Genomic DNA, 124,171 nt, shown 5'->3' with positions numbered 1-124,171 from the left:
AACAAAGTATTTGTTTTAAAAAATCAGAATGTATAAATTGCACAATGTATATATAAAAACCAAACAAATGAAACTGAAAGATTAACATGTCTATGAGTAGAACTAATTAACCCAACTAATTTTGTCTTTCATGCATTCAAAAGAGCATTCATGACAAAACAACTTATTATGATCAGTATTAAATTAGAAATTTCATGAGGAAAATGATTGAAATATTTCACGAATGCATTTTCCTAATAATATATTAAACTTTTATTAGGAACATTTCCTAAAAAATTACAGAATGTAAGGAGAAAAGTTGTTACTTCTAAAGTCTAATAACATTAGTTTTATGAAGAATATAGCAAATTGCCATCTAATAGTCAAAAGGCTAACTTTCAAACAAGTAAAATAAAATAGAAATTTTCATATTTTTTTGTGGAAAAAAATAAGATGGAAATGATTAATTCATACTTTCTAGGAAAAAAAAACAGTGAAAAACCACAAGTATAATGAAAGCCTGTAAAGCAGGGGTTCTTAAACATCTGTTATATAATTGACACCCAGACACTTGAATCAAATCTGTGAATACCCCCTTCCTGAAATGTTTTTTAAATTAGCAAAATATATAGCATTAATGTATCAAAATGCAATTATAAAAAGTATTTTTAAAAATGAATTACTCAACCCCAGTTTAAGAATTTCCTAGGAAATTCTGTAACTGATATAATCTATAAATATTTCACAACTTAAAAAGGTAAATCTTAAAAATAAATATAAACCTTCATTGCTGATATTTAATATCCTTGCTCCATCTTACCTCTAGTCTTTGTGGTACATTCAGAAGGATGAAGATGGATCTTACCAATCCAAATGAGATAATCACATTGTTTTACAAAACAAATTTAAACAAAAACAACACTTTAGTGTTATTTTCATCAACCTTCAAATTTGGAAACTAACTTCTGGTTCTTTGGAGATAAATATTAAGAAATTTAAGTATTTAATTTTTTTTTTCCCAAATGAAAAATAATGGAGTAGAATCAGAATTTTTTTCTTTTTTCTTCTTCTGTTACTGTGTCTAGCTCTTAAAGGCAATTACCATCTCAGAAAACCTTATTTTTAAAAAACATTAATTTTCATTAAAATTCTTGAGACTGGTTATGTAATATTTCTAAATAATAAAAAACTGATTAAGTACATTCATACCAATATTATTTCAAATACTTTCAGAATCTTCAAGTTCAACTTTTTAAAAGATTAAAAGTATAAGAATAATTTAAGACATCATGTTTCTCCCCTGAGATATCAATACATTTTTTAAAAACTCAAATATTTCAAGAAAAAAAAAGGTACTAATCGTTTTAAAAATGTTATCTTCTTAAATTCCACCACATTTTTCAAGGGATTCTTTGGGACCAAAGTAAATTACAAGTTATCCTGAAGGATGAAGGAGGGAAGGGAAATAAGAAGGAGGGAAGTATGTCTACTATCAGCCAGGTAGTGGTTTTTGGGCTCTTACAAATATTACAAATATAAATGCATCTGCTACCAAAAAAAATAAAAAATAAAAAATAAAAAAAAGGTAAGAGAGGCTTTAATATTCTTAACATTATATGTACAAATGCCGAGTACATAATAGTTAAAATATAAGCACTTAGGAATTCACTTATTGAGCTGTTTTTCCCAATGAGGCTTAAGTGCAAGAATTCAAAGGCTCCTACAATTTCTTTCCAAGAAATAAGTGATTGCTCTTGTACACTAAGATAACTATGAGTTAAACTACTCTTTAAAAAAATTCTTAAGAGTCAATAAATTTCATTTTGAAGTACCAATGCTAATATTGACGCTCTTTATCTACAAGCAAACTGCTTCATGTAACTATCATATAAATAAGCTCTGAATTTCACTACATAGAAATACTTATACCAGATTAGTAATTTTTAGTTATGTTCATGTTTCAAATATTTTAGGGAGAAATTTATTTATTATTCATTTGTTTTGTGAGGAAGCTGAGATTGTTAATGATTTACAACAAACAAGAGTTAAGTGCCTATGGCCACATTTGAACTCAGGTACTCCCACCTTCAGGGACAGTGAATGCTCTCCACTGCACCATCTAGCTAATTTATTACTCTTGAAGAAAAACTAGCTGCCCCTTAGGGAGAAAACTTAAGATGCTTTAAATACTACTAAAGTGTTTTTTATTCACACACACACACACACACACACACACACACATATATTTTTTAAATAAAAATGTTGAAATTACATTTTATTATTCTCATTAAAGACTTGTGTAACCCTAACTCATGCCTAGATATCAAGGTTATTTGGAGCTTCTACCTAAATTAGTGTTTGCTTAAAAAAGGAAAGATTAAAACAAAATTTACATAGCCTAATTCCAGGGAAGTAAAAACTCAAATAAGGATTCAGAGATCAGGGACAATGCATAAAAAGCACTATTTGAATCCAATCCTAAAAAGATAGGAAGCTGAGGGAGTATCATACCAGAATAGAATCAGCAATTTGACTCACCTTAAAAGAAAAATTGAAGAGCAGAGCAGATAATCATATTTACCAAACAATAACAAGATCCGTTTCTCTGATAATTACAATGGAAAATTCTATCGATATAAAATTTTACCCAAAAAGAGCTCTATTCCTATGGAAAAGCTATTTCTTGATGCCTTTCTCACTTAATCGGATGCATCATGCCTAAACTAATGAAATGAAAATTCCAAGTTCAAATGCAATTGGAAATATTTAAGATAGTTTCAGTTAATATTTACTTTAATGTAAATTGAATTATTATTATCTTTGGCACAGAGGTCTTTTAAGTTTACCTAGTTATTTAAATCAAATTCTCAAATTTCATTTTTTAATACTGAAGTTATTTAATCTGACCCTCAGTTGTAATTAAAACTAATTTTAACAAATACATAAAAAACAATCATCTTGGTTTATAGATTTTATTCACTAAAACTTTTCATCAAGTGTCAAAATTCTTAAAACTATGAAATTCCTAAATAAGTTATTACTGCCTCAAAAAAGTAAACAAAAAAGAACCACTGGGCAATAAAAAGGAGGGAGGAGAAACAAGAAAATGGTTCTTGACAAAAAGGAAAATAAGATAATTCAAATAAAATCACAAACATGAAACTCCCATTTATCTTTTTCAAAATCAGCTAAATATCTATACATAAAAAACAATCATCTTGGTTTATAGATTTTATTCACTAAAACTTTTCATCAAGTGTCAAAATTCTTAAAACTATGAAATTCCTAAATAAGTTATTACTGCCTCAAAAAAGTAAACAAAAAAGAACCACTGGGCAATAAAAAGGAGGGAGGAGAAACAAGAAAATGGTTCTTAACAAAAAGGAAAATAAGATAATTCAAATAAAATCACAAACATGAAACTCCCATTTATCTTTTTCAAAATCAGCTAAATATCTATTAAAATCCTAAAAATATGTCTCAAAATATAAAATCATTTTGTTGTCTAATTTAGCAAGTTAAAAATTGTAAAAGAAATAATTTTCATATACATTCACTAAGATAATTTTTAATAAAAAAAATTTGAATGGCTAGAGACATGTGATATTCTTTCCAAGTTGAGGAATAAAAAGTTTTCATCAAATAATGTAAATCAGTTATAAAGAAACCTAATTGCCATGCAAACATGTAACCACTATATTTCAGTACAATATTTTTCGAAAAAAAAAAAAAAAAAAAAAAAAGAGAAAATCAAAGTTTTTATGAATATTATCTCATTTAGATTCAAGGCATTTTTTTTGATACAACAGACAGATATAATTGTCCACTTTGTGAAGTAGTAAACTAAAGCTAATATATCAGTCGTTTTGATAACCAAAGTTACTACAGAGCTGGCCACTAAAATGTTCTGATACCAATCACTGTAAGTGATATTCTGAGTTTGCCAAAGTAATGCCAGCAAAAAGAAGAGTTCAAGAAAGACATAAGATAAAAGGTATGAGCTATACAACAAAATCAATTATTTTACAAATATGTTTAACAAAATAGGAAGAGTGGACTTCAAGTGATTGATTTGTATATAAAAGAAGTTAGGAAGATTCTAAGAAATCTGTCAGTAGAAACAATATTACAAACAAGTATTTTATGAAAAATCACAGGCAAAACCTAACCAGGCACCTACCATATTGATGTTTTGTTTTCCTTATTGTCCCAGAAATATAAAATGATTTTTGTTAATGAGTTTCAGTTGTTTTAAAGAAAATAATTTTTTGGGAAATGTAATAAACAATTATAAGTAATTAAAAACACACTATATTTTACCTCTTAAAGAAAAACTACCTTCTTTTGTGAAATTACATGAAAAAAGTATTAGTCCCTTGTGCGACAAGGTACCTAAGCACTTTCTCTGGCTGTCTGGTCATCTATAAAATACCATTAATATTCCACACTTTTGCTACTTAAGAATGTTGAAAAATATAAGGTTTTATAAACCTGAAAATATGTAACTATAATCAATTTTCACCACATACAAAAGTGGCTTAGCAAATAAAATCATCCCAGTTTAGATGAGAACATTGCTCAAAATTAAGTAGTCAGAGATAAAGATGAGGTGACTGAGGTGCTTGTATTTAGAAACCTATCCAATGATATTATAACCAGTTAATAGCAAAGGCTAGAGACAGTGATAATACAAATTCCTAAAGTTCATACATATTTTCAGCAACACTGAAGTAACTAAAAGCCCAAATAACTAAAAAATTAAATGAAATTTTATATATTTTATATTTTACATACATATGTATGTAGGTAGGTACTTTATATTATCAAGACAATCAAAACTTGATACCATGACAAATAGAATGGTTAAATCTAAACATAAACATTAGCCTAATAAATTAACAATATGTAAAAATTTTATTTCTTCCAGGAATATTTACATTTCCTCTACTATTATCCAGAGATAAAAATATAAACCATAATATGCAGACATTATTTTAAACATGTCTTAATATAAATTCATATAAACCAAATCACTGTTTTAATTGCACAAGGACCTACAAAACTAGATATGGGACTTTGAAAAGTGAATAATTCTACCCTTTTTTATCTTTAATAATGTTATATTCTATTACCTATACTACTTTAAAGATTTTATGAAGACATTGAATTTTTCCAACCCCAGCAATTTCAAGGATCAATAATTACAATTCAAAAAATTTCAGGACACAGCCCTAATGTAGATACATTACAACCACCTCACAGTTCTTCAAACTGTTACAATTAAAAACTATCTGCACATTGTCTACTCAACTACTCAACTTTTGACATTTTTCATTTCCACACACACAAACACCAGCAGATCACTCACACATCAACTACATTCTTTCATCTATTTTCGTCACAATGGAATAGACATAAGGTCAATCCAATTTCTTCCTAGTTTAATGTCTACAACTGATCAAAATAATAAATTAATGCATTTCAGGTTCCTCATATCAATGCTGGCTAAACTTTGTACCTTCATTAGACATGATCTTCAAGTAAATGTTAATGTAAACTTTAAAGAATACTTTGAGAATTTACAAATATCAAAGCCCTTATTAAAGTAGCCACTGGCGTTAATTTACTATTTCTGAAGAACTCATCTAAGAAAATAGTCCTGCTTATGAAAAATTTAGTGATATTTTAATACTGTAGGCAAGGAGCTACTGTGAAATGAATCTGCAAAGTCTTTGTTCCCAGGATTATGATGTTCACTTCTTCCAAAGTCCAGGAAATTAAATTATTAGAGACTAAAAAGAAACTGTTGTCCCCTCATTTAAATATATATTATACATTCCCCGCCCCCCCCAAAATGTTTTTAATGTCAAAAGTAACAAACAACACAGGAAACATTTTTCCACCTAAAATAAAATAGTGAGAAGGATGGATGCATGTTTATTTTGACCACGTTAATTATTACAAAATGTAAAAAAGCTGAATATTTCAAACTTTAGAACACAACTATTATAAGCTATACAAAAAGAAATGAACTGCCACATCATGCCAAAATTTGATTTATATGACCTTATAATTAGTAGGAAGGAATGTTGGCAGCAGTTGACAAATTTAAGTGACACTTTAAGTTAACATTGCTAAATTTTCTATTTCTATACTATCACTTCTTGCAACTTATAGACAAAGGCAGACAAAATAAATCCTTAATTCCACACATTTTACTAATTCAAGGAAGAAGAAAAAAATTTAACAATAAAGTTATTCGATTATACAAGGATGTGGGTAATGATGCTAAAAATGCATAAACTAAGAGTTCATGGGTGCTCCACTGGACTGGCACTCAGAAGCAGACTGTCCCCAGGATATACTCGGTAAGTACTGAAGAAGGACTTTCTCCGTGAAGGGCCACAGGCTGTGAAGAACTCTACTCCGGAAGCCATACTTGAGCCCAGACATTATGATGTTCAGTAGATGTAACACCCATTTTTTGCATTGGCTTTCAAATGTTCTTGATCAAATCAAATCATACAGAATCTCAAAGAATGGCACCCAGGCTGACCTGGTATTTCATAGCCAAGAACAAAATTTCACCCCACCCTATTTCAAATTTGTAATAAAATAAGACACTCACAAAATTGTCCAGTATATAACAAACACATGCAAACAATAAAGTATGTTTAACTATAAGGTTATTATGATAAGACAAAGCTTAAAAAAAAAATTTTTTTAAGTAAATATTTGCCATTTCTTCACACCACTAGAAAATAACCCCAAATTGTAGTAGTAGGCTAGTACTACTTATATTTCTTCTCTATCTAGGGCATTCAAATAATCTCCTATGTTAAGTATGTGCAGATAGTCCTAGTGCACACTCCCAAAATAGTGCCTGAATATTAAAATTAAGAAAAAGAATATGACATTTTTTAATTGCCAAGAAAAATTCAGGGCACAGGAGCAATGAATCTCAATTTTTTAAAATTATACTACACTAAAAAATAAAATTTGATGAACTTCCTCTGAAAAGTTTAAATCATTTAAAAATCGAATGAAGAAAATCATTCCATTTCTAAAATTGCTACAAAGAGTGGCTCAAAAGGCTTAAGTTTTATTAAAATTACATTAAGATTTTTGGACCACCCATAATGATATGATACTGCAAATACCATGAAATAAAAGCCAATAGGTAATACATAAGAATTTCTTGGTATGTGATTTGTTATTCCCAAAACTTAATTTCTTTCCAAAGGTAAAAAAATCATTCTGTAACACATTAAAAAGATGTTTTACAAGCAACTATTTGAGCAGTCGAAAACTTAGTATTTTAAGTAAATCTAAGTTTAAAATGAAAGCAGTATTTTGTAGAAGGATAAGCTTTTGTAAATTTGATTACAAAATTGAAAATTACCTAAATGGCAAGTTGACATAAAAGCTCAACATGTCCCAGGTATGTTGGAAGGCATTTATAGACGATAAGATCATTTTATCATGGCAGTACATTATTAACATACTGGATACCATTATTTAAGACCCTGCCAATCTTGAAGAAAAATGCTCAAAATTAAATGCTTTCAGTATAAAAGACTCAACATAAATCCAATTATATCTAAGCAAAGTTCTAATTGAAATTTGTCATAGCAAACTCTATAACTACTCCCTTCTTAACTCCTCCAAATCCTGGGCAAAGCTAAACACTGTTTTTTTTGGGGGGGTGGGGGTGGGGTGGGGGGTGGGGGTGGGGAGAATGTGGTTTGGGAAATTGGTACATTTGCTATGTACACGATTTGATTTTTAACAAATGTTGGAGTGTTGCAACTGACATACAGTTAATTATTACAAGTCCAAATATACTTAAAACTAAATTTTTCTATAAAAGCAAAGGAGATTGGCCTTCAAGCAGCTTTAGCCAAGAATCAAAATATTTATTTGGAAAATTGAACACAGGACAAAGACTTTAATATTTCTGGTCTAGTCTAGCTTATAAACCATAGACAGTATAACCTTGATTTTACAGAACATTAATGGTTTGTACAAATGTATATTTCTTCAGATGTTGTACTACCCTTCAACCCCTTAATACAACATGTATTAACCATCTTATCTTGTAAAGTCCAGTGCTACTTGCTAGTTTACAACTAAAAAGCATGGAATCATCTTGCTTTTTGAATAGCTGGCATTATTACGTTAAAGCAACCAAAATGTTATTAGTACAGCAAAGTTTGGTAATACTTTAAAGGAGCATACTACTAATAATATTTCAAATTATTCAAAGTGATTTCTTTATTGAGATCAAGTATCTGCACAAGTTTTACAGTACGATCGCATGTTTATATTTAGCTAAAGTCACAAACACATTTGACTTTCACAATGATGAGCATCATCATTTCCACTCTAGACTACAAAGCTTATTATGTACGACTAAAGAAAAAAAAATACAAAAACTTCAGGTTTTACAAAAGAAACTTTGAAAAGACTACATTAACAATAAAACCATTTCTTTCAGAAAACAAGTAAAATTATAAAGGCATACCACTAAATTGTTTTTTTCTCTCTAAATTGCCAAGGACTGAAAGATTCTTTAGTATCTGCGACGTTTATTAGGTCCTTCAAAGTTTCCCCCTTGGCTTCCTCTACCAAAGCCACCAGGACCACCACTCACAGGACCTACACCACTCATTGGGGTCTGAGGGGTTTCAGTACCTGTTCTACTTCCCATTGGTGAACCCATTTGAGATGGTGGTCCTTGGGAAAATCTATCATTATGCTATTGTACCACAAAATAAACATTAAGTCCATTTAGAATACAACGAATAATAAGGTATGAGAAAAATTATCAAAATCCCAAGTGGTGGTGTCATGAAGTTCAGCAGAAAGTCCAGCAGAATCAGGATCACACATAGAAGGAAGAAAGGAGCATTTTAATTAGTCACTATGCAAAAGGCAGCTGAAGAATTACATATTGCTATTTTTTTGCCCCAATTTCATTAAACAGAAGAAAATGAATTTTTATGATGCATGATACACTAACAAGTTATTTCCTTCAAAAAGATCTTGCAAGGTATTCTCTATAAATATAAGAGAAACGTTTAGTTTTGAAAATCAACACAGCAAAACTAGAATGAAGCAAAACATTTTAATTAATGAAGTATTTTGTAAATAAATGGTCAAAAATGCTTCATTATATATTTTGTTTAAGCAAAAATCACTTCAAATACCCTATGTATCATAATAAACATTAAAGCCAAAAGCATATGGCATTTCTCAAGTATTACTGAAAAACACATTGGACAAAAATACATAGTACTAATATTTAGGCTAAAATCTTTTATCATATAATTTCACATTTCTATGTAAAAAAAAAAAAAAATTCCAGCATACGACTTTAAAAATATTAATGCTGGAAAGCAATTGTCTTGAATACTACATTGGCTGGGTTAAAAAAAAAAGTTTAAGGAGACCAAGCCAATATAATAATTAAAAGTTGTCCAACTCAAGAAAAAACAACTTAAAGACAGCTCTTAGGCTACTGAAAACAACACGTATTTATTTCCTATAGTTCTAGGCATATTAAAAGTTCACTCAACCACATCAATTATGTTTCATTATACAGAGGCATCATAATACAATGGAAAGACTGGACTAGGGAGCCAGGAAGTGGGTTCAAACCCAGCCTCAGATTTTTAAAAACGATATCTGAGACAGCAAGGTGGCGCAATGAATAGAGTGCTAGATCTAGAAATCAGAAAGACCTAAGCTCAAATTCAGCCACAGATAGTTGTGTGACCCTAGACAAATAATTTACATTTATTTGCCTCAATTTCAACTACATAATGTGGATAATAACAGCACCTACCTCTCAGGATTGTTGTAAGGATGGAAAGAGAAAATAGAAAGTGCCTATACATAAATATGTGATTAAAAAAAAAAAATGGTGTGATCTTAGGTAAATGATTTAACCTTTCTCAGCCTCTGTTTCCTTAGCTATAAAATAGGGATAATAACAGCAGCTACACCTCAAACAAGATGCCTATAAGGTGCTTTGCAATCTTTAAAGCACCACAGAAATACTAGCTATTATTACAGTAATCCATTACAACTTAAATGCCTAATATATGAAAAAAATCAGAAAATTATAATATGAACTGCATCTGCATATTATAATATACAGAGCACTGTTATTACTACAAAAATATGCTTTTGAATAGTTTGTAATTTGGCACAGAACACTCTTTATTTTGTGTTCATAAGAACTGTACCGTTTCAGAAAGTCTACAATCACACCCTAACCAATCCTCTTGATGCAAATTTCACTTTGGCCAGTATTTAACAAGTTATCAAATACATATTTTATACCTGTAAGACTAATCGAAAATAAACTAAAACCACTAAATCAACTCTCTAAATTTAAAAAATTTGCATATGCATATTCTGGTTTCTATACTAAACATGTAATAAAAATATAACAAATAAAATTATAATTTAAAAAAATTTTAGCCCACCCAAAGATATCTTCACACTCTAATGCTTGAAAAGATTAAAGTCATATTCTTTAAAATTTGCTCAAATATAAAAGAAATGCAACAAATTACATACAAACTATATGTCCAAGCAATCAATCTATATATATATATATGTGATATAATTAATATTCTGGTTTAAATCAAAAAAATAGTTCAAGTTATTCTAAATATTTTGTAGAATTATGAGTCTTCACAAGACTTAATTCATAATATACTTTTCTGGTCCCACAACAAAAGAGAATGCTATTTGTTGACAGAATAAAAATATGGTGAGGTAAAACTCAAATACTTCTCCATTATTTTTTAATATAATGGAAAATGTTTTAAATGCGAGTAAAAGACACCATCATATATACAATGAAATGTAAAGTTAATAAACTAACTTTAGTCTTCTTCACTGCTACACATGACTTCTAATTTACACATTCAAAAAATAATTCTATAAGCACAAGTCAGTCCTATTTAAAGAGCACCTATTAGAACTGCTCCTTTATTAAAAATACTCAAAAGTATGTTGATTCTTGACAAATTTGCCTGTCTAAAAAAGAGATGCCAAATTATGTTAAGTGTGAAGTTATCTTTGGTGCAGAAGTGTATCATGATATAGCTGAATAGAGTTAAAATAAGTTTTATGATACATTACCACTGCTCCATTATCTGGCATCATTGGAGTTCCCATATTTGCAGCTCCTTCTGGTCCCAAGGCAGGACCAGGACCCAGAGGTGGGCCAGGTATAGTTCCTCTGTTGTTCATATTCATACCCATCATTGGAGGAGGACCTTGGTTACCAGCAGGTGCTGGGCTAAACGCATCTATGCAAAACAATCTATACTTAGAGCTGTCCTATCTTAGATTTTACATGCATTTAAAATAAAGTATTTAAAAGTTCTAAAACTTGAAATTTTTTATTGGTAAAAAACCATTTTTCTTCAAAGATTTGAAATATAGCTCAATTATATGCTCCAAAATGGATTTTCCCCCCAATTATTGCCTCCAATGTAAAAAAAAAAAAAAAAAAAAAAAAAGCAAAGTTTATTAAATTTAATGCAGTGCAGTAAGAAACTTCAATATTATATTATCATAGTTTCCCCAATTTAATTTTATACCACTAATGCCAATGTAGTTTTCTAACAGCAGTGAAGGAAATTCAGAGCAAAATATTATCTACTATCGACTTTATACATCTTACATACTACATAGGAAATATATATTTAGAAGCATAACAATGGAGGCAAATCACTGGGAAAAAATTCCCATTTCCTTTCTAAGATATCTACCAGAGAAGACAAATTTCTGACAAGAAAAATATCCAAAATATTTCTATTTTTATGTAATTACATAAATATTAGTGGAAAACAATTTTTAAGTACAGTCACACCAGAATTCAAAAGTAACAAGTTAAGTTTTTGTGAATGATATGGGGGGAGGGGAAGGAGAGAAATACTATATCTTAGAGAAAGCTTTAAAAAATAATTTGACAGAATTTCAGGCGAGTTTCTAAATTCAAATCAAATAAACAAATACAAATGAAATAGTAACATAACTAACTCATCAAAAAGCCTACTTTTGCAAACTTTCTTCTTTTCAATGAACCCCATGATAATATATATTACCAAAAATATGTTAAAATCTGGGACATGTAATTGTCATATTACATAATTATTGTCATATTAATAACCTATCAGATCATTTAAGCTATAAGTGGGGTATAATACACCAAAACTAAGTACAAGGAATACATAGAAGTATTTTATTATACCCTTTGCTTTTGTAAAATTTATAAATCAAGCGATTTCTATAAAATATTAAAAATATAGGCAGCTCCCAACTTACAGGTAATGATTTCTTAGCCAAGCAAGTAATACTGACATTTTTCCTTTATTAAGAGTAGTAAGTAGGTTTTCAGACTAGACCTCCAAATTAATCTAACATAGTCCCCATTTAATTCATACCAATTTCAGCAATATTAATGCTAATTGTGGGTACTACTTTTAGTATTGAAGTATTTTTCATGTTCTTAGACCTATTAAAACTTTCCATGTTTCAGAATTACTTACCTTCCCCCCTTCTTTCCCAATCAGAGCTCTATGGTAAAATCATCTGAACTAATTTATAATTTATGATCTGTAAGCTACAGCCCCTAACCTAATGATTAATCCAAATGAAGCATTAAAAAGATAGCAAGCAATTTTTGTTCTTCTTCCCGAGTTATTTATACCTTCTAAATCCAATTCTCCCTGAGCAACAAAAAAACTGTTCGGTTCTGCACACATATATTGTATCCAAGATCTACTGTAACCTATTTAACATGTATAGGACTGCTTGCCACCTGGGGGAGGGGCTGGAGGGAGGGAGGGGAAAAAAATCGAAACAGAAGTGAGCCCAAGGGATAATGTTGTAAAAAATTACTCTGGCATGGGTTCTGTCAATAAAAAGTTATTAAAAAAAAAAGAAAGAAAGAAAGAAAGAAAATGAAAAAAAGGAAATATAGCAAGCAACGTAAAGCAAGTGAAAAAATAAAAATCAATTTTTAAAAAATCCTCAAAAAAGATGATTTAAATCTGCCATAGGATCAGATCAATTCTGCCTAAATTATTACTGCTTTCTTCAACTTTTTCACTCAACTACATTGGGAGCACAAAAATTCTTTAAAACATCAATTTTCATTACTCAAATGGCACTGGTGGTAAAGTCTCCTAAAGCATTAGGATAGGTGAAATTATTCATTCTGTATAGGTTGTTCTTTCCAACTTACAGGTAAGTTAGGAACTGCCTATATTTAAATTCTAAATCGATTACTACTGAAAATTTTAAGCCATGTAATTCTTCCTTGTTAAAGCAAAAAAAAAACTACCTATGTGGTAGTTAAGAAATGGAAGAACTGAAAAAGAATTTTAACTCTAGCAAATATATTATTTTCCCCTATGGAAATAAAAACAAGATCTTAACTTCTCCCCCTCCCCCCCAAAAAAACCCACACCTCTTTATAAAAGTGAACTTAATATATCATCTAGTCAATGAATCAAATACAATTTGATTCAAAGTCTTTTTGAAGTAACAGAAAGATGAAAGATTGATTTTTAAGTAGTCAGGAATCATATTTCTAGCAGACACAACCAGTCAGAAAGAAAACTTCCTTAATAAAGAACTGATAAGAAACATAACTAGCAATTCCTATTTTCTAAACTAGCCATCTAAACTGAATTCCAGATATATTCTTACTACCATTAATCCTGTCAACCTAGTCCATGCTAATGGACTATAATGTAATAAGCCCTTCAATCCCTCCTACATTAAAGGGGAAAAAAAAAAAAAAAAAAAACACACTAGGGATACTAAGAGAGATATTTATACTTACAAAGAAAGAAAAGCTAAATTTTAATATCCAAAAATAAAGGATTTCTGGGAAAGAACTGAAATATTTTGCATTCTTTATCTAATTTTTCAAATTGTGCTACTCATCCCTCCTATTAAAAAACAATTAAAAATAAAAACTTCCCTATTTCAGCAGCTTTTCCACTTTCCAAGGTTATCTAATATTAATAGCTTGAACTCTTAAAATGCAGTCTCATGTCGGAAGTACTCCAGTCTATAACGATCATCACCCGTCTTAACAAATTTTGAAATTAGCCTCCATTTCAAAATTAAACACAACTTTTTTGTTGTGTGTGTGTGTGTGTGTGTGTGTGTAAAATATGGAAAATAAAGTTCCTTGAAGGAAGAATTCAGAAATAATAGGTTTTCAATTAACTCTGGATAACATGTTAATAAGTTAATGGTAAAATAATAATAAATGTTATAATTCAAGGATGCTTAGATTAAAAAAGAAGCAGTAAAGTAACTTTTGAATTACTTTTAATTTACCTCAATTTGAATTGAATAAATTTACAAATTCTCAGAAAGGTCTGCTGGCCTCAATATAAAAAAGATCAAATAAAAGGGAGGCTGAATATAGTTAAGACTATCTGAATCCCATCCCATGACCCATGCAAAGTGTAGATAATACCAGGAAATATTTATGAAGATTTGTCATTTATAATTAATTTTTACTTATTAGCAAAGCTAGTCAAGTTTATAACTGCTTTCAAAAGTTTTGAGGAACTAAACTTTTTGATAATAAAATAAAACAAAAAAAACTGGTTTGTTCAGTGTTTTAAGTTTAAACAAAATGTAGTTTCTTCTAGGCATATTACTTAAAAACATTTATTGTAATTGTTTAAGAAATATACCTGATTTTACTATCAACACAAAAGTACTAATTCCATGAATTTATTAGTCTGTCATTAAAAAGTAAACACCATAAATAACATATACAGTCCCAAAGAATTTAAGTAAGTTACAGAAGCCTTTTGCTTCAAATCCCTACCTCCCATGTTTATTGCTCCACGGGGACCCAAATCACCCATTCTCATTTCCTGTTCTCTCTGTAAATAAACATAGTTGTCACAGTCAACCTATCGATCTTATGATTTTATATTTCCCATCTAAAATAAAACAAAAGATTAAATTGGGACAGCATTTTCCATTTTAAAAGTACAAAAAAAATTGCAGTCAATCACTATTAGAATCACTAAATCAACCTAAAAAAAAAAAAATCCAAGATTTTAGTACACATTATTACAAATGCTAATATATTATTCACACTACAGGAATAATTTCATGAAAATGTTATTATCTTCAATTATTTTTCCAATTGCTACAATGTTTACTTTTTTTAAACAGTCCAAAACTTCTATCTATCTACAAGACAAAACCAACTATTACTTAGTATTAGTAATTTCCATCCCAACTCATAGAAGTTATATTGGAAATGCCTGTTTCCATGCAAAACTAACTTCAAAACAAAATTCTTTAAAATTTTAAATAGGACTTATCCCTTAACTTTATTCCAACTCTCTTTTTCAACTAAATAGACTGATAATGGTTTTTCCCTCTATTAAATAGTCAAATTAATAATATTTTAAAAACTAAAATTTGAAGTTCTCCCTTCAATCTGAGTTTTTCCTGCAACACTAATATAATGTGGCTAACCAAGATAACATCTCTGTATAAAAAATGCTCAGGAATTGCAGAGCAAGTCATATAAAGATGATGATTTTTAAAAGGCACAAGGCATATATATCAGACAGAAAACTCCCTTCAATAGAGCACTAGATGTAAGAAAGTAAAAATGTCCAATACACTTCCTTGTGTACTTCAACTTTGCAGGATCTTAAGACACAAGATAGGACTAAATCTTCAGGACATTTCCTGTGAAACTATGCAGTCAATGGAGTAGCACCATCAATCCAATATTGGTTAGCTTTTTTTCTCCTTCAAAATGCAGTAAATATTTGCATTTCACTGATACTAAACTTGCCTTATTAATTTATTTACATAACAATTACTTACAAAGTCTTTTCATATTAGACTATCACTTTTTTTTTATTTTGGCACCTGTACCTACACGGGGCCAAAATACTTGAAAAGCCTCCATTAGGCAACCTTCCAAAATTCCATTTCACATGAAAAATGGCTTAAAAATTGAGTGTTATACTATATGACCTACTTCACTTAAGATGCTCTAATTACCACAAATTTTCTTAGCATGAACACACATAGGTAATGTGTATCAAATATTCAATGTAGCCTATCAGGGACTTTAACCAGGATCATAGTTTAGCGTGGTAATGCATCACTTATTTAGCGTCATAGAATAATAATATAGTTGAACATCCATCATTTCAGGGGAATGTATTATAAAGTATTAAGTCCTGTAAGAAATATTTTTAATAATAACCTTCTTGAAGTATTTCTTTTCTAGTTACTTCCTTAGGTACATTGAACCATTGAACAAGATTTAACATTTATTTAAAGACAAAATCATCATTAGTTATTAAATAGTATGTAACTAAAATATAGTGTGTAACTAAAAATATGACAGCATTTTGATTTAAAAACTATTAAAAAGATGAAAAATAAATAAATTTGCTTTATAATCAAAGCGTGCTGCTTATATCATGCTTAATCAACTACCCCTCTCTCATTAAGAACAGAAATAAACTGGAAAACAAACCAACTCCTTTGAACTCCAAAATATAGAAGTATAAGGGTTCTGATGAAAAAATGAATTAAAAATCAAAAGCTTTTTCACTTAAGAGTAAAAACAGATGAGGGGTGGGAGTGAGAGCATAGTTTTCTTAATTAATTTATTAATATTACTCTACTTTAAAACTTTAATGATATATCAGAAAATAAATTTCATATTTTTTTTCCTAGGATCTAAGACTTACAAAATAGTTTAATATTATCTTTGACTACCATTAAACCTATTATCAATATGGACTACTAATGAGAGGTAATGAATTTCGTGAAATAGCTTGTTACCTTTTACACATAATGCTTCTCATCTTAAAAACTAAAAATGGTTATTTTTAAGGTCAAAAAGTCTATATAAAAAAATCTATAGGAACATTATGTTCATGTTTTCTAGGTAATACATTTTTCTTATTGTAAAGAAATCAGAACTGATTGCAATAATCTCAATGTAGAAACATCAATCTAATCTTAAATCTGGTTTATACATAATGGTATCTCCTTATGAAACATAATAGTTTTCATTGCAGACATAAATAGCTAACCTGACTCATTACACCCCATTGCCTCTAAGGATGTCCAAAACTATGTCTTCAAAAGACAGCTATTTTACAGAAAATCACCATAAATTAAGTCAATAGGGTATAAGTTATAATTCTAAATCATTTATACTTGTTTAATAATCACAAAACCAAGAAAAGCCAATACTCCTTCTCCTGCTTAACATCATTTATTAGTCCTCTTCAAGGCTAATGGCCACTTCTCTAAGTGGATTGAAGCAGGATACTTTTTGGTAACCTGGAAAGGGGACAGAGTACAAGTATTGAGTTGAAGTGCTTTTCATCTGGGACAAATACCTATCTAGCTATAAAAGGAAATTTCAACAAGCAGGAGTTGAAAATGTTTTTCATTGTATGTAGAAATTTAAAAGTCAAAGCTCTTCCTAATGTGCATTATAAAAAAGGTAAGAAGAAAAAAAAAAAAAAAAAAAGGTAAGAAATAATTCTATTTTTAATAGCGGTCTTGCCCAACACACACTCAATACATATATTTTCAAAGGCCTTTTATCACCATTTTTCTTCTTTAGTACTTACGCTTTTCAACGCTCATTAAATTAAGAGGTAGTCTGCAACAGATTTTTGTTTTTATTTTTTTTTAAATAATGAATCTTATTGACTGACAAGCTATAAAATATTTTCATCACTTTTTCAAATCTCAACAGTGAGAATTAGACCAAAAAAGACTATCCTTCTACAATTAAGAAAGCTGTAATTAAAAGAAAAATACTTCCAAGGGGCACACAAAATCCATGCTGAAATAAAGAGCTGGGAAGAAAATTCAAGATGACAAGTTATTTACCAAGCAATATATAATAGTGGGAAATAATAGGGGTAAGGAAAAGGAGAAAAGGAAAGCCTCAAAAATGATTTAAAAGGCAAGTTAACACAGCTATTCTGTTGGAATTTATAATAAATGAGGTCACAAATGTTATGAATATATCAGATTCAGAATTGCTAAATTTCTTTTTTCACCTTAACTCAAAAAACTACTAAACAAAGTATCCTTTATAAGGCTCCATGAACATAATTTTATAGCAATTTTAAAATCCCATTTTGACTAACAAAAGCCTCATATCAAGCAGTCAAGTGAAAATCAAAGCAACAACAAAAACTTTTCAAACGAAATGCTGATTTTCAAAGCAAAATCACAAGCAAATCAGAAGTACATTACTTATTAAAGATTTTCCTCATCTTGAAGTCTCTTATTAATAGAACTTTTTCAATGTTACTTTTCATAGGACTGAACAATATTAGCCTTTTATTTATTTTATAAGAAGCCTGTCTATAGACATCATTCTGACAAGACTTGGGAAGTTTCAAACAAAATTGATTCTTCAATGTCAGAAGCAAAATAAAATCAAGATATCTATGAAATGATGAGCTAATTGAAGGAATTCCATACATAATAGATATTTGAGGACACAAGAAAAATATTACAGAGCCTAATTCAAAGAAAACTAACACTGTCTAATTTTTATGTTGGTGATTAAAAAAACTATTAATAAATGTATCAATATTTCAGAAGTAATACATTTGTCCACACGTACTATAATCTTGTACTCAGGTAGAATATATAGTAAGTTTAGAGTATTTAATTCCCTAATTCTTCTTTTAAGGAACCAGAATTTAAGAGGAGGAAAACAGGATCAGGAAAACATTAAGAATTTTAAGTCAAGGAATAGAAACTGAAATCCTTAATACTAAACAAGATCCTGTAGACTTATAAAGAATGCTCTCCCTCATCCACTTAAAAACTAATAAAAATATGTCTGAGAGAGCAAAGATACTGCCTATAATATACTATACATCTACATGAAGGAAAAACTATTATTATTCTGTGTTAAAATACAGGTGGATCATCAATACAACTCACCTTTCTCATTAGAAGTAAACAGAAAGGATAGAAAATTGAGAAATAATGGATAGTAAACAATGGACAATGTTTATGAGATAAAAATATCTAAATAAAATCATTGTACTAGTACGAGTCAAATAACATGCCTATTTAGAAAATACTTTACTTATTAGAATATGATAAAGCCAAACTTTCCAAAAAACAAAATACCCAACAACTTTAGCATTATATCTCATCCCACTCCAAAATAATTAAAGGTACTCTATTGTTAATGTCTTATTTCCAAAAAGATGCTAGCAATTGTATGTATCAGGATAAAGAACCACTGGAAAATAACCCTTTTGTTCAATATGCATATAATAGCAGACTCTAGACAAAGCCCAAATATTAATTTTAAAACATATTTAACTAAGGTTTTAAAATCCATACCTGTTTACAATGGAACAGCAGAGATGGACAATTATATTCTGCCAAACAGAACTGCATCTTGCCCCACACCCTACAAAAATAATTACTTACCCATCTACAATTTTTGCCACTTGATTTCTTGTCATACCCTGAAGAAGGAATAGAGTAGCCACCCAATAGAAAAGACATAGAAGAGAACTAGGGAGCTCAAAGTCAGCTATGGTGCTTGATTTCATAATGTAAAAATCTAATGTATGAATAAACAGTGAAACACCAGTTTCAAAACAAGAGTTTACAACCAGTGGTAAACCAGAGAAAAACAAAAAACAAAAAGAAAGCTAAACACATTAAATATCTTACACATAAAATTGTGGACATAATTAGAAATATCAAGTTTGGGTGTTAAGTGTTCTGAAAGTTTCCTTTTTCTTTCAGGAAAAAACCCTCACATATTTAAAATAGTTCTGACAATTAAATTTCTTCAATACTTGGTTCAGTAAATATTTAACAAAAATATTAGAAATACGTAGCCATTTCTATAGACAAAAATTATTAAGTTAGAAAGTTATATAAGTTATTTTTTGGTGGTCTTTCTTCCAACCTTTTGATTATGTCAACTGAATTTAGAAAATAAAACTTTCTACTTTCTGACAATTATTAACATTATCAAAATAAATTATTCTTTAAAACAGCATATATATTCTAAATGTGAAAACATATGTATCAATCTCCATTCTGAAAGTAATGCTTATTAATAAGTACCAAGTTACCAAAATAAGCTTAAGAGTAGGGGGGAAAAATATTTTTTTAAGCAAAATTATGAGTTAGAATCAACCACAATATAAACATGAAGAAAAATACATATTTAAAGCAATTTCAAAAACCAATTCTTGGTTTTTAGAATAATTCTATTAGAATTATTGATGGTTTCTTTCAGAGGCAAAGAGATCATGATAATTATGTTACTTATAACAGTATTGTAGAAGTAGTGACTGCATTTTATCATATTCAATTTCTTCTTAAAATTTCATTAAATTAATTACTTTAAATTTCAAAGCTACAGTAATATAAATAAATGCAATTACTCTGGTCCAGTTAATTAAGATGGAAGTATGCAAATAAGAGGTATGATTGGTAGCTCACGTTGGATAACTTTGAAAGTAAATGAGTTAAGGATGCTATAAGAAACAAACAATTCATTGTACCTGGAATTGAATGAAAGATGGTAGTTTTACTTTAGTATGTAACAATGTGAAATTTGTTCTCAGAAATTATTTCTAAATATTAATAGAAACAGAAGTACATACCATATTAAAATCCACTGGTTTCAATGACATTTTTTTAAATTCAATTTTAAATCAAATGAAACAAAATTCACCCCCCCCCAAATTATAAACTTAATAAAAACTTATTTTTTGCAAAGGATTTTCCATATACATATGGCTAATAATGAGAGAGGGGAAAAAGGAGCAGAAACAGTAATAAAAACAAAAAATTTTAATGCACCTTGTCCATACTTTAGAAAATAATGATATAAACCTCCCCACCAAACCCCCCCCCCCAAAAAAAAACATTCTTACCCACTTTTAATTTAAAACAATGCCAACTCATTTTGCATTGCTATTAAAACTGGTTTATTGTTACTTTCCCCAAATTTACTAGCAATCTTTTCACTGAATGTTATTAGACAATTCTCAACTTTCTTCATTTCTTAGCTACGTTAGGTAGTAGTCAGTAAGTTTTAAAATTACCTCTGTTTGTATAAGAAATGGCACTTGACAGAACAATCAATTTCCAATTCTATTTATAAAGTTAGGAGAACTTTTCAAACAGGCTTTATGTATTTGTGTATATATATGTGCATATATATGAACCCATATGCATGCACAGATACATACATAGATGGGGGAGGGAGCACATTTATATATGAGATTTCACCAGCATAAAGAAACTCCTTGCACCTCAGCAAACTGTCTCTACCCTTAAACTTAATAGTTTTAGAGAGAGCTAGTTGGAGCACTTGGAGTTTAAATAATTTTGCCCAGACTCATACAACCAGTATGAGTCAATGTTAAGAGTAGAATTCAAATATTCTTTTATCCCCAAACTGATTCAATATGCTACACTGAAGTGCTCCCAAAAGTATAAAAACAAAAAATATAAAGAATTATGCCAATGCAAATTAAAAATATTGCTATAATAAAAGTGTTTTTAAATGATAAATTAGTACATATAACTATATAAACAATTAAATCTTAATTACTAAATATATTAGTATGTTTTACAAGCACAGAAGTATTGCAAAAATAACATTAGTTAACTATATATTGTTGTAGTGAAATGTTTAAACAAGAATTTACCATAACGATGAATACTTATTCATAATCATGGGACATTTATTGCACTCAAGTGCAATTAAAAAGCCAATCACTCCAACTAAGATTTGATATTATTCACAATTTACAACATACGACAATACCATACCATTAAAAAGGAATATCCACTAGCTACAATCATCCAACATAGCTTCTTATGCCTCTTATATCTCATTATTAACTCATTAGAAGCAACACTATACATCTTCAGGTTATAAATGCTGTGGATAATGGTGAAAATGGAAGAGGAAATGTTATATATGAAACAGCCTAAGAAGGGAAAAAAAAAAAAGGTATTTTAAATTATTTTAAAAGCAACGACTTTTCTACAAAAAGCTAAAATAGAGCAACAATTATTTATGTCAAGTGAAATATTAAAGAAATGAAAGCCTAGTATACTGTATTCCCATATATATATTTACAAATGTGAGCAAATAATTTTTAAATTTTCTTTAAAAAGGCTAATTTCAAAAAGGAGGTACAAGATGTTTCTTTCAACTGAGTCACTTTACTTAAATACTAAAAAATATCATTCTAAAACTAAAATAACCTAAGTCTACATAATGATCTGAGTTGTCTTCAATGATGGTAAGCAAATAACCCAAAAGTTTTATAAACGGCCATAATCCATTCAGAAGCTAACATTTTAAGTATTAAATATAAACCAAGATATAGCATTAAAATAATGACTGATTTTCTTGTGCCGACTGTACAGAGACTCTGAAGACAATTTGAATGAGGAAATACCAACTGCTTTGAGTAACAACCATCTATGTTCAAGCAGCAGAAAATATGCTTCCCATGAACAATGTGAATTGTTATTTTCTGTTTCTTAACCCTTGTTATGCCCATTAATCTTGGATTTCTCCAAATTCTATGTTCTGAACCTCCTTCTTCTATCACTTTATAATGTCTAACTTTGCAAACGATTCATACATAAGACAGATAAGTCTCTTTGCTGAATTATAATCACGCATCACACCAACTTCTTTTTCAAAATCTCAATCTGACTAACCTATATACCAAATTGTCCTTTTCAAAACTTTTCTTTTCCAAAATCAGCCTTTCTGCAAAGATTTCTTATTTTTGTCAAGGATACCTACTACCTTTCCTCCAAGACTTCAAAGTATGCAAACTTTGGTGTTATCATCACACAGTCACAATTTATACTCTCTTATCATTCCTCAGATAAATTATAAAAGCTATCTTTATAAGTGTCCTCCCTAACTCTCTTCCTACCAAATCCATCTTTCACTGAGTTGCCAATAGGATTTTTCTGAATTGTAGATCACACCATGTGTCCTATGACTATTATCAATTTCTCCATATTTTATCAGTTTCCTAACCTATCGTCCCTAGCACTACTTTTTTCAACCTCTTATAATCTAATACCTTCCACACATGCTACAATTCAACTATCTGGGCTAATTTGCTGATTCTACCTGGAAGATTCAGTTTGGGACTCACCTCCTGAAGGAAGCCTTTCCTGGCCTCCCAAGTTGCTAGTGCTTGCTTTTCCCCTCTGAGGGGTCTTTCTTTTTTCTATCTATCTTATTTATATTTTGCCTTTCATCCCTACCTCTATCTATTCATGAGTTCCTTAAAGAATGGAATTGTTTTTGCCTTTCTTTGTATTCCCAGTGTTTAGAATAGTGTTGGACATTTTCTTAAATGCTTGTTTACTACAAAATGAAAATTTAAAGCTACTTACCAATACAACTTAATCTAACTATAGCAAAAGTTCAAAGTCCAGTATTACCAGAAATTAAAAAGGAAAAAACTGTCCAATACAAAAAACAAACAACACATACACCAAAAAAAAAAAAAAAAGAACACTTTTTGCAGGCCAGATTATGCCTCTAGTAAGGTATATTTTGAGTGATTTCAAGTTTCAGAAGTCTTTAATCTTCATTAAAATGTACTAAATGTTAATATACCGAAGTGGAGTTTGGAGGAAGTATTTATATTAAGTTATTATAGTGTTGATTTTCCCGTCAATTTTTCTGATAAATTAAAATTAAATACATATTTTGTGAGCATTTGTTTTTCTTCAATTCCAATGGATACCAATCTGACGTTAAAATTAATTTAAACAGAAAAATTAATTAAAACAAATGAACACAAACTAAAAAGTTGGTCTACTTTAATTTCTGTTTTAAAAGATGGATAACTAAGTCTTATCTTAACTGTGGTAGCTCAAACAAAAATAGTATGACTAAACAAATACAGGGGCCAATACAATAATAATTAGTCCAGAAAACAAGATTTTATATGCATTATTATGTCTGCAACAAGAGCTTTCATTTGGGATATTCTTAATGGATTTCAAAACCAGAAAAAATATGGAAAATTACCTTCAAAAGTTTACTATTTAGTGGGAAATTGCTCTACAGAGCCAAAATTATTCCCAGATTATCCTTGTTCAAAGGCAACATATATGTGACTTAACTAAATCTATCCTAGTCATTACTGAAGAAATTTCCCAAGTTCTAAATCAAGTTCTTTCTTTTTAAGTTCTAAACCTTTTCTTGGCTATATTACTGATGCTACATTATCAAATAAATAACTTTATATTCAATTAACTCCCTTCCAAGACAATGATATTTAACTTCTTCATTATAAATATATTTACACATCACAGAAATATTAGATTCATTCAACAGCTAAAGTGAGGACTTGAAATAGTGCAAAAAAGTTTTTTTCACTTAAGTCTAACCAGATTCCTGAAATTCCAAATTTAAATTAAAGAGAAGAGGTTTTACAAGGGAGAATATTAGAGAAATGAACCAAAATCTCATATAAGTTCCCTTTTGTTCCTACCTCTAAATTTCTATTAATACTCCATATAAGAGATTTAAAGTTCACATTGTTCAATTAGCTTAGCCAACTTAATAAAATGTCCAGGTAGGACTAGAACCAAAGTTCTCGTAGGCCTCTTAGTATACTACTCAACTAAAATCATACTGCTTGTCCCAGCCCACAAGCAGGTAAAAATAAGTCTAGTCAACAGAATGTAATATATACCACATGAATTTCCACAATAAATTGTTATTAAGGTCTACACTGCTAGAACACTACTGGCAGCTTTCTCAAATTGTACTGTTAAACTTACTGTAAATAAACTGCATCAACTCCAAATTCTTCTGTAATTCATCCCCCTACAAAACAGCTATTTGTACTACTTTATAAGATGAAACCTGTATTCCAAAAAGGCAGAATTTCTCCATTTCTTCAAAATATGGTTTGTATTTATTTTTTCCCTCTGTGCCATTGCAAATACTGCCAATTCACCTTCCTCACTATTTCTGTAAAAGATTCTTAGTTCAATATCTAAATCATTTTCATGAAACCTCTTCAATTACTCTAGCTACCCCAAATTTGTTCCTATTTTTCCAGAATATTAGTTAGTACCTCAGTTTAACAAATACACAAATGTTTCTTAGTAATTTTATTTGATCAGGCTCTCTATCTTGATTTTTAAAATTCTAGACACTTTTTATTATAGTACGCATTTTAATTTCCTGACAAATTTAAATGGATAACAATAGACACATTTTATTATTTATTATAGCAGGCATTTTAAATTAATTTCCTGGCATATTTAAGGGGATAACAAGCCAAGATGTTAATTTGATTTTAAAAATCTAATAAGCTAATCACACCATTTTCAATTTGATGAAAAATTTACTCTCTGTGCTCTAGTTTTATAGTCAAGTTACAAATCAAGACACTTTTAATGCAACCATTATTTTCAAGTAAAATATAAATTTATTATCTATCCTTTTAGTCTGACTGGTGTGTCTTAAAATATAATTCCAAACAACTGATCCATTTTGTCATTAAAAGCTCAAGAAATATATTCACCAGTTTTTAATATGTAACTAATCTGTATCACTTCAAGGTTTACAAGGAATTTTATCTATTTTCTCAAGCTCTATAAGAACAGGGATTATGCCATTCTTTGTAAATGCATCCCAAATACCTAACATACCTGACACAAAGTATAAGCTAGGTAGTTGGCTGGTTATTATAATCTCATTTCACAGATGACCCAATTGAAAAACAGTTAAGTGATTATTTGACATATCTATGGTCACAAAGAAATGACATGTCAGTAGGCACAAATCTCCCTGCCCGAGTCCAACTACATACAGCAATCTTTGTATTATACTATGCTATTTTCCTGATCCTTTTTAAAGCCTGCAAGACATACATGTAGAAGAAAAGAAATTAACCCCCAACTGCAAAGGTGCAATAGATTTCGTTTAAATTATCAAGAGAATAGCTTCATAGTAGGATTTTTATAAGAATTGTTTAATGTTATCTTGGCCTACCATGGAGTGGAAGAAGAGAAAATTCTGAATACATAAGGTAAAAGGTTAGAAGCAGAATGGGAGATACAGGAGTGTAATGATTATGCCCGAGTTATTTTTCTATTATAAATTCCTTTACAAAGTACAGAAGATAATATAATCTTTTGAGGTCAAGTAATTAACCCTTAAAGATTTTTAACCATGAGAATCAAATGGATAATTTTAAAATAGCATAAAAAAATTAATCATCAACATCATCTAGCCTGGCTGCCACTTATAAGAATTTAGGAAACTTTTAAGAAACTCATTTAAATTTTAAAAATCAGCTTATGTCTAAATTATTATTTGTTTTCCTTTATTCAGAATCTACTTCAAGGTGCTCCAATTGCACATTATTCCTTATGAGCCATGTGTACCCACCATATCTATGGGAAGTATATCCCTTTAATTTTCTTATCAAGGTGAGATTTGGTGCTGTTCATTATTTAATAGGATTAAGAAAATTTAGAGCTAAAATGAAATGAAGATGATTTATTCTTACCACCTCATTTTACAAAATGATTCAAGAAAAATAGGAGACATTAAATCACTAGCTCAAGTCAAATATCAAGTAGAAAGTAGAAGCTAATGACTTTTAACTAGACTTTTTTCTGACACATCATATGAAGAATGAACATTTTCCATTGTTGCTATTTGGTTTCTTCCCGAAAGCGTCCCCAAATTCATCACCAAGTCCTGAATCAAACTAAAGTTTCCTATTCTTCAATATACATATCCTTCATTTAACAAATTTGTTAACATTCCAAAAATTTAAATATTCTTAGATCTACTTCTCTGGTGATGAGCACACAATCTTCAGGGAACATTCATTTGTTTTCCTAAATCCTGAATATGTAGAACTTACTATGAAATTAAGACTAGTTCAATAAATTACCAGTAGTACCAAAAAGGTAGGGAAAAAAGGCTCTTTGGGTGTTTTGAAATCATACATTTTAAACAATAAAGTCACAAATATAAAGGTTTCAACCATATTGCCCAATCCAAACTAAAAGTGGTTAAGATCACTGCTGACCATAGGAACAAATACAGCTCCTCTCACAAATTTGATGATTCATCGCTTGCCTGAAAGGAGGTAATTATGTGTGTCAAAGAAGTCCTTTTCTCACAGCTCCTGTTAAGACTAAATAAAAATCCTGTTTATGTTAATGTATATAATTAGACAAATGACATCATTTAGAATTTCAAAAATAAGTAACACACAGTGTACCAGTAAAAAATTTGATTTTTGGGGGGGATTTATTTTGACTCATTATTTTGGATTTAAATATACTGATTTTTTTTTTCTTTAAAAAAATCATTAAGATATACAAGCCATTTTATGAGAGATCAAATTGTTTTGTAAGAATTCTATATGTATTATCTATGTATATATGTATATATATACATACACACACATACATATAATACATATACACACACTTAAAAGTACATCAAGAAAAAGAACACTTTCTAGGGGGCTGAGGGATCATAGGACCAAAACCATTCAAAGCAATTAATTCTCATCATCGTTATTTTTCTACCCTGCCCACCTCTCCTCCCCCCCCCCAAAAAAAATCAACATGCAACAATGCCATTTGACTAGAATCTTGGGATCCCCAGTGACTATTAAGACAGAAAGATTGGTACTAATTACATTACCAACTAAAACTCGGTGCTCAATTTCTCATTTTGATCTCATTTCCAAGAACTACTTTGAAATTTTAGATGTATGACTAAAGTTCATTTCCAAAAATTATAAAATCGAGCAAGAAACTCATAATAAACTATTAGTTAAGAACTTCTAATAATAATTTTGACACAACAATTCTATTGCTTTACCATTGTCCTCAACTCTCAAAAGTTATAAAATTTATAAAAAGTAAAGGTGAAGATGTTCTCAAAAACATTTTAGCAAATTACATTTGAAGTCAAATTGTTATGTCTCAACCACTATACCTTTTAAATTTTTTCCTAGTCAAAAATTCAAAGGAAAATTGCTCCAGTTAATTGTTTCATATATAAGTAATCAAACCATCAAAAAAGTACTTACCCTTAACTAAATTTTTATAGCATCAAGGTATATGCATATTAAATATTTCTGAATTAATATATAACCTGAGAAATTTCTGAGAAAATGCACCTAAAAATTTTGTACAACATTTCTAACACACCAACTCTATTACAATGATGAAGAGACTGAGCCTACTTGAAGAGTCTATTATGACAACAAAAAACCTTAGAAAAATACTGCCTCTGAATTTGAATTATATTCTCTTTTGTTCCATGATCACCATCATTCCAGAGACTCCACTAATCCAAAAGAATCAACTATAAAGAGATGGATTTTTTATGGGAATGAGTGGTAGGGGAATAGTGAAATTTCTCAAGATGGGGTTGATGGGAAATTGTGCCAGAAGCAATGAAATCAGATTACTGAAGAATTAATGTCTCTAACATGAGTTATCTAAGCAATAATTAACAATGCAGAATAAAAAGGTGCAACTCATTCCTGCTTATAGTTAACTAGCTCTTGAGAACCTTCTATGACTTAATAGAACATAAAAGATTATTTTCCAGCCAGGTTTAAACAAATTTTCCCAAGATGACCATTGCTAAGATTCTAAGATTTATAAAAATAGTTATTAACTTAAAGTGTGAACTGGCCACATAAACATAGTAATTTCTTCAAAATATAATTTCAGATGAAGTAATATTTGATTTACGATGAGTAGTATATATGGGCACTAAGAAAAGGTTTGGATTTCTTAACAATACAAATAGGGCTAGAAATTTGACCTTTAAAACATAGGCAATAGTAAATTGAAGATGAGTCAATATTCTCTTCACTACTAAAAAACAAATGATAGAAATATCTCCATCATAAGTTTTTATCATGCCAAAAACACTATCCTTATTTCCCTCTACCCCCTCATAATTGAAGCACCATAGCTCCATCCAAATAATTCTGACATGTCATATAGAAATGCTAAGAATTTACAAGAATATTATCTTTTTTGTTAATATGGCTTTTTTGAACATTACTTTTGCCAAATAAAAGGGCATTATATAATAATACTCATTTCCTAGGATTGAAATGCCTTCTCTTTCCCATATAATGTCCTCCCATAATTCATCCTTCCCCACCCTAACATCACCACTTTGCAAATAAGTTCAATGCTTCAAGCACACAAGGTATAAATAAACAAGCATAAAATATAGCTAGTACATCACAAGATTAACATAGCAGGAAGCCATTCTTTAAGAGACCTTACGCTTATAGAATGCCTGTATTTCTGCAAAATAAGCAAATTACATGAACCTAATAAAATCTAATTACAAATCCAATTAACTCATTACTGTGGTGAAAATTTGTCAGATAACATGAAATAAGGAAAAAATTCTGATCAGAGTACCATCAAAACTAGATTTTTTTTTTGTCCAAGAAAAATTGAGAAAATGTTTTACATGTAATTCCTTAAAGATGTTTACATTCAAGAAATAAAACTTTGGACATTTCCCCTGGGTCATAAGAAAACTTTAAAAAATCTATTATAACTTAGGAGTAGAACAAAGTCTTTACTTATCCTTGAGACCTCAATTCATTAATCTTCAAAATAGTTGTGACTACCTTTCAAAACAATGTTTTTGAAACATCAAACATTGGTTTTATTCAAGACCAAACACTGGAGGCCACCAAAAAAAATTTTTTTTCTAGAATAAAATTTGAGAGCTTTCTAACTGCCCCTCATTACCTCAAAAGGAAAAAACTAAGCAAGTCAGAGATGGATGGTGCCTGTAAGAAATTTAGGTTTCAGTTACTTCTATATTTTTTTGAAAAGCAATGAAGAAAGTTTAAAACCACAACTAACAATCTATAGACATTTCCACACCACAGAGTACTAATATAAATAAAAGTCCTACTTTATAATAGGAGTAAGTTATGAACTTTTTAAAAAGAAAAGAGGCTTAAATTAAAAAAAAAAAAAAAAAACACACCTAACTGAATGTTTTAACTCAATCTGAGAACTTACCATTTGGTTCCTCTCCTTTTAAAACTAAACAATGAAGAAATTAAGAAAACACAAGAAAGCCTATTTTCTAAGTTTTAAAAAGCAAAAGCTTTCAAAATTCTTTGCAATTCTTTCCTTCTAACAAGTCAACAGAAGATGTAAAAATTGTTTAACTTTCTTTTTTTTTTTTTTTTTTTTTTTGGTAAGAAATCTGGAAGTTCTACCAATTATTATTAGCTATCGCAAAAGACAGTGGCACCAGACAAAAGAAAAGTCACCAAAATGATACACATGCAATTAAATATTCACTCTTAATAATAACACAGAAAAAAATTAATGATTATTTCTTGTTAATTCTAACATCATAACATGCCATTAAAATTAAGCTGTAATTACACACTACAGGAAATAGTTTTAGTCAAAAAACTTAGTATCAAAAAATACTAATGGGAATGTCTTTTATACATTTCAATTACTGAATATGCACGATTATTTATATATACACCCACAAATGAAATTATTTTATCTAAGAAAATATATGAGGAAAAAATGAACAGGTTTCTGAAAGTTTTTTTTTAAGTGTACATGCTATTCAAGGCATATATGCTAATGAAAAACTAAGCTAATAAATAATGCAAAACAGTAAACTGAATGATTTCTAGAAAAGAATGACTTTTAAATGTCTACATTGAGAAATTTCCTTTTTTAAAAACAAGTGATGATAGTTAAAACAATGTTAGATTTTTTAAAGTTTAAATTACTATATTGTAATACTTCAGAGTAATTTATTTTCAATCTTAATATAATTTTTAAAAATGTAAAGGTATTTCCTCACTTCACTATATTGTTTGAGCAAAACATCAGAATGTTACTGCATTTGAAATGAGGTATTATTTGCTAACACTTGACATTAGCAAAAAATTGCTAATTAATTAATTTGCTAAAGTATGCAATTATTTTGAAAATTTTAGATTAGCATAAAATCATAATACATTGAGCTAGGTTAAAGCTCAATAAGTTAACATTAATTCAAAGCTTTCTATTCTTACACAACATTCAAATACTGCTTTGACATCCTTTCCAACTGCTGAACAATACCCTCAAAACTATCACTGGAAATACACACTTAACTGAGGTTACCATGTCTGAAATTCCTTCCTTAAGGATTCAATAAAAACACAAAGATAAAATGACATATAACATACCAATCCAAATTTAAAATGGTTTATTGCTGATTATTTTAGAAGGTTTGACTCAATTTTTTGGACTCACATTTCCAAAGTGTAATTTTTTCAAATTAACAAAAAAGTAATTTCCTAGTTTGTGTAATATTATCTTTACTTTTATTTAAAATTTTAAAAATTAACCACATAATTATACATATTTGTTTTCTCCTTACCAGTACCAAAAAGAAAAACATTTAAAAATCTAACAAATTATCTATTTTAAAAGCTCCCCTTTTTATAGATGCTGTGTATTTTAAAAGTAAAAAACCTGAAAAAATATCAAAATGTTAACACAAGCTGAATAAGGATTTGTAAAGAAGCTAAACTGTTAAAACATAAACTATATATACTTAGCCAAAAAGAACCCTAAGTAATATTCAAAATTTATAGTCTATTAGCAAATTCTTCAAGCTATAATACAGCCATTACTTTAATTTAAAACTTCTGAAATCTATTTCTATCAAATTAACAATGTATAGAGTAATTTCATTTTTAAAATATAAGTAGTAGTTTGAAGGAGTCAAAATATAAAACAATGTACTTAATGCCTTTAAATTCATATTAAATTTTGTAACAGAAAAACCTCCAAAAATTGATAAATAGAACAGCCCAAAAAAAGCACTTTTCATCCTTGTTATGTCTACTAATAAGAAAAAGCAGACAGCAAAGAGTCTCTGCACAATTACATAAAGAAAACACTAATTATTATAGTAATCAGTAAAACAATATAAATTCAACTACTACAAAAAGAAATGTAGAATACAGGATCCAGGTACACCATTTTCAGACAAGTATTTTTCATTGATAAGAACACTGAAAAGAAAATCTTCCTCTAACGATAAAGAAAAAACCCATCAAGAAACAGAATAGGAATTCAAGTATATCCTTCTATCTGTTGAAGATTACCATTTTTAATTAACTAGTATTCTACTTACATTTTCCAAGTAGTTTGGTTTAAATCCTTCTTGTTGTCTTCGAAGTTCCTCTTGTTCTCTATGACGTATCATCTCTTCTTCACGACGACGGTGTTCTTCTTCATGTCTAAAGGGATTAACATAGTAATCTCTTATTAGTATTAATTCTATCTCATAATTTAATTTTCATTTAACTGCTCTATTTCATAGCAATGTAAGTCTATTACTTGGCACACATGTCTTTATTCTGTTCACTCAAAGAAACTATAACATTCTACTTATAGATTCTCTACTTTTAAGGACAATGACATTACTACAATTGAATGGAGAATATACCCACTCTCAATTGCTCAAAAACCTCTATTTTGTTATGACCACCATTCATTCCCCAATACTCGCAACAAATTTAATATTGTTACTATTCCCTCTCCCTTATATCTAAAATTTATGCTACATTTACACATCATTCCTCTTTTTCCCATTATCAACTAGCAGGGAATTCTAGTTGTATGGAAAATAAAAGGAAAGCAAATATTTTTTCCTCAATTACTTGAATTGGAAACACTATTTTTTCCATTCCAAATAATATTAGTTCTTGGTCTTGAGATATTTGACTTTGATAATTTTAAATAGTCCTTTTCTAGGTTTTTGGTTTTTAGAAAAAAAAGCTTGTTTTCTTTTGTCACTGGAACCTATTGATATTATCGTGTGTTTTTTTTTTTAAATTACTCTATATTTATGCTCATTGATATCCTATGTTGTCATCCCTACAAACGACAAAATCGTATCATTTAAAAAAGAAAGCAGAAAGGTATTGGACTAGGGTCACTAATGTGAATGGTAAGAACTATCACATCAAGTAAAGAAAATCACTCAAATAATAACACATGGAGAAAATTCAGCAAAGAGGTGCATAAAATACTATGACATAGTACAGTATGTCTTCTTCCTTCATAACAGCAATCAGCTAAAAATTTCCACCAAATATGTGTTTAAACTTGCTTTCTACTCAAGACGTATCTACATAATGAGCATATTATGGAAGTCATCAACCAGTTATTAAAATAATGTTTCAAATATTTTACAGTACATGACATGAATAAGAGAACAGATAGAAAAAGACTAAAGGCACCTAGAAGATAAAGTCAAAGAATTACCATATAGCAACACAGCGATCAAAAGTAAATATAAAGATGACAGGAAAAAATAATGATGATTGTTGGAGGGGATGTGGGAAAACTGGGACATTGATGCATTGTTGGTGGAGTTGTGAACGAATCCAACCATTTTGGAGAGTAGTTTGGAACTATGCTCAAAAAGGTATCAAACTGTGCATACCCTTTGATCCAGCAGTGTTACTACTGGGATTATATCCCAAAGAGATTATAAAGAAGGGAAAGGGACCTGTATGTGCACGAATGTTTGTGGCAGCCCTTTTTGTAGTGGCTAGAAACTGGAAACTGAATGGATGTCCATCAGTTGGAGAATGGTTGAATAAATTGTGGTATATGAAAATTATGGAATATTACTGTTCTGTAAGAAATGACCAACAGGATGATTTGAAAGGCCTGGAGAGACTTACACGAACTGATGCTGAGTGAAATGAGCAGGACCAGGAGATCATTATATACTTCAACAACAATACTAGATGATGACCAGTTCTGATGGATCAGGCCATCCTCAGCAACGAGATCAACCAAATCATTTCTAATGGAGCAGTAATGAACTGAACTAGCTATGCCCAGAAAAAGAACTCTGGGAGATGACTAAAAACCATTACATTGAATTCCCAATCCCTATATTTATGCACACCTGCATTTTTGATTTCCTTCACAAGCTAATTGTACAATATTTCAGAGTCTGATTCTTTTTGTACAGCAAAATAATGTTTTGGTCAGGTATACTTATTGTGTATCTAATTTATATTTTAATATATTTAACATCTACTAGTCATCCTGCCATCTAGGGGAGGGGGTGGAGGGGGGTAAGAGGTGAAAAATTGGAACAAGAGGTTTGGCAATTGTTAATGCTGTAAAGTTACCCATGTATATATCCTGTAAATAAAAGGCTATTAAATAAAAAAAATTTAAAAAAAGTAAATATAGCAAGCAAATGTAGCTTAAAGTTACTTAGAGACTAAACTTCCATCTTGATACTCTTAAGAACTTCACACTGATCAAAATGAAATAAACAAGAGCTATACTTTCCATACCTTTATGCCTTTGCTTAATTACTTCCTTTCTCTCATTAAAAAAAAAAAAAATCACTTCTCACTTTCCTCTAAGACTGAAGTAATCTTTCTTCCTTATCTCTCAAAACATTTTCCCCATCACCAGTTGTACTTAACATATTCAATCTTAAATCACAGCTGCCCATGGAAACTTCTAGGATACTACAGTGATTACTTATTTCTGTCACCATTAAAAAGAAATGTGTATTAAATTCAACCAAATGCAATCTTTCCCACTTTCTTTGCAAAGCTAAAATGTTCAAATCTCTTTACATCTTTCAAATAAATAGTGTAGTGATATTAAAAAGCAATGTTCCTTTGGTATTTTGAAGTCTTAGAAAGCAGTTTTACACTCTTAATTCAAAGATTTTGGAAATTACTCAATTTAGAAATATGAAGAGATGTTGAGAATTTCATCCTCATCATTTATTTTTCATTTCTTTTAAGCCAGCAAATTAAAGAGCAGCTGTCACTACTATCTACACAATTACTTTATCCATTACTTTCCCCAAATTTTGCAAGCAGATTTTATATAGTTCAAGCTAAAGTAGGAATTCATTTTTTGAAAAAAAGATCACCACTTACCTCAACTGTATTTGCTTGCGTTTCTGAAGCTCTTGATTTCGAAGTTCTTCCAAACGTCTCAATTCTTCCTGGCGCCTCATAAGATCTAGAAAATATTCATTTTAAAATTATCTCATCAATTGTGTATGGTGGTCAAGAGTTGATGGTTAATTCAATAAAAACTGTGTGAAGTCAGTTTACTCAATTCAAAAGAACTAGAATCAGCAACTAGAATTTTTAAAAACATTGGTATGATACAAACTTCAGTCTTACTCCATTTTTCTCAGTATCATGCTCTGCACAAAAGAGAAACTCGGTAAAAGCTTACCAGAAATTCTTCAGTAAATTTTTCTCTCCGATATTTAAAGTTACATCAAATTTCTTCTTTAATCAGCTTTAAGATTCAATCACATTCATCTTGCATATAATTTTTTTTTATCAAATCATAAGAATAACAGGAAGGGCCAGATGATTTCCTAAAATTCTTTCAAGTTCAATTCCTTTTATTTTACTTTCATATATAAATAGGCCCAGAAATATTATTTTAAATTAATTTCTAATTTATATCAAGTGATTTAAATAATTCCTACTCATTAATTTAGTAACCTAACCCAAGACAGCAAGTTGGGAGAATAAGATGAAAAAAATCCATTACCCACAAAAGCAATGATTACTTTTTAATTCATCTCAAATATAAAAATAAACCAAGAAAAATGACAATAATTCCAAAATTATCATCTTAGTAAGCCTTCCATAAGAACCTTTTCATCAATTAATAGTCTATTTCCTTTGTAAAATTCCTTAACACTAGAAATGGTGCTAAATATAAATATATGGTCCCAGTATATATATGATATATATATGATATGATATGATGAATATATGATAGACCAGTGTTCATCACTTCCAGAAAAGGTCATATACCATGCAATCAAATTGTCCTTGTCACTGAAAACTATCCTACTATCCTGAATGAAAAGTTTTTTTTAATATTCATCTTTGTGACCAGATTCATTAAACTTACCTTAACTACTAATATTTTTTTTGCAATCTTGACAGTTAAATCCCAATTTTATAATAATCAACTAAAAAAATAAAACAAAACAAAACAAAAAAACCCAACAACTTAATCAACAAGCCTCTCTCATAAGGACTTGATAATCAAGACACATAACACAAATAAATTCAAGTCTTTTCCCAATAATGAAGTGATCAAAGAATATAAACAATTTTTAAAGTACAAACTATTAACAACATAAAGATGCTTCAAATCATTAACAAGGCAATGTAAAACAAATTCTGGGATTTTACTTCACAATTGGCAAACATAGTACAGATAAAGATAAAATACTTGATTTTGGAGGGACTCTCAAAAACAGCTACATTAATATATTATTGGTGGAGTTGTAAATTAATAGAATCATTTTAGAAAACTATTCAAATCATGTAAATAAACTGATTAAAAATGTTTATAACCCGATTCCAAATTAAATGTTAATATAGTTTAAGGTCATTAACAGAAAGATTCCATAATCACCAAAATATTTATAGTAGCATTTTTTATGGTAGCAAGGAAATGGAAACAAAGTAGATGCCTATCAAGTGGGGTACAGCAAAATAAACCCTGGTATACAAATGTAACAGAAAAAGTTAAATAGAAAGAACAGCCACCATTATAAAAAAACTGAACATGAAACTTGTGAAATAATAAACAAGAAGTTTGGCTCCAAAAGAACAGATATGAATTCTTGTAGTTTCCTTTTTTCTCCATATCTTAATCAAACTAATGCTGACCTGCTTGTATTTTCTCCAACATCACAACCTATTTCCAATTTTCATGCCTTGGTACTACTCTTGGCCTCCAAACTAGGAATGTCTCCCTTCCATCTATGACTTAAGTTTCCCTAACTTTCTTCAAGATTCAACTCACCCAACCTATTCTAGGAGGTCTTTTGCAATGATCTCAGACACTTAAATCTTTTCTTCTGTATCCATTTCCAACCCCAATCCATCTATACATTGATTATATCCATCTTCTTTTGTAATTCCTGGTTCCTTCTTCCTGTCTCAATAGATTCTAATGCCTAGCCTTTGAGAGGAGGAGAGATGGAGGAAAAGGGGGGGGGAGGGGGGGGGAAGAGGGAACGACAGAGACATTGTGTGTGCATGTGTGTGTAACTAGTTGCTTATATCTCCAAGGACAGGGAATTATATTTTACTTTTCCATCTCAAGTACTTGGCACACAATAATACTTGTTTGCAGAAATTTAAGAAGTTATCTTCCCCCAATCCCAACCTTTGCAAAGGTGGGAAGATACAATATTACATAAAAATCAAGATTTTTTTTTTAAATGTCTTAACTGGTTTGGATAAACTTTTGTTGCAAAAAAATTTATTTATTATAAGCAAGGAAGGAATACAGGCTAAAATGCAAGACATATAAATACAAAACTTATAAAACTTTTAATTTTTTTTCTTACATATAAAATACCATCATATCTAGGACAATTTCACACTTAATCAAGATTTTTCAATATAAATGGAAAAAAATATCATCTCAAATGATGAGATAATTTAATACAGAAGAATGATTTGGTATAAATAAACCTGGCTCAAGACAAATTTATTTAACCTTGAAATTCAGCAATCCTTCAAGCTATCTGTTTGCCTCATGCCTCCCTGATTCTGCCTACACTGTGATGGGATCCTAGATAGGGTGAGCTTGGTAGATATGCAGAAATTTGGGTATCTGTGCTGCTGTGAACCAAAGGACTGAAATATAACCAGCCAGATTAATTTGTATTGGGCTATCTGATTCTTCAGTGGGACTTGAAGATATAGGGAATTTCCATCTAATTAATGCTGGCAGAAGGAGATATACACTGGAGAAGTTACCATCTCCATGTTAGCATTTGGTAACCTGATCATTAAAAATTTGCAACTTTCAATTAATTATATAAATTATCCACAAGAACTCAAAATTTACTCAAATAGTACCCTGGTTTTCAATTTTTATTTTAGATGTTTACTAAGTATAACACAAAATGTTTAATTATAAAAATAACCTATACAATTTCAAATGTTCTAAAAGAATGGTTTGAAAAAAACAAGTCTATCTTATTCATAATCCTTTAACGGTATTAATTCATGAAAACAAAAATGATTTTCCTCAAAATAGGGAAATTCAAAGCATTCACATCAATGAGGAACTTTCAGAATTAGGAATTTCACTCATATAAACATAAAATTTTTCTCTGCACTGAGAACTAAAAAAAAAAAAGTCTGTACTGATGATTATAAAAGCATAAAGTAACCTCTAATTCATTTACTAATATTTTTTATTTGTTGTTGCAGAACCAACTTTTGATGATCAAATTTGGGATTTCCTGACAAAGATACTGGGGCATTTTGCCCTTTCTTTCTTGAGCTTCAGTTGCCTTAGGGTAAAATGCAAACTCCTGTGGAATTTAATACCAGAGATGACCTACAGCTAATCTACCTTTTTGGCCTTAATATATATTATTTCCCTTCACACACTATGGTGTAGTCAAAATGGCAATTTTATTGTTATCTCTTAGAAAAAAATAACCTTTTATTCAGAAATAGCATTCCCTCTCCTATCTGGCTATCCCCATATCTCACAAGAGAACTGAACAATGTAACAGCACCAGAGGAGAACCACTTCCATTTGAATTGTCTTAGGAAGATTCTGAAAATCACTTGGCAAGTAAAGGTGCTGAACATTGAGGTCTTTTCTCAAATTGAAACTGCCAAGCATTCAAATCCTTCTGCAGACAGTACAACTTTGATAAGCTGGCCTCACTGTTTGAATGCCAAACATAAATTTGTCTAAATGACTATTTTTTGGAGAAGTCACACAAGACAGAATTCACATGATAGTGAGAATTTAACAGAACTCTCAAGATATCTCTAAAGAGCTTTGATAATGGTTATGAGACATGGGAAACATTGGCATAGAGTTGTTTAGCATGATATACCCCACCATCAAAGAAGATGCTATGTTCTTAGGAGCAAAGCAGTTGCCCAAAAGGAACCCAAGATGAACAAAATTAGACATCTCCCTTCCAAACACAGACGAGTTGTAGCAGACGTGTGATAAAACCTTTCAAACTTATATTAATATAATCATCCACAGCTGAACACACTGAACACATTGAACCCAATAACATGCTGTCCTTTTAGTCCTCTTCACTACAAAGAACAAAGCACATGAATGTTGAACACTATCTTCGTATGTATTTTGAAAATAAAAAGCTATTATCAAGAGAGAGAGAAGAAACCATAACAACTACCCGCCTCCCCGGGATTGTATTCTCTAACCATATCATTGCTCTCAGAATCTCCACTTTCCTTCAGATCTCAGCTCTCAATCAAGCTCTGCTTTCTACCAGAGCTCTTTCTTAGTTCAAGTTATCATTCCTTCTCCCTTGTTTTCTTCTGAGAGAATACAACCACTTTGAAGGCAATCTTTGTGTCCTTAGCATCTAGCACAATCCCTGGCATGTTTAAGGCAATTAATAATGTTTGTTGAATGATTACTAAGCACAGCAGATAGTATTTTTATTGTACTCTAAGGTTTAACCAGTATTTTAAAAACAACTCAATTAAAAGCATCTTTGAATCAGTCATATTGTTGAGTTCATCTTATGCTTCTATTTAGTATGACTACAAAACAAAAGAAAAAAAACCTAAATACAAGAAAAAAAAAAGATAAACAAGTATTTAAGCAAAACAATTTACAAATAAATTAAGGAAAACAAGTTTAAAACAATAGCACTTGAATGTTTCAAAATTATTTTCCTCAAAAACATACAAAGATAATCAAAGTATCACCCTCTTTGAAGAAAAAGAAAAAACTGAAAATAAATAAGATGTGGCCTGTTCAAGTTCTGGCAAACTCAAACCTCTAATAATATTACGACTCCAAATCCAATTCTTTTGGCAAAATATGAAGAAAATTGTAGAACTGAAGCATCTCATCACTGATATCTCTTGTCAGTGACCAACAGGCAGAACATCTCATTTCCAATGTGATCACTCTCTCATTAAAGTTTTATATACATAGATCTAAATGTGGAAAACAAATTAGACTACTAGAAACAGATGATGAAGACCAATGATTGTATAAGGAATATTCAAAGAGTATGAATAAGAAATATTGTGAGAATTTTTAAGAAATCTGGCAAATGTCTGCACATGTAGGGCAAAAGAAATTGTGAAGTGAAGAATAATTGCAAACTTACAATCCTGGAAAAGGATGATGGTGGCACGCTTCATTGTAACAGAGATTAAAAAGAAGGATGAATTTTAGAGAGAATATAAGGATTTCTATTTTGTATCACTGCATACCTCTCAGACTGGCTAAGAGGACAGAAAAAGATAATGATAAATGCTGGAGGGGATGTGAGAAAACTGGGACACTAAAGCATTGTTGGAGGAGTTGTGAAATGATCCAATCATTTTGAAGAATAATATGGAACTATGCCTAAAGGGCTATCAAACTGTGCATGCCCTTTTATCCAGCATTGTCTCTACTGGACCTATATTCCAAAGAGATCTTTAAAAAAGGAAAAGGGACCCACATGTGCAAAAATGTACCAGCCTTTTTTTAATGACAAAGAACTGGAAATTGAGTAAGATGCCCATCATTGGAGAATGGCTAAATAAGTTATGGTATATGAATGTTATGGAATATTACTGTTCTATAACAATCAATCAGCAGGATGATTTCAAAAAAGCTTGGAAAAACTTGCATAAATTGATGCTAAGAGAAGAAAGCAGAATCAAGAGAACATTGTACACACCAACAAGAAGATTGTGCAATGATCAATTCTAATGGATGTGGCTCCTTTCAACAATAAGGTGATTCAGGCCAGCTACAATAGACTTCTGATATAAAGAGTCATCTGCATCTACAGAGAGGACTGTGGTGACTGAATGTGGAAAGTATTTTCACCTTTTATTGTTTCCTTGATTTTTTTCCTCTTTTTTTTTTTTTGATCTGATTTTTTTGTATAACCCAACAAATGTGGAAATGCATATACAAGAACTGCAGATGTTTCACCTATACTGGATTGCCTGCTTTTAAGGGGGAAAGGGAAATTGAGGAGGGAGGGAGAAAAATATGGAACACAAGGTTTTGCCAAGGTGAATGAACTATCTTTGCATGTGTTTTGAAAAATAAAAAATTATTTTTAAAAAAAGTTCTACTTTGGATATATCAAATTTGAAACACCTTCTGAACAACCAGTTAAAAAGATTCAAAAGGCAGTTCTAGTCACATATCACTAAAACTCAGGAGAGTCTAGGGATAGCTATATTAATCTGAAATTAACTGCATAATTGCACCCATTTGGAATTGATGAGATCACTAAGTAAAAGAGTCAATAAAGAGCAAGAGTCTAAGCACTATGGGACACACTCACAATTAGGAGGCATTATATAGAAGATGAACCAGGAAAGACGACAAGGACAGAAGGAAGAGAACCAAGAAAGAGTAATTCAACAAAACCCAGAAGTGAGTGGATATCCATAAGACAACAAGGTAATGTTGGAAAGAGCTATTTCAATTGAGCAATGAAATTATAAGTCAATTTATAAAAGTATTAGAAGAGATTCAGTGAAGTAGCAACATAAAAGGTAGAAAGTATTTTAAGTAATTTTGACTATGAGAGGAAGGAGATAAAGAACGTCTTGAAAAGACTGGGGTTAAATGAGGGATAGGGAACGAAATCAGTTAAGTTATATTGAGAGAACAAGAGTACATCAAATCCCATTGATTCACTGTGCTAAATTTACTATTTCTTGGTCCATGCTTGTATGGACCATTATAAGGCAACTAAGAACAAACAGAAAAAGCATGGAATCTGGAGACTCAAGAAGAAGAGCTTTGACAATAAATGAAAATTAAAATAACTCCAATAGTTAATCTGTATTATCATCAGGTTGATAAAGACAACAAAAACAAAAAAAGTAAATAGTAGAAGGGGTATGGAATATCCACCAAATGGAGAACATATTTAAGTTCCAGCTAACATGGCATAAGCAAAAATAAGAAGGCTAGGTACCATATTTCAAAAAAATCATAAATGAAAAAATTCAAACTTAATAAAACCAGAGAGCAAAGTAGAAACAGACTTTACTAGTCTTTCCCTGAAACCACAAAATGAAAACCCCAATAATGTCATAGCCAAAATCCAGAACTCCAGATCAAAAACTAAAAGAAAAGAGTTCATGTACCAAAAAAAAAACAAAACAGGATCATGAAAGATCTTGGAAGCTAATCCTCCAAAAGTAAAGACCTAGGGATTCAATATTCTAAAAGATAAAAGCTTAAAAATAAAAATATTTCCCATTATACAAAACTACATAAATCCTACAAGGAGACAACATAACAAAAACAAAACAACAACAACAACAAAAATCCAAAAGAACAGATTCTTAATAGAACTTTCAAGCATTCTTTGAAGTATATAAAGAACACTAGACTTAGATTTAGCAAGATGTGAGTTTGAATAGATCTTTGGACAATTAACTGTGTAACCATAACTCATTTAACTCTCTCTCAGCCTAAGTTTATTCAAACCCTGCAAAATGAGGATAATAATAGAATCTGTCTTACAAGGTTGTGGTGAGAATCAAATAAGATAATTAGTGCAAAGACCTTTAAAATTGGCCTATAAAATTTATCTATAATTCTTCCTAAACCAGAACTTAAAGTTTGAAATGAAAACCAGAAAGGTGAATACCTCTGAGCATTCAAAGAGACTGTACATTTCTCTTCTAACACATTCTAATTTAAACACATGTGCATGTGTATATATTCTAATAAAAAAATTAAACATAGCTACAGAATCTTGATGTCATTAAGGGCCAAAGAGGAGAGTTAAATAAGATTGGAGGGAAGGGGTGTGATGATGATCTGTTTTGGTAATATTGAAAATAAAAAGGAAAAAGAAATAAAAGTAGAGAACAAAGAAAAAAGGGGAAGTGTTCAGTAGCTCACAAAATGAAGTGAGGATGAATCTCACTTTCATCTGAACCAAAAAGTTGAATACTCATATATTAAGAATTTGGTGTAGAAATACATTAAACTGAACAGAAAAATAGAAGCAGACAAGACAAGTAGACAAGGAAGGTAGAAGAAAGAAGAGTTGGATTAATTTTAAGTAAAACAAATTCCAAAATTGGAGGCATGAACAGGTGATTAAGATTTTTTTTAAATTAAAAGAGTAGAGGTGCAGAAACCAACACAGCTTCAAATATTATTCACACTCTTCTCTGTAAAGAGGAAAGAGCAGAGAAAAGGAAAAAGTAGTAGGAGACATAATTACAATCAATACTGTGATACAGAATGGTTCTCTGGAAGGGAAAAATAACTTTTCTTAAGAGAAATAACTTTTGAAAAGAGAAATTTTAGGGACAGTTAAACAGTACAGTGGATTGAGTACTGACCCTGGAGTCAGGAGGACCAAAGTTCAAAACCAGCGTCAGACACTTTCTGGGAGAGAGGGGGAAGGGGAGGAGGGAGGGGAGAAGGGAGAGAAGAGGGGGAGGGGGGAGGGAGAGGAGAGGGAAAGGGGGGAGGGAGAGAAACTTTAACCATGTAAAAATAAAAGCTATTAATTTTTAAAAAGTCACTACTTTGAAAGTGGAAGGGGTTATTACAATATTAGTTAGCACACTATTATTTATATAGCCTCTTCCAATAATTTACAGTGTTTTACCTTTCTAGGGTTCTTCTGAATATTGCATTTCAAAGATCCTACTCAACTCAGAGCTGGAAAATATTTTAAGAGGTCTCTAATCCACTCCACTTTGCAAAATAAATTAATACATTCTTGGTTGTAAGCCCATCTCTAGAAGGAACCAAAAGGCTGTCAACCCTGACTTGACAAAAGACTTGAACTATTTCTTCTTTCTAGGAAGCTTGTAGTATTTCTCTGGTGTGGGAGGAGCTCTGTTATCTACCAAGTTTGCCTATTTTGAGAATTTCTTTCAAGACGTGATCAATAGATCCTGTGCCCTCTGATTCTTATATCAGGTATTCTACATATTCATCTTTTTTGTTTTTAAATCTTATGGTAATGTTTTCTTTATTTTTAATCAGAGATATATTTAGGCTATTCTAATATTCCGACAGTTTCTTATTTGAATAAAGTTTACCATGCTTTCCCCAATTTTTCCTCCATTGTTTTAATCTCATTTCTTTTAATCTCTTGCTTTTTATTTCTAGTCATGTAGTCATTGATTTAAAAAATATGCGTTCCCCTTTGAGTAGCTTATAATCATTATGTATTTACTCTTTGTTCTAGATTGGTCTAGATCTATAATAATTTTTATAATGTGTTTTGTTTCCTCTGACTTCTCTCCAGCTTTAGCTCCTGAATAGAGTAACATACAAAGATTTCTCCCCTTCTCCTCTTTTTTATTTTTACATCATTCATTTCTAAATCTTTCTCTTCCAATAAAACAGTCACACACACACACGCACACACAAAAGCTTATTAAGAATATATTTACTCCATAGCAATAGCAATTAAGGGGGATTAGGATATAAAAGTCTTCCTCCCTGCAGAGCTTTTGGGATGGAGGTGGCCCCAAGACTCAGCTGCATCACCTGAGTTTTGGCAATAATAATCCACCAGCTTGCATTATATTCCCCTTTATTTTTGAAGTTCACAGTCCTGGATTTTAAGGGCCCTATATGTCATCCTAAAGCCTGTGTCTAAGAACCACTGCTGCTGTTAATGTTCCCTACTCCATGGGTTTTCCAAGATTACCATTGTGGTGCTTTCTGTTTTTACTGATTCTTTTTTGGGCAGATCTCTGCTTTTGCTATGTCCAAACATTGGATGGCCCCTTGAAGATTATACCTCTATGTGGAATATGACTGGTCAGCCTAGAAAGATGAATTCTTAAGAGTTTGAATCCCCACAGACAAAAGAAATGGAGCATTATCTGAAATGAAACCACTAGATACCATCTCCTTTCCCTGTTGGCAGTTAACTAGCCGGGTGAATTAAATAGAGATTCTTCAGTGTCAATTTCTAGATTCTAAACCATTAAGAACTGCCTGTATCTAAGACCCCTTTAAACACCACAGCAAAAAACATCTGTCTATCTCAGATGAAGAAATTGAAACTATTTCTAGTCATATGAAAAGATGCTCCAAGTCATTATTAATCAGAGAAATGCAAATTAAGACAACTCTAAGATACCACTACACACCTGTCAGATTGGCTAAGATGACAGGAAAAATTAATGATGATTGTTGGAGGGGATGCGGGAAAACTGGGACATTGATGCATTGTTGGTGGAGTTGTGAACGAATCCAACCATTTTGGAGAGTAGTTTGGAACTATGCTCAAAAAGGTATCAAACTGTGCATACCCTTTGATCCAGCAGTGTTACTACTGGGATTATATCCCAAAGAGATTATAAAGAAGGGAAAGGGACCTATATGTGCACGAATGTTTATGGCAGCCCTTTTTGTAGTGGCTAAAAACTGGAAACTGAATGGATGTCCATCAGTTGGAGAATGGTTGAATAAATTGTGGTATATGAAAATTATGGAATATTACTGTTCTGTAAGAAATGACCAACAGGATAATTTCAGAAAGGCCTGGAGAGACTTACATGAACTGATGCTGAGTGAAATGAGCAGGACCAGGAGATCATTATATACTTCAACAACAATACTATATGATGACCAGTTCTGATGGATCAGGCCATCCTCAGCAACGAGATCAACCAAATCATTTCTAATGGAGCAGTAATGAACTGAACCAGCTATGCCCAGAAAAAGAACTCTGGGAGATGACTAAAAACCATTACATTGAATTCTCAATCCCTCTATTTATGCACACCTGCATTTTTGATTTCCTTCACAAGCTAATTGTACAATATTTCAGAGTCTGATTCTTTTTCTACAGCAAAATAACGTTTTGGTCAGGTATACTTATTGTGTATCTAATTTATATTTTAATATATTTAACATCTACTGGTCATCCTGCCATCTAGGGGAGGGGGTGGGGGGGTGGGGTAAGAGGTGAAAAATTGGAACAAGAGGTTTGGCAATTGTTAATGCTGTAAAGTTACCCATGTATATATCCTGTAAATAAAAAGCTATTAAATTTAAAAAAAAAAAAAAAAACCATCTGTCTATAGAAACAGAATGAGCTAGTCAGCAGCCATGTCCTTTCCAATATGCTACCCCTAATAATGTTATTACTGAGTTCCATTAAACACTTCAGGTTCAAGTTCAAATGGAAAAGAATTAGTTCATTACTGCTACATCAAGTGTTAATGATGATGGGAAATCTAGAACCGAGTTTGCCTATCATTCCCTAAATTTGAATGCTAAAAACATGTTCACTATACAACAACACTAAAACATATTTCATATCAAATCAGGACAGAAGGTCCCCTTTTTCTCCTGGCTGATCATCCAATGCAAATTATTAAACAGTTAAAAGCAATTTGCATGTACCTTATACTTTCCCAAGAATGGTAACAAGAAATTTTCACAGTCATTGTAGGTAATTCTAAATGAATTTATAAAAACAATTTTTGTCCTTCTGAGTTATAAAATGCCCTGAAAATGTTACTTTGTGCCTATAACTCCCAATGCTTTACAGAAATGCTAAAAAGGAAAAATAAATTTTTAAAAGGGTCTGAGACTGTAAGAATAGAAAAATGAATCACATTAAAAATATATCAGAGTCTAAACTAGATGAAGAAGTAGCACTGGCCTGTTAAAGTAATGATTTAGTTATGTGATTTAATTGGGAATAATGGAGTATCACAGAAATGCAATTACTAAAATAAACTAGCTTTCTACATTCCCAAAGCAGCATTGCCTTACAAAACTAAAGAAAGAAAATGATTTATATGAAAATGAAAAAATCAACTAAAGTAAATCAAAAAATGTGCTTTTACTTTTAGGGATATTTTCACAAAATGGGGATGACAATTTTGAGGTTATTTTTAGAAGTATGTTCTAGTAATTAAAAAAAACAAAAGCCAAATAAGAAAATTGAATTCATTCTATGCCACACGGGTTCCAAACATGAAGAATACAATAGTATCATCCCCTTTGGTAAATCAAAGCATGTTTTTCTTCTCAAGTTGCAAGTTTAGAGATTGTATGAATTATTGAACTCTACCTGTGCTTAAGAATATACAGCCAATTTCATATATATAAAAAAAAAATGACAGTATCACAGCATTCATCTAGAAAAGAAAATTCACCTTACAAATATTAATAAACTAAGAAATTCCACAGAAAAAGTAGTTATAAAAGCACTTTCTACATGTCAATTACCTTAAAGCAAGAGTCAAAATGGTCAAAAGCATGAGGTCATCATAATTTAATTTAACATGTGCTATATAGGAACAAACTGTCTTCTCTCTACATATTTTTTCTTTTTTCAAAATACATATTTTATCATTGGGACAGATGTATAGATTGCTAAGAATACCTATCACTACCTAAATTAAAGCAGCAAAAAGATGCTAGTTCTTGTCAAGAAGTATACTTAATAGAAATCCCTAAAGGTAAATTGTCCCAAATGCGTTATAACCTATGATGACCAAAGAATATATTATAGATAAGCAGGTATAAACCATTGCTAATTGGGACATTTCAAAAGTCATACATAAAGCATATACTCCCTATAAATCTGCCATACAATCTACTTGCCTTCAGAATTTTATTCTCGTACTGTAAGATCACACTCAAAATTTTAATAAGCAAGCTAATTTGGGGGAAATTTTTTGAGCCTTACATGTGACTTCACTAATGTAAGGAATTCACTAGAAGAAAACAGTACCAATGAACAAGAACAGCTACAGCTACTTTGTATCTTTAGCAAGTTTCCTGGAGTGCTGAGAATCCATGACTAGTCCAGAATCCCTTAATAATATGTGTAAGAAGCAGAAGGGGACAGTTAACACATTCTCTGCCTCTGGATTAATCCTGTACCCACTTGACCACAAATCTTAAGAATATGAAATATTTTCAGCATAAAATTTAATAACAATAACGCATTAAGAATATACTTACTCCATAGCAATTAAGGGGGATTAGGAGATAAAGAAAAATAGAAAAAAGGAAAAAGTAGAGAAGACTATAGTTGAAGGAGGAGGAAAGAGAAAGAGAAATTGAATAACTAAAAGGGAGAATAGTTTCTGAGTCAAGTATATAAACATTTCTTGTTCATCTGTCAGCTAAAAAGAAATAGCTCTTAAAATTGGTAGCTCGCTCTCATACTCTCTCTCTCTCAACAAGGCAAGATATCTAGAATCTAGAAAAAATATTCCCACTTCATCAAGTCAAATCTCTATTAATTTATATATTTAGTAATAGAGAAGTGATTTAGAATACTATACTTGGAAAGCAAGAGTTATATAAATTTAAAGTTTTGTACTTCCTGTGCAATGAGGAAAAAGAAAGATAAGGATATTAAGTCAATTTCAATCCAGTTTAAAGATCACAATAAATGCACCATATGCCATGGACTCAACGTAAAGAAAGAAATACTTTAAGAAAAAGCTTTTAAAGTAGAGAAGGGAAAGACAGGGGGGAGAATACTTATTGTCATCAGAACTGACTCAAAGAGGAAATAACATGCATATTCAATAGGGGTGTAGAAATCTACCTTGCAGGAAAATAGAAGGGAAATGAAATATGAGAAAAAATGCTAAGAGGAGATTTACTGGGGGAGGGAGTGGTCAGCACTAAAACACTTTTGCAAAGGGACAGGGTAAAAGAGTATGGGGGGAGGGGCAGGGATTAACTAATTAATTAAAAACATCAATACAAGTTTCTCTGATAAGACTTCAATTCTCAAACATAGAAGGAACTAAGTAAAATTAATTAAAAAATAAGTTATGCTTCAATTGATAAATGATCAAAAGATAGGATCTGTGCCCAATGGGGTATAAATTCATGCATATCCTTTGACTTACCACCACCACTACTAGACATGAATACCAAAAGAGATTTGGGGGTGGGGGAGAAATGACCTATATGTATCAAAAATATTCATAGCAGATCTTTTCTCAGGACAAAAACATTTAGAAATTGAAAGAATGCCCATCAGTTGGGAAATGGCTCAATAAATTATGGCATGTGTTTATAGTGAAATATTACTGTTCTTTGGGAAATGATAAGCAAGATGATCTCAAAAAAATTAACAAAAAACCTGGAAAGTCCTCCATGAACTCAAAGTGAAATTTATTATTATACAAAGTAACAGCAATACTCTGGGATGACCAGCTGTGAATGACTATGTTATTCTCAGTAGTACAATCATGCACAACTATTCTAAAGGACTTTATGGATGAAAAATTCTATTCATACCCAGAGAAGGAATTGATTATGTCTGAATACAAATTGAAGCATTCTCTCTCTCTCATTTTTAAACTTAATTTTTCTTGAGGGTTTTTATTTTCATTAGGATAGAAGATCTTTGTTTTCCTTCACAATTTGATTTTCATGGAAATGTGCTGCATAATTTCATATGTGGTTTCTTAATTGTAGGCAGAGAAAAGAAGGTAGAAAACCTAGAACTCAAAAATTTTAAAAACAAATGTAAAAAAATGTTTTCTGTTGTTTTGAACTGGGGAAAAATATTAAATAAAGTTTGTTTGTTTTTTAAAGAAAGTGCTTAAATCTTAGTTTAGAAGGCAAAATATTTCAAAAGTTCACTTTCTAACAAGACAATTTTTAACACAAAAAAGTACTGATGTCATTAAAATTAAAAAAAAAAACTTGTTATCCACAAATAAAAATGTTTCTATCGATCCACTACCTGCATATCAGTTTTTCCAATGAGAAGCAATGATTTTGCAGTGATCCATTTAATTATTCTTGTCCATCAAGATTTTCTTGTTCCTTAATGCCAAAGAATGTGAAAGTATAAAAATAGCTAGAGAAATGGAAATATATGTATGTACATACGATTATATTTATATAGTTTTTCAAATATAGTTTACATTTGTACAATACAGTGGTTTAAAGAGGGACAAAATTTAAAAACTTAGACATGATTAGCCCCATACTCTAAACCATTTGTACAAGTTAGGTATAAATTAAACATTAAGCAGCCTTTTGTTTGCCAGAGAATGTCACAACTCTGAACTTTGGTAAACAGAGCTAGTTATATAGAAACTAGGGAAAAACTAGTATTACCTTGCCTCATCAGCATTAACTGATGTTCATGTCTTGCTGCTTCCATTTCTGCCTCTAGTTTTTCTTTGGCTTCCCTGATGTTTCTATCAACCTGCTCCCGCTGCTGCTTTTCCATTTCATCCAGTGCCTTCCATCGTGATGCATACTCAAATTCAAATGTCCCGGGTTGAGCAAATCTAGGAGGCTGTTCTCTTTCCCTAAAATTATATTTAAAAACAAATACTTTCCTCAAATACCTTATTTTCAATTTTAATTCATATCCATTTATATACAGGTAGCTCTCAAATTATGAAATGATTTTGAGTTTTTTGAAAATGGAAAAGATTTTCCACAGAAACTGAGTCATAAATGGTAATTAGGATTTTAAGCCGGTGAACATATACCAAATTAATCACAACATATCTGAAGCATAATAATATCTATTTTTCAATTAATATTAACAGTTATAACCTATTTCTGTGAATATCTATTTCCTGTCACAACTAAGCATTTCATAAAAACAATTACCACCTCCAACCCCTCTTAGCAGCAACAATAGAAACTTTTTCCATAAACCACCCTGAGAGCAGAATAAAGGACTTGATAAGGTTATATATTTCTTCAGCTCACAAAGACCTGAGTTAAACTAAACCCCACTTTTCATTAGATATGCATTACCCCTTTAAATTATTAAATAGGAGCACTTAAGTAATAAAAGTAAAATACTAAATCGCTTGCCATTCTGGAAGCTGGAAATTCCTATTAACTGCCAAATCTGCACATCAATATGCAAAATGATATTTATAATTATCATAAAGCATCCTATTATCCTGAAGTGACTATGAACTGAATAAAGATTAAAGTGTCTTCAATATAGATTGTGTTAAATATACTTAATCCTACTCTATACAGATATATAGATATATATGCTCATTTATATCTCTATATATATTTAATCTATACACATATATCTATATATACTTAATCCTACTCTAGTTCTATGAAAATTTGACAGTCCAATGGGATATGTAATAACTTCATATTAACCAAATTAACTGATTAACCAATTATGTATTATGTCAAAGAATGTAATAAAAACATCATTATAGTTGCTTTTTACAAGTAGCTTACTTATGATACTGTTGTGTCTTTTGCATTAGTTTCTCTGGTAGTCCATCTTCATCATCAAACTGTTCCATGGGCTCCACGATGACTGGCCGAGGTGTTCTAAAGAAGGAAAAAAAATTTTTAAATGAAAATGAAGATACTTAAAATTAGCTTTCTGAGAAACTGATTTTGTCTTATGTAAATTTTCTCATCAACACATTTATTGTAATATTTCAGAATTGTGTTCAAAAGAAAAATAAATTTTGTTTAATTAAGTTACATTCTTCAAGTTGGATTAGAGATGTTTTTAATAATAAATGTTTCAAATTAACATTAAATATTTGTTTTTATAATAAGGATATATATTCTTTTTTTCATGGCTATTCTAACCCACCTAAAGTATAGTTAACTGATGAAATTCAGAATGAAAGGCTAAAAACAATTTGTTTTTTTAACTTCTGGTCAGCCAATCTTAGGTGCAGGTATAATTAATTATATTTAGGTATAATTATTTACAAAACTAATTTAGAGTAATAACAAATTTTCTCTTTTATGATATAAAAACTTATTTGAAATAATTGATGCTATGTAGCTCACCAGAAAAGTAAATTTATTGTATACTCTTTCAGATTCCTAAATTCCCCATCCTAAACCAATGCTCAAATAACATATTTAATAATAGTTGTTTGAATAATACCTCTACATACTTCCTAGCCTAAAAAATCTACTTTTCTCTGTTCAAGAACCAAATCTGTGGAACAAAAATCTGAGAATCTCAACACAAGCCAACCAATTTTGCTTATAGCAGGAAAGCAAACAGTAAATATTTGAAAGACTGGTAATAATTCTCTAGAAACAAAAGCTTATTTCAGATCCAAACTCATGACACATATTTAGCATTAGATTCTATACTTTATCATTTGATTCTTTCTTAACTCTGCAATAACAAGACTTTCTTTTCTTCCTCCTTCATAAAAATCACTTGTTACCAAGATCGAGAACTCAAGCTTTAACTATTAGCAAATTAAAATCCAATGAACATTAAAAATGGCTTTGTAAGCTAAAACATATTAACAGTTTCTAAGCATTTATTGAGCATCTACAATGTGTGAAGCAATGTGCTATTATTAGCACATTTAAATCAGAAAAATCCTTTTTCTGATTTAGTTGTTTTAAAACAACTAAATTTTAAGTAGCTTTCTTCTAAAATTATTTCAGCTGCTTACAACAGTGTATCCAAGATGCCTGTCAACTGTATTGAATAAGCTTCTTAGTATTTGATAGGAATGAGATGGGACTTAATTAGTTTGAAACTAATAAAGAATTTAAAATATCAGGAAAAAAGAAACAGGGTGTAAAATCCAAAATGTATATAGTATTCCAAGCATCCCTTCTCCACATTACCTACATGATGGGTTTGAGTTCCTAAGTAACCCTCCCCTACCTCACTTAGCCTTTTCTAGCAGTACATAGGGAAAAAAATGAAAATATTTTGATAATACCCTACCAAAGTAAGGCTGAAATAGGATAAAGGTTGTGTAACCCATAAAGAAAAGACAACTTGGAGAACAAATGATGAACTCAAGATGCAGAAGGAAATATTTTTGGATATGATCAATGTGAGGATCCAATTTGCTTAACTATGAATAACTGTTACAACAATAATGTCATCCTTATTTTTTCCCCAATTGGGAGGGGAGAATATAAAAGTAGAAAATAAATTAATTGGGAAATATTTTTGAAGAGGCAAAACAAAGAACAATACCTACCTGACATTTAAAAAAAAAAAAAAAAAAAAAAGTAAGATTAATTGTGTTTAAATCAAAGCGAGAAAATCTTACAAACCATAATTAATGTGGAACTACTGAGAATTTTTTTTTAAACCTGAAGGTTAGAATTATACAATTTTTAATAGGCATAGCTAGAAGAGACCTCAGAGGGCACCTAGTACAACTCTCGTTTTCCAAATATAAAAACTAAAACTTAGAAAGATCAGATGACTGCTTAAGAACACTAAAATATTAACTGTTGAGAAGTAGGTTTAAAAGCAAGACAGCACCCTTTTCTGCTGTATCTTATTAATTTTTCCAAATTCCTATCTTTTGCGACTGAAGGCAGAGGGCTAATGCAGCTTATCTCTTGGCTTGTTTTCTAATGATAGGATTCCTAAGCTTTATATATAAAACAAAATCGCCTAACTATAATCATTTGGTTATTCTAAAAACTATCGAAAACAGTTTTCCTTTTTTTTTAATTAGTTCTTGGCAAATTAATTCCATACAATGAAAAGTAATTTCTCGTCACAACCCTCAAAATTCAACATGAGTAGGCAATTTTATTGTTAATGTTGTGGCAGTTAGTCTCTCATATAATTTGTTCGAAAAGACATTCTTACACATTTGTAGAAATTTTTGGTATGTTTTGGATAAAAGATTTTAGACATTTAGTGATGTTTTAAATAAATTTAAACAAGCACAAACATTTCCATGTATGAAAGAGAAAGCGGATTTTGTATGAAACAATTTCTAATATATGCAGCCTGTTTTGAAGTTAATCCAACAATACCAACACTGCCTTGCTTGTGCCCTTCTGAACTTTTCTTTTTTTCCTTCCTTTTTTAAACTTCCTTTACTTTTTTTTTAAACAAACCCCCTATTGAAATCGACAGTTCTAATCTATTTATTGGAAGTTGATGTTTCTTATCTACTTAACTGAAATAATTTCTTTGTTTTTTTGTTTTTTTTTGCTTTGTTTTTATAATTTTGCCTACTCTCCACCAGAGGTGGAGACTTGTGACCTAAGGGTTCAAACCCACAAAATTCCCAACCAAATTAAAATATAGCTGGGTTAGGGTTAAAAAAATAAATATGCAATGTAACTGTTAATTGGCAGTACCCTAAGTCAATAAATAGGCAGCTGGTGGGAATCCTTTGAGTTTGACAGTACTGTCTTATACCAATCTAGTTCCTGATTCTATCATTGCTATATAGCTAGGAATTTCTGATGTCAAGTAATAATGGTGACAGAAAGCCTTTTTGCCTTACTTTTAATATTACACACATGGAAAATTAGTGTTTTTTCCATTAGATATAATGCTAGGTGTTGGTTAACAATACTTTTACTAAAGAAAAGTCTTATTAAAAATAAGTCTTTATTGACTCTTAATTTATAAGAAATCAAGCCATTCTCCAATTGATAAATGGTCAAAGGCTATGAACAGACAATTTTCAGATGATGAAATTGAAACTATTTCCACTCATATGAAAGTGTTCCAAATCACTATTGATGAGAGAAATGCAAATTAAGACAACTCTGAGATACCACTACACACCTATCAGATTGGCTAAGATGACAGGAAAAAATAATGATGAATGTTGGAGAGGATGTAGGAAAACTGGGAGCCTGATGCATTGTTGGTGGATTTGTGAACGAATTCAACGAATCCAACCATTCTGGAGAGCAATCTAGAATTGTGCCCAAAAAGTTATCAAACTGTGCATACCCTTTGACCCAGCAGTGTTACTACTACTGGGCTTATATCCCAAAGAGATACTAAAGAAGGGAAAGAGACCTGTATGTGCCAAAATGTTTGTGGCAGCCCTGTTCTAGTGGCTAGAAACTGGAAAATGAATGGATGCCCATCAATTGGAGAATAGTTGGGTAAATTGTGGTATATGAATGTTATGGAATATTAGTAAGAAATGACCAGCAGGATGAATACAGAGAGACTTGGAAAGACTTACATGAAGTGATGCTGAGTGAAATGAGCAGAACCAGATTATTATATACTTCAACAACAATCCTGTACGAGGATGTATTCTGATGGAAGTGGATATCTTCGACAAAAAGAAGATATAATTCAGTTCCAATTGGTCAGTGAGGGATAGAATCAGCTATACCCAGAGAAGGAACACTGGGGAATGAGTGTAAACTGTTTGCATTTTTGTTTTTCTTCCCAGGTTATTTTTACCTTCTGAATCCAATTCTTCCTGTGCAACAAGAGAACTGTTTGGTTCTGCACACATATATTGTATCTAGGTTATATATAGTATAAGACTGCCTGCCATCTAGGAGAGGGGGTGGAGGGAGGGAAGGGAAAACTCAGGAACAGAAGTGAGTGCAAGGGATAATGTTGTAAAAAATTACCCATGCACATGTACTGTCAATAAAAAGTTATAATTTAAAAAAGAATACGTCTTTTACCAGTAGGATAAATACAGAGAGGCTTGGAAAAACTTACATGAACTGATGCTGAGTGAAATGAGCAAAACCAGGAGATTATTATATACTTCAGCAGCAATACTGTATGAGAATGTATTCTGATGGAAGTGGATATTTTCAACAAAGAGAAGATCTAATTCAGTTGTTCAATTGATCAATGATGGACAGGCTACACCCAGAGAAGGAACACTGGGAAATGAATGTGGACTACTTGCATTTTTGTTTTTCTTCCCAGGTTATATTTACCTTCTGAATCCAACTCTTCTTGTGCAACAAGAGAATTGTATGGTTCTGCACACATATATTGTATCTAGGATATACTATAACATATTTAACATGTATAACACCGCCTGCCATCTAGGGGAAGGTGTGGAGAGAGGAAAGAGAAAAGTCGGAACAGAAGTGAGTACAAGGGATAATGTTGTGAAAAATCACCCATGCATATGTTCTGTCAATAAAGTTATAAAAAATTTAAAAAAAAAAAAGAAGAAATCTTTTAATTACCCAAAGTTTCTCCAAGAAATTAAAAACCATCTTTTAATACCAGCATTTTTCTGGTGATAACTTTAAGTTCTAAATTATGAAATTTTTATCTTAAGGGCAAAGGAAAGGCACAAGATGAACTTGAACTGGCAACTACTTATTACCAAAAAAAGTAAAATTATACAAAAAAAAATACAAAAGATATCATAAAAGTAATATTTATACCCAAAAAATGGGGTAGTCAAATATTAAAACTAAGGGAAAAATCATAGAAACCACAGTTCCATTGTGAATAAAGATGGTAGGTATAAACTTATAAAGAGGGACTTGGCAAAAGAGGATCAAGAATGGACAGTATATGCCATCTATATTAATGGAAAAATAGCCACATTCCTAAATTCAATGACCTGAACTCAGAGTTGTCTAAATAGCAACAGCATTTGTGGGCTACTGAGAGAATATCATTTTCATTGTTATCAATACATCAATACTGATTCTTTTTGTTTCTTTTACAAAGTTGTATCATTTTAAAGAACAACCACCTCCAGTGAAATCTCTTTTGGAGTCACATCCATGCCATCATTTTCATTCATCTTCATGCTTTCTCCTCTTTACATGCCTGCTCTTCCAATCTGTCTATAAACCATGCTAAAATTTCAGGGATGGGAGTTTGGGATTATACCTTTTGATTTCAGCAACGTAACTAAGTCCCAAGTAAGTAATTTCCTCTACTAATGAATTTATGTTATAAGAGTTGACTAGTGAAGTGGTATAAAACAAATGCAAACAAATCCCTCCTGACCACATACTCAGAAAACCACAAATTAACATTATGTATATTATACTAAATTTTTACTTACTTTATTAAACATTTCCCAGTTACATTTAAAAATGGTCCATTGCCCAGCTGCCACATATCTGACATCTCTGTCTTATAAGGCTGATTTGTCCAGGGTCCCAGCACCAGTGTATCAGAGGCAACACTTAAACCCCAGTCTTCCTGGAGTACCTTATCATCATCTTTGAAGCTACTAAGATATGTCTAACTCACTTACTTCTGCCATTTTCTTAGCAGTCATATTGAACTCAGCCCTCAGCATTCTGATTTCTCCACTTCCCACTACTAATAAAGATCACAAAGGAAATTTATTAACAAATTCTTTATTCTAATACTTCTTGATCTCACTTCAGCATTTGATGTTGTTGATTCCCTCTGTTCTTTTTTCTTGAGACCTATGTTCTCATACTACCTTGTATGCCTATGTCCAAGCTACTCCCTATACTACAAATGCCATTCTTCCCTCTTTTTCTTTTAAAACTCAAAACAAATGATACTTCTCAGAGAAGCGACAAAACAAGTAGATCCTTTAGACTTCACATAATTTTTAAACAAACCTATTGCTAATACTTTAATGCGTTGTAATAGTCTATTATTTATGCTGAAGATATTCTACTACTAAGCTATCAAATTCTCAAAAGTACCAAAACTTTGTATCTTTACCCCAGCTTAACACTTAACCAACCTATCTTCCCAACCTCATTATATACATTACTCCCTTTCCTTTATTCTTCCACCCAATTAAAATGGTCTTCTCTATTCTTCAAGCACAATATGTATCCCTCATATACTCCCTTCCTCACCTCTACCTCACAGAATCCCTTTCATCAAATCATCATGGCATAATTCAGGTACCACACAAAGCTTTTCTTGATACCCAAAATGTTATTGTTCTCCCTACCAAATTATGCCTCCTCTCCCCTTCCCATACCCCCCACACACACACACACACACCCCTTCCCTGATAGAATGTAAAGTTCTAGAGAGAAAAAAATTTTTTTTAAATTTGTATACTCATGTGAACGAATCCAACCATTCTGGAGAGTAGTTTGGAACTATGCTCAAAAAGTTATCAAACTGTGCATACCCTTTGATCCAGCAGTGTTACTACTGGGCTTATATCCCAAAGAGATTATAAAGAAGGGAAAGGGACCTGAATGTGCACGAATGTTTGTGGCAGCCCTTTTTGTAGTGGCTAGAAACTGGAAAGTAAATGGATGTCCATCAGTTGGAGAATGGTTGAATAAATTGTGGTATATGAAAATTATGGAATATTATTGTTCTGTAAGAAATGACCAACAGGATGATTTCAGAAAGGCCTGGAGAGACTTACACGAACTGATGCTGAGTGAAATGAGCAGGACCAGGAGATCATTATATACTTCAACAACAATACTAGATGATGACCAGTTCTGATGGATCAGGCCATCCTCAGCAACGAGATCAACCAAATCATTTCTAATGGAGCAGTAATGAACTGAACTAGCTACGCCCAGAAAAAGAACTCTGGGAGATGACTAAAAACCATTACATTGAATTCCCAATCCCTATATTTATGCACACCTGCATTTTTTATTTCCTTCACAAGCTAATTGTACAATATTTCAGAGTCTGATTCTTTTTGTACAGCAAAATAACGGTTTGGTCATGTATACTTACTGTGTATCTAATTTATATTTTAATATATTTAACATCTACTGGTTATCCTGCCATCTGGGGGGAGGGGGTGGGGGGGTAAGAGGTGAAAAATTGGAACATGAGGTTTGGCAATTGTTAACGCTGTAAAGTTACCCATGCATATAACCTGTAAATAAAAGGCTATTAAATAAAAATAAAAAAATAAAAAATTGTATACTCAGCATCTGATAGGAAATAGCTAGTTAACTGATAGTATCTCTTAGTGTATTGTTAATCTTTCCCCTGGCCCTTAAATGTGACTTTCCCAAGGCTCTCAAGAAATTTCTTGGTCTTTTAAAATAATCTACTTCTATAATTACCAAAATGCTAATTGGCCACATTTTTATTTCTACAAGCTACCTCTCTTTAAAACTCCTATCTGATTATCATTAAATAAAGTTTTCTAATATACATATAAAATGTTTAAAACCAAACTCCTCTATTCTTTCCCCACAACATTTACCATTCCCCTAATTTCTGTTTCTGATGGTACTACCATTCTCCCACCTCCCACTCAAGCTTAAAAATTTTTGCTCTCTTCCCTGACAACTTTTAAGTACAAGTTGTAGAAAGCACAGAACCGCTATTTCTTCTCTTTCTGTTTTCTTCTTTCCTGATCTTTGTTGAGTGAACATATGAGACTAAATAGATTAGGACATAACCTTATGAGCTTCAAAAGATACAGTCCAGCAGTCTTTTGACATGGCAGCGTGAGGCACAGTTCTATAAACAAAGGAACAACTTATCTACTTATCTATGGCCTATGTCACATCAACTTTATAAGGACTCCTCCCCAATGAGAAAAGGACTACCAACATAGGGGAGGGAGGGGAAGAAGTTATGTAGGAGGAGTGGAGAATATCTTGTTAATACATCAAGTTTAACAAGGGATGGTTTACCTCTCAGATTTGTGGAATTTATGGCCAAAGAAAAATTAGAAAAACATTATGAAATGAAAAATGAATAATTTTGATTACATTAAAAAGTTTCTGCACAAACTAAACCAATGCAGCCAAGATAAGAAGGTAAACAGATAGCTAGGAAACAATTTTTACAGCCAGTATTTTTGGTAAAAGCTTCATTTGTAAATCAGACAGAGAACTGACTCAAAATTATAAGAATATAAGCCATTTCCCAATTGATAAATGTTTAAAGGCTAGGAAAAAACAATTTTCAGATGTAGAAATTAAAGCTGTTTCTAGTCATATGAAAAAATGCCATAAATCACTACTGATTAGAGAAATGAAAATTTAGACAACTCTGCAGTACCACCTCACACCTCTTAGAATGGCTAAGATGACAGGAAAATATAATAATACTAGAGGGTATGTGGGGAAAATGGAACACCAATGCATCACTGATGAAGTAATGAAATGATCCAAACATTCTGGAGACCAATTTGGAACTATGCCCAAAGGCTTTTATAAAACTCTCCATACCCTTTGATCCAGTCGTGTCTCTACTGGATCTATATCCCAAAGAGATTTCAAAAAAGAGAAAAGGAACTACATGTGGAGCATTTGGTTAAGACTTTCATGTAGCTTTTAAATAGCTGTTGCATTAATCCTTTAAGAAAGGAGGAAGGTATTTTAATATGTAAAGGTTAATATTTGGGCAATAGGCTCCCAAATTTTTTATTTCACAGAAACTTTTGGAAAGGCTGGTAAAGGCTATAGATTCCTTCTCAAGATACTGGTTTTAAATGCATAAAATATACAGGATCTGAAGCAACTGTGTAACTGAACTGAAGCAAATTCTATTGGAAAAAAAAAAAAAAAGGAAGGTGTTTTTTTTTAATACCCCTAATTAAGAACCTTGTCCTAACTGGGAAAAAATAAAATAAAATCACAGAATCATAGAACTAGATAGAAGAGTGTCTCAGAAGTCATTTTGTACACCCTTTTTGTGTTGTTTCTCTCACACCACATTTCTTAAGAGTACTTTGCCTGAAAACTTTTTTTTACTCAACAAAATCAATATTTTGTTCTATGTGTGTATGCACACAACGTGCGTGTGTACATGCCCCTTCCCCAATTTGCCAAGTTTGAGGAAAGGAATTCTATGTTTTTTTATTTCTCTAGCAATATCTTGCAAATAATAGACACTTTAAATAAGTGTAGGTTGGATTCTGAAGTGCAATTTATCCCCAGATCCATCATTTCCCAAAAATTAAAGGATTTTTCCCAGCATCAAAAATTAATTTAGTCAGTAGTAGTCCAGAAGGATGAACTAGAATTTGATTATGGAGATGTATGAAATGATTACAAAGATAAAGGAGATTTTAATAATGAACAAGAGTCTACAGGTTCTGGCAATAATGTCTGGGCAGCTGCTCTGGTTACTGGATGAAATATTTAGTTATTGAAGTGCCAAACCTTATAACATCATAAAGCTCAACTGAGTTCAATAGACTTCAAACATAAACCTCTTGAGCTAATAAGGATCTGATTATACAATAATTCAAATGTCCTTCCTGTTTATTGGGGTAGCAAGAGGAAGATAAGGATAAAGTTGAAACAACAGAATAGTTTAGGTGGCTATTCTGGTTTTCTACTGCAATTACCCAATATTGGGTATTGCAAAACAGAACTATACATTTCAATATTCTAGTGTGTGTGTATATTCAATTATTTCATGAGCTATTAAGATATAATAGAAATTTCACCTTTTTTAACACCATTTGTATTTTGTTCACTCACTTAAAAAAAAAGTACTGAATATCCACTAAGGAATTGGTGCAATAATATGATAGAAAGATATAGAACTGGTCACTGTCCACATGGGATTATTTGTGATCTAAAAATCACACTGCAGACAGTTGAAGTGATCTTTGAAGCTATAAATAAAGGATATCATTAACTTACGTTGTTAACAAGAATGCTCCATCTCCACATCTCTCCAGGGCCTTTCGTGCTGGAGGTTTTGCAGCAAATTCTACAAAACCTTTTCCTGTTGCTCGTCCGCGATCATCCACTACTACAACAGCTTTCTCCACAGGACCAAATTGAGAAAATGCTTGCTCTAGAAGCTCATTAGAAACCACAGGTGAAAGGTTCTTGACAGTTAAGGCAGCTCCATGAGTAGCAAATCGAATTCGGAGGGGTCTGCTTTTCAAAATAGTGCCATCCAGCTCTGCTTTTGCAATTTCAGCCAGAGTTCTAGACTCCTTTTTTAAGGGAAAAAGAGAATTTACACATTATTGTACGCATTCTTAAACCTGCTGTCCATGCTGAAAAGGCATCATAAAAATTTTATTTTGCCTATCTCCCTCCTATTCCCCCCTCCCCCCCACACACACAGCTTTATGAAAAGTAGTTAATTCACATCCTTTCCTCATTATCTCTATTTTCCTATTATTTCTACATTCTCTAACCTATAAAATGCATTGCACATGGGGGATAAGGGAGGTGGGATCGGGTTGAGAGGCGAAATTTATCCTTCCTGGAATATGTTCCAGAGTTTCAAGCACTAGGAAAAGCATCCTTTTCTTGACACAAATTTTATTATCTCCAAGATGGAATAATTTTTAAAAAGTAACATACAACAAATAACACATCATCTCAAGACAACCTATATTTTAGTACTAACATCAATCTCAAGGATTAATGTTAATAGCCCACAGGGAGAAATCTTACCTATTTTATATGATAGATGAATTTAAACTATTTAAGACCTTCAAAATCATCAGAACAAAGTCTTTAAATGTGCTAGACGTAAAAAATAAAAAAAATTTTAAAAGGTCAATCTGAATGCAATGTTTTACCAGTATATGATCTTATGCCTGAACTGCAAATTGGCTGAACCTTAATTTATAAAATTGGAACAGTGCTTTCTTTCAGAGCTTGAAATTAGAATTTTATAAGTATTAGCAATTATTATGAAATTCACCCTATTATGCCTAATCTGCTTATTTTAATTCAAATATAACTAGGTATGTTTCAAACTATTTCGTTTTCAATCTTTGGTTTTAAGGGGTCCTAATGATCATTTAGACCAATTACCTTACTTAAGAATTTCGATTCTTACGTCAAAAGGATCAGAGAATCTAAGCACTTGAAAGATTCCTCTAGTAACATGGAACCCATCCATTTCATCAAAAATAACTTCCATTCCTGCAACATCAGTTTTGATAAGTTTTCTAATACTGAAACAACATTTAACTCTAAAATCTATCCACTAGTCTAAGACCTATTTTCTGGATTCAAGCAATAAAAGACTAATTTCTCTTATATAGGAAAAGTATAATTTTTTTGTTTCCCTAAGCCTTCTTTTATCTAAGCTAAACATTTGCCTTTCTCAATTTTTTCTCAATTTTTATGGTCTCATTTCAAGACCCCTCCATCACCTGGTATATCTTCCTTATTACCAAAGTCACAAAGCCCTGGGACTGCAACTCATATTTCTTATCTCCCAATTCAAGGCCCTAGTTTCTAGTACACAGCATTCCTTGAATTCTACTGTTTTATGTTATTTAAATATGCTTAAAGGCTAATCAAAAAGAAATAAATTAATTTGTCAGATGTATAGTAAAGTCAAAGAACTTTTTAAAAACTGTGGCTTACCTCCAACAAAAAACAGTTTGAATTAATTAAAATAACTTGAATTAGCAATGCTTGCAATTGTTTGATTAAACTAATCTGACCACAAATTACTTAATAAAACTAGTACTTAATATGTGGGATGTTTCTTTTAAGTGGTTCCATTCCCAAAGAAGAAATACAGCTACAAAAATCACTTCAACTCCTTTCTCAATGAAAGAAATTTTCCAAGGTGGTCCTTACAACATTTTCACAAATTCTGAAGTGCTACCAGAAAAATGACTGGCAGTCATAAACAATCCATCAAAAATTATTTCATATAAATGTAAAATCCCGAAAGAGAACTTAAAAAGATAATCTAGTCTAACATCCTTACATTTTAACTTTCATCATTAACACTTTCCAAGATTAGAATAAAACTCATACTTCATATATATGAATCATACAATCATGATTTAAGAACAAGAAAGTACTATAGGGGGCAGCTAGGTGGCACAGTGGATAGAGCACCAGCCCTGAAGTCAAAAGGACCCGAGTTCAAATCTGACCATTTCCTAGCCGTGTGTGACCCTGGGCAAGTCATTTAATCTCAATTGCCTCAGCACAGAAAAAAAAAAAAAAAAAAAAAAAAGAAGAAGAATTCTCAGGGATAGCAATTCTCAGAAAAGAAAAGATGGCCTCTAAGAAGAATTTTATCTTTATTTGTCAAATGGTGGTATTTTTTTTCTCATATAATTATATTGCTATAATTGAGTTTGATGCTATGCTACTGAACACAATCCACTGTAGAGAAAAAAGCAAGATTTTTCTAAGTATATTATCAAAATATAAGACACCTAAATGTCTTACAGGAATTCTTCAATTTTAATGGTAAATGCCTTTCTAAAAAGCCATGCTAACAAACTTTCTCTCAATGACTTCCTATGAAAATAGAACCACATTCCTAAAAGGGAAAAAAAATAATTGTTTCTTAAAATAACCCCACTTCCTCCAAAATTAATTACCAACTTCTTCCCCCAATCACAGGCAACTATCAGCAGAACACTAGATATGCTTTATCTGGATCTATTTATTTATTTTTAAGACAAAATATTGGAGATTAGGCACTTTTTAAGCCTATTAAAGTCTTGGCCATCCAAATAGCAGATTTGATGGTCCCACAGAAAAAGATTTTATAAGTGGCTTTAAGGAGCAATTTTTTGAAGTCTAGAAAACACACAAGGGCAGGAACAGTGTAACAAAAAGCTGAATTAATTCCATGATTGCCATAGTTGCTCTCTGATTTACCCTTTCCCAATATACAGAAGAAATTCTAAGAACAGTATCATCAATGCTTCTGCATCACTGTAACTGGGGAAAAGCAACAATGGCAGTAAGGAATGAGAAAAAGGAGTCTATCTCCATTTACTTAAAACAAAATTTTTTATTGGGTTGGGGAGATTTTTACAGCACACTGGATAAAATCAGTTCTACTTCTCAAAAAAAAAAAAAAAAAAAAATCTCAGAGTGATCACAGAGCCATAAAGACAAGGGGAACATGAAATTTTTGCTATTTTGTCTTCAGATAACTTATACACCCAATTATGTCCATTACAACAAAATGAGGGGCTAAGGCAAAGTTTAAAAAAAAAAATGGGAATGTTATTTTCCCCCAGTTTTACATAAAAACAATTTTTTTAGCATTCATTTTTAATGAACCAAATCAGCTCCAATAGAGCAGTAATGAATTGAACCAGCTACACCCCACGAAAGAACTCTGGGAGATGACTATGAACCATTACATAAAAATTCCCAATCCCTCTATTTTTGTTCGCCTGCATTTTTGATTTCCTTCACAGGCTAATAGTACACTACTTAAAACTCTGCTTCTTTTTGTATAGCAAAATAACTGTTAGGACATGTATGCTTATGTTGTATTTAATATATACTTTAACATACTTAACATGTATTGGTCAACCTGCCATGGGGGAGGATTGGAACAAGAGGTTTGGCAATTGTCAATGCTGTAAAATTACCCATGCGTATAACTTGTAAATAAAAAGCTATTAAAAAAAAATTCATTTTTAAAACTGAGTTCCAAATTCTCTCTTCTTCATTTTGAAGGCAAGTAGTGTATAGGTTTTACATGTGTAATTTTTCAAAACAAAAAGTTAACTTTTAACTCTACAAATATCCTGTTTTCCCATTATTCTAATGTCAGTATTATAAACTGACGAGGTTGTTCATACTAGGTAAAAACGGGCTAATAAATTATCTAATACTAAACTTAGTTTTTAGTTTTTTTAAGAAAACTTGAGTTTTGAAAATTTAATTCTTAACATAACTAGTTTGGTTAATGGCTCCTACTTTGATAAATACTTGTTTGACAATACTAGATGATGACCAGTTCTGATGGATCAGGCCATCCTCAGCAACGAGATCAACCAAATCATTTCTAATGGAGCAGTAATGAACTGAACTAGCTATACCCAGAAAAAGAACTCTGGGAGATGACTAAAAACCATTACATTGAATTCCCAATCCCTATATTTATGCACACCTGCATCTTTGATTTCCTTCACAAGCTAATTGTACAATAATTCAGAGTCTGATTCTTTTTGTACAGCAAAATAATGTTTTGGTCATGTATACTTATTGTGTATCTAAGTTATATTTTAATATATTTAACATCTACTGGTCATCCTGCCATTTAGGGGAGGGGGTGGGGTGGGGGGGTAAGAGGTGAAAAATTGGAACACGAGGTTTGGCAATTGTTAATGCTGTAAAGTTACCCATGTATATATCCTGTAAATAAAAGGCTATTAAATAAATAAAATAAAATAAAATAAAAAGATAAATACTTGTTTGAAAATGTAAATATAATTACATTCAGAGCATGCATATCATGTATTCACTATCATGAATTTTCCGTTTATTGCATGGTCACTGCTTTTAGCAGATATTAGAATTGTATTAACAAGCAGGTATATAAAACTCACTTTTTTGTATGAAAATACTGAGAAAATACAGTATTTTAAAATTCTGCTCATTAAGTAAATCATGTTAAAGAAAACAAACTTTTAAATTATAAAACTACGTTACAGAGCTATCATTAACAAAGTCACCGAAAACTGAAGCCTTTCCTCAAACTAACAGCAATTTTCTATCTTTAAGAAATGCACAAAAATCAAGATTTCCAAATGCTAATCAATCCAGTAGCCAACAGTGACTCGTGAAGATTTAGGATTAAACAAAACTCTCACTTTTCTGAGAAGTAGTAAACCATTGCTGTAGAAAGAGACATACCCAAGTAATGGGTGTGTTTGTTTAATTTGTAATTGTACTTTGGGACTGTCTTTAGAAGTGAAAGTTGGGCGTATGAAAGAGTGAAAGTGACAAACATAAAAAGAAAAGCATTAATAAAAGTGAACCGTACTAAATCGTTCCTCCTCCCAAACTCTTCCTAACACTGTCGTTCTTCATGCCCGCGCTAAAACACTAGCATTATGACCTGAAGCTTTAGAAATTTAAGTCTGTATTTGCACCAGAGAAGATTTACACTACTTTGATGGATATTCTGTTTGTTAAAAGAGCACCCACCTTCCCCCAAATTAACTAATGCCAGTCACTTTGCCCAACCACTGGCAACTACCAGCGGAACCATGGACAGCTGTTCTACACTAGATATGCTATATCTGGAACTATTTATTTTAAGACAGTATTTCAAGACAGACCCTTTTTAAATCTGTGAGCCTATGAAATAGTGTGCCTTGGCCGTTCCCATAGCGATTCTGAACGTCATATAGGTGTTTTAAATATAACGTGAAAAAATAGGCCTTTCTCAATAAGAAATTTCCTGAGTTTTCAACTGAACCTTACTCACAGAGCATACCCCCCTAACCTTCTCTCGCGACTTCATTAGTGGCTTATTCCCGTGTCGACCCTCTAAAGAGATTTCTTTTTCTCCCAATACAAAGAAAGCCCGGTCTGAGGCGCCTCCTGCAGGACAACGAGAGCAAAGCGCTCCCTCGGGACCGGCTAAAAAAGCGAAATTTACAACAGTCAGAAAAGAGGATTTTAAATCGGGACAAGATCGGCTGCGGTGAGCAGCCAGGACTCGAGCCCGAGGCTAACTGCCAAGCATGGGGGAGCCGGACGTGGAGAAGGCGAGGGGCGCCCGGCAGTCCCGGAAGAGGCCGCACGCGGCTGGTAACGTAGGGGCAGCCATGACGCCGGCCCCTGGGGACCCTCGGGGAGGAGGGGAGGGGCGCCCGCGCGTGTCAACGAGCCGAGAGCTCCCAGGCCCTGGGTCTATCCCTCTCTCTCACCAGACGTATGAAGCCAAAGCCGCGGTCCCGGTTGATGAAGACCTCGCTAGGTTCCCCGTAGCGCTCAAAAAGCCGCTTGAAGTCCTCCTCCGTGATGTCCGTAGGGAGATTCCCCACAAAGAGGCGGCAGCGCTGCGTGTAGGTTTTTTCTCCCGGCTTCAGGAAGCTCTTGATGTCGATGGTGAAGCCCATCTCTTCCTCCTGGTGGTCCTCCTGGGGCGCCGAGGGGGGCGGCGCCTGCTCCCCGGCTAGAGCAAGCGCCATGGCAGCCGCAGCCGCCGTCTCGCTCTCCCCCGCAGCCGACTCCAAGGCCCGCAGGCGCGCCGGGTTTTTCTCGATCCGCACTTGCTTCAGATTTCCTCTCAACATGATCGCTCCCCCAAATTCGCTGTTAGTCTGGGGGTGGGAATATGTCCGCAAGGTGAAAAAGAAGGCCGGGCGAGCCGCAAGACCGAGCCGGGCGTTCAGCTCCCACTTCACACACCCGAATCGCGGAAACAGCGCTTTCAAAATGGCGCTGCCAGAAGCTGCAGCTAGTTGTAACGTAGCCGAGCCCAAGCCCCGCCCTCGCCGTCTGCTGCGGCGCCGCGCCCTCTGCGCCTGCGCACTTCAGCCCCTGGCTCGAACTTCTCCGTAATGTCTCTTTTTGACCGAGACGAAGAAGCTCCTTCGTGCACATGCGCGGACAACTGCGCTCTGACCGCCTTACCCTCGCTAATTAAGGAGAATCTGGCAGTGCGTGCCACGTGAAGCTTTAGGATGCATTTGCGACAAAAATTAAGTTCTGCAAGCAGTGTCAAACAAATGGATGAGAACCGGATTTTACATTGTTTCGTCAGCCAGGCTCTTAGACAAAGTGAAGAACTGTCCATTTCCACACACAGTGTGAAATGTGTCTGTAGTGACTGTGGGTAGCTAACTAACGCAGTTAGTAATGATGATCCATATTTATATAGCAGTCTAAGGACCTGGAGTGCGGATAGTAGCATCCTCATTTTACAAGTGAAGAAGATGATTAATAGTAATTATGCATCCACTTAAAATTTGCAAAGCATTTTAAAATCCCAGTTGATCCTCTTGGAGGCGCTAAGTGTTATTATTCTCATTTTACAGACAAGGAAACTGAGGCAGAGATTAATTGATTTAGCCGAGATCACACGTCTAGTATGTGAGGTTGAATGTGAACTCAGGTCCAGGCTCAGCTCGCTATGGGCTTTAACACCCATCAACCAAAAAAACTCATCTCTTCCAAGTAAAGTGTTAGAAGACTAGAGCAGTTGGAGGGGGGCAGCTTTTAAACACCATGCAAAAGGGTTTGTAGTTGATGCTGGATGTGATAGGGAGTCGCTGTGGTTTATTAATTAGGGAGTGACATGATCAGACCTATGTTTTAGTAAATCATCTTGGTGGCTAATTGGAGGGTGGATTAGAATGGGGAGAGAGTGGGTGTAGGCAGACTCACCAGCAGTTACTGAAGCAATCCAGGTGTAAGGGAATTGCTGCGGTGTTATGAGCCGGAGCTCTGGATTTGAAACAAAGGATTCTTACAAGGTACTAAGTCAGTGTAATTGACATAGACAATGATTATTTAGCATAGTATTTAACAGTTCTCTAGTTCAGTATATGTGCTTAGTGCTTACAACCGTTCTACAAGATTCACACCTTTAAGAGAGCATACATAAGGGAGGAGCCTCAACCAGGATTCCGTCCCGGAGATTCAGAAGTCAGAGAAGGCAGTCGGCGAGAGCTAGGGAAGACCAGAGAAGTGGTGGCACTCCCCCTGCCTCCCCCACAGAAATCAAGACGCATTCAGGAGGACCTCAAGAAGCTGGCGGAAAGCATTTTGGATCTCCTTCCCAGGCTAATTGTACACTATTTCAGAGTCCGATTCTTTTTGTACAGCAAAATAACGTTTTGGTCATGTATACTTATTGTGTATCTAATTTATACTTTAATATATTTAACATCTACTGGTCATCCTGCCATCTGGGGGAGGGGGTGGGGGGAAGGAGGAGAAAAATTAGAACAAAAGGTTTGGCAACTGTCAATGCTGTAAAATTACCCATACATATAACTTGTAAATAAAAGGCTATTTAAAAAAGAAGAAGAAGAAGAAGAAGCTGGCAGAAGAAGCAGAGAAGACAAAGGACTGGCAGCAGGAGCTTAAACTCTTGGAACCAAGGAAAGAGTAGGCCTCTAAGAAAGCTTACCAGGCCCCAGGAAAGGAGACAAGACTTGGAAAGAGACAATAAAGGATTTGGACTTTAATTCCTGGCTGCATTTGGGGTGATTACTGAACTGAAATGAAAGCTGCTCCCAGAAGCCCCCCAAGGAACCTGCTCCCAGAGAACATTACATTTTTTTTTTTTATTTAATAGCCTTTTATTTACAGGATATATGCATGGGTAACTTTACAGCATTAACAATTGCCAAACCTCTTGGAGAACATTACATTTTAGAGAAGAATATTATCCTGGGGAGTGATGATGGTGTCAGTGGAGAAAAGGGGGAGTGCTGGAGAGTTTCTGCAAAAGTAAAACTGGCAGACTTTGGCAATAAAGTGATGAGAGTGAGACACAGTAATAAGTCAAGGTTGATTTCCAAATTAAAGGATGAGAGATGGGGAGGAGTCTAGAATGACTCCTAAAGTAGGAGTCTGAGATCATCTTGTTGTACCCTTTAGTAATAGAAAAGAGACAAGGTTTGGGGGGGAAGATAATAAGTCCTATTTGGACATGTTAATTTTTAACAAAATAGTGGAAAACATACATTTGTGAATTGGAAACTACTCTCCTAAACCCACATCCGTTCACATGAGCAGGCTGGATCCCCAGAGTTCCTGAACTACATCTCCTCAGCTAGGGATGGGAAGGTTGAGAGGTATCTTTCCAGTTTTCTAGCTCACATGCACAGCAACCCATTGTGCTTCCCAAGATGAATATAGGTTTTTATGATATTAGTCAACCAGGCTTCATTAGTTTTTACTTAGAAAGGGGCAAATGCAATTCCAATAGACTTGTGATGGAGAGAATCATAAGCATTCAGAAAGATTATGGGGACTGAATGTGGAGCACAACATAGTGTTTTCACCTTTTTTGTTGTGGTGGTTTGCTTGCTTGTTTTTCTTTTCTCATTTTTTTTTTTGATCTGATCTTTCTTGCACAGCATGATAATTGTGGCAATATGTATAGAAGAATTGTGTGTTTAACCTATATTGGATTACTTGCTCTCTAAGGGAGGGAAAATATGAGGAGGGAAGAAGAAAAATATGAAGGGTGAATGTTGAAACTATCTTTGCATGTATTTTGAAAAATAAAAAGTTATTGTAAAAACTTATTTTTTTTTAAAGGGGACAAATGAGGTGGTTTGGTTGTTACAGGTATACCTAGGAGATATTGTGGATACAATTTCAGACTACTAAATAAAGCAAATATCACAATAAACAAGTCGCATGAATTTTTTGGAAGTTATGTTTATACTATACTGTAACCTATTAAAATTATTATGTCTATAAAAATGTACATACTTTAATTAAAAAAACACTTTTCTGCTGTAAAACGTTAACCAACATTCTGAGCCTTCAGTGAATTCTAATCTTTTTGCTGGTGGCCTAAAAGGCATAGGGGACAAGCACAATTTCTAGAAACTTCTGAAAAATCTTCAAGCTATGCGCCTTAGAACTTTTCTTCTGGGTTTTTGTTAGAGGCTTGGATCTGAGTCAGAGGCTACCATTTAGCTGGTCCAGAGAATCTACTAGGATTTGGGAGGGGGTTTGTGAAGTGGGAGATGACTAACCTGAAACCAAAGCCCAGAGCTCTCCTCCTCACCCCCTTCTTCAGGGTTTAACTGAAGCAATCTCTCCTTTAATCTTTTGAACTGATTTTGAAATTTTATAAAGGACTCACAGAACATGACCAAAACTTATCAGTCAATCCATTCTGAACATGTCTTGTCAATGTCCCTCCAGATACCATCCAAGGACTTAGTCTCACGTGTTCAATTGATTGATTGAATACTGGCCTGTAGCTCTGTTCACATCTGATTTTAATCTAACAAGATTTATAAATGACTAAGATATTTGAGCTAAATGGAGTTCAGTGATATCTAGTTCCCCTGAAATAAAAGTCAGTTAGATGGTAAAAATAGACCATGGAGCTTGGAGTCAGAAAGATTTTAGTTCAAATCCAGCCTCTCACTAACTGTGTGATCCTGAGCAAGTCATTTGATCATTATCTCAGTTTCCTCAACTATAAAATGGTCATAATAGCATGGACTTCAGGGTATTTTGAGGATCAAAAGAGATTATGTTTGTAAAGCACTTAACACTGTGATTGCTATATAGAAGGCAAAATATAAATTCTCCCCCATAGAAAAAAAAACTCATCAGTTAATCAAAAATGTGTAGTCAGTATTTTCTGTGTGCCAGGTATTGAACATTTGCTACTGAATTCCTCTAAATATTTTTCCTGATGCCTTTGAAGTTGATTTACAGCAATTTAATTCAATTCACTATAGCAAGCATTTATTCAGTACCTACTATATGTGTTAGGACTGTGATAAACCAAAGGAATATTAATAATTCAGAGTTATTTTGAACTTTAAGGTTTACATATCACTTTCCTTACAATAATCCTATAAAGAAGGAAGTTTATGTATTATTATTCCCATTTTACAAATAAGGCTTAGAGAGCCAAAACTAGTTGATCATTAATCAAAGATGTCATAGTGAGAATTCTTTAGGTATAACTTAGACTAAAATGTTTCTCAAATCCCTTCCAATTATGAAACTCCATAGTTATATGAAGTGACTTGCCCATAATTATATAGCTAGTTAGTATTAAAACTAACATTTGAAGTCAGGTCTTCTGACTCCCAATACAGAACAATCTCAACTATACCATGTATCCCAACAAAACAATGCCTGCCCTAGAGGAAATTGTGTGAGTTTTATATTTAACAAATCTCTCCCACACAATCCCATCTACTTGAACTCATTCAAACTCTGATCCATTTAGAAGATAGTTTGTGCCTGGTTCCCTTTCAAGTACAAAATATCTTTTTTTTCAGCCTTTGCCCAATTCATCATCCCACGGCCTAATACAAGCAAGCTCAGAAACACTGATCTAGAAGAAGCAAGCATTTCCTCACTACCTCAATGCAACTTAAAAATTCTTCTACCAACAATATGATCATTCCTCCTTCCAGTTCACTATCTATAGTACCTTATTCAGTACATTGTTTCTATTAAATACTGATTTCCATGTCATTCTCTCTATCTCAAGGAATTCCACACTTAGCTTATAGTCTTCTTTCCACCACAACTCCCTGTTTCAGACTTGAATCTTGTGTAAGTTGATATCCTCTCAAGAATTCTGTATTTCCATCATCCTCCTTAATTTCTATGATCTGCCTCATCATTCCACTTTAGTTATCTGAACCATCTTCCTTCTTTACTCCTATTTTCACCTGCTGAATAATCCAAGACATTATCTCACAATCATGCTAACTGGCTGCACTTCTTATGTATGGAGAATGGCTCACAACTACTCCAGTATCTTTGCCAAGAAAACCCTTTAAAGGGATCACAAAAAATTGGACACAATAACAACTGAACAACAAATGATTTGCCTCTCTGCCAAAAGATGAAAGGTACTCTATCTTTTTTGACAAAATAGTCTGAGATATTTTACCAAATGCTTGACTAAAAATCTAAATAAATTATTTCTGGCCAATATGTATAGGTAAACGGAGACAGCGAACACCATCCCTCAAACAAAATTCCAACAAAAAAATTTAAGATTCCAAAAGATTGAATAACTATCAAGCAATCTAATGAGCAATTATAATAATTGACTTCTTCCACTCAAAACTTCACAAAAAATCAGCCAAAACATGTAAAAAGGGACCTGCCAGCAAAACCACTGTGGAGGCAAGCAAACCAAAGTGTTCTAATACAACTGAGTAACCAGAAACATCAAAGCCCATGTAACTCTGTATCCACTGATATCCAAAGTGGAAGGGTGCAAAGAAAAAGCCCCAATGTAGTGAGAAACTCACAGGAGGGATCTTGGAAGCAGTCCAAAGCAGCAGAGATCAGCATGGTGAGCCTGCATTCACAGAAATGTTCAGAGTAGGATATCTAAAACCCAGCAGCTCTGAAGTACTTAGTATAGTGTCCTGAGATACCATCAGGTCTCCTGAAGATCTAGTGTTCTAAAGAGATATAACCCCAAAAGTTGAATATCAGCAGAAGGACATGAAGGTTCCAGAGTAGGAACAAGCAGGACTGAGCCTTCCACTCAAACAACAGGAATAAGAGTCTGAATCTGTAATAAAGGCCAAATTCAGTGACAAAGACTAAAGGAAAGTAAATGACAGGTTCAGAGACCCCCCCAAAAAAATTTTAAACTAGAAGGAAAGACCATCTCCCTAACAACTTTAAAAAGAGACTTAAAGGGGGAAAAAATGGACTCCCATCCTGGTAGAAGATCAAAACTCAGAAATAAAAGTCAAAACTGCTACATTCAAAGCCTCCAAGAAAAATAAGAATTGGTCTCAGGCCATAGAAGAGTTCAAAAAGGATTTTGATAATCAAAGGGGGTGGGGGGAATTAAGAAAACAATTGAATTGTGCAAAAGGAAATACAAAAAGCAAAAATGGCCAAATGGAAAAGAGGAAATCTGACTGAAGAAAATAATTACTTGAAAATTAGAACTGAGCAAATGGAAGCTAATAACTTTATGAGAAATCAAGAAACCACTACTAGGCATTAATCCCAAAAGAGACTTAAAAAAAGAAAAAGATCTATATATACAAAAATACTTATGGAAATTGATGGGATGGCTATAAATTGGGGAAATGGCTAAACAAGTGTGATTTTGTGATTATGATGGTATATTGTTGTTCTATGGGAAATGAACAGGATGCTCTCAGAAAAACCTGGAAAATCCTACATGAAGTCAAGCGAAGTGAAATGTATTATGTACAAAGTAATAGCAGTGTTGTAGGATAATCAGTTTTGAATGATTTAGCTATTTTCAGCAATACAGTAATTCAAGATTATTCTGAAGGATTTATGATGAAAAATGCTGTCCATACCCAGAGAAACAACTATGTCTGAATACAGATTAAAGAATATTTTTTAAACTTTCTTTTTCTTGAGGGTTTTTGGAGAGGGGAGAGGGGAGAGAAATCTATGTTTTCTTTCGACATGATTTTATGGAAAAGTTTTGCATAATTTCACGTCTTCTACTGGGGGGAGGGAGGAGATTGGAGAGCAAGAGAGATAATCTGGAACTCAAAAGTTTTAAAAACAAATGTAAAAAATTGTCTGATACATAACTGGGAAAAATAAAAATATTAAAATTTTTTAAATCTACTATAGAAAGAAATCAAAAAGGAAAATTTCCAAGAATCCCATAATCAAAATCCAGAGGAACTTTGACATATAAACACTAGCAATCAGAGAAAGCAAGAAAATTAAATTTATTTGAGCAATTACAAGGAGCTGAATACTGAAAAGAAAACATCCTTATACGAAGAGATACAATGTATTTGGAAAAATAAAAGGATATTATAAAAAAAAGATCAAGAAAAAAAAAAGAATAAATGCAATTTAAACTTTGCCACCATCCTTTAGTTCACTTCTGTTATGGTAACTTTCTCTCAGAACCTCCATTTTGAGCAAGCTTCCAGAGCACCCATTCCTACAGACTTTTTCACTATACCCATTCCTATGTATCCTTCCCCTTCCCTTTTCAGGTTATCCCATTTTTTTAAAAAATTAGATTTATAGCTACTTTTTGTTTTTAATATCACCATAATATCCCATGTATTGAAGGAACTAATAGATTAATAAGGCTCTACTAGTACTTATAGAGTAGCCATCTAGGGGAGGGAGTGAGGGGAAGGAGGGGAAAAGTTGGAACACAAGGTTTTGCAAGGGTCAATGATGAAAAATTACCCATGCATTACCTTATAAATAAAAAGTTATTTCTTTAAAAAAGTAGTTATAGAGTACACATATATCTTTATATTAATAAAATAAACATTGGATTAAGTTATAAGGTATTGTAGGACTCTTTACTTTTAAGTTTGGGGCAGCTAGATGGTGCAGTAAATAGAGCACCAGCCTTTAAGTCTGAAGGACCTGAGTTTAAATCTGATTTTAGACACTTAACTTTCCTAGTTGTGTGACCCTGGTCAAGTCACTTAACCCCAATTGCCTCAGGGGAGAAAAAAAGGTTTAAACTCCTGACAACTGGAAGATGGCATTTAACATCTAGTTTACTGACTACAAATTCTTCTTTCAGTCTTAGTGGATAAATGCCTCTCTTTTCTTGACTTTCCTGATGTAAGATTCCTTTTCTGGCAGCTGAAAAATATGTTAATAAATCTATAGGTCTCTTAAAAAATAACATTTTTAATTGCAAAATACTACAGCTACAGGGCAAAGATTTCTAATCTCACTTTGACACAGGCCCTAATCCAATAGAATATCAGATTTAAGAGTGGTTCTACCCTGAAAACTCTCTGTAATATCTCCAACATGTCCACACTTCAATTGTTGCCAACAATAAGAATTTGGGTTAGAAAAGCCCTGGAGAAGTAGACTAATCAGATGACTTGCCTTGTCTGTCTGAATTATGTTCAAAACAAGTTTTCTAAGACTGCTGTAATTTTTAATTCCTTTTTTTTCTGTTAAGCTCTGTAAATCATTTCTTTGTCTCTGATCACTGAAATATCAAATGACCTGATTTGACTGGCAATAGCCAATCTTGCTAATTAAATCATTATATTGGGAAGTTTTATGTCTCAGACTTTTCCCCTTTTTAGATATAAAATCAACAGTATCTCTCCCCTCCCACTCCCACAGCCATCACATATGACAAACAATATTTTTTAAAAGAATAGAAAAATAAGAAAAAGTCATTACAACTAATTGATAAGTTGATAAGTCCAAAAACAAATGTAATAAGGGACCTTCCATCTCCACAAAGGGGTGGGTTGGGAATGTCTTCTGGTATCTCTTCATTTGTGTCCCACTTGATCTTTATAAATTTTGTTACATTTACAGTTGAATTTTTGGCGGGTTGTTCTTTTTATTTACATGGTTGTAGTTGTTGTGTATTTTGTTTCGTTGGTTCTGTTTACTTCATTCTTCATCAGTTCATATATATCTTTCTATGCTTTCCATTCATCACACGCATCATCTCTTACATTACAGTATTCCATTATATTCACCACAATTTTGTTTAATCATTTCCTAAATGATGGGCACCTACTTTGTTTCTAATTTTTAGCTATCAAAAAAATTCTGCTATAAATAGTCTCTGTGATGTCATCTCTGGTTCAAAAAGTAAGGATATTTTAGTCACTTTATTTGTACAGTTCCAAATTGCTTTAAAAAATGATTGTACCGTTTCATAACTCCACCAACAAAAAATTAGTGTGCCTATTTTCTCACACCGCTCTAGCAATGATTGTTGACTTTTTTTGTTGTTTTTGCAAATTTTCTGGGTGGGTAGTAAAACCTCAGACTTGTCTTGATTTGTATTTCTCTAATTATTAGAGATTTGGAACATTTTTCAGTGTAGTTGTGATCAATTTTCTTTTTATATTCAGAGGATAGGGTTATCTTTTCCAATTAGAAAATAAAACTGTCTTTTTGTTTAAATTTGTGTGCCTAGCTGGGCCTGGGACATAATAAGAGCTTACTAAATTCTTGTTGATTGTTTGCTCTGAAGGATATTTATAGAGTTAACTAAGGAAAATAGAAGACTTGAGGATGGATAGATCATTTTCTGAAAATTTGTATATTTCTTTTTTTAAAATTCTTTTTTATTTTTATTATGATTTATTATTCATCATTCATATTATTATTTATTATTTATTCTTTTTTAAATTAACTGTCTAAACTGAACATCACTAAATCAAAAACCAAACCATGTTTCTTTCTATTTTCTGAAACTATCACCTCTGTTTCAGGCGATAGATAGCATGTTTCCTCATTCATCCCCTGAATCTTGGATGATCACTACACTGATCAAAATTATTACACCTTTCTGCTTACCACTCTGCATCAATTCATAGAAATCTTTCCATCTCTCTGAAATAATTATTCCCTCCATTCTTGCAGTATAACAATATTTCATTAAAGAAAATTTGTTTTATCATTCCCTGATGAGTATCTCCTATATTACCAGCCTTTTTACCACATAAAAAGTGACTGCTAAAAAAAAGAATTTTTATATCTTTAAGTCCTTTTCCTCTTTCTGTGATATCTTTAGGGTAAAAGCCTAGAGTGATATAGCTAGTGAAACTTTGTGCCTAATTCTAAATTGCTTTTCAGAATGGTAGTACCTAGTCACAGCTCTACTATTAATGCCAATTTTTCAATGTGTCAGTTTTCCCATAGTCCCTTCAATATTTGCCATTTACTTTTTTGTCATCTTTGCCAATCTGATGAGTATAAAGTGAAATCTCAGAATTGCTTTTATTTGCATTTCTTTAATTAGTGATTTGGAGCATATTTTCATATGGTTTAGACATGACTTTTGGTGCATTTTTTAATATGGTTCTCAGAACAATTTTTTAATATGGATTGAGTTTTTTTTCCTTTGAGAACTGACTGTGATATCCTTAGACCATTTATCAAATAGGGAATAGCTCTTCTTATAACTTTGAAAGGATTCTGAGATGAGTAAATTTCATGCTCTCCAGACTATCCCATAAACAGAACAAATTGACTTCTCAGGGCAAACAGAATGATAAAACACTTGGGACAGAACAGGAGTCCTCCTTGTATAACCCCAGAAGATCCAAAGAAAGACCCCAGGCCAGGATTAATCCATGTGAAGTGTAAACATCTCCAAACTAGCTCCATAAAAACACCAAATGGCAACCTGGAGCCTCAGCCAAAACCACAGAAATTTTTAGCTCCCAAACTGAGTCAGGATGATTGAGGGAATCTTGACTGCTTAGGAGACTTGACCCTGGACAAGAAGAAACCAACACAGCAGGAGTGAAGAGGCAGTGGGGCAGGGCTACTGTTGGCCACTGGCACTTGCAGGATGGTGGAACCCTTAGTTTGGGGCTTCACATCAGAGGGGAGAACCGAAGTGAAGCTGAAGGAACCATCTCCCCACCCTACATCAGAGGTACACTAATACTTCTTATTTAAAAAAAAAAAAAGTAAATCAGCAAAGAAGTCAACCACAGAAACTTACTATAGCAAGAAGAAAGACCAGGGTTCATCGTCAAAAGAGGACACTTAAGTAAAAAACAGCTTCTTCTATTCCCAAAAAATAGACTGCTCCCTACCCAGAGAGAATTTATAGAAGAATTCAAAATAGAATTTTAAAAAATGAAAGATACTGAGACAAAACTAAAACTAAAAAGAAAAAACCATCCAAGAAAAACAAGATTATGAAAAAAAAAAAGTTAGCCAACTAGAAAAGGAGATACAGAGGCTCAAAGATGAAAATAAATGTTTTGAAAATTAGAATTGGGCAAGAGGAAGCCAGTGAAGGTATAAGAAACCAAGAAATAACAAAACAAAATATAAAGAATAAAAAAAAATAGAACAAAATGTGAAACATAAAAAAACAACAGATCTAGACAAATCAAGAAGAGAAAATATAAGATTAATTGGACTACCTTAAAGCTATGACCAAAAATAAAGAACCTTGACACAATAATGCAAGAAATAATTCAAGACAATTATCTGGAGTGATAGAACATGAAGGGAAAGTAGAAATAGAAAACATTCACGGATGACCACCTCAAAGAGATCCTTTGTGGAAAACACAAAAGTATATATATATATATATATATATATATATATATATATATATATATATATTATTTTATTTAATAGCCTTTTATTTACAGGATATATGCATGGTAACTTTACAGCATTAACAATTGCCAAACCTCTTGTTCCAATTTTTACCTCTTCCCCCCCACCCCGTCCCCTAGATGGCAGGATGACCAGTAGATGTTAAATATATTAAAATATAAATTAGATACACAATAAGTATACATGACCAAACCGTTATTTTGCTGTACAAAAAGAATCAGATTCTGAAATATTATACAATTAGCTTGTGAAGGAAATCAAAAATGCAGGTAGGCATAAATATAGGGATTGGGAATTCAATGTAATGGTTTTTAGTCATCTCCCAGAGTTCTTTCGCTGGTGTAGCTGGTTCAGTTCATTACTGCTCCATTGGAAATGATTTGGTTGATCTCATTGCTGAGGATGGCCTGGTCCATCAGAACTGGTCATCATATAGTATTGTTGTTGAAGTATATAATGATCTCCTGGTCCTGCTCATTTCACTCAGCATCAGTTCGTGTAAGTCTCTCCAGGCCTTTCTGAAATCATCCTGTTGGTCATTTCTTACAGAACAGTAATATTCCATAATATTCATATACCACAATTTATTCAGCCATTCTCCAACTGATGGACATCCATTCAGTTTCCAGTTTTTAGCCACTACAAAAAGGGCTGCCACAAACATTCGTGCACATACAGGTCCCTTTCCCTTCTTTATGATCTCTTTGGGATATAATCCCAGTAGTAACACTGCTGGATCAAAGGGTATGCACAGTTTGATAACTTTTTGAGCATAGTTCCAAACTACTCTCCAAAATGGTTGGATTCGTTCACAACTCCACCAACAATGCATCAGTGTCCCAGTTTTCCCTCATCCCCTCCAACAATCATCATTATTTTTCCTGTCATCTTAGCCAATCTGACAGGTGTGTAGTGGTATCTTAGAGTTGTCTTAATTTGCATTTCTCTGATTAATAATGACTTGGAGCATCTTTTCATATGACTAGAAATAGTTTCAATTTCTTCATCTGAGAATTGTCTGTTCATATCCTTTGACCATTTTTCAATTGGAGAATGGCTTGATTTTTTATAAATTAGATTTAATTCTCTATATATTTTGGAAATGAGGCCTTTATCAGAACCTTTGACTGTAAAAATATTTTCCCAGTTTATTGCTTCCCTTCTAATCTTGTCTGCATTAGTTTTGTTTGTACAAAAACTTTTCAGTTTGGTATAATCGAAATTTTCTATTTTGTGATCAGTAATAATCTCTAGTTCTTCTTTGGTCATAAAGACCTTCCCACAAAAGTATATTATTGCCAAATTTCAAAACCCCCAAAACAAAGAGAAAATTTCGCAAGAAATGAAAAAAAATTTAAATACACTAGAGCTACAATTAACATTGTACAGGACTTATCAGATGCCGCAATAAAAGACAGCCTGTTCTAAAATCATATATGCCAGCAATCAAAAGAACTAGGCCTTTGGCCAAAAATATCATAACTAGCAAAATTATCCATAATATTAAATGAAAAACAAACTTGCAGATTTTCAGGACTTTCTTTCAACCAAATCCAAACTCAATAGAAAATGTAATGTTTTATCATTCCCTGATGAGTATCTACTATGTTAATGTATGAGAGCCAATATCCAAGTTCAGTTAACATGGACAAAAAACATGTACATTTTTTTACATGGACGTGCATACCATTAAAACTGACATAAGTTAGATGGCACCATGAATAGAGTACCAGCCCTGAAATCAGGACAACCTGACTTCAAATTTGGCCTCAAATACTTAATACTTAGTATTTGTGTGTCCCTGAGCAAATCACTTAACCCTAATTGCCTCACCCCCACCATGTGAAAAAATAAAAATAAGATTGACATCAGCAATTGGGTATCTCAAAAGAAGTATTGGATCAGAGTTGACTGTGAATCAATTCTAAAAAAACAAAACCACCCAAGAAAAGGTAAAAAGAGTAATTATGGTATACAAATGAGATGCAGAGGAAAAACAGACACAGAGGAATTACAGGGGGGAGTAAGACTCAAAGTTCTGAAACCTACTCACATCAAGAATGGGAAAAATTGGCAACACTACATAGACACCAGGAAGACTATAGCACCGTCCAAAACTATAAAGAAATAAGGGGAGAGGGATGGGCGCAGCAGGAAGCAAAGGGTAGGGGAAGAAGACAAGGGAGGAATCCATGGTTGGGGGAGATCAAGTAACAGCAAGGCAAGTTAAGGAGCAGAATTGAAGTAGAAGAGTTAGTGTAATGACAAAGGTCACTTTTAATGGGGTGACCAGTTCCTCCATTTGTCCTATTTCGTATTCTGCCTTAAGGTTATGACCATCCTCTCTTAATGGTTGAGATAAAGGTGTTTTAGACGTTACTTAATGTCATTAGAATATCAGTAACCTCCATCTATGAGGCTATCCCCACCTAGGTCTCTGCATTATGTCAATGTCTCTCTGCATTATGTCTATGTTCTTGTTATTCCATAAAAGGCTTGCTGTCCCCATACTCGGGGCTAGACCCTTTGAGATGATGCTCTCGTCTAGCCCTGGGATCCATTGGTCCCAGTATTTCTCTCCATTTAATAAACTATTGAATTGGTCTTTAATCTCTGTCTTGCTCAGTTTCTTTTGACATTACATTAGCAGGAATAGGAAAGAAATATGTGTGTATATAGATATATGTATATGTGTATGGGTCTATGGGTAGATGTGAATGTATTTGTGTGTTTGTGGTGTCCACGTGTGTATATGTAAATATTTTATGTGTGTGTGTGTGTGTGTGTGTGTGTGCATGTGTGTATTTGTGATTAACTATAGCCTGCTTGGGGAGTTGGAAGGGATGAAAGGGAGAAAACCTGAGTTAAAATGTGGTCTCAGACACTTAACGCTTCTTAGCTGTGTGACTCTGGGCAAGTCACTTAACCTCCCCCAACCCCCATTACCTCAGTAAGAAAAAAAATAAAGAATAAAGTAAAAAGTGTGCAACAGAGAAAAAAAAAAAAAGAACAACAACAACCAAAAAAAAAAACATTTAAATCAATTTTTTAAATACCTTGGAAATTAGAACTTTATCAGAGGAGTTTTCCTCAAAGATTTTTTCCAATTAATTACTTCCTTTTTAATCTTAGCTTTTATCAAATTTATTTGTGTAAAAACAAATTCAGTATAATTAAATTTATTCATTTTTATCTTTTGTGATCTTCTCATTCCCTTGATTTTCTATTCAGAGATCTCATAAGAAAATTTTTACTTGTTTCTCTAGTTTGTTCGTGATGTGATCTTTTATGCCTTTTTGGAACTTATTTTGATATAACCTATGAAGTGTTGATGCAATTTAATTTCTTCAATGCTACTGTTTTATTACATCAATAATTTTTTGTTTGTTTGTTTTTATCATATAGCAAGTTGTTAAACTAGGAGTTATGTTCTTTATCTATATAATATGTAACTAAGCTATTCGACTAATCAATCTCTACTTTTTAATTATTTTAATGATCACTGCTTTGCATTCTATTTTGAAATCTAGTGCTGCAAGATCATCTTTTCGGGACTGTTTGTTTTATTTCTTTGAGATACTCAATCTTTTGTTCCTCCAGATTAATTTTATTATTATTATTTAGTTTTACAAAAAATCCTTTGACAGTGTGATTAGTTTGACATTGAATAATTAAATTAACATAGTATTGTCATTTTTATCTTATTTACTGATACTTTACATGATTAATTATTATTTTTCCAATTATTTAGAACTAAATTTCTGTAAAAAATGTTTTCAATTTATATAGTTCTTGGTTATATATACATATTGGTTTGTAGACTGAAGTATTTTATACATTCTATAGTTATTCGAATGGAATTTCCTGTTGGATTTTATTGATTTTTTTTGGAAATGAGGATGATTTCTTTGGATTTATTTTAATCCTCCATCTTAGCTGAAATAATTAATTATTTCAATTAACTTTGGTTCTTTAAATAAAACATTCTATTATCTGCAAAAGGTGATAATTTTTTTTTCTTTACCTATATTTCTTCTCTCTATTTCTTGGTCTTGCCTAAATAGCAATAATCATCATTTCTAAAACTTTGTCAGATAGATGTAGAGACAAAGAATATTTTTATTTCAACTCTAGTCTTATTGGATTGAATTCTACTTATTTCCACTGCATATAATGCTAGCTCTTGATTTTAGATAAATACCACTTATAAGATAAAGAAAAGTCCACTTATTTCTATGTTTTTTAATGTTCTTAACAGAAATAGATATAATATTTTGTCAAAGCTTTTTAGGATATCTGTTGATATAATAAAAATTTTATAATTAAGTTTTTAGTTTTCTTAATTAATATTAAACTAACCACATTATTAGTATAAATTCAACCTGGTAATAATATGTAATCTTTGCAATATGTTGTAATACCCTCTTTGCTAATAATTTATTTAAACTTTTTGCATCACATGCTTAATCTATATCAGATTACTTTCTGTCTTGGAAAGGAGAAAGGGAACAAAATTTGGAACATAAGCTTTTGCAAAGGTGGATGTTGAAAACTATCTTTGCATGTATTTAAAAAATAAAATACTATTAATTAAAATGTTTTTGCATCAATGTTCATTAGAGATAGCAGTCTATTTTTTGTTTGTTTGTTTGGGTATCAGGACTCTATTTATATCATAAGAAGAATTTAGGAAGATTTCAATTTTGTAGATAGCGTTTATAATTTGGGAAATAATTATTCTTTGAATGTTTAAGAAAATTAAATTATGCATGAATCCATCTGGTTCTGGGATTTTTTTTCCCCCTTTGGAAGTTCATTCATGTCTTATTAAATTTTTTTTTTTTTTGACACTTGAGTTGCTTAAATTCTTTATTTCTTGTTCTGTTAATCTGTGGGGTTTAAAAAAATTTTTGTAACTATTTTATTTAAATCAGTTCTGTTGATATATAATTGGGCTAAATAGTTTATAATAATAATATCATTGTGTTTCTTCTTCATTTATTGTGAATTCTCCATTTCAGTTTTTTATACTAGTAGTTTGGTTTTGCTTTTCCTTTAACAAAAAAAGAAAATTAGTTGAAAATTGACTTATTATATTTAAAAAAAAAAAAACAATTCTTAGTTTCATTTAAATTTTTTGAAAAAAACTTTCCTAATCTCTTACTTGCTTTTCAGGATTTATATTCTGGTGTTTATCTGGAATTAAGGGTGTTTGTTCATTTTGAATTTTTTGTCATGTGTCCAATTTGTTAATTGGTGCTTTCCTTTTTTAAAAAATGAAAGTATTTATAAATATACATATTCCCCCAAAGTACCATTCTGGCCATATCTCAAAAATTTTGTTGTCTCATTGTTGAAATTACAGTTAGTGAAATTATCTATTATTTCTATAATTTGTTTTTTGACTCACTGATTTTTTAGGATTAAGTTATTTACTTTCCAGTTGATTTTTTAACATTTTTAGCAGTTCTTTATTTAACATAATTTTATTGTTAATATAATCAGTAAAGAATATGTTGACTTTCAGTTTTTCTGTACTTTCTGTGACTTTTTATAGTGTAACTCAGAGTGAATTTTTGTAAAGATGCCACATACAGTTGTAAAATACATATATGCTCCTTTCCTATTCAGTAATCATGATAGGTCTATTGTATCTAACTTTTCTAAATTTCTGTTCAAGTTTTTTCTTGATTCTTTTTTGATTAGATGTATAAAGGAATGAAACGGGTACATTGAAGCCTCTTGAAACTTAGTCTGACAAATAGTTAAAATAAGGGATTGGAATAAATTCTATTATGCCTCAGCTAAACATAAAAAAGCGGAGGTATCAATTATGATTTCAGACATGGAAGAGGATTGAATTTTGCTTTCTAATGCATTCTATTATTGTCCCCCATTGTTTAAGGTGAATTGAATTATCCCATTTACAATCAAAATTATGATTGGGCTGAGGGAAAGAAGGGAACAAGTATTTACTACACATCTACATTGTGCCAGAAATATTGTCTAGTTTGATAACTAATTACACATTTTCCTTCATCCTATTCACTTATGTTTCTTCTCCTTATTCTCCAATCCCTCTTTATTATAGGTTCTTATCCTTTCTTTGTTTTCTTTTAAATCTCTCTTCACAATTCACTCTGTAAACTTCCATAGTTTTTGTTTATGACTCCCTGAATCTATTCTTCCTCTTATATTCTTTTTTACTCATATTCCTGGTTTCCTGTGTCTTCCTGTTGAGATAAATATATTCCCCTACAAGACTATACTTTGTCATTTTTTTCTGGGTAAGTTATTCTTTGACTACGGACATACCTTTTACCTTTTGGAACATCACATTTCCATGTTTCTTTCCACTCCTTTGCAGAGGTAGCTGCTAAATCTCACGTTTAAGTGCCTACTATGTACAAGGCACTGAATTAAATACTAAGGATGCAGAAACAAAAATTAAATAATCTCAGACCTCAGGGACTTTACATTCTTCTCTAGGTAGAATCTGCAAGAATTTAGGCTCCATTACACCTTCAAGAATCTAAGGGTTACTTGCAAACAACAACAAAGAAACTTTTATGGACAGTTATGGAAATATAAATTTAAATGATTCAAACAATGCAATAAATCAATAATAAAATTGAGAGAATATTGGACTATAATAATAGAAAGACTATTTTACTTCCTAAATATATAAAATATATATGTTAGTTAGTACAAATATTTTTATCTATCTTCAGAGGCAAATGAGGCACATACTTCACTTTGACTCTGCAATATCCAACAACTTTCAGCATATGTATGCAAGTAAAAGGGGCCAGGTTCTGGCCAATTCTCTGATGCAGAAATTTCCCTTGCCTCCTGCTAGTTTCACTCTTTAGGCTCAAGTTCTCCAGAATTCATGAAATAACAAGGTTACCTCATCTCGAGGCTGATGGCAAACAAGCCTCCTGCTTGGAAAAGGAAAAACAAAGTAGAAAAATAACCAGGAACCCAGATACAAAGTCAAATCTTGAGCCCATACTTTATGTAGGAGTAGAAGCTCAATTAGAAGAAAGAGCACAATCCATATTCCATTGTCCTTACCAGGAGTTTGGACGTGAGAGGAAGTAAAAGACTGATTTGGAAGCTATCATTTTTCGACTGACATAGCACCCTACTCCTCTGCTATGGCAAAATGGACCAAGAGATCCCTTAGGGTTTGCCATGCCATGCCAAAACACCAAATTATTTCAGCTTGCCATATGTTTACAAGGTGTTAGGGAATTAATTCACTTTTTTAAATTAATATGTGATTTTATAAGTTAATGTGCTCCCACAGGAGCTTTTTAAAATTAAATTTTTCTGGTTATACATATATATTAACTTTTTAAATACAAATTTCTTTATGAATCATGTTGGGAGAGAAAAAATCAGAACAAAAGGGAAAAATTACAAGAGAAAAAAAAGAAAAAAGGTGAACATATCATGTCTTGATTTACATTCATTTTCCATAGTTCTCTTTCTGGATGTAGATGACATTTTCTATCTAAAGTTTATTAGGATTGCCTTGAATCACTGAATCACTGAAGAGATCCAAATCTTTCATAATTGATCATTTCACAATCTTGCTGTTAGTATATTCAATGTATTCCTGGTTCTGCTTGTTATTAATTCACTTTGAATCATATATATAATTATTGGAAAGCAGAAAGGAATTATCTTTACAGATTTTATTCAACCCATATTATTCAAGAATGTAATTTAAGATTATTTTACCATAAAAATGATGAATATGAAGAATACAAGGAAGGGAAAAAGCATTTAGTAAGAGTCTACAGGGACAGCTAGGTGGGGCACAAGACCAGGAAACAGAAGAACCCGAGTTCAAATCTGGTTTCAGATATATACTACCTGTCTGAATCTGGATAAGTCACTTAACCCTGATTGCTTCCAAAAAGGGGGTGGAGGGGGAAAGGGAAAGAGTTCACAAGTTGCTAAGTGTTTTTCAAGTATTATCTCATAGATCCTCATACAATCTTGGGAAGTAGATGCTATTATCTCCATTTTACAGTGAAGGGAAACTGAGGCAGACAGAAGTTGAGTAACTTGCCTCGGGTTCCACAGTTTGAAAGTAATTAAGGCTCTATTTGAACTCGGGTTATCCTGACTCTAGGTTCAGCATTCTTGCTACTATGGTTCCTGCAGTGAGATATGTGAAAATTCATATGAAGTAATCCAAATGAAAATAATATACACAAAGCCTACAATATAAATGGAAAGACAACTCCTCATCTCCTCTCCTCAACTCTTCCTCAACTCCTAATCGAATGCTATGTAATATAAACTTAAACTCCCTAAGAAGAGAAAATATGTACAATATCTTCTTTGCAGAATTGGAGTAATTTGGGTACTCAATGTTGTATATGTTGCAGACTTAGTTGTTATAGATTAGTTTGCTGAACTGTTGTATTTTTTTTTTTATTTTTTATTCTTTGCTACAAGGGATGCCCGCCAAGGAAAAGAATCCGAAGGGGACAGGATGGGGAGACGAGATTAATCTATTTAGAAATAAAGGTAAACATGTTACTTCTTTTCCTTCTGATGGAGAGAAGTACTCATAGTGCAGAATGAGACCTCTTTTTTTTTTTGTAAACATGGCCAATGAAGAAATTTGTTTTGCTCAACTATGAATAGTTGTAACACAGGTTTTGTTTTTCTTTCACTCTCAATATGGAAGGTGGGAGTTGGGAGAGGACAGAAGGCTGATGTTTGCTGATTGAAAATATTTATGATTTGAAAAAAAGAAATGAAGGTCATGTGAAAACTAATCTTATTGAGATATATATATGAAAATAGTCTGTTACCTTGTTAGCTGCATAGCTAAAATTTAAAGGGCCCTTCATAACCTGGTCATATCCTGTCTTTTGGGTTTATTGCAGTTTGTTATAAAAAATCATTAGGATTTCCCCAAGTTTAGAGGCACAGTAGATCCAGAACAAAATACCACTTTCCAGGCAATTATTTCTTCAGGGGAATCATTCAGTCACTATACATTTATTATGGGTCTACTATGTGCCAATGCTATATTAAATACTGGATGTATAAGAAAAATAAAAGATAATTCCTGCTGTTATGCCACAGTTCTCTTTAACTGTCCTGACTCAGTGTCTCTGCCCTAGTTTCCCTTGTCTCAGTTTCCTTAACTGTTCTGTCTCAATCCCTGAAACTGTAAAACTCCCCCTCTGGCCCATTAAGACTAAGGACCATTTACTCTAAGATTATATATTGTTAGCAAGATAAACAAGAGAGTAGACCTCCTGACTCTTTTCTGTCCTCAAGAATTTACAATATCCCTCTAAAATATTCCAAGATATCTCACTGACATCTTTATTTCTGTGTATTCAGACATCCTGTCTCTGGGTTTTTAGGATTTATGGTCTCCCCCCATCCTGATAGAAGGTTTCCTGTGCTTCTTATCCCTTCCTTTGTTTAGAGAAAAGGTATTTAAGAAGTTGGGGTTCCCCCATTCACTGCTGGAGGCTGGCTGCTGGATGCTGAACACTGGATTCTTTGAGATGACAGTCTCCTCCAGCCCTGAGACCAACATGGTTTCCTTGGTCCCAGTATATCTTTATCTCTGTCTGACTAGATAATTTGAGATGAGAGTCCTGTCCAGTCAATCATGCTCTCCAATTAATAAAATATTAAAAACTCTCTCTCTCTCTCTCTCTCTCTCTCTCTCTCTCTCTCTCTCTCTCTATATATATATATATATATACTTTTTTAAAGTAATAAAATGAATGTCTAACCTATATCAGATTGTTTGCTCTTTTGAGAAGGGGGAAAGGGAGGGAGAAAAAATTGTGTAACTCAAAAATCTTACAAAAATGAATGTTAATGTGCCCAAAGGTCAATCAAACTGTGCATACCCTCTGAACCAGCAATGCCTCTACTGGGCCTGTATCCCAAAGAGATCATAAAGGAGGGAAAAGAACCCACATGTGCAAAAATGTTTATAGGATCTCTTTTTGTAGTAGCAAGGAACTAGAAATTGAATGGATGTCCATTAGTTGGAAAATGGCTGAATAAGTTATGGTGTATGAATGTTATGGAATATTACTGTTCTATAAGAAACGATCAGCAGAATGATTTTAGAAAGGCCTGAAAAGACTTACATGAATTGATACTAAGGGAAGTGAGTAGAACTAAGAGAACATTGTACACAAGATTATATGATGATCAACTGTGATTGATGTGGTTCTTTTCAGCAATGAGATGATTCCGAACAATTCCAACAGACTTGTGTGTGATGGAGAGAGCCATCTATATCCAGAAAGAGGACTGTGGGAACCGAGTGTGTATCACAACATAGTATTTTCACCTTTTTTGTTATTGTTTGCTTGCTTTTTGTTTTCTTTTCCATTTTTTTCTTTTTGATCCAATTTTTCTTGTGCAGCACAATAAATGTGGAAATAGATATATATATATAGAAGAATTATACACATTTAAAATGTATTGGATTACTTGCTGTTTAAGGGAGGGGGGTGAGAGGGAGGGAGAAAAAAATGGACCACAAGATTTTGCAAGGGTGAATGTTGAAAATTAATCTATGCATGTTTTGAAAATAAAAAAGTTATTATTTTTTAAAATTTAAATACCTTAAAAATTATTTTTAAAAATTTTTAAATTAAAATAAAAAACGAATGTTGAAAACTATCTTTACATGTACTTGGAAAAATAAAATACGATTGAAATTGAACAACAAAAAAAGAATTACAAGGGCAATGACCAATAGAGCCTTGGAAAGGGCAATTTCATCCAAATTCTAAGTGGGAAATACATACTCTTTTTTTTTTATTTTGAAAAAAATTTCTTTACAGCATTATCCCTTGCACTCGCTTCTGTTCCGACTTTATCCCTCCCTCTCTCCCTCTACCCCTCCCCCAGATGGCAAGCAGTCCTATACATGTTAAATATGTCACAGAAATACATACTCTTTTGAAGCAAAAAAAAATCCTATCAATTGGCAATTTTATGAATTAGATGCTGTTATTATCTCCCTTTTACTGAGAAGTTATGACTCACAAAGTAAGCATCCAAAAGTCACATCATTGTGACTCTCAAATCCAGCACTCTGTTCACTATTCCTTCTGTCTTCTTCAGAAACACTTCAGGTTATCCCATTTGACTAGTATATAATAAGAAGCATAAATAACATATAGATTCCTTTCCCATTTCAATAGATATTAGAGAGTATAGTGGGGGAGGGACAGAGTTAATCAGAACATCCTGATTAATTAATTTTGCCCTAGGCCACTTGATAATCTCATAAAGAATAAGTAGCATATAGGGCACAATAGGACAGCTTTGAAACTAATATGATGAACTTATTATATGCTTTCTAAAAAGGCAAGCTATTCTTTCTGGTTTCATATGTAATACCCTTTTTTTCCTATTCTTTGTATAAAGGAAAAGTTTTGGTCTCCACACCTCAAAAAAAAAAAAAAAAAAAAAAAAAAAGGTAACAGGCATGATTAAGTTTGAAAAAAATATAGATTTTCTAACTTTTATCAAACGCTATCATGATTGCCTGATTAAACAAGCCAAGATGTCCTTAAGAGCTTGAGATAGGGAGAGAAATTTTAACAGTTTTTCAAGCAAGGGTGGACAAGTTCATCAGTTTATTCTAATTTAAGATTAAGTAGTAGCCTAGCTGTGTGACTCTGAGCAAGCCACTTAACCCCACTTGCCTCAGCAAAAATAAAAAATAAAAAAAAGAATAAATAGTAGCAAGCTGATGAGGAGTCAGGAGGCAAATTCAGGGCATTTCACCCAGCTGAACTCTCCAAACATTCTCCTCCAAACAACTTTAAAATAACTCTTCAAATCAAAATTTTGAGAGTCAAAAAAAAAGTCAGGGTGAGATAGTTTTCTGGTCTAAGAAAACTTAAGGAATAAGCAGGAGAAGTCTGTAACACCAGAATTGAGATCTGACAGAAGTCTGTCTGGAGTCCATATAGATCAGGGTGCCAATAATAGCCAGAGCAGTAAGAGTATTTTGGGACACTCTCCGTCCAAAGATTGAAAGGGTATCAGAAAGATATTACATGGGACCTTTTGATGGCATTCAGTATAGCTGAGGTGCAGCTGCAAGGTACCAGAGTCATTCTTTGGTAAAGACTAGAGTGTAGAGTAGAAGAACAGTGACAATATTTCTTCCAGGATCACACCACCTTGGAAGCACTCAAAATGTGAAGACCCCCTCCCACCAAGAACTAATTCTGAAAACTGTAATGGGCTGAAGCTCAAGTTGATGCACTGAGGTCCCAAGCACATGAGGCTAAATAGTAATTGGACCATACTCTATTAATATATATGCTTGTAGAAAGAATGGCCTCTGCCTACTCTTTGTGCAAGTCCTAATGTGTTGTATAGGAAATGATGATTTTGATGGGTGGAGGCAGAGGGGCAGGAAGAGAGGTGGGGAGAGAGACTGCTGGCTGGTTTCCTGTTGCAGCTGCTCACATTGCTATCACGATACCCCCTTCACCTCCGATCCCCCTTCACCTCCGATCCTTCTTCACCTCTACTGAGAATAAAGATTGAAGATTTTCCCTTAACCTAAATTCCTGACTCTGGCTGATTTTAAAATATGTGGTCATCACAGGAAACAGCAACACAAAAAAGCCTGACGCTTGGGACAATACTTCCCCACTCCCAGGTTGAGCAAAGTGCAACGTTAATATAAAGTTCAAAGTCAAGAAATAGAGTGAGGAAATGAGAAAACAACAACAGAAAAATTTGACCATAAAAAATTACTGCAGAGGCTGGGAAGACCAAGACATAAATTAAGAAGAAAGTTAACAGTGCAAAAACAGCTACAAACAAAACCTCAAAGAAAAAATGCAAATTGGACCCAAGACCAGCAAGAATTCTTGGAACAGTTAAAGAAAGAGATAAGAAAAATAGAAAAATTGATAAAAGAAATGACAGTGATGCAAGAAAATTATGAAAAGAAAATTAAAAGTTTAGTAGAAGAGGTGTCCCAAGAAATGCTGACCAAAATAATACCTTAAAAACCAGAATTTGTCTGATCATAAAAAAGGCTCAAATCTCACTGAAGAAAATAATTCCTTAAAAATTAGGATTCCAGGAGTGAAAAGAATGCTTGTGGTCACTCACAGATCAGAGTATAAGTGAGGAAAGCAATGACCACACCTCTCCTCAGAGCATAGTAGCACCTTGGAAACTGAAAACATAGATCCCCAGGATTAGTTCTGAACATAGCAACATGAAAAATCTAAAGCTTGGAACCATGCCCCCTCCATTCCAGGAGTAGATCCCAACTTAAACAAAAAATTAAGAGTCAAGAAATAGCCTTGAAAAAATGAGCAAACAGCAGAAAAAGAATCTGACTATAGAAAGTTACTATGGGGACAGGGAAGATCAAAACACAAACTCAGAAGACGACAGAATCAAAACAGGTACATCCAAAATCTCGGAGAAATATATGAATGGTCTTAGGCACCAAAAAGAATTCTGGAAAACTCAAAAAGTATTTTAAAAGTCAAATAAGAGAGATAGAGAAAAAATTGTAATAAGAAATGATATTTAAAAAGCATGAAAAAAGTATCAATAGCTTGGGAAGGCAGCAACAAAAAAATGTTAAAGAAAGTAACACCTTAAAAAACCAAAATAGGTCAACTGAAAAAAGATCTAAAATGTGCTAAAGAGAACTCCTTTAAAGTAGAATTGGTCAAATGCTCACTGAAGAAATAATTCCTTAAAAATTAGAATTGGGCAAGTAGAAGCTATTGACTCCTTGAGACATCAAGAAACAATAAAACAAAATCAAAAGAATGAAAAAATAGAAGAAAATGTGAAGTATTTCATTGGAAAAACAACTGATCTAGAAAATAGATCAAGGTGAGGTAATTTGAAAATTAAGGGACTACTGAAAACCATGAACACAAAAAGAGCCTAGACATCATCTTTCAAGAAATTATCAAGGAAAATTGCCCTAATATTCTAGAACCAGAAGATAAAATAGAAATTGAAAGAATCCACTAACCACTTCCTGATAGAGATCCCCAAGTAAAATATTATAATCAAATTCCAGATATCACAGAGGCACAGTCAAGATAACACAAGATTTAACAACTTCTACATTAAAGTGTCAGAGGGCTTAGAATATTATATTCTAGAAAACAAAGGAGCTAGGCTTACAACCAAGAATCACCTATCTATAAAAACTGAGTATAATTCTTTAGGGGAGAAGATACATATTTAATGAAATCGAGGACTTTCAAGCATTTCTAATGACAAGACCAGAGCTGAATAGAAAATTTGGCTTTCAAATAAATGACTCAAAAGAAGCATAAAAATGTAAACAGGAAAGAGAAGTCATAAGGGATCCAGTAAGATTAAAATGGTTTACATTCCTAAATGGGAAGATGACACTTGTAATTTCTAAGAACTTTTATCATTTTTAGGGAAGTTAGAAGAAATATACATAGAAGGAATAGATGTGAATTGGTGTGGTGATTCCAAAAATAAATTAAGAGGTGAGAAAGAGGCATACACCGGGAGAAGGGAGAAGACAAGAGGTAGAATTGGCTAAATTATCTCCCATAAAAGAAGTGTGAAAGAGTTTAGAGGAAAAATTAGACTATACTCTCAATGGTCCTTTAACCAGATGGTTAACCAATGGTAACTTTAACCAGAGAGACACTCTCTGAAGAGGCAGTTGAGTCAGGAGGCAGCAGAGAGATTGTTGCAGAAGAATCCAGCTCTTGAGAGGGAATTGTTCCTAGATTCTCAGGGCTCAAGGAGCCTATGTGAGCAACCTGCCCATCAGAGGTACAATGCCTAGGGAAAGCAGTACAAGAAGAAGGGAAGGGGAAACCTACAATGCCAGAAGTTTGAGTTGTCTTTGCTATGCTTGTACCCTAAGTGTATAAGGCTTCTCTGCTACCAGTACTCTAAGTGTGCAGCTACTTTTTTCCCAAATGCAACATGCAGTTGTATAAGAGAGTATTCTATTTAAGGAAGAGGGGAAAAAGGAAGATGTCAGCATTTGATGGTGACCAAGAAACTCCACTCTGACTGTACCGAAATATAGCCCCTGTGTCTGAGCCTCTGATTAAGAGGGAATACTAGTACAGAAGATGTGACTGAGCTATTTCTCTGAGACGCTAAGGAAGTTACAATTTTCATCATTCAGTTAAATTTCAATGGTTCCCTTTATTTCTCAGTTCAAATATAAAATCCTGATTTTTATGGCCTTTTGTCACCTTGCCCTTTCCCATCCTTCCAGTGTTATAAATTACCAGTAATTCTGACCTAAGCTTTTGACATTGACCCTTCCTCTCCTTAGCTGACTCTAGCTTTCTAGAATTCTGATAATTAGCCTTTGTCCTTAGATTTAGTCTTATGCTTCTGGATCTAATTAATAGTGAATTGTTCTAAAAGCTACCTTCTTTACTGTTTTCAAATGTTGAATTTGGCCTCATCTGGTTTTAGAGCAACTTAAATGAAAATAACAGGTGTTCATTTAGGATGTTATATATTGCCTGTTCCCAAGGAATTTAGAATTTGCACTGTCCTTTGGTTTCTAGGAACTGAATCCTAATCTGAACTTCTTCCTTGGCCCTAGTGAATTATCCTGGCAACTGGTTCTACTTTCTCCCCCAATCAGCTGCTTTGCACCTGTCCCTCGTTTTCTGCTATCTTCGAGTAGACCTTTTGTGTACTGAAAGCAGTTGTCCAGAATTAATATGTATGTTCTAAATTCTCCTGTCTGTTTTCATAATGTTTCTGGTTTATGCCTTGTTCTTAGACTCTCAGTTGTTCCTGGGAATGAAAGAACCATTACTTAGCAGAACTAGAAGGTACTGTGAGCTACTTCCATGCAGCTCTCCCTTTTGCTTCACTTTTTACATGAACTGTTAAAATATTGCCAAAATCAAGACTCCATGACTACTAAAATTCAATTTTACAGATATTTATGAATATCCTATTATTTTACAATATACTCACAATCCTGTTACAAAACCAAAAACATGTCCTAGTGGCTAAAGAATTTATAATATACTGAGGTAGTACATCTACTGTTTCTATTCTTATCAAACAATATTTTCTATTACCTTCCAAATTCTTGGCTATTTCTTTTCTGAGTTCTCCACATAATAAAGTTTGCTAAATGAACAAGTAACCTCCAAATAAGTTTTTGATGCTTTAATGGGTTTATGATTTTGTAAGTACAGTTATTCCCTTAACAGATACAAATTTAGAACTTTCCATGTCTACTCAACCCAGTATTATTTTTATTCACGTTTTTCTAGAAGTTTTTATAGGAGATAAAAGACTAAAAGCCAAAAGGTTAAAGGGCCTTCCTCTTATTCTCTTAGTGTCTTGGGACTCATAACATTCATGTATGTGGACTTTAAATAACAAGCTGTTCATTTGTTGTCTTTCATTCATATTTCTTGACTGGGCTACCTCTTTTTCCAACCATATATACCTTCAATAATGTCTTTTGCATTGCTACATATATACCACTTATCATGGGTAACATACCACAGTTTACTTTTACCCATCATATGTTGTGTTATCATTTTATTGTTTTGAAAATTGTAGTGTTCAATAATTTTCAATCATATAGTAGAATATTTGTATTAAATAGGCTATCATAAAATGAAGATAAAACCTAAGTCTAACAATCAGTCAATAAACATCTATTAAGCACTTACTACATGCAAGATCACAGAGCTAGGTACCTGGAATACAGATAAAAACAAAGCTAATTCTTGCCCTCAAAAACCTTGCAATCTGCTGGGGGAAGAAAATAGATAAAAGGAAGCTGAAAAGCAGTGGGGAGATGGGCCATGAGGGAGAAGTCCAAGAGCAGCATAGCAGCAAAAAGTGTGTGGCTGATGATGAATGCAGAGAAGACTTGGCTATCATTCATACACTAAAGTAAATTTTCAAAGTGTAGATCTGACCATGTCACTGCCCTACTCAATGAGTATCTCTCCATGATCTCCTGATTAAATATGATCATATTTAAAGTTCTCTCTTTGATATTTAAAGACAAAATGTTCCTTCTTTTCCAATCTTCTTTCATTTTGCTCCACTCCATCTCTAACATCCATCTACATTAGCCTACTGTGCAATTTCTGGAGCATGACAGCGTACTTCTTTCTCCATGTCTTTGCACTGGCTATACCCTGTGCCTTGAATGTTCTGTCCATACACCTTTCACTCTTGGTTTTCCTGATTTCCTTCAATTCTCAGCTCAATTGTTACCTCCTGCAAGAAGCCTTTTCTGGTCCCCTCAATTGTTGGTTCCTTCTCTGAGAGTACCTTCTAGTTTTTCTTTATACATAATATATATTTAATTATTTATGTGTTGTCTCCTCTATTAAAATGCACAATCCTTAGGTAAAGAACACCTTTTGTCTTTCTTTGAATCTTTATTGTCTGGCACATGGTAAGCATCTAATAAACATTTGTTGACTTACTGTTAAATGTTCTGTCCATTCATTTCTAGAGTGGAGGAAGGGGGGCAGAGAATCTTAAAAAGCTTGCAGTTCTTAAACCATAAATAAATGAGATATAATTTCAGTTCATTTTAATCATCATCAGCATGGAGAAGGAATGATTATGGTTCCTTTTTGGTACTTAATTCCTGGAAGAAAAGACTTTCAGTTGAAACAGTCACTGTTCCTGTGAATTACTCCAAGAAAAGTCTTAGTTGTACAGGACTAGAAGAAGTATGCAAGAGTAAGTTGTTCAATTTTCAGTGTGACAACACTGGAAATCTACAAATCAGAGTTTCATATGTTGTTCTCTTTATCTTTTAAACTTAAGAAATTATGAAAAAATATTATTACCATAGATTAAATTTTAAAATGTTTTCTGTGTACATTTCTTTCCTTCCTCCCTCCCCCCACCAAAAAGCTAATTGTTAAACAGTGTCCAAAGCATCTCTGCTGGAAATCATTAAAATGAAGAGTTACTGAGTAATTTAAATCAATATAGCATTCATAGCTTTTCTTGATTTATTTTTAAAATTATATAACCATAGTGATATTCTTGAAGCAAGGCATATCATATATTTTTAAAGTAAATCTTTAATTGATTTATGTCTTTTCTTTTTATATCATTTATAGCCCCTGATATAGCTTTCTTCCTCCAAATGAGTGCCCACTTATAACAATTTTAAGAAAAAAGTTGAAAAATGATTATCAAAACTAACCCCAAAAGTCTGACATTGTCTTTAATGTCTATATACACTAGTCCCCAGCCATAGTCCTCCACCCCTGCAAGAAAATGAGAGGATTATTTGTGTTTTTTTAAGTACTTCTAATATGATATCTTTTATGGTACTTTTTAATTACTTTCTTTAAAAAGTCATTCAGAATCTTTCTTAACATTAAAAATCTCCGTTAGTTAAAAGTATGGATAGTACAACATAGTAATGTAATGTTGTTATATTGCCATCTAGTGTCCAAAAATGAAATAATTGCACATTGAAATCTTGTGGTAGTCTGTATGATTGTGCATGCAGTCAGATCTTCTGGTTAAGTAAAAATCAAAGCTAAAAGAAAAAAATGACAAAACCAATGCATTTAATTCTTAACAGGCCCAACTTGAATCTCTTCAAATAAGCTATTAATGCTGAAAGATGGTAAAGAGAAAAGCAATAACTGACACTATTATTATTTCTCAGAAAAAAATTAACAAATGTAAACTAGCTATCACATTGAGGAGACTAAAAAAACACCCAACAGAAATCAACTCTGCTGCCAAACATTGGAGTTTTGCCAAGTTTAAAGTTTTGGTACTCATGGGCCAGAGAGGTTTAAAAAAAATAAGCTCATTTGTAAAATATTATGGAGGTACTCACAAAACAGGAGGAAGAAGCTTGTACAGAGCTTAGCAAAAGTTACAGTCAAGACAGATTATCTTGAGAACACTTGTAAGTTAAATGAAGAAGATAACAAATAGATATTAAATGAAAAAGAACTTCCAATGTTGAATCATAGAATGGCCCCGTTTAAACTCTACATCACACAGCATCTAAGTGAGAAGTCCCCAAGTGAGAGAGTTCAGAGAAAGAAAAAAGAAAGTTCAGTATAGAGCCTGATTAAGCAGAGGTCAAAGTCAGAAAGAAAAACAATACAGTTATAATGTATAGTGATTCACATTTGAAACTTAAAACAAGCTGCTGATCCTATAACATGAGAAATATAAAAGTAGTTCCAGCTACACCAAGAAGAAAATGATACTGACATTTAAGAAAACTAGTTGGAAAGTTAACTTGGAGCTATAGGTAATGTAATTTCATTTTTTCTCTCATCTTTCAATATATTTTTATTTATTTTATTAAATATTTCCCAATTACATGTAAAAATTTTTAATATTCAGTTGTAAGGACACTCTTGGAATGATTTTCATAATAAAGAGAATAAAATAGAATATTTCAATAAAATAGAAATAATCAAAATAAAGTAAAAAATAGGTAACAAAAAAGACATCAGCAACTTCTGACTCATGACTACTTTAAAAAGATGCTATGAATTTTTATTTTTAAATTAAATACTTTGAGTGAAGTCAAAGAAATATACCATGACAACTGTTTCCATATAAAGATTAATTTCTATGTATATGTCCTTAATAGCTTTATAACCATGTTATGCCACAGTCCCTTTGAACTGTTCTATCTCAGTTTCCCTGCACTAGTTTCCCTTATTGTCCTGACTGAGTTTCCCTGAATTGTTCTATATCAATTTCCTTAACTGTTCTGCCTCAATCCCCTTAGTTGTAAACCCCTCCCCCCTCTCTGGTCCATTAAGACTGAGGATCATTTGTTCTAAGGTTATAAATTGTCAATGTGAGACTCAAGATGAAGGAGAGATCAGACTTCCTGACTCCTAACTCCTTCTCCCCTCAAGAATTTATGACACTACTCTGTGGTGTTTTTCTTCTTTAAAATAATAAAATGGTTCTCTGGGGAAGAGGGTTTCTTTAGGAGGTTTTCTGGAGGCAGCCTTAGTTTCAATTAAAAGTAATAATCACACAAATGCAGCCAGGTGCTAAAAGTTCAGCTCTTTTATTGTCTCCAATATAGCCTGGTTAGTTTTTCTAAGAGGCCTATCTCTCTGCTTGGTTCTAAGAGCTCTTGCAGCTTTGTCCTTTGCCTCTGCTTTCTTCAGCCTCCAGCCAGCACCAAGGTGGAAGACACAATGAATCTCTCTTGCCTTGGAGAGAGGACTTGTGGGCTTCCTCCCAGAGTGCTCCTCTCTGACCCCTTGCAATGTCTGAAGTCCTTGACCAGAAGCTAAGAGCCTCTTTATATATGATCTCCTAAAGGTTAACTCCTCCTTCTGAAGGCAGGGCTTAAGGGAGGTGTGAATTCGGATATCTCATACCTGAAATCTCCCAAATGTGTGAACTCCAATGAGTACTTAAATACTTCTTGCTTATAAGAGCTCTCTAAAGGTGTGAACACAAGCATTATTGTCTATCAGTATTAGCAATTTATCACCTTGTAAGGATTTGCTCTAAGGTGTGAACCAATAAGCACTGTATCAATTCCATCGAGTTAACACCAGGATTCTGATATCTCCCTTGAGTTTCCACCTTGTTTCAAGTTGAGTTGACACTAGGATTCCAACACTACTCCCTCTGAAATATTCCAAAAGATAAGACTACCCTGATATTTCATTGACATCTTTACTTGTGTTTATTCAGACATCCTAACTCTGGCTTTTAGTAAGAACTTATAGCCTCCCTCCATCCTGACAGAACCAAATGGATCTGCAAAGAAGTTTCCCGCTTCTTTCCCCTTCTTGTTTGAAAAGATATAAAAAGATTTGGGATTCTCCCATTCATTGATGGATACTTTGAGATGAGAGTCCTATTCAGTCAATTATACTCTCCAATTAGTAAAATATTAAAAACTCTCTAATCTCTACCTTGTCTCAGTTTCTCTGACATTACAACCACTACCTCTCTATTAATTTCTATCCATTTCCCAGTATTCCTGTGTAATTTTTCATTTTTATACTTATTGTATTTTTCTTATGATTTTGCTTTTTATTTTTGTTTCATACTAGTTCTTTTGATTCCCTGTTTCTTTAAATTCATTCAAATTCCTACCATACACCAGGCACTGTACTGGGGATAAAATGAAAAAAGGACACAACTCCTGCTTTAAAGGCTCTTGAGCTTGGGAGACTACATACTCCTTTATAATTATATACAGGATGGATATATGCAGCATAAATACAAAATATATGTAAGGATAAAAAGGAATTAGGTAGGGAGTACATTAACAGTTTTGAGGATGAGGAAAGGCATTGGGTAGAGGGTGATGACTGACTGTGGGAAGTTTTAGGTTCTATAAGACAAAGATTAGAAAGGAGTATATTCCAAGCATTGAAGAAAGTCAGTACAAAGACAGAGATAAATCAAATAATGTTGTGTGTGAGGTACGTAGAGAATTGTACAACTGGATTGTACAACATGGGAATGGGAATCATATGAGGAAAGAAAGAAAAATTGAGGCTATGTTATGATGGACTTTAAGAGCCAGAGAAGTTCATATTTTATACTGGAGGTAATAGGGAAATACTAAAGTTTACAGAGTAGGAAAGTGACATGATTAAACCTATCCTTTAGGAAAATCTCCCCTCCATAGTATTTTATTTTTCCAAATGCATGTAAAGATGGTTTCCAATATTTATTTTTTATAGGATTTTGATTTTCAAATTTTTTCTCTTTCCTTCCTTTGTGTACTTCTCAAGCCAGCAAGCAATCTAACATAGATTATACATGTACAATCATTTTAAACTTATTTCCATATTTGTCATGTTGTGCAAGAAAAATTAGACCAAAAGCGAAAAAAAACACAAGAAAGAAAAAGCAAACAAACAAAAAAGTGAAAATACCATGTTTCAATCCACATTCAGTCTCCATAGTTCTCTCTCTGGACGTGGATGGTATTTTCAATACCAAGTCTATTAGAATTGTCTTGATTCATCACATTGCTAAGAAGAGGATTTTTGTTAATTGAAAATAAATTTTTTCAAAAAGAAACTAATCATAACACCGCAAAGTACTTAGGAATGGTTCATTCCAGTAACCAGTTATCCAAGTGTCTTTGAATCTGGAGATGAAGAAATTCTGAAAGTAAATTGCTCTGATAGACAACTGAATATCTTTCTTCTTTGTCACCCAATTACAACAGCAATCTTGTGAATATTGAGAGATCAAAAACTTTGGACTTTTCAATGGTGTCCATAGCAATAGTAGTGTACCCAAAGTAGCAGAGATTAATGGAAAAAGCTATACCTGGAGCCAAGAAACTTATACATCTTATACATCAAAGAAAGGCAGGTTCAAGACTTTACAAAGTCACTTACCCTCCAACTGCAGAAAGGAGGTACACCTAAAGGATATTAAGGGTTCCTTGAAGAGAAATAAAGACACCCATTAACCAGAAGATATGAGTTTAAGCGTTAGTTACATATTCTTTCTAAGACTGAACTCAGTTTTCTCCAAGACTTAATATGCACAGAATGTGTCACTGCTTTGAGAGGATGCTATTGAAGCAATTGTTCTTGCTATACCTCCTTAGTAGGATACCCTTTCTAAAAGTGTAATTAAATCTGACTGAAAATCATGAGCATGGGCTCATAAGTGATAGAAGTAACAATTCTAGTTCTTTAAAGACATGAATACATATATGCTGGTTTGAACCTATGATTTCAAGATTTGGACTAGATGACTTTGAAGATTCCTTCCAGCTTTAAACCTGTGATTCTTTGATATATTTGGACCAATTCTGCATCCCACGTCTACTGACTCCAAATTTCATATTTGTTTCACTACATTTGGAGAACACCTCTCCAATAGGAAGGAAGAGAACCTGACTACAATAAAATCCAGTTGGAATGTTGAGATTAAACCCCATGCTTATTTCTTCCTACTCATTAATCTTAATAGCAACCTCCTCCCATTTCAACTTTTTTTGGTAACAAGTTTCTGCCTTCCCAGGGCTTCTTTTTCCCTGTCACTAATATATATCTCCAGACCCAGATGACACAGTAGGAGAAAGTGAAGCTTGTAACTTACACAGTCCTTCCTCACTTTAATTCAATTCACTTCCATGTCATGGCATCACCTTCCTGATGTTAAGGTCCTCTTAGAGAACAAAGAATAAGCAATAACAATAATATGTGTTTCTATAGTGTTTCTCACCCCACTGAATCCATCCTTCACTATTACTTATAGACTCATAGTTAAAGGATTTTTGAGTTGTGAAAAATCTTTAGAGATCAACCTCCAATATTTATATTAACAACATTATTGATTCCATACCAATATGGTGCTATTCCTTATAGGATAATTGTTCAGTTATTATTAATTCCCTATAAAAGACAAGAAAATAGGTTCATTGGGGTTCTAAGACATTACCCAGTCAGTAAATGCTTGAATCCAAATTTTCTATTTCCAATTTTGTGTTGTTGAAGTGCAAGTGATGAGGTTAGTGGTAGTGAAGAGGTATGACAACTGGGGTGGGGAATCCCTTCTGGTCGGAGGCATAGGTCCAATGCGAAAGAATTCACAAACCTGACATCTGTGTAGCAAAAGGGATTTTTATTGGCACTGAGAAGGTAGCCTGTTAAGAAGACAGACTTCTCTCAGTGGGCAAAAAGGTCTTGTTAGGAGGATAACAAAGGTTAACACTGAGATGAGAATATCTTCAACAGTGGACAAAAGTCCTGGCAGGGCAGCTTGCCAAGAAGAGAGCTTCCTTGGCAAGCATAATCCTGTTTAGGACTTCTGCAAAGATTCGGGTTCAAAGTTGTCTTTTATTAGCCATGTGAGACTTGGGCTTTAATTCAAAATTGAATCAGATTTCCTCAATTGTTGACAATGCCCTGGGGCCTGCTCTCCAATTGAATAAGCTATTGGGAGTGGTTCTGGACTAATTTTCAACTCAATAGAGGGTACAACCAGTCCCTAGCTAAGATTTCCAACTGAATGAAACTACTTATCTTTATTCCCTGAGGGTGGAACTCTCACAGAGGTAAATTTCTCAGGGTTCACCCCCATCATTTCCCCCCAAAAGTCAAAGTCAAAATGCATCATTTCTCTCTTCCCCAAAGCTGGCAAAGCAGAGAAGAGGCAGTTCTTAAGTTCCCCTGAAGTATTCTTTGTAATACTCCACAAACCCAGATTTCAAATCAGTATTTACATACATACACACACATCCCAAACTGCCAACAGTTAACCAACAATTAGCACTGTTCGAAAGTTGAAATAGGTTCCCATATCACCATATCAGATAGTGGAATACCCCTCTTGGGAATCTATAAACAGATCATATGACCACTTGTTGAGAATATTATATATATTTTCATTTCAAGGTCACTATTTTGATTCAGACATTTTCTACATGAGGCCAAGTTAAATGAAAATCAGTTCTACAAATATTAAGTGCCTAGATATTGAAGATTCAAAGGAAAAATGGAAAATAATTCTTGCCCTCAATGAATTTACATTCTACTGGAAAGTAACTAATATAAGAACTGAAAAAGAACTCACATTATGTGGATTTGACCATTAGCTAATGTTGAATTTCCTAGTGTGCAATAATCTCTAAATGGTTGGTTTATCTCCAGTGACACTCATTTGAATAGTTACTGGCAAAAAATTTCCTTTATTTAAATCCAGGGCTGCTGGAATGGAAGGGTGCTTTTTTGGTTATATTGTCATTTATGGTCAGAAATTTATGCACAATTATTGAATTTCAGGGGCTATTTCTGATGAGGTGGGAAATGGGGAGGATTGGGGGGAAGATTCCTTCTGCTCAGAGATGCAGGTCTGATGCAAAAGAATTCGCAAACCTGAAATCTATGTGGCAAAAAGGAAATTTTATTGTTCACTAAGAAGGAAGCTTTCTTTGTGGGCAAAACTACTCATTAGGAATTTGGCAGTGAAGGATTGATAAACCCTGATTATATGGGAAACATCTTGGCCTGGGGCTGGGAGATGTCTGGGCTACTCACTAGAAGACCATCAGACAGAGATCTCCATTTGAATAAAAAAAGTTTGAACCACTGAAAATTGTTTGTGGCAATTCATTGGAGGGTGATTGACCGAGATCTCCATTTACATTATTTTATCCAGCGTTAAAGATCATTACTCTTTTGCCAGATATTTAAGTCAGCTCAATTTTACCTTGTATTTAAAAAATATATATTTTAGTTTAAGAAATTATTTTATGAAGGTTGACAAATTTTCCCCCCATTTCTTCTTTTCTCATAATTCATTAGTCTTATCCAAATTTCCTTTCTCTGACCTTTTGACATTTGTGGCTTGGTCATGTTTCTCCAGTAAAGGAATAGATGAACAGAAGGATAAGCTGCTGTCCTCCTTTCTGTTCTTGTAATAATGATTTCTGTTGCTGCCTATGCATGAATAATATCACAGTACTATGATTTGCCATTGCCATTTTAGACACATTTTATATCTGGAAGGATCTCTTGCTAAATGATTTGAATGGATGATTTGGTTTAATTAAAAGGGAAGCTGTTAATTGATAAAACAAATAAAATTTTGTACGAAATATTGCTGATTTTTATGATATTTATGCATGAACGAGAAGAAGTGAGATCTTTCAAGACAGTTGTGAAAATCGAGTAAGGCTTCATCTATTTCAAAGTTTGAGTAGGCCTGAAGGACTTTAAGCATCAAGTCAAGGGCATACTTAAGTTCCCTTCCTGCTATCCCCTAAGGGCATACTTAAGTCCCCTTGTTATCCTCCTATAACATCAGTGTCTTTCTGTTAAGTCAAATATGGGCAACTATGTACTTATTGGTCAAGTTCAATTTCTTGGGTAGTTCCCACCCTTAGAATGTAAGATCCTCAGCCAATAAGGATGAGGGTCAGTGGTGGGAGGGGGTATTTGCTTTAGGGATAAAAAGTGTTGACCCTGCCCCTTACAGTGCTTCCTCCCTTGGATTGTCTGCTCCATGTGTGGGACTCCTGATTCTTGCAAGATTGTATAATAAACTTTGCTTTGCTTCTAGAGATCTCTCCAGCTTTTTTATTAAATGCTGTCTGAACCACACATGCATGTATATAGATTTATGCATTTATGTAGAGTTCCTTAAGTACTTTAAAAATTTTTCAAAATAACACTCTTGACACTGAAAATCAGATATCAAGGAAAATTTATTAAAGAAGAATCTTAAGGAATGGGCTTAACATTTCTGGCCAGAAGCAGACCCCACTCCTCTTGGGGAAGAGGGAATACTGAATACAAAAATGAGGGAACTTTTATTCTTGCTTGAGTGATGCAACTCCTCCCTTCAGAAAATGGATTAGTCTAGTTACACTCTTTGATACATCCATTACATGTTTCCCCTTAATATGTACAAAATATACTCCCCCTCCCATACATTTCATGTTCAAAAATGGCAGAAAACTCCTTCTCTGAGGTGTGTTGTTTACTATTCAATTAGCCTATTAAGCAAGCAGTAGTGATTTAGTCAAGTCAGGTCATTGACCCTAACTAGTTCAGATTGGATTATCTAGTTTGGGCTATTATCTTAAATTTGTGGTTTTCTCAAAACTACAAGACTCTTTCTGATTGGCTGATTGCCTTCCTAGCATCCCAGTTTCTTGTTTGCTCAAGGTTTCTATTGATTACTTAATTGTTCTGTGAATCCTAATCATCCTTAACCTCTCAAGTTCTAAAAACCTCTTGCTCAGTGGTACCCACTATCTCAATCAAAGCTTGCAATACTATGGAAACAACTTTTCAGCATTTTTCACAATTGCTATATATTAAGCATTGTACTAAAAGATGGGAATACAAATAAAACCAGTCATTGCCTTCAAAAAGCTTATATTCTATTTTAAAATGTGTTTTTCAGTAGTACTTCATTTTTCCAAATACATTCAAAGATAGTTTTCAACATTCACCTTCACAAAACCTTGTGTTCCAAATTTTTCTCCCTACCTCCCCCACTGTCCTCCCCAAAACAAAAAAATTCAATATAGGTTAAACATGTGCAATTCTTCTATACATTTCCATATTTGTCATACTATGCAAGGAAAATCATACCAAAAGGCGGGGGTGGACACGTGAAAGAAATAAGCAAGCAAACAAACAAAAAATAGTGAAAATATGATTCTTAGATCCATATTCAGTCTCCATCATTCTCTCTCTGGAGGCCGGTGGTATTTTGCATTTCATGTCTATTGGAAATGTCTTGAATCTCCTCACTGTTGAAAAGAACCAGGTCCATCACTTTACTCATTTTACTCAACATCAGTTCATGAAGATATTTCCAGACTTTTCTGAAATCAGAGTTTATATTCTAGTGGCCAAAAAAAAGGTAAAATGGAGACTGTGTTTTAGGCACAATATGATTAAATCTCACTCATCAATAGCCTGGGATCACAATCATAATCCACACACAAACACACACGTATATAAATATCTCATATATATATATATATATATATATATTCATTCACTTTTCTACCTTTCTGCCTCCCTTCCTCCCTTTTTTCTTCCTTCCCTTTCTCCCTCTCTTCCTTCTTTCCTTCCTTGCTTTTCTTTCTCTGTCTTCCTTTCTTATTTCCTTCCTTATTTCTTTCTTTCTTCCTACCTTCCTTCCCTTATTTTTTCTTTCTTTTCCAGTCCCAATATCTCTTCTAAGATTCATTATTACATCATAACTAACTTTTGGACATCTCAGACTAGATGCTCCATAGGCATCTCAAACTTAAGACTTAAAAACTTAACATCTCAAACTTAAGACTTAAAAAAAGAACTTATTTTTTCCTTCAAACATGCTTCTTCCCAATTTTCCAATTACTGTTGCCTATATCCTTATCTTTCCATTGTTTCAAGCTTACAACCTTGTATCATCCTTGACTCTTCATTCACACTCAATCTACAGAATCAATCTGTTGTCAAATCTTGTTTCTACCTTTAGAACATCTTGTATAGTCCTATTCTCTCTATTCATACAGTCACCATCTTAGCCCAGGGCTCTATACCTTGTTACTATACTATTGCAATACCTTTCTGATTAGTCTTCATGCCTCAAGTTTCTTACTACTACCATTCATCCTCTACTCAACTGCCCAAGTAATTTTCCTAAAACATAGGTATGACTATATGACACTATCTCCTTTCTTTAATGAGCTTTAGTGATCCCCTATTACTTTCTGGATCAAATATAAACTCCTCTGTTTAGTATTTAAAGCTCTTCAAAACCTGGTCCCAAGTCCCATGCACTCTATGAACCATCTACCTATCTTATTTGCTGTTCTTTACAAAAGACATTCCACTTTGGTTTTTTTCTTTGCACTGGCTCTCACTTAAATATGGAATTTTATCTCTTCACTTTCTCCTCTTAGCTTCCTTGGCTCCTTAAAACATTTCAAACCCCACTTTCTCAGGAGGGCTTTCCGAGTTCTTCCTCCCAGCTTTCCATGTACATTCTCTGTATCTATATCCTTGTCTATCTCTATGGTTGCACTGGATCTGTTTCCATGTTTCCATGTCTTGTGTTATTTAGTTATTTATATATGCTCTCTTCTATTAGAATGTGACTTCTCTGAGGACAGGAATGATCTTTTGCTCTCTTTGTATCTCCAGAACTTAGCACAGTGCTTGGTACATAGTAAGTTTTTAATAAATGTTTAATGATGATAGTAGGAATTTGGTTTCTTCTGTTCGATGTTTGATTTCAGACAATATATGTCTCCTGTTTCCCTGCAGGAAGGTAGGAGTAAATGAGGCACACATTTTCATATATAGCTCATTTGTTTTGCTTAACTATAACTATTTATTATAAAAGAATATTCTATTCTGGGTGAGGTAGCAAAAACTTTGGAATTTAATGGTGATGTTTATAAAAAAAATAACAATAAAATATTTTTTTTAAAAAGTGTATTCCCTCCTCTAGAGGATCTCTGAGTAAAGACAAGATAAGGAATTCTAAACATTTGTGGTCTCAGGACCAATTACAATCTTAAGAATTATTGAATACGCCAAAGAACTTTGATTTACGTGAATTATAGATATTTTGTACTGAAAACTAAAACTGAAAAAATTTTAAATATATATCAATTAATTTTAAAATAATTACATTAATTACATGTTAAAATAACAATGTATGGAAAATAACTATTTTACAAAATAAAAATAGGGAAGAGAGGTATTGTTTCTCACATTTTTGAGAATTTTTAATGTCTGGCTTGAGAAAAAACAAATGGATTCTCATATCTGCTTCTACATTCAATCTATTGCAATATGCTATTTTGATTCGAGGGCAAAGAAAAATCTGTACTTACAAGGATAGATAATTGGAAAATTGGTAATTTATTTTTAAAATATCATTATTTATTTGTTTGGAACATTCTTTTCTTTCTAAAATTTTGATTTTCAAATTCTCTTCCTCTTTCCCATCTCTTATCCTATCTGCTAAAAAAGCAAGCAATAACAATTATACATATAAAATCATGCAAAATATATTTTCATAGTAACCATATTTCCCCCAAAAATCAAGAAAAATAAACAAAGTGAGACAATTATATTCAATTTGCATTCAAAGTTCATCAGTTCTCTCTCTGGAGATAGATAGCATTTTTTCCATCATGAGTCCTTTGTAATTGTCCTGGATCAGGGTAGCCAAGTCTTTCACATAATCATTATAACATTACTGTTAGTATGCACAATGCCCCAATTTTTTTCTCTTCATTCTAAAAGTTCATTGGTCTTGCCATTTTTCCTGAAATCAACTTCTTCATATTCTGTTATAATCATATGCCCCACAATTTGATCAGCCATTACCCTAATTAATGAGCATTCTTAGATTTCCAATTCTTTCCTACCACAAAAAGAGCTTCAATAAACATTTTTGTACAAATTGTCCTTTTCCTTGTATTTCTTTAGGGTGCAGACCTAGTAGTAATATTGCTGGGTAAAAGGGTATGCACAGTTTAATAGCCCTTTGGGCATAGTTCCAAATTTTTCTTCAGAATGGTTGGACCAGTTCACTATTCCAACAACAATTCATTAGTGTACCTATTTTCTTTCTCTCAATGTTATGATGGATGTGAGGTTGCTGAGGTAAAAGACACCCCAACAAGATTGGGGTCACCCAGATCAGTATCATGGATTTGATGAAAGAATTCACATACTCAGTCTTCAAGTTAAAAGGGCAAAGATTTATTATGTTGCTTGATAGCAGGCTGATTTCCAAGGGAATTTTAGCAAAGAGCCAAAAACAAGAAGCTATTATGCTGTTTGACAGCAGGCTAATTTCTAAGTGAATTTAGCAAAAAGTCAGAATCAAGGAGATAATTTTATAGGAAAAAGAAACAAAGATTAGGTTGAGATGCTAATATTATGCATAGAAGTACAATTGCAGAGTAGTAGGAGTGGGGTAACTTCCATCATTGAGTTCTACAGTTTACAACAGATTGGTCAGCATTGTTTGTGGCACTCCCAAGGCCAGGTGGCCTTATCATTCCCCCCTCAAGCAATCAAAATCCAAATTTATTTAGAGCAAAGGGAGAAAGGTCTCACTTTCTGGGGCTACTTGGCTAACCGGCAGGTACAGAGCTGGTCCTGCCTAGCTGAATCCAGACTGAGGAGGGGAGACTTGATGGTAGTAGCAGTAGCATCCAGGAGGTATTGAATTTTAGGATTTGGTAGCTATTGGTTTTCAGGTTGGGAGGTTCATGGCCTGGAGTCTAGAAGATACAAAGCTCTCAAGAAGGGGAGAACATAATTAACTTGTCAAAGGAAATGGAAGGTAACAAAAAAACAAAAGAAAGAAAGAAAGAAAGAAAAAATTAAAAAAGCAACGATGAGGCAGACCTAATTATCTGACCAATGAAAATAGGTTTCACTAGGGTAAGGACTGGAGGGCATTCTTTCTCAAGAGAGTAACTTGGTATAGGTCAAAAAGAAATTTCTATCAGTTTACAAGTTGGCCTGAAGATGTTTGAAACTATGTAGGAGGAGAAAAGGTATATCCTCTTTAGCAAAGGCCTGTTCCTGGAAACTATATAAGGAATTGTAGAAGTTGGAATTAGGGAATCAAAGGTATCATCGGGGCACCCAGGGGTGGCTGAATCTGCAAGTTTGTTTCCGTTGGCCTGAAGTAAATCCCCCTTCCAGTGTCCTTTATAAAATATAACAGAAACCTCTCTAGTTCCATGGACAGCTTGGAGTAATTATAAAATTTCCTCTGCATACTTAATGGGGGAATGTTTAACTGTCAAAAATTTCCTTTTTTTCCTATAGCCCCATGAGCATGCAATACATAAAAGGCATATTTGGAGTCAATATAGATGGTCACTCTCATTCTTTTCCCCAGTTCTAAAGGTCTAGCAAGGGTAATGATTTCAACAGAGGTTGGGGGTGGGGGAAGGGTAGGAAAGAGCATCTTAGTCTGCAAGGTACTATTAAGGCTTACTACAGAATAGCCTACCTTCCTTTCTCCATCTAAATTAGATAGTGCTAACACTGGGGCAGAAGTGAGTTTGGCTTTCTTTGAGGTAGTTCAGGGAATGACAAGATTCTTCTTCTCTGAGAGTGAACATGGAGTTGGGAGTTAATTCATGGCCCAAACATTTTAGAGACTGACAGGTAATGTGGGCTTTAGACAAAGAAACTTTATAAATATGGGAGCCCAGCTTAATGGGGAAGATAGGAATATCACAAAGAGACTTTCAAGGAACTAAAAGCTTTTGCTTAAGAAATTTTTCAATGAGGGTTTGTAATCCCTCTCTGGCTTCATTGGATACTGGCACTTATGAAGGAACATTCTGGGATCCCAGAGGAACACTAAATCTGGGGTGGCATGAGTAGCCCACTCAGGAATTACTTGGTCCTGGACAGATGAATTTACTTCCTCCCAGCTCTCATATGGAATATGGGAGGGCTTTGAGAGAGGGATAAAAAGTGCACTCAGAAGTCTGAGTTGGGTTCCCATTTCACCATTAAGTCATGCCCCAAGAGGGAAGGCAGGAGGTACCGATAAGAAAAGAATATTTGAATAACAGATCACCAAACTGACAAGGCAGAGAAAAGGTCTTAAAACAGTTTCCTTCAATTCCCATCACCCTATGAGGGAAGGAGTGGGATGGAGTTGGAATACCAGGACAGAATAGAGCACAAGGCTCCCATAAAGTCAAAGAGAAATTCAATGGACTTACCTGTCACATCCAAAGTTACCCTGGGTTCAACCATCATGATGTGCCAAACACTGGGCACAGTTGCTCCTGGTCCTGAGTAGACCAGAGGACAAGGCATTGGGTAAAGGAAACTTGACCCCACCGTAGGCAGTTTCTCTTCCTGTGCCCATCCTCGGTTGCTCTTAGGACACAGACCTGGAGGTTTCTTACCAGATCTCTGAGACCAATTACCCTAGTTGTAGCATCTGAACCATGAACCTCCATGATTCCTGGATATGGTGGCAATTAAAATTTGAGCCTGATCTGATTCCCCTGGCTCTGCAATGTCCCTCCTCTGCCTCAGCTTGAACCATATTATTGAAAACTTTAAAAGTTGTTTCCAACAGCTGTGTCTAGAGAGTCTGAGGACCCAGGACTAACTCTTGTAGCTTCTTCTGAATGTCTGCGGCAAACTGACTAGTGAAATGCATGCTGAGGACAGTGATCCCTCTGGTGAAGTGGGGTCTGGGCTAGTGTATTTCTTTACAATCTCTGTAAGGTGCCCCTGAAAGAAGGCAGGATTTTCTTCAGCTCCTTGGGTAACTTCCTTAAGTTTTTCATAATTAACCTACTTCTTAATTTCTTTTTTCCTGCCTTCAATGAAGGAGATTAGAAAATGATCCATTCTCTCTCTCTGTCTTTACTTGCTTCCTGATAATCCCACTCAAGGTCTGAGACTGGGACAGCAATAGCTCCTGGAGGGTATCTATCAGAGGAAGAGGATTTAGCCACATCATCCCCAAATTTATGGGCTAAATCCCAGATTCTCTTTTTCTCCTCTATAGTGCAACAAGAGGCAATAATGATGTTAGCATCCCCAGGTAAGATCAAATTGGAGGAATGTTGAGATATGGGAGCCACCTGCCAATGGCTGCTGGAGGTCTAACTCAGACCTGTAGAATGGATCTCTTCATGTGAGAGGATGGTGATGGCACAAGGAGACTGAGAGGCAGTTGTTGTTCTTTGGTGTCCTCTGATCTTTCCACTGAGAGACAGCTGCATTGTCTGACCTCCCTCCTCTTCCCTCTGCCTCCAACTTATTTCCCACTCCACAAGCAACACCTGTGTCAGTAAAGGCTGCTTTGAAATTCCTTCAAATGTCATGATCCACAGCTGCAGAGGGTCTTAGAGAATTGACCTTCCCCTTAACCTAGGTGTGGTCCTTAATAATTCCCCATTTTTTGTTTCAGACATGATTATTTCCCCCCCCCTCCCCCACAGCATAGTATGTTTGTGCATTTGCTGTTATCTGAATCTGCATACTGAGGAATGCAAGCAGCACTATCACCGCTGGATGGTTGTAGCAGGTATTGATCTTGTGAGATGTCATGGAGGCAAACTTTCAAACAGAGAAGAGGATTGTAGTCAGCATAGGCATTTAAGTCTCTCATCAGTCTCCTGGCTGGGCCTTTGATGTGTTGGCCCATTTAATTACCCCCCACACCCTCCATACCCCCCCTCCCCCTCCATTAAAAAAGGCTTTCTGGGTCTCTTTTCCCTTTCCTTCCCTGCGGGTTACAGAAGGAACTCTGGGAGGATCCTACCCACGAATAGCTCTTGTAGGCTGCTGATTCTTGTGTCCCACGTTCAGGAGCCATATGTTGAGATACGGGAGCCACCTGCCAGTGGCTGCTGGAGGTCTAACTCAACATCCAGAATGGATCTCCTCAGATGACAGGATGATGATGATGATACAAGGAGACTGAGAGGCAGTTGCGTTGTCTGACCTCTCTCCTCTTCCCTCTGCCTCCAATTTATTTCATACCTAGTCCACAAGTAACATCTGTGTCAGTAAAGGCTGCTTTGCAACTCCTTCAGATGTTAAGATCCACAGCTGTGGAGGCTCTCGGGGAATTGATCTGCCTCTTCACTTAAGCATGGTCCTTAACAGAGGGACATGGCTTTAAAGCCCTCAATATAACTAGTGGGGATTCTCAGAGTAACGACCAAGTTTTTCCTTAATCTGGGAAAGGTCTGACATTGAAAAAGGTACATAAACCCTGACTATTCCACTGAAAGAGCCTGCTTACAACAACAATAAAAGAAAGCTGCTTTTCTCAAAGGGTAGAGTTTAGACAGAGTGACTGAATCAGGATTCTGAGGGAGAGAAAAAGGGATCCCACTCCTTGTATAGGAAGTACTGAAGAGCAGAGATTGGGCAGTTTTAAAAAGTAGCTTCAGAGATGAGAGTTCAGGGAAAAGACACTAAATTGAAGAAATATTGGGGAACATAAGGTCCAGATCTTGATAAGGGGTTGATCCCAGAAAGGAGTCTTGGACTTCTTCTCTAAATTGCCCTCCTGTAGATTTAGGGATAGAGAACTGTCCTATATTTGTCATGAACCTTAGAATTCCTAATCCTATAGTGCCTCACCATCTCTGGCATCCCAGGGAAGATGAAAAGGTGGCAAAGATTTCTTAGTGAAGAAGGAACTTTGCTGAGAAATGGCAAGAGATTCCAAATCCAGGCATGCCCAGTCAAGGACAATTTGCAGAGTGTGGAGCTCTGATGATCCAGACAAGATTTCCTAGGAGCTTGAGGTATCCCTCTAGCTATAAGACAAAAGGGGCTTACCTTATTAACAAGGAGAATATAAAATTTGGGGGGCCCCACTTTGGGGCCCAAAAATATTGAGGCAAAAGACACCCCAACAAGATTAGAATGCCCCTGGTCAGGGTAGTGGGTTTGGCAAAAGAATTTGCACATTTAGACTCCAAGTTAAGAGCAAAGTTTTATTATTATGCTGCTTGACAGAGGGCTAATTTCCAAGGGAATTCTAGCAAAGAGCCAAAAGTAAGAAGATATTACTGCTGCTTGACAGCATGCTCATTTCCAAGGGAATTTAGCAAGAAATTAGAATCAAGGAAATAATTTTATAGGTAAGAGAAACAAAGATTAGGTTGAGATGCTAATATTATGGCTTAAAGGTACAATTGCAAAGTGGTATGTGGGGGCAGGGATAGTTCCCCTCATTAAGTTCCAAGGCTTATTGATTAACAGATTGGCCTGCATTGTTTGTGATACTTCAAAGGCCAGGTAGCCTTAGGGTTTCTCAGGAATTGCTACTTTCTCACATCTCATCAAGCTGGTACCTTGAAATTGTTTTAATTTGCTTTTCTCTAGTCAATAAAGACTGGGATTTTTTTTTATATGACTATAGATAGCTTTGATTTCTTTGTCTGATAAGTGAATGGAACAGTAAAACATCTTATTTTTATAAATTTGATTCAGTTATCATAATTAATATATGTATGAGAAATAAGATCATTGGCAGCTCTTTTGTAGTGTCAAGAAACTGGAAACTGAGTGGATGCCCATCTAATTGGAGAAGGGCTGAATAAGTTATGTATATTAATGTTATGGAATATTATTGTTTTATAAGAAACGATCAAGAGGATGATTTTAGAGAGGTCTGGAGAGACTTACATAAACTGATGCTGAGTGAAATAAGCAGAACCAGGAAATCATTGTACCCAATAACATCAATATTATACGATCAATTCTGATGAACATGACTCTTTCCAAAAATGAAGAGAGCCATCTACACTCAGAAAGAGGACTGTGGGAACTAAATGTGAATCACAATATAACATTCTTACTCTTTTTGTCATTCACTGGCATTTTGTTTTCTTACTCATTTACTTTCCTTTTCATTCTGATTTTTCTTGTACAGCAAGAGAATTGTATAAATATGTTTACACATATTGGATTTAACACATATTTTAACATGTATAACATATATTGGATTGCTTGCCATCTAGGGGAGGGAATGGGGGGAAGGAGGGGAAAATCTGAAACATAAGGCTATGCAAAGGTCAATGTTGAAAAATTATCCGTGCATGTGTTTTGAAAATAAAAAGGTTAAAAAATTACCAAAAAAGGAGAAAAAAAGAGAAAATATCATTATCACAGAAACTTCTATAATTTTTTATATTATTTTATTGGCTATTGTACTTTTTTCAGAAAATGTAGTTTCCCTGATTGTTTCTTTTAATTAGGTCTTTTTTTCCTTTTACTTTGTCTGAAATCCTGATTGCTATTCCTGCCTTTAAATTTTTTTTTATCTGAAGCATATTAGATTCTGCTCTAGTTCGTTATTTTTAATTGTGTGTATCTTTCTATTTCAAGTGCATCTCTTATAAATAACATATGGTTTGATCATGATTTCTACTCCAGCCTGCTATTCACTTCCATTTTAAGGGATGGCACTTCCCATTCACATTGACAATGATGATTACTATGCATTTCCCTCCAGCTTATTTTTTTCTGTTTCATTCTTTCTCTCTCTGATTCTCTTTTCATTTTATTCTGCTTCAAAAGTCTATTTTGCCTCTAACCACCACCTTTAATTTATTCTTTTGTTTCTCCCAATTTACTCTTGTGCCCTTCCTTACTGTCCTATTTCCCTACTGGGTACATTACATTTCTACACACATCTAAGTGTGTATATATATTCTTTTTCTCTTTCAATCAATTTCTTTACATAACCTTGCTTCTGTTCAAGCCTGGGCCAGTTTTGCTAAGGAAAAGTCAGGTATCATGTGCTGCTATATAATAGGAAATGTGACTTCTGATTATCTGAGAGAAACATGATACTGCCAATATATATGTAAGCAAATTCACCTAAAAACTCATCTTTTTTTTAAAGAGTATTTCATTTTTTCAAATATATAGTTTTCAACATTCATTTTTGCAAAACTTTGTATTCTCAATTTTTCTTCCCTTCTTCATATCCCTTCTTCAGAAGACAGCAATCAATATAATATAGGTTAAATGTTTAATTCTTTTAAACATATTTCCAGATTTGTCATGTTGTACAAGAAAAATATGATTAAAAAGGGGAAAAAAAACCACGAGAAAGAAAAGAACAACAAAGAAACAAAAAACTGAAAATACTATGCTTCAATCCACATTCAGTCTCCATAGTTCTCTCTCTCAGGATGTGATTTGCATTTTCTATCTCAAGTCTATTAGAATTCCCTTGAGGGACCTGTATGTGCACGAATGTTTGTGGCAGCCCTTTTTGTAGTGGCTAAAAACTGGAAACTGAATGGATGTCCATCAGTTGGAGAATGGCTGAATAAATTGTGGTATATGAATATTATGGAATATTACTGTTCTGTAAGAAATGACCAACAGGATAATTTCAGAAAGGCCTGGAGAGACTTACAGGAACTGATGCTGAGAGAAATGAGCAGGACCAGGAGATCATTATATACTTCAACAACAGTACTATATGATGACCAGTTCTGATGGACCAGGCCATCCTCAGCAACGAGATCAACCAAATCATTTCTAATGGAGCAGTAATGAACTGAACTAGCTATGCCCAGAAAAAGAACTCTGGGAGATGACTAAAAACCATTACATTGAATTCCCAATCCCTATATTTATGCACACCTGCATTTTTGATTTCCTTCACAAGCTAATTGTACAATATTTCAGAGTCTGATTCTTTTTGTACAGCAAAATGACGTTTTGGTCATGTATAATTATTGTGTATCTAATTTATATTTTAATATATTTAATATCTACTGGTCATCCTGCCATCTAGGGGAGGGGGTGGGGGGTAAGAGGTGAAAAATTGGAACAAGAGGTTTGGCAATTGTTAATGCTGTAAAGTTACCCATGCATATATCCTGTAAATAAAAGGCTATTAAATAAAAAAAAAAAAAAAAAAAAGAATTCCCTTGAACCACTGTATTGTTGAGAAGAGTCAAATCTATCACAGTTGAACATCACATAATCTTGTTACTCTGTACAATCTTCTCTTGGTTCTGCTCATTTCACTCATTATCAGTTCATGTAGGTCTTTCCAAACTTTTTCTGAAATCAACTTGCTGATCATTTTTTAGAACAACAATATTTCATTATCTTCATATACTATAATTTAGCCACCAACAGATGGGCAGATGCACAATTTCTAGTTCCTTGCTATTACATAAAGAGCTGCTACAAAGATTTTTGCACATATGGGTCCTTTTTCAGACCCAGTAATAAGACTGATAAATCAAAGGGTATGCACAATTTTATACCCTTTTTTGGCATGAAAACTCAGATTACTAAAAGCCATATCAAAGTACAAGCAATAATTTAAAAAATGAGGATGAATAAATAAGAATGGCAAAGGTTCTCAAGAATTTTGTTAAGAGCAATTGGCCCACAATGAGTTCAGGTAAACATGGAATGCTAAGAATAAGAAGAATTTTTTAAGTTTTTTTTTGGGAAAAGGAGTATGATAGAGATGGAAACTGATGCTTTAATGGAATAATAATATGACAGTGGGCATTTTTCTTCTGTTTATTCTTCTCAGAAAATGTTTTTTGTGCTGAGAAAGATAAAACAATGATGGTTAACTTTGAAAATAAAATTCAGTTGTGAGAATTCTATTAGACAATATCTAGTTGCCCTTCTTTACACATTTGGCAAATAATTATTAAATAATGAAAAAAAAACAGATGTTATTACTGAACTATTGTTATTCATTTTGTCAAAGATTACGGAGAATGATAAGTGTGTCCTGGGACTGGAGAAAATCAAATAGCTCAATTAAAAAGAAAAAAAAGAGATTAGTCAAGTCTATAAATTATAGAATAATGAATCTCACATATTCCTGTTAGAATTATTTATTGAGGATATATGTGAGTTCTCAGAAAGTGAAAAAGTAGTCACTAAAAGCCTGTAAGTCTTTATCATATCCAGACTAAATTTATTTCCTTATTTTTTTATTCACAGAATAACTCATCTCTTACATTAATGTTGTAGACCTTATACTTATATTTCAGTAAAACATTTAACCTAATCATTTATGCAATCTTTGTAGATAAGATGGAGAAATCTAGGGTATAAAATAATAAGACTATTGTTTGCTTTTCATTCTCAAAGAGGACCATGTCATCAGGAAGGTGTTCCCATGACATGCAAGTGAATTGGAGTTAAGTGAGGGACGGTTGTACAAAGTTACCAGCCTGACTTTCTCCTCTGGAGCCATTGGCGAGATACAGTTCAGGATGACTAGAGCTGGCCCTGGATATTTGGAATCAGTACAATGACTAGACCAGCTGATGAAAAAAATGCAAATTAAAAACAACTCTAAGCAACTAAATCACACTGACTAACGTGGCACACGTGACAGAAAAGAAAAATGACAAATCTTGCAAGGTATATGGGAAAATTAAGACACTAATGTATTATTGGTGAAGTTGTGAACTAATCCAACCATTCTAGAAAGCAATGTGGAACTATGTTTAAAGGGCTATAAAACTTCGCAATACCACTTCTATATTTATTTCAAAGAGATAAAAAACAAAAAGGAGAAGGACCTAATGGATTAAAAATATTTATACAATTCTTTTAGTGATAGCAAAAAAATGGAAATTGAGGGGTTATATATATATATATATATATATATATATATATATAAATTGGGGAATGACTGTTTTATGTGATTATGATGGAATACTATTGTGCTTTAAGAAATGATAACTAAGATGCTCTCAGAAAAACATGGAAAGAATTACATGAACTGATGCAAAGTGAAATGAGCAGAACTAAGAGAACATTGTAAATGTAATAGCAATATTGTATGATGATTGCCTATGAATAATTTGGCTATTTTCAGCAATACAATGATACAAGACAATAATGTGGACTTATGATAAAACATTCTGTCTATCTCCTGATCCTGAAGATCAAAGATACTTCTTTATTTTCATTATTTTTCTTGGGGTTTTTGTTGACTGTTTTCTTTCAAAGAAGGACTTACATAGAAATATATTTCACATAACAACACATGTATAACTTATATCAAATTACTTGTTTTCTCAATAAAGAGGGAGAGATAATTTGAATCCCAAAATTTGAAAAAAAAAAGAATATTAAAATAGTTTTTAAATGCAATTGGGGAAAATATTAAGTAAAATTAAATTGAAGGAATGGAGAAGGTGAGGGAGAGCTTAATTCTAGAGAAGACTTCGGTATTTATGCCTATTAGGTGATGTTATATAAATATATGTTAGATAAATATCAGATTTTTGGAATACATATTACCAACTAAAGGAATTATGGAATATTTCCCATAGGAGGTGGTATAAAAGATGAAGGAAAGGAATCCAAAAGAAAAGGCAATACATGAATACCTCAAAGGCAAGAGTGGGAATGGGAAAATTATTCAGAGAAAAAAGGAATTAGGAAGAAGCTCGGGAGTGAATGCAAAATCTGCAGGGACAACAAGTAGGCTAGTTTGGCTGAAATATAGGGAATGAAGAAGGGTTGTAGAAAATAAACCCCAAGTGGAAAGATGAATCTAGATAGTAAAAGGGAAGGACACAAGGTGAAGCTGAGGCAATTATCCCAACGGTTTCCTCTTAATTTCTTTTTGTTAAGTTGTAACCCATCAGTTTTTCTTTGGTAGGTCTTTCTTTTGATAGGTCTTTAGATTAGTTTGAATTTCAGATACAGACTCCTCAGTTATTAAAAAAAAGAAAAAAAAAGAATTAATTTCCACTCCAAAGAATAGGTTCTACTTTGCTTTCTGGGTTTCCTGGGGCTTCTCAGTTTCCTCCAGCAACTGGAAACGTCGAGACATCCCCTGTCTTCGAGAGCCCACAGTCAGACCAAAACGTGGTTTAGCCATGCTGCATTATGGGAAATGGAAGGAAATAAAAGCGTCCAATGAAGTAAATCGCTCCCACCTTGTGCACAAGTGGCTGGGGTTTCCTGTCACACAAGCTCAGTCATCAGAACCTGAGCAAAGAAGCACATGACTTCCCAGAAGGCGAAGCAGATGACTCCCCAGGAGGACCTGCACTTTACATTGGGTTCTCAGCTCCATCTCTTTTAGTCTTTCTGCAGTCCCATAGTTCCAGAAAGATTAGTTTGGAAGGAACTGTGGCCTCACTCTTTGTGAATAGTTCCTCCCTCATCCCATGTTGTTTTCTCACTATTCTTGTGGCCTTTTTAAAAAGGAGGTGCTAATTAGGGGATGAGGAAGAGAGGAATAGGTGTTGACTGGGTGATAGACTCCCTCAGAGGTGGACTTAACTCATGGTTAGGCAGCAGAAAGTGAGATCATTTGAGTTGTCCAAGGAAACCTCTTCCATGAGCTAACAGACTTTATTTTATCATATGAAGTGACCTTGTGGTTGTAATTTAATCTACCTTTGGGTATTTAATCCACTACAAACTGCACCTGTCCACAAGGAGTTATTTTCTCTTTGGGGAACTCAGATGCATATAAGGATAGTAAATATGAAATATGCTTTAATTTGGCTTTTTCTTTGATTCCGCTGGTCCTTAGTCTTTGTCTTTTAAGCAAAGGTAAGATTCATATTTAATGACTCCTCAGTTATTAAAAAAAAAAAAAAAAAGAGTAAGCCTCTCATGTTTAGAGGCTGCTAAATAGCAGTACATATGATGTGGGAAAGATTCCTTTCTAGATTCCTACCCCCTCCTAGTTAATAATGTAAATTATCCTTTGACTCACAAATCCTGGTCCCTTTGAATTCCAATAGAAGATCCGAACCTGTCCCAGCCCCACCTGGATCTGAGCCAACTTTGGGGCTACACCCAAAAGCCCCTCAGGCTAAGTCTCCTCCTATAAAAGAGCCAGCTGGGAACCCCTCTTTGCAGAGATTCCAAACATGACAGCCATGTGAGGACCCTCTGTCCACTGGACCCTCTGTCTGGTGCCCTCCTTATCTCTACCTTCACCTATCTCCTACTTCTAAACTCAATAATAAACCTCTTTTATCAATCTAGCTCTAGGGCTAATAAATGCTTTTTTATCGTGCCGAATCCAAGGGGGTTGCAGGGGAGCTCTGTTTGACTTCCTGTACCCCAAATCTGCCACTAGGCCTCAACTAAATCCTAATTTCATTTAGGCACCCCAAATCTAGACCTCAACATTTGGTCTAGACCTCAACACATAGAGCACTAGTCCAGGAATCAGAGAGCTGCCATCTTGTAGTTTTCCAGTTGTGTCCATCTCTCCATGACCCTGTTTGGGGTTTTCTTGGCAGAAATACTGGAGGAGTCAGGCATTTCCTTCTCCAACTCATTATAAGGGACTTGTCCAGGGTCATATAGCTGAAAAGTGTCTAGTTCAGATTTGAACTGAGGAAGAGGGGTCTTCCTGATTCCATGACCAGCATTCATTCATTGTGCTACTTAGCTGCCAGTTAGGAAGACCAGAGTTCAGATTCATCCTTAGACACTTTCTAGAAGCAGCTGTATGGCTATGGTAGGTAAGGCATTTAACCTTTATTGTTTTAATTTTCTTAATTGTAAAATGGGGGTGATGACAGCAACTATCTCTCAAAGGTTGTTACAAAGATAAAATAAGATAATGTTCATAAAGGACTTAGCATAGTGCCTCAAATTTAGTAGATCTTTAAGAAATACTTATTGTTGTAGGGATGAAATAAGATGTTTGTAAACTGCTTAGTATCTACATATAGTAAGTGCTTCGTAATATCTGTTTTGGGGGAGATATAGTCAGGACTACTGTGACATCCACGCACAACTCTAAATATAATTGGAATTCTTCTTTTTAAGAACATACTCAAATAGTATTTGTATCTTCTTATCAAAATAGTTCTTAGGCTGATTTGCTTATCAGATGCAAATCAGGTTTTCTTTTAGAAGTATTTCTAAATAGAAATATTTAGAAGTAAAGAAATACTTTAGAAGTATTTGGTGGATAATTTATACAATACTTATTTCTTACCACTTATTATTTTAGCTGTGTAGAAGATTCTGGAAGGGATGTTTGGTTTCTCTTTCTTTTAGTTAATTGCTTTGAAGCAATGTATTTTGTAAAATGGAGATAATACCATCTCCCTCCCAAAATTGTTCTGAGGCTCAAATGATATAATAACTGAAAAGCAGTAGTCAGCACAGTGCTTGGCATATTATAGTGAACATTATATAAATGTTAGCCATTATTACTAGTTTTTACACAAATTACCGTGTACAAATAAAATATATACTGTATAAACTGGAGATAATCAACAGAGGGAAGACACTAAGATTAAGGAGAATTGTAAAAGGCTCCATATAGAATGTGGAATTTTAGCTGAGACCTAAAGGTAGCCAGGAAGTCAGAAAATAGAGGTGAGAAGGAAAAGACACGGAGCTATTATAAGAGTATTGTTTTGTGGAATGTCCAGGAGGCCAGTATTACTGATTGCAGAGTATGTAAAGGTAATTAAGGTATGAAAAAACAAGAAAAGTAGGAAGTGGGCAGCTTATGAACTGTTTCAAAAACAAAATATATTTGATCCCAGACTTGATAGGAGGAAACAGACACCGGACTTTACTGAATTGGAAGGTATAGTTATGGTCAGATCTTAACTTTAAGAAGATCATTTTGTTGGAATTCACAAGAGACCCCCAAAGGATTGGGGTTCCAGCCTGGTGTCTCAAAAGAATTTGGTGGCTTGAACCAATCTCCAAGTCAAGGAGCAAAGTTTATTATAATTGTAACACCAATTAAAGCCAGCTAAATTCCAAAAGAATTTAGCAAAGACTAGGAGCAAGAAGATAAATTTATAGGAAAAAAGATTGAAAGATTGGGTGCTTCATGTCGTTTACATGCTAATTTCATGACTTAGAGGTAGAAGTGAGGAGTGGTCTTAATATTGAATTCTATAGCTTAGTGGTGAGTTGCACCCCATTATTGAAATCTGTGTCTTAGATTGTCTCAGAAAATTTGTTCTTATTGATCAACAGATTGTTATCTGATTGTTTGTGGAATTACAGCACTCCCAAGACCAGGTGGTCTTAAGGTTAAGGCCAGGTAACTTTAGGATTATTGCTAGTTCCTCGCTAGGAGCAACACTACATCAGCTTCACAGCTGAATGAAGGTGGATGGGGAATGGGGAGAGAGAGGAAGTAAAACTTAACCAGCAGGCTATTTGCAATGGTTCAGGTGTGAATTCTGACTATTATTCTTTGAAAAAAATGTTCCATGAAAAAAAACAAAAACAATTTTAATTGGATGATTTTTAGTTACTTTCTCCTAATCCTGACTACTAGTTCAGCCACTATGGCTCAAAATGTTTTCAAGCCTTTTTTCCAGTTGAGTTGTTTTTTTGGTCTTGTTAGGCTTCTTTGACTGACACTTCTGCAAATTGTGTTTTTTTAGTTTGAGAATTTTACTTTCTATTGGTTCCATGCCTTTATTCAAATATTCCAGCATATTCTCCATGGTGTTGGTGTTTGCTATTGTACTTGTCTTGTTTCATTTTTACTAAATATACAGATTTTTAAAAAATAGAAGACAGTTTTATTTACTGATGCTATATCCTCCTTCCTTGCCTACAAATGGCTTTATTGAGTCCACTTATTGTATCCATGTATTTTTCTTCTCTTTTCATTATTCATTTCTCTTCAGAATCTTTATAATCCATAGTATTTGATATTAGATGATTTTTAAAATTTCTGTTTCCTTGATCATCTTCCTTTTTCTTTCTTTAGGAAAGTTATTCTCCTATGATATTGGTTTCTACCTTTCTTCTCTCTTCCCCTCCTCCTCCTCTCCCTCCAGCCTTTCTCTTTTATTTGTAGCCCTTATATCTATTTTTGGGGAAAATGGAGGAGACCTGATAGGAATGACTGACTG

At 33.2% G+C, this 124,171-nt stretch overlaps 1 protein-coding gene across 1 annotated transcript; it reads right to left on the bottom strand.

Annotated features, from left to right (window-relative positions):
- Window positions 1–5,893: 5,893 nt before the first annotated feature.
- Window positions 5,894–68,109, bottom strand: PSPC1 (paraspeckle component 1). The gene is given in 10 exon segments (XM_031960836.1): window positions 5,894–8,737; window positions 11,137–11,306; window positions 14,861–14,918; window positions 32,291–32,396; window positions 35,085–35,169; window positions 50,281–50,477; window positions 51,391–51,486; window positions 61,450–61,751; window positions 67,431–67,827; window positions 67,829–68,109. Coding segments are annotated over 10 exon segments (1,878 nt in total). The 3' UTR covers window positions 5,894–8,551.
- Window positions 68,110–124,171: the final 56,062 nt, after the last annotated feature.

The sequence above is a fragment of the Sarcophilus harrisii genome, chromosome 3 (assembly GCF_902635505.1).
Source record: "Sarcophilus harrisii chromosome 3, mSarHar1.11, whole genome shotgun sequence".
Lineage (NCBI taxonomy): Eukaryota > Metazoa > Chordata > Mammalia > Dasyuromorphia > Dasyuridae > Sarcophilus > Sarcophilus harrisii.
The sequence above is the reverse complement of the archived record's forward strand: the minus strand, read 5'-3'. Positions and strand labels throughout refer to the sequence as shown.